Source organism: Suncus etruscus, chromosome 6 (assembly GCF_024139225.1).
Source record: "Suncus etruscus isolate mSunEtr1 chromosome 6, mSunEtr1.pri.cur, whole genome shotgun sequence".
Lineage (NCBI taxonomy): Eukaryota > Metazoa > Chordata > Mammalia > Eulipotyphla > Soricidae > Suncus > Suncus etruscus.
The window spans coordinates 63,884,956-64,029,134 of record NC_064853.1 but is presented as its reverse complement, the minus strand read 5'-3'; the positions used below and the strand labels follow the sequence as shown (position 1 = coordinate 64,029,134).

General features: G+C 33.0%; 1 protein-coding gene and 1 long non-coding RNA gene across 2 annotated transcripts; both read right to left on the bottom strand.

The window, feature by feature from the left end:
* Positions 1-36,653: 36,653 nt before the first annotated feature.
* Positions 36,654-100,957, bottom strand: SI (sucrase-isomaltase). Its single transcript, XM_049775578.1, has 23 exons — positions 100,877-100,957; positions 99,503-99,627; positions 96,207-96,292; positions 94,798-94,847; positions 93,941-94,111; positions 91,442-91,597; positions 78,401-78,604; positions 75,487-75,641; positions 73,705-73,873; positions 70,587-70,683; positions 70,376-70,488; positions 70,164-70,289; positions 68,552-68,680; positions 65,784-65,846; positions 62,884-63,000; positions 47,901-47,911; positions 47,456-47,540; positions 47,314-47,370; positions 46,641-46,765; positions 43,127-43,215; positions 40,995-41,044; positions 38,795-38,962; positions 36,654-36,722 (listed from the first exon to the last, which is right to left on the bottom strand). The coding sequence occupies exons 1-23, from the start codon at positions 100,955-100,957 to the stop codon at positions 36,654-36,656; spliced, it is 2,496 nt and encodes an 831-aa protein (XP_049631535.1).
* A 12,686-nt stretch (positions 100,958-113,643) lies between these two features.
* Positions 113,644-117,046, bottom strand: LOC126010876 (uncharacterized). The gene is made up of 3 exons (XR_007496743.1): positions 117,008-117,046; positions 116,808-116,927; positions 113,644-113,702 (listed from the first exon to the last, which is right to left on the bottom strand). It is a non-coding gene; the product is annotated as an uncharacterized LOC126010876 (long non-coding RNA).
* Between the last annotated feature and the right edge of the window lie 27,133 nt (positions 117,047-144,179).

Below are 144,179 nucleotides of genomic sequence, written 5' to 3'. Positions count from 1 at the left end.
TACATATATTTACAGTTACATTGATGTCTATTGTTAAGCATAGTTATTTTTTTAAATTGTACTTCTGCATTTATGACCTACACTTATAGGTCAGATACTATTCTAAACATGTTGTTTTATTTTATAATTTGAAAATACAAAAAAAATATTTTCTTGTAAAAATTGTTGTTATTATCTACTTTGAAATAAAGTATAACCATTTCGTCTAAAAAGCAGCATTTTGCAAATTTGTTTCTATCTCAGTTTTCTATAAAAGTTTTTTTAATTCCTCTGGCTCAAAAGAAAAATAATATTTATAAGACTTATTGGTTCATATAGATATATAACAATGACAATTTAGTGATATAAAGTTTAATAGAATAACAAAGTAAGGTATTTATATCTTTGGTAGTATATTTATCATACTTATATATATGCTCTTTATTGTAGACTATAAATTAAAATTTATGATTTCTTACAATTTATGTCTTTGCCCAGATTTATTTGTCTATCACTAAGATCTCATATGGAATTACTTGGTTTTGTCTGAGCAAAGGAATAGCTTATATATAATGTGAGAGATAGTTGTTTTAAATTTCTATTTTTTTTAATTTATTTTAACACCTTAATTACATACATGATTGTGTTTGGGTTTCAGTCATGTAAAGAACACCACCCATCACCAGTGCAACATTCCCATCACCAATGTCCCAAGTCTCCCTTCTCCCCACCCGACCCCCGCCTGTACTCTAGACAGTCTCTCAATTTTCCTCATACATTCTCGTTATTAGGACAGTTCAAAATGTAGTTATTTCCCTAACTAAACTCATCACTCTTTGTGGTGAGCTTCCTGAGGTGAGCTGGAACTTCCAGCTCTTTTCTCTTTTGTGTCTGAAAATTATTATTACAAGGGTGTCTTTCATTTTTCTTAAAACCCATAGATGAGTGAGACCATTCTGCATTTTTCTCTCTCAATCTCTGACTTATTTCACTCAGCATAATAGATTCCGTGTACATCCATGTATAGGAAAATTTCATGACTTCATCTCTCCTGACAGCTGCATAATATTCCATTGTGTATATGTACCACAGTTTCTTTAGCCATTCGTCTGTTGAAGGGCATCTTGGTTGTTTCCAGAGTCTTGCTATGGTAAATAGTGCTGCAATGAATATAGGTGTAAGGAAGGGGTTTTTGTATTGTATTTTTGTGTTCCTAGGGTATATTCCTAGGAGTGGTATAGCTGGATTGTATGGGAGCTCGATTTCCAGTTTTTGGAAGAATCTCCATATCGCTTTCCATAAAGGTTGAACTGATGGCATTCCCAACAGCAGTGGATAAGAGTTCCTTTCTCTCCACAACCCCGCCAACACTGTTTATTCTCATTCTTTGTGATGTGTGCCATTCTCTGGGGTGTGAGGTGGTATCTCATCATTGTTTTGATTTGCATCTCCCTGATGATTAGTGATGTGGAACATTTTTTCATGTGTCTTTTGGCCATGTGTATTTCTTCTTTGTTAAAGTGTCTGTTCATTTCTTCTCCCCATTTTTTGATGGGGTTAGATGTTTTTTTCTTGTAAAGTTCTGTCAGTGCCTTGTATATTTTGGATATTAGCCCCTTATCTGATGGGTATTCGGTGAATAGTTTCTCCCACTCAGTGGGTGGCTCTTGTGTCCTGGGCACTATTTCCTTTGAGGTGCAGAAGCTTCTCAGCTTAATATATTCCCATCTGTTAATCTCTGCTTTCACTTGCTTGGAGAGTGCAGTCTCCTCCTTGAAGATGCCTGTAATGTCCTGGAGTGTTTTGCCTATGTGCTGTTCTATATATCTTATGGTTTTGGGGCTGATATCGAGGTCTTTAATTCATTTGGATTTTACCTTCGTACATGATGTTAGCTGGGGGTCTGAGTTCAATTTTTTGCAAGTGGCTATCCATTTGTGCCAACACCACTTGTTGAAGAGGCTTTCCCTGCTCCATTTAGGATTTCCTGCTCCTTTATCAAAAATTAGGTGGTTGTATGTCTGGGGAACATTTTCTGAGTATTCAAGCCTATTCCACTGATCTGAGGACCTGTCCTTATTCCAATACCATGCTGTTTTGGTAACTATTGCTTTGTAGTACAGTTTAAAGCTGGGGAAAGTAATTCCTCCCATATTCTTTTTCCCAATGATTGCTTTAGCTATTCGAGGGTGTTTATTGTTCCAAATGAATTTCAAAAGTGTCTGATCCACTTCTTTGAAGAATGTCATGGGTATCTTTAGAGGGATGGCATTAAATCTGTATAATGCCTTGGGGAGTATTGACATTTTGATGATGTTAATCCTGCCAATCCATGAGCAGGGTGTGCATTTCCATTTCCGTGTGTCCTCTCTTATTTCTTGGAGCAGAGATTTATAGTTTTCCTTGTATAGGTCCTTCATATATTTAGTCAAGTTGATTCCAAGATATTTGAGTTTGTGTGGCACTATTGTGAATGGGGTTGTTTTCTTAATGTCCATTTCATCCTTATTACTATTAGTGTATAGAAAGGCCATTGATTTTTGTGTGTTAATTTTGTAGCCTGCCACCTTGCTATATGAGTCTATTGTTTCTAGAAGCTTTTTGGTAGAGTCTTTAGGGTTTTCTAAGTAGAGTATCATGTCATCTGCAAATAGTGAGAGCTTGACTTCTTCCTTTCCTATCTGGATTCCCTTGATATCCTTTTCTTGCCTAATCGCTATAGCAAGTACTTCCAGTGCTATGTTGAATAGGAGTGGTGAGAGAGGACAGCCTTGTCTTGTGCCAGAATTTAGAGGGAAGGCTTTCAGTTTTTCTCCATTGAGGATAATATTTGCCACTGGCTTGTGGTAGATGGCCTTCACTATATTGAGAAAGGTTCCCTCCATTCCCAACTTGCTGAGAGTTTGGATCAAGAATGGGTGTTGGACCTTAGCAAATGCTTTCTCTGCATCTATTGATATGATCATGTGGTTTTTATTTTTCTTGTTATTGATGTTGTGTATTATGTTGATAGATTTACGGATGTTAAACCAGCCTTGCAGTCCTGGGATGAAACGTACTTGATCGTAGTGGATGATCTTTTTAACGAGGCATTGAATCCTATTTGCCAGGATTTTGTTGAGGATCTTTGCATCTGCATTCATCAGTGATATTGGTCTGTAATTTTCTTTTTTGGTAGCATCTCTATCTGCTTTAGGTATGAAGGTGAAGTTGGCTTCATAAATGCTATTTGGAAGTGTTTCTGTTTGTTCAATTTCATGAAAGAGTCTTGCCAAGATTGGCAGTAGTTCCTCTTGGAAAGTTTGATAGAATTCATTAGTGAATCCATCTGGACCTGGGCTTTTGTTTTTCGGCAGACATTTGATTACTGTTTTAATTTCATCAATGGTGATGGGGGTGTTTAGATATGCTACATCCTCTTCCTTCAACCGTGGAAGATTATAAGAGTCCAAGAATTTATCCATTTCTTCCAGGTTCTCATTTTTAGTGGCGTAGATTTTTTCAAAGTAGTTTCTGATTACCCTTTGAATCTCTCTCATATCAGTAGTGATCTCTCCTTTTTCATTCCTGATACGAGTTATCAAGTTTCTCTCTCTCTCTTTCTTTGTTAGGTTTGCCAGTGGTCTATCAATCTTGTTTATTTTTTCAAAGAACCAACTTCTGCTTTCGTTGATCTTTCGGATTGTTTTTTGGCTTTCCACTTCGTTGATTTCTGCTCTCAGCTTTGTTATTTCCTTCTGTCTTTCTATTCTTGGGTCCTTTTGTTGAGCAGTTTCTAGTTCTATTAGCTGTGTCATTAAGCTACTCAGGTAAGCTCCTTCTTCCTTCCTGATGTGTGCTTGCAAAGCTATAAATTTTCCTCTCAGTACTGCTTTTGCTTTGTCCCATAAGTTCTGATAGTTTGTGTCTTTATTGTCATTTGTTTCCAGGAACCTTTTGATTTCCTGCTTGATTTTATCTCGGACCCACTGGTTATTGAGCATGAGGCTGTTTAACTTCCAGGTGTTAAAGTGTTTCTTCTGAGTCCCTTTGGAGTTCACAAATAATTTCAGAGCCTTGTGGTCAGCGAAGGTAGTCTGCAAAATTTCTATCCTCTTGATCTTATGGAGGTATGTTTTATGTGCCAGCATGTAGTCTATCCTGGAGAATGTCCCATGTACATTGGAGAAGAATGTGTATCCAGGTTTCTGGGGATGGAGTGTCCTATATATATCCACTAGGCCTCTTTCTTCCATTTCTCTCCTCAGGTCTAGTATATTCTTGTTAGGTTTCAGTCTGGTTGACCTATCCAGTGTTGACAAAGCCGTGTTAAGGTCCCCCACAATTATTGTGTTGTTGTTATTATTTTTCAGATTTGTCAACAGTTGTATTAAATATTTTGCTGGCCCCTCATTCGGTGCATATATGTTTAGGAGAGTGAATTATTCCTGCTCTACGTACCCCTTGATTAATCTAAAATGTTCGTCTTTGTCCCTTACAACCTTCCTGAGTATAAAATTTGCATTATCTGATATTAGTATGGCCACTCCAGCATTTTTATAGGTGTTGTTTGCTTGGATAATTTTTCTCCAGCCTTTTATTTTGAGTCTATGTTTGTTCTGATTATTCAGGTGCGTTTCTTGTAGGCAGCAGAAGGTTGGATTGAGTTTTTTGATCCATTTAGCCACTCTGTGTCTCTTAACTGGTGCATTTAGTCCATTGACGTTGAGAGAAAGGATTGTCCTGGGATTTAACGCCATCTTTATTTCAAAATTTGGTGTGTCTTTTGGGTAGTCTTGTCTTAGATTAGGTCTTTCAGTTTTTCTTTTAAGACTGGTTTTGTGTCTGTGAAATTTCTGAGCTGTTTTTTGTCTGTGAAACCATGTATTCTACCGTCAAACCGGAAAGTGAGTTTTGCTGGGTATAGTATTCTGTCTGAAGCATTCATTTCATTCAGTCTTGTCACAATATCCCACCACTGCTTTCTGGCATTGAGTGTTTCTGGTGACAGGTCTGCTGTAAATCTCAGGGAAGCTTGCTTGAACGTGATTTCCCCTTTTTATCCTGCTGTTTTCAGAATTCTGTCTCTATCTGTGGGATTTGTCATTGTGACTAGGATGTGTCTTGGGGTGGTTTTTCTTGGGTCTCTTTTGGTTGGTACTCTTTGGGCATGCAGGATTTGATCACATATATTCTTTAGCTCTGTAAGTTTCTCTTTAATGATGTTCTTGACCATTGATTCTTCCTGGAAATTTTCTTCCTGGGTCTCTGGGACTCCAATGATTCTTAAGTTGTTTCTGTTGATCTTATCATAGACTTCTATTTTCATCTGTTCCCATTCTTTGACTAATTTTTCCATTGTCTGCTTATTTGCTTTAAGTTTTTTGTCCAATCTCTCCTGCTGTATGGAATTGTTATGTATCTCATCTTCCACAGCACCAAGTCTATTCTCAGCTTCTGATACCCTGTCCCAGAGCTTATCCATTTTGTCATTCACTTCGTTTACTGACTTTTTCAGTCCTGTTAGTTGACATGTTATTTCAGTTTGGAGTTTTGTGATTTCTGTCTTCATATTTTCTTGGTTCTTATTAGTGTTCTGTTCAACTCGATCCATGGTTTCTTGGAGATCTTTGAGCATCTTCCATATTGCTAGTCTAAAGTCCTTATCTGAGAGGTTGATTAGTTGGTTGGTCATTAACTGGTCCTCAGAATTGTCATCTTCATTCTCTATGTCTGATGCTGGCCTGCGTTGTTTCCCCATTGTCACACTTGTATTGTGGGTTTTTCTACGTGTTGTGGTGGTATTCATTGTCTATATGATGCAGGCAGCACACTCCTTTGGCTCCTCCCTTTCTGGATGGGCTCACTTGCCTCTAAGGGAGGGGAGTCCTCCGTGGATGAAGCCTCACACTGGGTCAAATCTTAGGCCCGAGCATGCAACAGAGAAGACAGTCTATAGGGAAATGTTTGCTTCTGTGATATAGCACCGTTCTTATTGTGATTTTTCCTTCTTGTTGCAATGGTGTTCTTTCCTTAGAAAGAGTGCACAGCTGCGTAGCGAAGCGGAGCAGCCATGCTCCGCTGGAGCCTCTTTTTGCCCCACTCACAAGAGTTTCACGCAAGAGGACAGTAGACAGACATAGACAGGTCACACTCACAGTTTTTCACAGTTGGTCCCCACTGGGCCGGTGTACTTTCGCGGATTTTCCCCGCCTGGTATCACACACAGGGAGCCGGCTTTTGCAAAGCCTTGCCGGTTTTCATGCTCTGTAGTCCCTCCCTCTGTTTTAAATTTCTAGTAAGGTATTTAATTTGTAGTTTCTTTGATTAAGTTTTATCTGTACAATCTAATTACTTCAAAATGACACATTTTGACATTACTTCTTATAAATATATATGTAAAATATTTACATATGCCAATATTCAAATTTCTTTAACTGGCATATATATTTAAGACTACATTTCAAATAATGTTAAAAGTTTTTTACTTTATATTTTCATAAAGATTAAATAAAATTTATTAAAAATATATTTTTTTGTTTGTTTTTTTGTGGGGGGGGTTTGGGTCACACCCGGCGGCGGTGCTCTGGAGTTACTCCTGGCTCTAGGCTCAGAAATTGCTCCTGGCAGGCTCAGGGGACTATATGGGATGCGAGATTCAAATCACCTTCCTTCCGTATGAAAGGCAAACACACTACCTTCATGCTATTTCTCCATCCCCATAAAAATACATTGATTTTTAATTACTGGGGACTTATAAGAGAATGTCAAATTCTATTTTTTAAACCAGTTATAATTTTTTAAATCTCTATAATATGTTTATTGCTCTCTAGGAGACAAAGCTAAATATTATTAAATATTTAAAATCTTCAGTGAATATATAATAAAATGATTTCTAATAAAACAACTTAAAATATGTTAAAAATCCATGCAAATATTATTGATTACTGAAACATTTATTTGTTTTTTATTTTCCTGTCTGTGATATTAGTTAAACGGAAGACCTTCAATTTAATGACAATTTGCTGTCATATTTAAAAATGTTTTAATTCTTTTTTAAATTTTTTATTTTTATTTTTGTTTGTTTTTTGGCCACTCCCAGCGGTTACATCTGGCTATGAGCTCAGAAATAACTTCTGGCTTGGGGGCCCATATGGGATGCTGGGGATCAAACTGCAGTCCATCCTAGTTTACCACAAGCAAGGCAAAAGCCCTACCGCTTACACCAATGCTCTGGCCCCAGAAATGTTTTAATTCTTATAGTAAGAAATATTTAAAGTTTCAAAAGTTTTAAAATACGTTTTTGTAAGAGATTTTAAAATATACTCATGTATATGTATATATATGCACATATTTGGTTTTGTAGCCAATAAACCAGGAATAACTAGATTACTCCTGGCTCTGCATTCAGGAATTACTCCTGAAAGGTGCTTGGATCATGTGGCATGTCAGAGATAGAAGCATGTCAGACCCATACAAGGCAAGCACTTTATACATGGGTATATCTTGCCAGTCCAAGATCTTGTTTTTCAAAAGTAAGTTATGACAAATAAACTCTATGAGAGATAAACTACAAAACTATGAGTTTGATAAAATAGTACCAATTATTAAAGAGGTATCTATTAAAAAGTTGCTCAAGCAATTACTGTCTTAATTTTGTGAAGGAGACAGTAATATTTCAGGTATATAAATCATAAACTCAATAGGAAAGTCCATATAACTAAAATATTCAATATTACAATTAGTATGCCTTGTATTCATTAGAAAATACAGTGTTTTCAGAAAAAGGAATTAGTAATTGTCCTGAAATTTTTCTAGTAAATTTAGCTATTTTGGTCTTTGTTTTATTATTTCCTCTATTAACACAACATAATCTCCATATTCACCTATGTATGGGTAAACTTTATGGCTTCACTTTTCCTAACTACTGCATAGTATTCCATTGTGAAGATGTACCAAAGTTTCTTTAGCCCTTCATCTGTTCTCAAATACTAGGGTTTTCCCATTGTAACAAATATGGGAATGCAGAAGGCTTTTCTGCATGCCATTTTTAATTCCTAAGTTATATCCTATATGTCTTGTAATGTAGTGTTCTTTATGTTTTCAAAGAACCAACTCTTGCTTTCATTGATCTTCTGGTTTATTTTCTTGGGTTTCCTGTTCATTGATTACTGCTCTAACTTATTTTCATCATCCTGACAATTTTTGATCTGTTTTGTTGGTTCTTTTCCATTTTTTTAAAATTCAATTGGGTTATTTTTGTTGGGGGGGCCACACCCGTTAACGCTCAGGGGTTACTCCTGGCTATGCACTCAGAAGTCACTCCTGGCTTGGAAGACCATATGGGACGCTGGGTATCGAACCACAGTCTGTCCTAGGCTAGCGCTGCCAAGGCAGACACCTTACCTCTAGCACCACCACACTGGCCCCTCCATTCGGTTATTTATGTAGTCTCTTTCTTGCTTCCTGATAAATAATGGCATGCTAATAATTTTCCTCTTTATACCACTTTTGCTATATCTCACAGATTCTAATAATTCATGTCTTTATTCTCATTTGTTTCCAGGAATCTTTTCTTTATCTTTGATTTTATCTCTGGCCCACTATCTGTTCAGTAGTAAGCTTTTAATTACTAGGTATTACCGTTTTTTCCATTTATGTTTGTAATTCACTTTTTTAAATGTCTTTATTTTAAACACCTTGATTACAAATATAATTGTAGTTGGTTTTCAGTCATATAAAGAACACCCAGCTTCACCAGTGCAACATTCCCAAATCCAAAATTCCTAAATCTCCCTCCTCCCCACCCTGTGCCTATAACTGGGACAGGCTTTCTACTTCCCCCATTCATTCACATTGTTATGATAGATGTCAGAGTAGTTATTTCTCTAACTGCACTCATCACTCTTTGTGCCGAGCTTCATATCATGAGCTGGACCTTCTAGCTCTTATCTCTTTTGTCTCTGAGAATTATTGCAAAAATGTCTTGTATTTTTCATAAAATCCATAAATGAGTGTGACTATTCTGTGTTTATCTCTCTCCTTCTGACTTATTTCACTCAATATAATAGATTCCATGTACATCCATGTATAGGAAAATTTCATGACTTCATTCTCTCCTGACGGTTGCATAATATTCCATTGTGTAAATGTACCACCATATCTGTTCATCTGTGGAAGGGCATCTTGGTTGTTTCCAGAGTCTGGCTATTGTAAATAGTGCTGCAATGAATATTGGTCAGAAAGAAACCTTTCTCAATATAGTAAAGGCCATCTACCACAAGCCAATGGCAAATATTATCCTCAATGGAGATAAACTAAAAGTCTTTCCTCTAAAATCTAGTACAAGACAAGGCTGCCCTCTCTCACAACTCCTATTCAACATAGTGCTGGAAATTCTTGCCACAGTGATTAGGCAAGAAGAAGATATCAAGGGCATCCAGATAGAAAAGGAGTAAGTGAAGCTCTCACTGTTTGCAGATGACATGATACTATATTTAATATATAAGGACTCTACCAAAAAGCTTCTAGAAACAATAGATTCATATATCAATGTTGCAGGCTACAAAACTAACACACAAAAATTAATGGCCTATTTATAAACCAATAATGATAAAGAAAAATGGACATTATGACAACAATCCCACTCACATTAGTGTCACACAAACTCAAATATCTTGGGGTCAACTTGACTAAAGACATTAAAGACCTATACAAAGAAAACTGTAAAAACCTGCTAAGAGGGGACACTAGGAAATGGAATCTCATACCCTACTCATGAATTGGCAGGATTAACATCATGAAAATGGCAATACTCCCCAAAACATTGTACAGATTTTGTGCATTCCCTCTAAATATACCCATGCCATTCTTTAAAGAAGTGGATCAAACACTTCTAAAATTTATTTGGAGCAATAAACACCCTCAAATAGCTAAAGCAATCTTTGGGCAAAAGGAATATAGGAGACATTACTTTCCCCAATTTTAAACTGTATTACAAAGCAATAGTTATCAAAACAGCATGATATTGGACACCATGCCCAAAGATCAAATCCAAATGTTCTAAAGACCTTGATATCAGAAACCATAAGGTAAATAAAACAGCACATAGGTAAAACATTCCATGACATTGAGACTAAAAGCATCTTCAAGGAGGAAATGGCACTCTTCAAACAAGTGGAAACAGAGATAAACAGATGGGAATATATTAGGCTGTAATTCACTTTTATTCAAGTGTATCATGATGGGAATATTAGCTGTGGACTCAGCATCTGATGTACAAAAACCTCAAAGAGATGAGACTGTAAAGAAAAATAGCAAAGGAATTTATTCCAGCTTGCTGGGTCCCCAACTCTCTCAGACAATAACCCATAATTGAAATTAACAAGCTACTTTTATAGGGATTGGGATACTTCAAGCTAATGGTTAAACTAAGGTTCTTAGTACATATTGAATCAGTCAGGTTTAAACTGTTTGACTGAAGCAGTAGAGGATGGAACTAGGTACTCACTGACCTCCTAGTGCAGTCTACTAGTGTATTGTCCTCAGGTTCCTTTGTGTTGCCAGATATCTTTCACTCCTTAGGTTGTATAACTGTCCTGGTTTGTGTTCTTAATATTCCTAAAACTGGCTGCCATTCTTGGCCTACCCTCTGGGACCTAGTTCCTATTCTTTGCAACTTTAAGCTTGGCATAGTTAAGCTTTAGTTATGTCTATAACAATGATATTTACAGAAACAAAATAAGCAGTTAATCCTAAATCAAATTTATGTGGGAAATAGGATTTATGTGAGATCAGCAATATAGTTAACCAAAATCTTAAACATTCTAAACTTAAACTTAATTATAAAATTGTATTCTAATATTCCCTTCTAACAGGAGAAGATAATTGATACAATTTTTATCCTCTTGATTATATGAAGATATGTCTTAGGGCCCAGCATGTGGTCTATTTTGGTGAATGTCCCATGTGCATTGGAGAAGAAAGTGTATTCAAGATTCTGAGGATAAAAAGCCATATATATATATACACTAAGCCACTTTCTTCCATTTCTTTTTCCAAAGTTAGTATATATTTATTAAGTTTTAGCCTGGTTTATCTATGAAGAGGTGATAAGAGTGTATTGAAGTCTCTCTCTACTATTGTATTGCTATTGATCTCTTTGTCTTAAGTATTTTGCTGGTCCCTAATTGGGTGCATATATATTTAGCATTGTGATTTTTCTGATGTGCATATCCCTTAATTATTAAATATTGACCCTTTGTCTCTTACAAACTTTTTCCATTTGTAGTCTATATTGTCTAATATTAGTATGGCCACCCCACCCTTTTTAAAGATCTGTTTGCTTGGAGGATTTTGTTCCAACATTTGACTTTGAGTCTCTGTTTGTTCTGACTATTCAAATGCGTTTCTTGCAGGCTGCAAAAGGTTAGATTTAATTCTCTGATCCATTTGCCACTCAGTGTCTCTTAATTAGTGCAGTTAGTCCATTGACATTGAGAAAGATTACTGTCATGGTGTTTTGTGTCTTATTTTTGTAGAAGTTTGGTTTTTTGGAGTTTGTCTTGCCTTAAAGTAGACCCTTTAGTTCTTCTTTTAGTTTTATTTTGAATCTGTAAAGTTCTTGAGATGTGTTCATCCGTAAAATATATGAGGGATATAAAGGTTATGAAGAATACACATATTGTTCCTTCAAACCTGACTTAGTCTGTCTGGGAGAATTATTATTGGTGATGCATTTATTTCATTGAGTTTTCTCACTATATCCCACTATATATAGCTTCTGGTTTGGAGAATTGTGGTAAGTCTGCTGTAAATCTTAATCTGCTTACTTGTATGTTATTTTCTTCTTTGCTCTTGTTTTCAGTAGTCCTTCTCTATCTATTGTTTTCATTGTGAATAACATGTTCCTTGTTGTGCTTTTGTTTGGGTCTCTTTTAGTTGGTACTCTTTGGGCATTCAGGATGGGGGTTAATGCACTTTTCAGCTCTGGGAACTTCTTAGAAATGATGTTTTTAATTATTGATTTTTCATGGGAGGTTTCTTGGCACAATAAGACTGACAATTTTTATGTTCTTTCTGTTAAGTTTACCCGGAGTACCATTGTTGTCTTTTTAGTTATTTTAAGTATTTTTCCATCTTCTCATCGTTTATTTTAAGGCTCTTTTCTAACTTATTCTGTTGTATGGAGGTGTTGTGCTGAAATTCAGCTCATTGATTCTGTTCTTAGAATCTGTTACTTTACTAGTGAGGCCTTCCAGTGAGCTCATTTTGCCTACCAAGTTTTTCTTTTTTATTATTTCTTTTTCAAGTGTTCTCACTTTTACACTCATATCCTCTTGAATTTTATTGGCTTCATGTTCCAGGGTTTCTTTGAGTTCTTTGAATATCCTTACATTTCCTCTCTAAAAGTTCTTATCAGATAGGTTATGTAGTTGACTCATACTGGTAGTATCTTTAGACTCATTCTTCATTTACTATTAGATATAATCATTGATACGCTGTATTTCTTTTTACTCTGCATGTGAGAATAATCTTGTTGTGTTTGTAAACTGTCACATTAACTTTCACCCAGCACAATGCTATTTCTCTTCCACCTGAGATCCAAAAAATATTCTCGAAAAATTTGTGAGCAATCACTTCCCACAACTCAAAATTGTAATACAAAGTAGTAAACAGAACATGTTCCTGGAAAATGGAAATAACCTAAGTTCTATGGAATAGTGTTGTAAATCTAAAAAGAAATATTCAGAAATATCATCAGTTAATCTTAGAGGAGCAAAAATCTAGGAAGCAGAGCAAAAAAAAAAAGCTTCTTCAACAAGTGATACTTGAAAAATTAGTCAAAAAGAGAATAAGCACCAAATGTTCTGACTCTTCTGTAATGTATAAGGAAACAAAAAATAGATGACAATAATATATAACAAACTCTTCCTTTCTTCTTTTCTTTTATTAAATCACAAATGTCTATGTTATTGTAAATACATCATTTAAACTATAATAAGATAAATAAAATTTAAAAATATTTGTCCTCACCAGAAATGCCCTTCAGAGATTTTTATAGTAATCAGTTTTACAGGCATTTTTATTCTAAATTTTGGGCATTAGTTGGCAGCACTCGGGAATTATTACTGGTTCTGCATTTAAAAAATTACTGCTAGAACTCTTGGGTACAGTGAGGGTTTTTCAGGATTTAACCTGAGTTGGCCACATGCAAGTTAAATGTCCTAGCAGCAGTGCTAATGCTCCGTCCCAATAGGCATTTTTAGCAATGTTGTCTGATGTATTGTTTCAACAGATCAGAAGACAAGTGTTTATGTCTGTCTTGGTCCATTGATTGGAATAATTTTATAGAATAAATGTTCATAAATGAAGTAGATGACCATCCACGCAAGCATTATAAAAATTCAATCTAATTTTTCTCAAGTCCCAATGGTACCAATCAAATTTATTAAGCAGACATTACATTTTCATTAAATCACCAAATATACACAATCACAAAATAACAACAAATGTTGGAAAGAAATGTGGATGATATTGCAGTGTATCATTTTCAACTATATTATAAAGTTATATTAATCAAAATATTGTGTTACCAGAATAAAAGACACACATAAATAGCATAGAACTTAAAAACAAAGTGGGCAGGAGAGATAGAATAAGGGGGTAGAGCAATTTCTAGCTTAGGTTTGATCTCTGGAATCCCATATGGACCCAAATCTGTCAGGAGTGATCCCTGAGTACAGACTCAAAAATAGGTCCTGAGGGGCCAGAGCAGTGGCACAAGCAGTAGGGCATGTACTATCCTAGAAAGGACCTCGGTTTAATCCCCCCAGTCCCATATGGTCCCCCTAGCCAGGAGAGATTTCTGAGTGCATATCCAGGAGTAACTCCTGAGCATCACTGGGTATGGCCCAAAAAAGGGGGAAAAAAAGAAGTCCTGAGCACCACTAGGTGTGACCCAAACAAAACAAAAAATTTACATTAAAGACAAGAAATGACTATAATTTATGCAAATTACCCAAGCAAATAAAATAAGAAATATCTTTAAGACTGATGCTGGTAAAACTGCATCATCACATGCAAAAGAAAAAAAAATGAACTACTACGTTAAAGGATGCAATAAATTAACCGAATATGGTTCAAAAATTGTAAGTGATGCTTGAATCTACAATGTATATTCACTGGAACATAGGCAAAACTTCAAATCAGAGCAAAGCTTTCTATGATTAATTTAGTGATACAAAGCTAAATGTCAAGGAAAATACAAAAACAAATAAAATTATGTAAAACTAAAATTCAGTTTTAGAAAGGAACTATCACTAAAGCTAAAAAATATCCTTCTGAATGTAATAAAATATTTGCACATATTTGACAAAGGACTAATATAAGTTATATATAAAGAACTAAGAATACTCAGCAACTACTTAAAACAATGTAATCAAAGTGAAAAAAACTAAATAAAAAGTTTTACTAAAGGCATAATTATGATCAGTTGTAAGATAACAAGTTTATTGCTCTTTATCAGGGATATTCAGACCAAATCAACATTTAATTATCACATCAGAGAAGTGAGAATGGCCTATAAATAAGAAACAAGTGCTGGTAGAGATGTGAAAATAAAGGAACACTTATTTGTCTTTCATCCAATTTGATGAGTTGTCAAAAATTAAAAATAGAGCTACCATATATAACATTTCTATTTGTAGGTAAATATCAAATACCACAAAAGTACTAATTCAAAGATATATATGCCAACATATGACCATTGTAGTAATAATAATGACAGTATCCAATGACATATACATTAGAATAGTGTTCAGACACTACAAAATATAAAAGATTAAACAAAACAATATATTTCCTTTTGCTCTACCCTGAGTGAAACTGGAGAGACTAATTTAATTGAAGAAACTCAGATGAAGATAAAATGAGACTTTCACTCCTTGATAATTCCAATAAATACAAATCTTATTATTAAATATCATATATAGGTCAGAGAGATCATATAGAGAATATGGCACTTGTCTTTTACCTGCCAACACAGTAAAATAAGATCGTTAAATTCTAACATTTAAAAATCATATAGGTAAGTATGTGAAATCATCATGAATAATGTGTTAAGCTTATAGTTTTGATAAGCAAAACATTTTAATTATGAAATAGTAATGAACTTATTTTAAGGGTCATATACATAGTTTAACGGTTGTGCACATACTTTGCTTGAGAAGTTTCATGATTGATCCTTAGCAAAATATTTGTTCTGAGCACTTACAGAAATAAGCTCTCAGTAACAATCTAGAAGTAGCACTTGAGCACTACTGGGCATATTCCTAAAGCCAATAAATAATGAAATGAGCCAATAAATAATATTCAGCTTTGGGAGCGAGTGGAAGTCATAATTCACAGTTTTTAGGACTTGCTCAGGGGACCATATTTAGTGCCAGAAATTAAACCAGTTTGGGCTGTATTCAGTGCAAACCCCATAACCGTGGTGCTACCCTTTCTACATCAACTCTGATTAGCTTTTAGTAACATTAGATGAATAGTATATTAACACAGGCTCTAATATAACTTCTGGATATATATAATATTACATACATATTATATATTTAATTTTTTAAAGGCTAGGAGGTATACCTAGAGGTGCTTTGGGCTTACTACTGACGATTCTCAGAGATCACTGCTGATGAGTCTAAGGAATATGGGATGCGCACGCTAGAGCATAGGCTGATTTTGTGTGAAAGATAAGAACCCTACTTACTGAAGTACAGCTCTGGCACCTGGGTTTCAATATTCTGAGTCAAATTGTGGCTTTACATTATTATTCTGTAGAGGTGATTTTTATGTAAAACTTATTTATATGTTATAAATTTATTTATTGAGTATTTTGTAATTGGGTTTCTGAGTGTTTTTTTCCTAACAACCCTGGTGGTATTAAGACATCATTTCAGTTTTCATTCCAAGGAAAATAACAATATATTCTATGACAAAGCTTTGTTAGCTGTAGAAATAGCTTTTAATCAGAGAATACTAAAATTTATTTTATGAAAATGATTTTAGAAATTTGTTTGGATTCAGAAGAATCCTGAAAAGCTGTCAGTACTCTATCTTCATAATTGTATGTTAATGGATGAAAAATTACATCTGCAATTTTGATCTATATAAAATGCAGATAAGAGACTATATTTTATCAGCATTTCTGCCGGTGATCCTGCCTACTTCAGAGATGCCTGAGACTGGATTTCTTCTGTATTCCTGCTGGTGATCCTGCCTGCTTCAGAGGTGGTTCAGGACATACACACATTGATTCCTGCTGGTTTCTGCCAGGAGTCAGAAGGGTGCAGAAGCCATCTTAGGTCATGCTGTTTTGAGCTGCCTGAGACTGGATTTTATCAGTGATCCTGTGGGTGAACCTACCTACTACAGAGAGTTCTTGGCTGGCTCTGCCCTCCTGCTGTGCCTTGGATGACTCTGAGGACTTGAAGGGAAATCTTTGCTTTGCTTGTCTGTCTTCCCTGAATACTTGAAGCTCTATTCAGAGGCCTAGGAAGTGCAGCCCCTCCCCCCCCAAAAAAAACTGTCATCTAGAGGCCGCAGAAGAGTGCGGCCACACACTCTTTCTAACCATTAAACCCCACCACAACACGCAGGAAAAACCACACTACAAGCGTGACAATGGGGAAACCTTGCAGGCAAACACCATGCACAGAGAATGAAGATGGAAGCTCAGACGACCTAATAAATTCCAACCACCTGATTAACCTCTCAGATAAGGAACTTAAAGTAGCAATATGGAAGATGTTTGTAGAACTCAAAGAAAGCATAGATTGATCTGAACAAAACACAAAGACAGAAATCAGAAAACTCCAACCTGAAATAACAGATCTGAAAAACATGGTAGCTCAACTGAAAACCTCAATGGATGGCCTCAACAGCAGAGTAACAGTGGCTAAGGAGAGAATCAGAGTACTGGAAGATGTGATGCAGAAAAACTCAACACAGTAGAAGAAATTGAAAAAGAACCTTAAGACAAAAAAAAAACAGGCAATGGAAAAAGTACTCAAGGAATGTGAACAAATGAAAATAGATGTCTTTGATAAACTCAACAGAAACAACATAAGAATCATTGGAGTCCCAGAAACTCAGGAAGGAGATCTCCAGGAAGAATCAACTGTCAAAGACATCATCAAAGAGATACTCCCAGAGTTAAAGACTACATGCAATCAAATCCTGTATGCCAGAAGAATACCAGCTAAAAGAGACCCAAAGAAAAACACCCCAAGACACATCCTCGTTACAATGACAAATCCCACAGATATAGAATACTGAAAGCAGCAAGATCAAAAAGGGAAATTACATTCAAAGGAGCATCCCTAAGACTTACAGCAGACATGTCTGGCTCTCAAGGCCAGAAGACAGTGGTGGGATATTGTGATAAGACTGAATGAAACGAATGCCTCACCAAGAATACTGCACCCAGCTTGACCCACATTCAGGATTGAAGAAAGAATACATAGCTTCATGGATAAACAACAGTTCAGAAACTTCACAAATGAAAAACCAGCCTTAAAGGAAAAACTGACAGGTCTACTCTAAGACAAGAGAGATCAACAGACACAGCAAACTTATCTACAAAGATGACATTAAATCCTATGACAATCATCTCCTGCAATGTCAACAGATTAAATTCACCAATTAAAAGACACAGAGTGGCAAAATGGGTCAAAAAGATGAATCCAATCTGCTGCCTACAAGAAACACATTGGAATAGTCAAAACAAACATAGACTCAAAATCAAAGGCTGGAGGAAAATTATCCAAGCAAACAACACCCTCAAAAAAGCTGGGGTGTCTATATCAATATCTGATGACACCAACTTTATACTCAGAAAAGTGGTAAGGGACAAAGATGGACAGTATGTACTAATCAAGGGATATGTGCAACAGGAAGAAATCAGACTATTAAACATATATGCACCCAATGAGAGAACAGCAAATTATTTAATACAATTACTGATAAATCTGAAAGAAGAATCAATAACAACACAATAATTGTGTGAGACTTCAACAAGGCCCTATCAACACTTGATAGGTCAACCAGACTGAAACCCAACAAAAACATACTAGCCCTGAAAAGAGTAATGGAAGAAAGAGGACTAGTAGATACATATAGGACACTCTATCCCAAAAAACCTGGATACACATTCTTTTCCAATGTACATGGGTCATTCTCCAGGATAGACTACATGCTTATACATAAAATATAGCTCCACAAAATCAAGAGGATAGAAATCTTGCAGGCTACCTTTGCTGACCACAAGACTCTGAAATTAGATGTGAACTACAAAGCCGCACAGAAAAAAAGTTTAACAATTAGAAATTAAGCACCCTGCTACAGAACAACCAGTGGGTCCAAGATGAAATAAAAAAGGAAACCAAATCTTTCCTGGAAACAAATAATAATGAAAACACAAACTGCCAGAATCTATGGGACACAGCAAAAGCAGTCCTGAGAGGAAAATTTATAGCTCTACAAGCACACATCAGGAAGGAAGAAGGGGCATACCTGAATAACTTAATGATGCAGTTCAAAAATTTAGAAAATGACCAACAAAAGGAATCAAAAATAGGGAAACAGAAGAAAATAACAAAGCTGAAAGCAGAAATCAATGAAGTGAAAAACCAAAAAACAATCTGAAAGATCAATGAAAGCAGAAGTTAGTTCTTTGAAAAAAAATAAACAAGATTAATAGACCATTGGCAAAACTCACAAAGAAAGAGAGAGAGAAATCTGATAACCTGTATTAGAAATGAAAAGGGGGAGATCATGACAGATATTGCAGAGATCCAAAGGGTAATAAGAGACTACTTTGAGAAACTTTATGCTACTAAACATGAGAACCTAGAAGAAATGGAAAAATTCTTGAACACTTATAACCTTCCACATTTAAGTAAGAAGAATGTAGCATATCTAAACACCCCCATCACTACTGAGGAAATTGAAACTGTAATCAAACATCTGCCCCAAAAGAAAAGCCCAGGCCCAGATGGATTTCCTAATAAATTTTTTCAAATATTTTAAGAGGAGCTACTACCATCCTAGCCAGGCTCTTCCATGAAATTGAAAAAATGGGAACACTCCTAAACAGCTTTTATGAAGCCAACATCACCTTGATACCAAAACCAGACAGAGATGCTTCCAAAAAAGAAAATTACAGACCAATATCCCTGATGAATGCTGATGCAAATATCTTCAACAAAATCCTGGCAAATAGGATCCAGTGCATTATCAAGAAGATCATACACTACGACCAAGTAGGTTTCATCCCAGGAATGCAATGGTTTAACATCCATAAATCTATCAACATAATACACAACATCAACAAGAAGAAAAATAAAAATCACATGATCATATCAAGGGACACAGAGAAAGCATTTGATAGGTCCAACACCCATTCTTGATAAAAATTCTCTGCAAGATGGGAATGGAAGGAACCTTTCACAACTTACTTGAAGCTATTTACCACAAGCCAATGGCAAATATTATCCTCAATGGAGAAAAACTAAAAGCCTTTCCTCTAAATTCAGGTACAAGACAAGGCTGTCCTCTCTCACCACTCCTCTTCAACATAGTACTGGAAGTTCTTGCAGTAGAGATCAGGCAAGAAAAAGATATCAAGGGAATCCAGATAAGAAAGGAAGAAGTCAAACTTTGCAATTGACATGATACTCTACTTAGAAAACCCTAAAGACTCTACCAAAAAGTTTCTAGAAACAATAGACTCATATAGCAAGGTGGCAGGCTACAAAATTAACACACAGAAATCAATGACCTTTTTATATGCCAATAATGATAGGGAAGGGAAGGAAGTCAAGAAGGCAATCCCATTCACATTAGTGCCACACAAACTCAAATATCTTGGAGTCAACTTGAACAAAGATGCGAAGGACCTATACAAAGAAAACTATAAAACCCTGCTCCAAGAAATAAGAGAGGACACACGGAAATGGAAACACATACCCTGCTCATGGATTGGCAGGATTAACAACATTAAAATGGCAATACTCCCCAAAGCATTATACAGATTTAATGCGAACCCCTTAAAAATACCCATGACATTTTTCAAAGAAGTGGATCAAACACTTATGAAGTTCATCTGGAACAATAAACACCCTCGAATAGCTAAAGCACTCCTAGGAAAAAGGAAAATGGGAGGCATTACTTTCCCCAACTTTAAACTGTACTACAAAGCAATAGTTATCAAAACAGCATGGTATTGGAATAAAGACAGACCCACAGATCAGTGAAATAGTCGTGAGTTCTCAGACAATGTTCTCCAGACTTACAGTCACCTAATTTTTGACAAAGGAGCAAGAAATCCTACGTGGAGCAGGGAAAATCTCTTTAACAAGTGGTGCTGGCAGAACTGGTTAGCCACTTGCAAAAAAGCCAACATAGAGCCCCCAGTTAACATCACGTACGAAGGTAAAATCCAAATGGATTAAAGACCTTGATATCAGACATGATACCATAAGGTATATAGAACAACACGTCAGTGAAACACTCTATGACATTGAGACTAAAGGCATCTTCAAGAAGGAAACTGCACTTTCCAAACAAGTGGAAGTAGAGATCAACAGATGGGAATACATTAAGCTGAGAAGCTTCTGCACCTCAAAAGAAATAGTGCCCAGGATACAAGAGCCACCCACCGAGTGGGAGAAACTATTCACCAACACCCATCAGATAAGGAGCTAATATCTAAAATATACAGGGTAATGACAGAACTTTATAAGAAAAAATCATCTAATCCCATCAAAAAATGGGGAGAAGAAATGAACAGACGCTTTGATAAAAAAGAAATACAAATGGCCAAAAGGCACGTGAGAAAATGCTCCTCTTCACTAATCATCAGGGAGATGCAAATCAAAACACTGATAAGATACCATCTCACATCACAGAGATTGGCATACATCACAAAGTATGAGAACAATAAGTGCTGGCAGGGATGTGGGGAGAAAGGAACTCTTATCCACTGCTGGTGGGAATGCCATCTAGTCCAACCTCTATGGAAAGCAAAATAGAGATTCCTCCAAAATCTAGAAATTGAACTCCCATTTGACCCAGCTATTCCACTCCTAGGGATATACCCTAAGAACACAAAAATACAATACAAAAACCCCTTCCTCACACCTATAATTATTGCAGCACTATTCACAATAGACAGGCCCTGGAAACAACCAAGATGCCCTTCAACAGATGAATCGCAAAGAAACCGTGGTACATATACAGAAGGGAATATTATGCAGCCATCAGGAGAGTTGAAGTCATGAAATTTTCCTATACATGGATGTACATGGAATCTATCATGCTGAGTGAAATAAGTCAGAGGGAGAGAGAGAGAGATGCAGAATTGTCTCACTCATCTATGGGTTTTAAGAAAAATAAAAGTAATTTTTGCAACTATCTTCAGAGACATGAGAGGAGGGCTGGAACTTCCAGTTCACTTCATGAAGCTCACCACAAAGAGTGGTGAGTGCAGTTATAGAAATAACTACACAGAGAACTACCATAATCATGTGAATGAATGAGGAAACTGGAAAGCCTGTCCAGAGTACAGGTGGGGGTGGGGTGGGATGAAGGGATATTTAGGACATTGGTGATGGGAACGTTGCACTGGTGAAGGGGGTGTTCTTTACATGACTAAAACCTAATCACAATCATATATGTATTCAAGATGTTTAAATAGAGAGAAAAAGAGAAATTAGTCATGAAAAAATAAAATAAAATGCAGATAAAATAATTTCAAACAGTACTATTTATTGAACAACCAATATATCATAAACTTAAATTAGTATGTGATGAAAGAATTTACATATATGTACAATCATAACCAAAGTACCAGGTTTAAGTAATATATATGTGGATGTTGACCTTAACAATGCATGTAACTATAAGATAGTAATTTTTAATAAAATATAACAATGGCTTTCTTTTTAATTAAATAATTTATTTAAACATTGTGACAACCATAATTCTAGTTGGGTTTCAGTCATAAATAAGAATACCCCACTTCCCCACACAACCTTCTCATCACCAATGCCCCCATCTCTTTCCTCCATACCCCACCCCCAGCATTCCAGACAGGTCCTCTAGATCTCTCACTCACTGACATTGTTATAATAGCTTTCAGCTTAGTTATTTCTCTAACTGCACTCATCATTCTTTGTGGTGAGCTTCATATCTTGAACTGGTCCTTCTGGCCCTCAACTCTGGGAATTATTTTAATGTATTTAATTTTTCTTAGACACCATAGATGAGTGAGACTATTCTTTGTCTCTCTCCCTCTGACTGATTTCACTCAGCATAATAGATTCCATATACATCTATGTATAGGAAAATGTCATGACTTCATCTCTCCTAACAGCTGAATAATATTCCATTGTATATATGTACCATAGTTTCTTTAGCTATTTATCTGTTGAAGGGCATCTTGGTTGCTTCCAAGTCTGGCTATTGTGAAAAGTGCTGCAATGAATATAGGTATGAGGAAGGGATTTTTGAATAGTATTTTTTGTGTTCGTTAGGTATATCCCTAGGAGTGGAATAGCTGGATCAAATGGGAACTGAATTTCCAGGGGTGTTTTTTTATTTATTTCTTTTTTAAAATATTTTATTAATATATTTTTATTTAAGTAACATGATTATAGTTGGCCTACAGTCACAAACAGAACACCCCCCTTCACTAATCTGACATTCCCCCCTCCCAATGCCCCCTCCCATCCCCTGCCTGTATTCGAGACAGGCATTCTACTACAGTTATTTGTTTTTAAGTTCAGTAAATTGTTTTTTTTTTTTCTTAAAGGATAAGGTTTAAAGAAAAAATAGTAAAGGTGTGACAGTGCAATCGACATTGTTTGCATAGGCCCAGGAAAATATGGGGGAAAAAAATCCTTGTCCTGATTACAAGACAGCCTCACCCCCGAGGTTTATTGGCATAAGACTGACTCTGGGCTCTAAACATTCCAGTCTGTCCACCCGAGTCATTCTTCATTGACCCAGTAAAATTTTTTTTACACTTTAGCTGTTGTTGGTATCAGGTTCCTATATTTAAAGATTCCGGATTCTATGCATTACTTTTATCGAAGTCAGGCTGATGTGGAGCATCCTCTAGTTTCAGCACACCATTATATGAGGAGCAATCTGCCCCACAAGCAGGCTGTTGCTGAATCTTCTGGGTGTTGAGAGCACTCTTTGGAGTAAGTCAATGCCAGAGCAGTAGTAGGTCTTCCTTGGTAGAGGTTTGGATCCTGATAATGTTTTAGACAATTGTGGACGTTTCCATAGATGGTATCCATTGTTCAGGTGTGTATGGGTGATGCCCATTCATCTGAGGTCTAAGCCAAATCATTATGCCAATGTTCAGGGTATAAGGCCTAACTGCATTACCAAATTTGTGTTCCCATCTCTATTAGATAAGAACTTGTTTGCATATGTATTATTTTCCCATTTTAATGTGCCTATGCAAAAGAGGAAAAATGCCGCAATATATTGTTGGTGCATCTGGGGGCCAATGAATAAAGTCCAACATTCCCTGTAACTTAGTTCAAACATGCATTCTATACCGAGATACTCTTCTACCAGTATTGCTTATAGAACAGATCTCAAAGAGGGAAAAGCAAACAAATACTCAAATAACAAAACCAGTGGACAAATTTGTCACTATATAAGAATATTCAAAGAGAGTTATAGATGTTAACGGAATAAATCTGAAATATACAAAGGAGATTCACCTGTCCCTTTTATGTTTTAGAAATAGTCAGGAGAAAGGGTGTTGTTCCTGAGACACCACTTTGGTCTGTGATTTTGCCAAGCGAAGAGCACATGGAGCTATGTCTTCCCCGTGTTGCCTGCTGAAACTTCAGACTCCCAGAGAGGCATTTGCTTCCTAATTGCTGGAAGCTGGAAGTTCACCAGTCCCTTCCCCGCCCCCTGCAGAAAGGGGGAAACCACGGGTCTCCTTTAAATTGCTCCTCGATGGAACCCACTTGATGGGACACTGAGCAGGCAGCAGGGGTAACCCTGGGGACTGGGAGGATGTGGAGGGAAGGCTGTGGGGAGGAGCCTGAGGCTGCATCTTCCCCTAAGCTTTGCAAAAAAGTCTACTGCGTGGAGCCATGTCATCCCCGTGTTGCCTGCTGAAGCTTCAGACTTTCCCCAGAACATTACTGTGAAAGATATGTAATTCACCTTGGCCAAAACAAAAATCATTAGTACAAAATGATGGTTAAATGTGGGGTAATAATAGGTGGGAGTGAGGGAATAAAGGAATAAAATGAGCTTTTGGGCGGCGTTCTGAATATGACAAAAAGATTAAACACAATGATATCCAAATATTTGTCTATATGTTCCACCCCCATGCAATTTCACAATGGAGAGGTTTTGTAAGGAAACTTGCCTGGGACTTCCTGAAGCCAGAACCTCTTCTGCTGCCATTCTCCATGCCCGCAGAAACTTCAGGCTCCCAGGAAGGAAAGAGATCCTTTAAGAGCTGGAAGGCCAGAAGTTCAAAGCCCCCACCCAAACCCTCCCTCCGGAGCCTGGTGGGAAATGGGGAAAGCCTAGGGTAACCTTTAAGCTCCTCCAAGGGACCCACCTCCCTGGCTTGCCCAGGGATGTGGCCCAGGGAAAGCCCTAGAGTTCAGGAGGAAGGAAGTAGCAGGGTGCTGGGGTGACCCAAGTCCTGTACCCTTCTTAGGCCTGGTTAAAAAAGAATTTACTGTTTTTAGAGGAATTTCCATATTGCTTTTTGTAAAGGCTGCATTAGAAAGCATTCCCACAGCAGTGAATGAGAGTTCCTTTCTCTCCACATCGCCAACAGCATTGATTTTTCTTGTTCTTTGTGATGTGTGCCAGTCTCTGTGGTGTGAGATGGTACCTCATTGTAGTGTTGATTTGCATCTCCCTTATGATTCATGATGTGGAGCATTTTTTTTCATGTGTCTTTTGGCCATTTGTATTTCTTCTTTGAGAAAGTGTCTTTTCATTTCTTCTTCCAATTTTGTGATGGGGTTAGATTATTTTCTCTTATTAAGTTATGTCAGTACCTTAAATATTTTGGAGCTTAGCCCCTAGTCTGTTGTGTATTGAGTAAATAGCTTCTCCCATTCTGTGGGTGGCTTTTGTATCTTAGGCACTATTTCGTTTGAGGTGCAGTAACTTCTCAGCTTTGAGTGATGAGAAAGGACAGCCTTGTGTTGTACCAGATTTTAGAGCAAATTTTTTTAGTTTATCTCTATTGAGAATAACATTTGCCATTGGCATGTGGTAGATGGCCTTGACTATATTGAGTAAATTTCCTTCCATTCTCATCTTAATGAGAATTTTTATCAAAAATGGGTATTGCAACTTATCAAGTGCTTTCTCTGAATCTATTGATAAGACTATATGGTTTTCCTTTTTCTTTTTGTTGATATGGTGTATTATGTTGATTGAAAGTCTCATTTTGGTTCAATATTGCTTCCTTTATTTCAACCCTAAATAAATGAGGCCACTTCAATAGGCATTCCCTCAAAAATCTTTAACACTTGGTCTTCATGCAATAAATAAAGGTGTCTTTGAGTTATTCATTGTTTTGGGGTGGCATTATGTGCATCCAGAAATACCCCTGATTCCTAAAGTACTGGCCTACTTGGGTTTAATCAGGCATCTCATATAATCTCCTGAGTCTGCCAGGACAAATGTCTTTTTCTTTCTTTCTTTCTTTCTTTCTTTCTTTCTTTCTTTCTTTCTTTCTTTCTTTCTTTCTTTCTTTCTTTCTTTCTTTCTTTCTTTCTTTCTTTCTTTCTTTCTTTCTTTCTTTCTTTCTTTCTTCTTTCTTTCTTCTTTCTTTCTTTCTTTCTTTCTTTCTTTCTTTCTTTCTTTCTTTCTTTCTTTCTTTCTTTCTTTCTTTCTTTCTTTCTTTCTTTCTTTCTTTCTTTCTTTCTTTCTTTCTTTCTTTCTTTCTTCCTTCCTTCCTTCCTTCCTTCCTTCCTTCCTTCCTTCTTTCTTTCTTTCTTTCTTTCTTTCTTTCTTTCTTTCTTTCTTTCTTTCTTTCTTTCTTTCTTTCTTCTCTTTCTTTCTTTCTTTCTTTCTCTCTTTTTCTTTCTTTCTTTGTTTCTATTTCTTTCTTTCTTTCTTTTCCTTCCTTCCTTCTTTCTTTCTTTCTTTTTCTCTCTCTCTCTTTCTTTCTTTCTTTTTCTTTCTTTCTTTCTTTCTCTCTCTTTCTCTCTCTTTCTTTCTCTCTTTCTTTTCCTTCCTTCCTTCCTTCCTTCCTTCCTTCCTTCCTTCCTTCCTTCCTTCCTTCCTTCCTTCCTTCCTTCCTTCCTTCCTTCCTTCCTTCCTTCCTTCCTTCCTTCCTTCCTTCCTTCCTTCTTTCTTTTTCTTTTCGGTTTTTGGGTCACTTTCGGCTGCGCTCAGGGGTTACTCCTGTCTCTAAGCTCAGAAATCTCTCCTGCAGGCTCGGAGGACCATGTGGGAAGCCGGGATTCGAACCACCGTCCATCTGCATGCAAGGCAAATGTCTTACCTCTATGCTATCTCTCCAGCCCTTGCCAGGACAAATTTCTGAGTGCAGAACCAAGAGCCAGGAGTAATTGCTGAGTACCACTGGTGTGGCCCAAAAACCAAAAAGAAAAATAAAAAAGAATGCCTGCTGGCCACTGACAGAAAGTAAGCAAATCTCACCTAAATTTTTAACCTGAGGGTATCTCAATTTAAACATGTTCTTTATTGTATATAAAGGCTCCACACGTTGTTGGAATAGAGAAGTTGTCTACAGGAAATAATCTGAACCAGGCCAAAAAAACCAGGTGAATTGCGTGTGGTCTGGTAGTTTTCTTCCTCATAGTGTGAGAGAGAGAGCTACCTGCTAGAACTGCAATTTATTTTTGAGTACAGAGATCACCCCCAGAAAGGAGTGTAAAGAAAAATAGCCCATCCCGAGCCAGTCCTACCCAGGTATGGTTGAGACATGCAAAACTATATGGTTAGTTAGAAAATCTCTGTTTGGGTAAAATCAAGTTGTAAACAAGCAGATATAAAGAAGCCAGGTATGATCTTTGTTTTAGATGAAGCCAAATTGTAAAAAAACAGATATGAAGAAACCAGGAACGATGATCTTTGTTTTGGGTGAAAGAAAATTGCAAATTGTGAAGCAACAATTGTATATAAGTGTGAAATACTGCTAATAATATTAAAATTACGCCCTTATAAGTTGAGGCCGTTCCAGAGGTCCATGACCTACTTTTCTAAACAATTGGACTCATGTATCATGGTTTATCCAACTGTTTGAGAATATTGAGTGCCACTCCACTTTTAGTAGACGAGAAATTCCAAACTGAGGCTAGTGAAGCAGAATATGGAACATGGGCCTCTTAGCTACACATATTCAATTGGAGATAGGCACTCACCAAATTTCAACACTAATCAACAGTTCCCTGCCTCACCTACTTGGACCATACAAAGAAAAATTACAAGTTTAAGTAAGTTTGACTTCGGTTATAAAATAACCATAGATATATGTTATAAGTTATAAAAATAACTTATTTTTATAACCACAACTATCATTACAAAAATTCCAACAATTATTTGATTTGTCATAAACTTTGTCATGATTCACAGTAAATGACATTTTCCAGACATGAATGATAATATATATGCTGATTTGCTTTAAACATGTACATGTATATTTCTAAGTACAAAGGCAAGTACTTTGAAAATAATTATTAGCTATAATAATAATGACAGTGTTAAACAGTTACTATAGAAACAGTGAAATCTGTTTGTAATTACTCTGTAAGTCTATGGTACTAAAAAATAATTTTAGTTAAAATATATGCTAAATTTTCCACAAACATCATCAGCCTAATGTAGGTTTCTAATATCTACTTTATAGTCAAGCACTCAGCTCTAATTTTGGGATCTAATTAAAGCTAGTTGCGTGACCATTGGTAAGTAATTTAACTTTTCTATTTTTCCTCTTTTGTAAAATGTTGAATAAAAAAGTCTCACATACATATTGCAAAGATAATTTCAGAAAATATCTGTATTATTAAATATTCATTAATCATCCTATAATTTATGATGAAAATATGTCATAATTACCCAAATAACATTGACATATTATTATTAATTAAAATCTATAGTTTACATTAAAATTTAAAATTGTAGTTACATTTTGTAGATTTTGACCATATAAAGAAAATGAGATGAGATGACAAATAGTGTATCTAATAAAAAATTTGTCTCTTATATTTGACAACATAAGTAGCACTGAGTACTTTTTTATAATTTACAGTTTTTGTATTGCTTTCTGTCTTCAAACATATCTTCAAGTATAATGGGATCTTGCTTCTATTTTATCCTATTAGCAATAAGTAATTTTTTCAATTTAGTTTTCAGAGAAAATATTTATTTTTCATAAATAAATACCACACTGTATGTATCAGAAACAATTTAATTCCAAACTAATAGTAGTCAGGGAGTGCTGATGTATGGCAGTTGGACTCATGATTTGCTTCTATTGGGGATAGTTTATCTCTTTGCTCTGCTTTAATATAGTCCACAGATGAGCAAGATCATGGTGTTTTTGTCTTTTTGTTCATCTGTTCACTGCTCTTATCAAGATATGCTTCAATTCTATCAAAGTAGTAGCAAACTGCAAATATTTGATCTCTTCTCATAGCTAAACAGTATATTCCATTTTAATAGATGACCATCTCATTAAACACCTGTTGCTGAACACTTGTTTTTCTCCAGATCTTGGCTATCATAAAAAATATTCTAACAAACATAGATGTGCCCATGTCTTTGTAAATTCAAGTTTTAATGTTTGCAAATTAGTTGAGAAAGAAAATAAAAATTCACTTGTAGAGACTAAAAGATAGAGAAGGAAAGAAACTAAGTATTTTTTTTAATTTCTCTTAGAGTCTGAGGCTGTGATGCCAGAGAGAGGGAGAGAGAGATAGATGGAAATTCACAGGCCAGAGTGGGTCCTGGTACAAAAAAATGATACAAAGCATACAGCATCTCTCTGATGCTTTATCTCTGCCTCCCCCTCCCACATATCAACCAGCTCACACTTCTTTAGTCACTATCCTGGGCCTCCCTGCAAAGGTCCAAGTTTTACTTTTTTTTTTTTTTTTTTTTTTTTTTTTTTTTTTTTGCATATTTTTTTTTATTTAAACACCTTGATTACATACATGATTGTGTTTGGGTTTCAGTCATAAAAGGAACACCACCCATCACCAGTGCAACATTCGCATCACCCAAGTCCCAAATCTCCCTCCTCCCCACCCAACCCCTGCCTGTACCCTAAACAGGCTCTACATTTCCCTCGTACATTCTCAATATTAGGACAGTTCAAAATGTAGTTATTTCTCTAACTAAACTCATCACTCTTTGTGGTGAGCTTCCTGAGGTGAGCTGGAACTTCCAACTCTTTTCTCTTTTGTGTCTGAAAATTATTATTACAAGGGTGTCTTTCATTTTTCTTAAAACCCATAGATGAGTGAGACCATTCTGCGTTTTTCTCTCTCTCTCTGACTTATTTCACTCAGCATAATAGATTCCATGTACATCCATGTATAGGAAAATTTCATGACTTCATCTCTCCTGACAGCTGCATAATATTCCATTGTGTATATGTACCACAGTTTCTTTAGCCATTCGTCTGTTGAAGGGCATCTTGGTTGTTTCCAGAGTCTTGCTATGGTAAATAGAGCTGCAATGAATATAGGTGTAAGGAAGGGGTTTTTGTATTGTATTTTTGTGTTCCTAGGGTATATTCCTAGGAGTGGTATAGCTGGATCGTATGGGAGCTCGATTTCCAGTTTTTGGAGGAATCTCCATATCGCTTTCCATAAAGGTTGAACTAGACAGCATTCCCACCAGCAGTGGATAAGAGTTCCTTTCTCTCCACATCCCCGCCAACACTGTTTATTCTCATTCTTTGTGATGTGTGCCATTCTCTGGGGTGTGAGGTGGTATCTCATCGTTGTTTTGATTTGCATCTCCCTGATGATTAGTGATGTGGAACATTTTTTCATGTGTCTTTTGGCCATGTGTATTTCTTCTTTGTCAAAGTGTCTGTTCATTTCTTCTCCCCATTTTTTGATGGGGTTAGATGTTTTTTTCTTGTAGAGTTCTGTCAGTGCCTTGTATATTTTGGAGATTAGCCCCTTATCTGATGGGTATTGGGTGAATAGTTTCTCCCATTCAGTGGGTGGCTCTTGTATCCTGGGCACTATTTCCTTTGAGGTGCAGAAGCTTCTCAGCTTAATATATTCCCATCTGTTAATCTCTGCTTTCACTTGCTTGGAGAGTGCAGTTTCCTCCTTGAAGATGCCTGTAATGTCCTGGAGTGTTTTGCCTATGTGCTGTTCTATATATCTTATGGTTTTGGGGCTGATATCGAGGTCTTTAATCCATTTGGATTTTACCTTTGTACATGATGTTAGCTGGGGGTCTAAGTTTAATTTTTTGCAAGTGGCTATCCAATTGTGCCAACACCACTTGTTGAAGAGGCTTTCCCTGCTCCATTTAGGATTTCCTGCTCCTTTATCAAAAATTAGATGGTTGTATCTCTGGGGAACATTTTCTGAGTATTCAAGCCTATTCCACTGATCTGAGGACCTATCCTTATTCCAATACCATGCTGTTTTGATAACTGTTGCTTTGTAGTACAGTTTAAAGTTGGGAAAAGTAATTCCTCCCATATTCTTTTTCCCAATGATTGCTTTAGCTATTCGAGGGTGTTTATTGTTCCAAATGAATTTCAAAAGTGTCTGATCCACTTCTTTGAAGAATGTCATGGGTATCTTTAGAGGGATGGCATTAAATCTGTATAATGCCTTGGGGAGTATTGACATTTTGATGATGTTAATCCTGCCAATCCATGAGCAGGGTATGCGTTTCCATTTCCGTGTGTCCTCTCTTATTTCTTGGAGCAGAGTTTTATAGTTTTCTTTGTATAGGTCCTTCACATATTTAGTCAAGTTGATTCCAAGATATTTGAGTTTGTGTGGCACTATTGTGAATGGGGTTGTTTTCTTAATGTCCATTTCATCCTTATTACTATTGGTATATAGAAAGGCCATTGATTTTTGTGTGTTAATTTTGTAGCCTGCCACCTTGCTATATGAGTCTATTGTTTCTAGAAGCTTTTTGATAGAGTCTTTAGGGTTTTCTAAGTAGAGTATCATGTCATCTGCAAACAGTGAGAGCTTGACTTCTTCCTTTCCTATCTGGATTCCCTTGATATCCTTTTCTTGCCTAATCGCTATAGCAAGTACTTCCAGTGCTATGTTGAATAGGAGTGGTGAGAGAGGACAGCCTTGTCTTGTGCCAGAATTTAGAGGGAAGGCTTTCAGTTTTTCTCCATTGAGGATAATATTTGCCACTGGCTTGTGGTAGATGGCCTTCACTATATTGAGAAAGGTTCCCTCCATTCCCATCTTGCTGAGAGTTTTGATCAAGAATGGGTGTTGGACCTTATCAAATGCTTTCTCTGCATCTATTGATATGATCATGTGGTTTTTATTTTTCTTGTTATTGATGTTGTGTATTATGTTGATAGATTTACGGATGTTAAACCAGCCTTGCATTCCTGGGATGAAACCTACTTGATCGTAGTGGATGATCTTCTTAACGAGGCATTGAATCCTATTTGCCAGGATTTTGTTGAGGATCTTTGCATCTGCATTCATCAGTGATATTGGTCTGTAATTTTCTTTTTTGGTAGCGTCTCTGTCTGGTTTAGGTATCAAGGTGATGTTGGCTTCATAAAAGCTATTTGGGAGTGTTTCTGTTTGTTCAATTTCATGAAAGAGTCTTGCCAAGATTGGCAGTAGTTCCTCTTGGAAAGTTTGATAGAATTCATTAGTGAATCCATCTGGACCTGGGCTTTTGTTTTTCGGCAGACATTTGATTACTGTTTTAATTTCATCAATGGTGATGGGGGTGTTTAGATATGCTACATCCTCTTCCTTCAACCGTGGAAGATTATAAGAGTCCAAGAATTTATCCATTTCTTCCAGGTTCTCATTTTTAGTGGCGTAGAGTTTTTCAAAGTAGTTTCTGATTACCCTTTGAATCTCTGTCATATCAGTAGTGATCTCTCCTTTTTCATTCCTGATACGAGTTATCAAGTTTCTCTCTCTCTCTTTCTTTGTTAGGTTTGCCAGTGGTCTATCAATCTTGTTTATTTTTTCAAAGAACCAACTTTTGCTTTCGTTGATCTTTCGGATTGTTTTTTGAGTTTCCACTTCGTTGATTTCTGCTCTCAGCTTTGTTATTTCCTTCTGTCTTCCTATTCTTGGGTCCTTTTGTTGAGCATTTTCTAGTTCTATTAGCTGTGTCATTAAGCTACTCAGGTAAGCTCCTTCTTCCTTCCTGATGTGTGCTTGCAAAGCTATAAATTTTCCTCTCAGTACTGCTTTTGCTGTGTCCCATAAGTTCTGAGAGTTTGTGTCTTTATTGTCATTTGTTTCCAGGAACCTTTTTATTTCCTCCTTGATTTCATCTCGGACCCACTGGTTATTGAGCATGAGGCTGTTTAACTTCCAGGTGTTAAAGTGTTTCTTCTGAGTCCCTTTGGAATTCACAAATAATTTCAGAGCCTTGTGGTCAGCGAAGGTAGTCTGCAAAATTTCTATCCTCTTGATCTTATGGAGGTATGTTTTATGTGCCAGCATGTAGTCTATCCTGGAGAATGTCCCATGTACATTGGAGAAGAATGTGTATCCAGGTTTCTGGGGATGGAGTGTCCTATATATATCCACTAGGCCTCTTTCTTCCATTTCTCTCCTCAGGTCTAGTATATTCTTGTTGGGTTTCAGTCTGGTTGACCTGTCCAGTGTTGACAAAGCCGTGTTAAGGTCCCCCACAATTATTGTGTTGTTGTTGATATTATTTTTCAGATTTGTCAACAGTTGTATTAAATATTTTGCTGGCCCCTCATTCGGTGCATATATGTTTAGGAGAGTGAATTCTTCCTGCTCTACGTACCCCTTGATTAATATAAAATGTCCATCTTTGTCCCTTACAACCTTCCTGAGTATAAAGTTTGCATTATCTGATATTAGTATGGCCACTCCAGCTTTTTTATGGGTGTTGTTTGCTTGGATAATTTTTCTCCAGCCTTTTATTTTGAGTCTATGTTTGTTCTGACTATTCAGGTGCGTTTCTTGTAGGCAGCAGAAGGTTGGATTGAGTTTTTTGATCCATTTAGCCACTCTGTGTCTCTTAACTGGTGCATTTAGTCCATTGACGTTGAGAGAAAGAATTGTCCTGGGATTTAACGCCATCTTTATTTCAAAATTTGGTGTGTCTTTTGGGTAGTCTTGTCTTAGATTAGGTCTTTCAGTTTTTCTCTTAAGACTGGTTTTGTGTCTGTGAAGTTTCTGAGCTGTTTTTTGTCTGTGAAACCATGTATTCTTCCATCAAACCGGAAAGTGAGTTTTGCTGGGTATAGTATTCTGGGTGAAGCATTCATTTCATTCAGTCTTGTCACAATATCCCACCACTGCTTTCTGGCATTGAGTGTTTCTGGTGACAGGTCTGCTGTAAATCTCAGGGAAGCTTGCTTGAACATGATTTCCCCTTTTAATCTTGCTGTTTTCAGAATTCTGTCTCTATCTGTGGGATTTGTCATTGTGACTAGGATGTGTCTTGGGGTGGTTTTTCTGGGGTCTCTTTTGGTTGGTACTCTTCGGGCATGCAGGATTTGATCACATATATTCTTTAGCTCTGGAAGTTTCTCTTTAATGATGTTCTTGACCATTGATTCTTCCTGGAAATTTTCTTCCTGGGTCTCTGGGACTCCAATGATTCTTAAGTTGTTTCTGTTGATCTTATCATAGACTTCTATTTTCGTCTGTTCCCATTCTTTGACTAATTTTTCCATTGTCTGCTCATTTGCTTTAAGTTTTTTGTCCAATCTCTCCTGCTGTATGGAATTGTTATGTATCTCATCTTCCACAGCACCAAGTCTATTCTCAGCTTCTGATACCCTGTCCCAGAGCTTATCCATTTTGTCATTCACTTCGTTTACTGAGTTTTTCAGGCCTGTTAGTTGACATGTTATTTCAGTTTGGAGTTTTGTCATTTCTGCCTTCATATTTTCTTGGTTCTTATTAGTGTTCTGTTCAACTCGATCCATGGTTTCTTGGAGTCTGTTGAGCACCTTCCATATTGCTAGTCTAAAGTCCTTATCTGAGAGGTTGATTAGTTGTTCAGTCATTATCTGGTCCTCAGAATTGTCATCTTCATTCTCTATGTCTGATGCTGGCCTGCGTTGTTTCCCCATTGTCACACTTGTATTGTGGGTTTTTCTACGTGTTGTGGTGGTATTCATTGTCTATATGATGTAGGCAGCACACTCCTCTGGCTCCTCCCTTTCTGGATGGGCTGACTTGCCTCTAAGGGAGGGGAGTCCTCCGTGGATGAAGCCTCACACTGGGTCAAATCTTAGGCCCGAGCATGCAACAGAGAAGACAGTCCAGAGAGAAATGTTTGCTTCTGTGATATAGCGCCGTTCTTAGTGTGATTTTTCCTTCTTGTTGCAATGGAGTTCTTTCCTTAGAAAGAGTGCACGGCCGCGTAGCGAAGCGGAGCGGCCGTGCTCCTCTGAGCCTCTTTTTGCCCCACTCGCAAGAGTTTCACGCAAGAGGACAGTAGACAGACATAGACAGGTCACACTCACAGTCTTTCACAGCTGAGCCCCACTGGGCCGGTGTACTTTCGCGGATTTTCCCCGCCTGGTGTCACACACAGGGAGCCAGCTTTTGCAAAGGTTAGCCGGTTTTTATGCTCTGAAGTCCCTCCCTGAAAATGGCGTCTGGGCGAGCGAGGTTTCTGGAGGCTCTTTTTGCCCCACTCGCAAGAGTTTCACGCAAGAGGACAGTAGACAGACATAGACAGGTCACACTCACAGTCTTTCACAGTTGAGCCCCACTGGGCCGGTGTACTTTCGCGGATTTTCCCCGCCTGGTGTCACACACAGGGAGCCGGCTTTTGCCCAGATAGCATTGTTATCTCTTCCCGAATGTAGTTTCTTTGGAGTTAGCTTCCCAGGGCTCTGAGGAGAGCTTCCAGAGTTCAGGAAAGACAGAGAAGGGTAGGACAGGGCTCCCTTCCGGTGCTCAGTTCCTCAGAAGAAGCACAGCCCGGTGGAGATTCTGCAGGTAGAGCAGTCAGCACTCTGCCTGGAAACCCCCACCTGCAGCCTTTTCTCACTCACTCACTGGCTCGCTGGGTAGCTCCCGAATGTAGTTTCTTTGGGGTTCGCTTCCCAGGGCTCTGAGGAGAGCTTCCAGAGTTCAGGAAAGACAGAGAAGGGTAGGACAGGGCTCCCTTCCGGTGCTCAGTTCCTCAGAATAAGCACAGCCCGGTGGAGATTCTGCAGGTAGAGCAGTCAGCACTCTGCCTGGAAACCCCCACCTGCAGCCATTTCTCACTCACTCCCAAGTTTTACTTTTTAATACCCAGCATGACAAAGGCATATGTAGTGTCATGTCCAGATTCAATTGTCATTACAGAAGGGGTATCCAAGGGGTGTGTCCAAATTCAACTGCCATATGTACAGAGGGGGTATCCAAGGGCATGTCCATGTATGTTGAAAAATAGTTGACAAGATTCATCAAAGCTGTAATATTTTGAGTGTAAAGTTAATTTATTATTAATACATTAATTATCAATATTATCATCATGATTAATTTCTCTACATCTTTTATTATGGTAATTCTATATTGTTTTAAATATATATGCCCTAATAATACTATTTCACTGTTTTAATTAGAAAATAATGAGGTCAATATCTGGTTAATTATTTGATTATTATATTTAGAACAGTTTGTGCTAAAATAAACTAATTAAAACTATTTTGTCCATTAGAAAATCTTTCTGTGTACAAAAAGAAGAAATTATTTTATACTAAGAAATACATAAATGTTTTTATTTATATATGAACAAAATTAGAAAAATAAATCTGTATTTTTTTCTACAAACTCATTGTAATTCTGTCACAAATTCATATTTATTCCCAAATATGATGTGCTTGGAGATGCTGTTTTTGAGAAATAATGTTTTTGAGAAATAAATGTTTACTCAGGAAGAAAAGATATTAGCACATTAGAAGAAGAAACAGTGATATTTTGTATCTTTCTCTCTGATCTATCCCATGTAAGAATACAAAGAATTGATGAAAAGGACCTTCACTAGACAAAAACTCTACCCATTCTTTGATACTTAGACTCCCCCACAATATAAGTTGTGACAAATATTTATTGTTTAAACCATTTAATAAATTATAATTCATATTCATTCCATATTTATACAATCTGGATTTAATAAAGAAATTCCAAAATTAAGAGAAATTTATAAAAATTGACTAAAATAAGAGAAATTGTATCTTATATCTTTACATGTATGAACTCATGTGACAACTGTTGATAATACATTAAATCTAAATCACAGTGCTAAATATATTGAATTACATACAATTTTAATTAAAATCAGTATTAAAATGATATACTCTCTATTAAGTTAGAAAATTGTATTGTACGTAATAAATTAATAAGAAAGAATTATCACAAGTGTCATGTAATTTTAAAAGCAGGTGTCACTTTTCCAATAAATAAAATTGATGATCATCTTCAGATCCAGCTGATTTCTATTGGTTCATCCAGAGCAATGTTATTAGTAACCAAATCAATATTTAAGATCTAGAAAAGTTAGATAGTAAATAATTATTATTAATAAACTTTTTTAGATGAACTAATCTTCAAAAATGTTCTCTAATATTTTAGTTTAATACATTTTATTCTGAAGAGTTTGCAGACATTTTAGCAGCAATACAGCTCAAGATAATTATAATTGATAGGCACAGGCTACTCCTGGAAAATTAATTTTGTTTCAAACAGTTCTTGGTTAAAGTGTTTTCAACTCTTTCTTGCTTTGCAATGTAAATCTACTGGGATGTTATGAATTCCTTCCGTTCAAAGAAGAGATTATAAAAAAGGATTCTCTTTTATAAAGATATAAAAACATGTTCCCTCCCCAAAGATATAAAATATCTTAAAAAAAATGGAGTACAATGAATTGAGTTGCTGCTTAAACTTTTGTATTTGGAAGGACATTAAATATATAAAGCCTTAGTAATCCAATTTTGATATAATTGAAAGCAATAAGGTTTTTATTTTAGTATTTAAATACATAATACTACATTAAAATGAAAATCTCACTTGCCTACCACATTGATGTACCACTGTACACTAATTAAAATATCTAACTGAATGATATATTCTCTGATGCTATTCAATATAGATTCAATACAGTTAAAAGATTGGGAGAACACTGGTGGAGGGAAGTTGATACGGCTGTTGAAACACTATCTGTCTAAAGTGTATTATGGATAACTATGTAAAACTCAGGCTTTAATAAATAAAATATATTAAAAATAGATAGAACATATTTATTTTAATAAGCCTTATGAAAAAGTAAATAATATATCTAAGATACATTATTATTTTTAGTAAAGATCATCTAAATATATAGTTGCTATGTAAATTAAATTCATCTGAAATATTGTGTAATTAATAGTTACTTGGATCTTTATGATTTTTAAACAATCTTTGGTGCTAGCACAATTATATAGCTTTTGCTCTATTAAAAGCACTAACTGAATCAAATGCTAACAATATGCTATTTTCACAATATGTGTTCTTTGAATTTAATAGATTCAAGTTTCAAAGGATCTAATATTGAAATGAAATTTAAAAACTAATCTACTTGTAATACTTATTTAATTCGAAATTAAAAAAAGACCATTACAAAAAGGGAAAGCAGAGAGAAAGTAGTAAGATATTTACCATAGAAGCAGACTGAGGGAGGGAAGAAACAGGAGGAAAACTGGAAAATTGGGTGGTTGGTAATGAACATTGGTGAAGGGGTGGGTATTGGAATATAATATGACTGAACTTTAACTCTTAACTTTTGAAATCTGTCTCATGGTGGTTTAAATAAAAAAAAAATAAAGGCACTATTTAAAATAAAACATAATTATTAAAGAAACTTATTTAAAAGGTTACTGGGGCCAGAGATATTGCACAACCATAGGGCATTAGTCTTGCATGCAACTGACCCAGGACGGACCTTGGTTCTATCCTAGCATCCTATATGATCCCCCAAGCAAGGAGTGATTTCTGAGCTCAGAGCCAGGAGTAACCCATGTGCGTCACCGAATGTGGCTCAAAACATAAACAAAGAAAAAGATACTAACAATCATATTGATCTCTAAGTAAATTTATTTTGCTTGGCTCCTGTAAAAACAGTTATAAAATAGAAGTAATCTGCTTTATTTATATGTAAAGTAGAATGATAATAGTTAATTAATAGTTAATAAATAGTTAATAGTTATTAAAGTAGAATGATACTAGTCAATTTATTATGTTTTTTTGGACTGAAAAGAATGAAATGTCTATGTAGAGATTTCATATGGTGTCATTTAAAATTATATATATATAATATATATATATATGTATATATATGGTTTTTGGGCCACACACAGTGATGCTCAGGGATTACTCCTGGCTATGCACTCAGACATGAAAAAATTTTTGTGACACTGGTGTATTCAGGGCTTATTCCTGGCTATGTACTCAGGCATCACTCCTGCTTGTGCTTGAGGGACCATATTGGGTTACAAAAAGTAAAAATGGATCAGATACATGCAAGACAATTTGCTTCCTATATTATCTTTCTAGCCCCTAAAACAATATTTCCTTATGTTACTTACCTGCTTATTTTCTTCTTGAGAAAATTTAGCTGATTCTTTATTGCCTTTATATGTGATATTAACCTCTTGAACAATTGTATTTCCTTTTCCCCATACATTGATGAATCCAAGTCTCAATTCTCCTGTTTTTATGTAGCCATTTTTCAATATAGTGCTTGTCAAGGTAGTCTAAAACAAAAAAATAGTGCAAACTTTTAATTTGCAAAAACACCAAAATGTTTAAAAATCTAATAACTTAATGGGGATGCCTATATTTCCTTTATATGTTTAATAACTCTATAATACCCCTTAGTCTCTTTATTCCCAAATATAAGGTAGCCTCACATCACTTTTTTCTTTAATTACTTTATTAAATTTATTTTATTTATTTCATATATATATTAACCACCTGTTTTGGTTCTGCTTGGTATGAAAACCTTGGTATGAAAAGTTTTGTCTAGGATAAAAGTTCAGATCAAAACCAGAGCACAAAGATTGTGTAGGCTGATATTCTTACTTCCAAATGCATCATCAATATTATATGGCACCATTCCTTTTTGCAAAGGCATACTAAAAATGGGGAGATTTTTATACAAAAACAAGCTATTATCTATTAGGGATAAGATCCCATATATTTTATAATATAGGGACACCTCCCACAATGAATATGTGTCATGTGGATTCAACTTAAAGTCCATGTGATCAGACAGCGACCTTCCAATCCCAAGTCCTAGATCTCAGACATAGAACAGACACAGTTCCCTGCAACAGCACAAGGAACCAAACGCTTCCTGGGAAATTCTTAAAACTGCTTTAGCACCAGTTTTGAGATGACATCCTGGCAAAAAAGAAACAGCAACAACTTGACCTAAGAATAAGTTGTCCTATTTTATCACCTTATGGTAAGATGAAATCAGAAGATATGTTGTCTTTTGATCTGTGCAAAAACCAGAAACGCTAACTACAGAAGATTGGCTTTGACAACCATGACTAGGCAGACTTATCCTGGGACCAATAAGGAAGACCCTAGCCTAAGCTTTAGCCTAGGACTTGTTCAATAACCAAGATCTTTTATTCTAGGGGTCTGTCTGACTTTGACAACTGCAACTGAGTAGAATTTTGGAACCATAATGAAAGACTCTAACCCAGGCTTCGTCCTAGGATCTGAGTAAAAACTAAAACCACCAATTACAGAAGACTAATTACAACAGTGATTGAACAGAACTTCCAGAACCATAAAAAGAAAGACTGTATCCTAGGCTTCATCCTATGACCTGGGCAAATACCAAGATCTCTAGTTACAGAGACTTGATTTTATCATCTACAACTGAGCAGAAAGTCTTCTGGCAACATAAAAAGACCTTAGGGTGTGAAAATGAGCGTGTACTGAGCCTGTAGTTATTCCCATGACAGTATACTTCAAGGGCAGAGAAACCCTGACTCACTTAGGCCAAGTGAATTCCCTTTCTAATTCCCCCAATATTTACTGTGTCTATAAAAAAGGGGGGGGCATAAAACCTTAACACAACAGCCCTCTTTCCTTTTTTTCTCTTTTCTTTGTTCTTGTGATTATTGTTTGTTTGTTATCTTTTTTCTGTTGTGCTTTTTTGTAGTTGCTTGTTTTTATTTTTTGTTTTATTTTTGTTTTTTTATTGTTGTTCGTTTTGTATTTGTCATCTTTTTTCTTCTTTTTTCCATTTCTTCTTTTAAATTGATATTTATAATCTCTAGATGGACTTCTCCCACTTTTTTCTTTTTTTTCTTTCTTTTCTTTTCTTTTATTTTAAACCACATAACTTGAATCATCTTGTTTTGCCTCATAAATTGAGGGAGGGGAAAACAATTGGATACGACCAAACAGTCATATGAACATTGAGTAGAAATAAAAATTATCAGACTTAAACACCAAACCCAAAGTCAATGACAACAGAATGGATACCCAAACTGCAACAAGCTATACAAAGAAGGAACCAGTTATACTTGCAGTCCAGGGGGCAAAGTAGGTGGATATGGGATGCATGCTGGGAACAGGGCCAGAGATTTTTAATTCACCTCAATAATGATTATTCAAAAAAATCTACTAACCAGATCTATTTTAAAACAGATAATTTATGTATATATTTAAATAACACATTTATATAATAAACATAAAATAAATATGCAAACACTTTAAATATAAATAGAAACAATTGTATATAAATGATCTTACATAGATACATACCTTGTTCAAATTAAATTGCACCAAGAGATATTGATCATTTTCATAGGTATCTGTTTAAAAGAAGTGATATATTTATATTTTCAAGAGAGAAAAATAATAAATAAAAATGTGCTTTGGTTATATTTTTACAGTATAAATGATACCAAATATCATCACTGTTTATTTTTTTCTTTAAGTTTATTTAACTCATTCAAAAAGAGCTAAAAAAAAAAGTATAAGTCAAGCCTGGCAAAGTAATTGCCTTGCACAGAGCCAACCCTGGTTTGAACCTTCATAACTGACAGACCTAGAGCCCTGCTAGAACTGATGTCAAGTCAGAACCAGGAGTAATCCTTGAGTACTGCTGCCTGTGGCTTGAAAACAAACAAAAATTGAACAAAAACCGATAAGGTATGATATTCACTTGGACTGATTAATGAGAGACAGTATATGTGTGTGTGTGTGTGTGTGTGTGTGTGCGTGTGTGTGTGTGTGTGTGTGTGTGGCAGGAAGACAGTAATAGTGCTCTGAAGAGTGGGCAAAGACAGGGGCCAGCATGTGAGTAGTATGTGGTATATGGGTATGTGCTCAACCTGAGTTTGATCCCCAGCATCCCATCTGGTCCCTGGGTGCTACTTGAAGTGATCCCTGAGTGCAGAGCCAGTATTATCAGTATTTTTAAATTGTGATCACCTTGAGCTACTCAGTTATAAAATTGTTCATAATTAAATTCCAGTAACAATTTTTCAACACCCATCTCTTCTCCAAGATTCATTTCTTGTCACGAATGTCCCTAGTTATCCTTCTTCTCCCACCCCAGCCTGCCTCCATGGCAGTTTTCAAGTGTGTGAGTGTGTGTTTCCTTTTATTAATATTTATTATTTTATTCATAATCCTTTGGAATTTAAAATTTATCTGGAAAAATGAAATATATTTCTGTAACTAGTGAAAAAGTTCTAATTTCTGTGTAGTTTATTTAATTTGCAGTGCATTCCGAGCATTAGCTTTACCTAGATGTTTAGTTTTTATGAGTAATATTTGAAAAAGAAAAATACAGAATTCCCATCTATTAGAGCTGGTACTGATGTTGAAAGCAATAATTCTAGCTCTCTACTTAACCTTGTAATTAGAGTTGGATGAAGGATTTTATCCAAATACAGATTCTGAGTCTTTTCTCAAATGTAATGATTTTTTTTTATTTGTCCTAGAATCTGTTTCCCATTTTTTGAAACATTCTATAGTATTCAAGACTTAATCAAGACTCTCTTCTCAGATATGTCAGATACTGCCCTGCTTTGCTTGGGATACCATATATATCAACAGGGATTAAATCAGTTTTAGCTAGAGTTAAGGCAAGTACTCTGACTCCAGTTCAGAATCCTTTTTCTACGGACATATTTGTAAATACTCAAGATTTATTCCTGATTCCACACTCAGCTCTAACTCCTGGCATAGCTTGAGGTAACATAGGTGATTCTAGGGATCAGATCTTTATATGTATGCATACAACAAATTTCTTACCCACTGTGCTACTTCGCCAGCCACAGAAAATATATTTTAACAAATTATCTATTTTGATCACAATGCCAATTTTCAGCGTAAAAACACTGCTGGAGGCTTAGCAAATTCATTCAGATCTTGAATAACATTCAGTGAAATTACAGATTTTATTTTAAATACTTAAACTTTTCAGAGGAAAAATGTTGAACACTAAAACAAATCAATTGTCAAAAATTACAGTCCAAACTTAGATTTCCTTTCTTGAGTATTTGTTTTAGAGACTTGCAATAAGCATAAATATGCACACATAGTAATGTGAATTTTCCACGTAGTTGATCTCACATACTGTCTATTAGGTAATCGGGATTAATTTAGCTGCTCTTCTATAAAGTTGATCAATAACTCATGATACACATATACTTGAGTCTTTTACTCTGTGCTAGAAATTTAACCATAGAGATTAATTACAGTTAGGATAAGAAGAACATAATTAAATATTTGTAAAATTATATTAGGTGATTCAAGTAGTTATTAGCTATTTTAGTTTTAAATAATCATTTTAAATACAGTTTCCAGAGTATAATAATTGTAATAAAAATGAAACAATAAGTTGCTACCACATACATAAAACATCTTTTTAAAAGAACACTCACCTATACTCTCTCCATCATCCCAAAATAGATATCCTTGTGCTGTCTGATTGTCATCAGCAGCAACAATAAGTTTCATGTAATTTTGTCGGCTGAAATAACCAATATAATTTATTCATTTTAATAAAAAGGCATTATAATTATTTTAGTATCAAAAGAAACACAAATAAGAATATGAACTAAGGAGATGCAAGCTATTTTTAACATAACAGCTTAAAGGAATTTATTTTATTGAATTGATGGGGACTACAAAACCATAAATTCAGTCATATTTTATAATATACATATGTATGCTTTTTTCTCTCAGAAGCTCGCCTACTGAAATTTACTTTATAATTGAAATGTATTGAGAATTTTTAAATTTAATTTTGTTTGGTTGAAATCATTATGATTTCATAGTCCTTCATAGTTGGGTTTCAGACATACAATAAATCTGGGCCATATATTAAGTTTTGTAACATGGTTATTAATTCTTCTTTCTGATTTTTTATTCACTATTAAAATTAAGATATTTCATAACATTTATTTTCATCTCATGATCAAAGCTTTTTACACATTTCTACACATTAATCACTGAGTTAGCAATACTTTTCTAAAGTTTAGAGTAATAGAAATGTTTCTAAGTCCTACATATGGAATACACAATATATCTAAATCTTGTAAATACTTAAGCTTATTACTTTTGAATCAAATATCCATTTATATAATTATAATATGAGCAGCCTGATTTGAGAGCCGCAAAGGGCTAAGGAAGGATTTTACAAACTATATAATTTTCCAAAATACAAATATTGAAGCTGTGCTGCAAGGGAAGTTTAAAATATCTAGGCTATTTAGAGTTCAAACTTCAGGGAAAATTGATATTTTACAAATAAATGTTCATTATATTTCACAAATAAAGCATATATCATTTAACTCCAGATTAAGACACATACATTATGTTAAAAAATATTGTAAGAACTGTTTTTGCTTTAAACCACTGCACTTAAAAATTGAATTTAAAGAGTAGTGCAATTTAATTCTACCTTCTATCTCATTTAAATTTAATATAGACTGTGCTGATTAATTACTATTTAATATAGGGTGTGCTAATAACCATTTATTCAAAAAAATGCATATCACACACTGAATCTCCCTTTCTTATAACAGAAATATCAAGACATGTTTATGAATGGTATCCACCACTACTCTTTCTTTTCAGTTGTAAGAGTACTGAAAGTTACTTTTCTCCTTAGGTAGTTACAAAATAAAATAGTAAATGAATGTCAGGATAGGTGGTTTAAGAATTAGGAAGTGTCTATAATACCTGAAAAGAGTGTTAGTACAAACTCATGATAGATAGTAAGATAAATAAAGCATAAGGAGAGAGAACGAACAGGAACAAGATCTTCTGAAACATGAATATTTGTTCAACATGAAAGCAGAATAAATAAAAACCATATGACTGGTTTATTCCTGTTTTACTCATGGGAGACAAACGGATACTAACATATTTAATATAAGTGAACAATTAAAAGGAAAGAATAGCAGATGAGAGATCATGGGACAGAGAAGAGCTATTCTTGGCCTTTGATTTGTTATGCAGCAAAGGGCAGAAAAATATGGATTAAAATTCATCATTGAAGACTTGATTCTTCTGTGAAAAGAGTGGATTTTATTAGTTCAAAGAAGTGCTAATAATGTCAATGAAAAGTTGTTTTTATATAAAAAGAGAAGGCAGGGAATATTTTTCAGGACAAAGAATGAGATAAAAAGGACAAAGAATCAGGTTGAAGTGATAGAACAGCATGTAGGGCATTTGCCTTGCATAAGGATGACTAGATTTAATTTCTGGCATCACATATGGTCCCCCAAGTACTGCCATGAGTCATTCCTGATAAAAGAGCCAGCAGTAACCCTGAGCACTATTGAATCTGACCGCACGATAATCAAAAATGACAAAAATGGGAGTTAAACAGATAGTAGGTTACCTACTAAATGAGAAGAATTTTAAGCAATATTTTATAAAGTTTAAGAAAATGTTCATTTTGAGATCATAAGCTAATTGAATAAATAAAATAGTTATTTTTCAGGTGACAAAATAAATACTTTTAGCTAAAGTGACTATTCAACATACATGACAAATACATTTTGACAAGTACATAGAAACCACTGCCATTTATTTTACAGCGGATGATCTCACTTAAACAAGGAATATATAGAAACAAAGAAATGGTTCAGATAGTGCCAGATGAAAACAAGCCCTTGGAATTTAAGAAAGGGCAGAAGATTAAATACTAGAAAATAGCTCCTGTTCAATGTAACAGAAAACCTTGATAATTTTGTACTTTATCAAGAATATGGTGTAGTAAGCATCTTGAAATAATATGAAGTTGAAACTTTAAAATGCACATTTTTGTTTCTTGTTTATTTCTTTGTATTTTTAAATTGTACCTTTATTTAAGTACCATAATTATGAACATGATTGTAGTTGGTTTCAGTCACAAAAAGAACACCTCCCTTCACCAGTGTAACATTCCCACCACCAATGGCCTCACAATATTTTAGAAAAACATTCTTATAAGATAGCTTCACCCATTATGTTAAAAATATATTCAGCATTAGTTGTTCTTGTTGTTTTAGAAAGTTTTCTTATTGAAGAGGGAGAATCTTGGAGGCCACTCATTCAGAAACTGAAACGTTTCTATGAAATATCTTTTTTCTCTTTCCCTCTTTCTCCCTGTCAGTTTCCAGACTTCTGAGGCAAGTTCTCAAAAATACACAGCCAACTTGATCATAGACCCAATAGCAAGGTCATCATGAACCATGGCTGTGAGATGGGCACCCAGCTGTGTCTTGATTTGACTTGAATTTGCTCTGGCTTTGCATCTGTCCCTAACCAATGAGGTATCTTTAAGACCCCAGGCCATCTTTTTAAGGATGTTGAAAAGCAAACATCAATAGTAGAGAGGGCATATGACTAACTTCTTGTTTTGTTTTCTTTGGGGCTCCACAACTGTTGGTGCTAAGGGCATACTTATGTTCTACTTTCAGGGATAGCTTCTGCTGCTTCTGCTGGGACTCATGGAACCTATTGGGGTGCCAGGAATCACACACCTCTGTCAGCCAAGGAAGGCAGGTGATCATTTTTGCATAAAGTTAGAAGTTTACTGCCCAGTATATAAAAAAGAGAATGGCTTTATTTGAAGCATAGGAAAAACTGTGTTTATAATTCATTATAAAGGTCTCCTAAATTTGGAGAACTAAAATTCTGGCAAAAAAATTCTAGATGGAAATTTTGGAATTATTATTTTATCTTGTACCTCATGATACTTGAGGAGAAACTGTAGAGAAAATGAAAACAAATAGGAAATTCATATTTCTTACTGTCAAAGAAATAAACTTTGTTTCTAATCTAGCTGGAGCATACATACAACTGGAGCAGGAGACAAAACATCAAAGACATAGTCATGTTTTCAACAATTCTAATACTACCTATCTCAGTATATAATTTTAGCTCTGTAAAGCTTTAGCTTACCTAAAATGTGTGTTTTGAGCAGGCTCTTGACATGGCAAGATGTGACCTCCACGAACATGTAGATTTATTTTATATAAAGGAGCATCAAAAGTATGAAACATTTTCCTATAACCAATATCTTGGCCCTAGAAATAAGAAAGTTGAAAGATAAAACAAAAGTATCCAAAAGTGAAATAATTCATAACATTGATAGTTGAGTGGACACTTTATTAAATTACATTAAATAATCAAATTAAACAATATATGTAAGCATACTCCTGTTCTTTAGAGACTCTTTGTATTCTTTTTTTTTACTATTTGTATTCCTTAATTGATTAATACATCTGAAAATTTTTATTATTTTGATGGAGTTTAGGAAATAAGTGTATAAATAGCAGTTTCTGACATTAAATACACATTTTCTTAGAATGACAGAATTACATTTTTAATACTTTTGTACATATAGTAAAGAACTATTTTATTGTATTTAATACACTTTTCATATTGTTTTTAAAATAAATCAATGAAAATATAATAAACATGGCAGCATAAACTAATTATCTTTACCATGTTAATATATTTCAGCTATAAATGCTGACATATTTAATGTTCTTTAAGTGTAAAATAGTCAAAAATCATAACAAAAATCTAGGACCACACTGCTATCAGTTGCCAGATTTCTTTTAGTACTTACCGTATGATAATCAAACCACCGAGCATCAGGGATATAACCATAGACAGAGTCTGAATTCTGGAATATAAAGATGACATAATTAAAAATGGAAAAAAACGAATAAAATTTATTTTATACTGAAAATATATGCAACAGTACTCACAGGTTCCAGTACAGGGGTAACCATAAATGCTGGACCCCACAAGAACTGCTTATATATATCCCAGGTTGCTTTTTCACTGAAGAACCTAGAAAAAATATTTTTAATTAAATCAGTAGCACAAAATAGTTATTCACATCATATTTTAATGTTAAAGGAAACTCGTGCTATATTCTATATTTTATATTATAACACTTTAAATTTAACACATAACATGATGAAGTAGTAGTATAATACTTATTGCATAAATATAAATGTTGAACAACCTTTATAATAAAATACAAACAACTTGTTAGATTTCTAAATCTGAGATTAAATTGCTGTAACAGAAAAAAAACTGTTTTATAGTTTTAATTAAAAAGTATTAAAATCTACATTATTGCTCTAATTAAAAGTACAGCTATAGTTTGTTTTGTTTTATTGTAAACTAAGATTATGGGTCTCTCACCTCTCAAATTTCTATAAAAGCCAAAAATCAAAAGTTAAGATAATTGTTCACATGGTTAATTGTAATTAACTGATTGGAGACTCAGCCTAAGGCTAGTACTCCAATTATTTAGGGAATTGAATAGTGAGAGGACAAAAGTAAATGGTTAAAATTAATAAATTGGGACTAAAGTGATAGCTCAGTAGTAGGGCTTGCAGCCTTGCATGCTACCGGCCCTGGATGAACCTGGGTTGAGCCAAGAAAAACCCTTCAGCACTGCCAGGTATGGCCCCCAAACCAAAAATAAGTAAATAAATTAACAAAAGTAATAAATTAACAATGACACTAAAATATAAAATGCATTATTTAGAAATACATTATTTTAAAGTTTGGGGATAATTGAATAATGAAAGAATTATTTTAGAAAAATAGATAACTATTATATCAGATGGGAAAATCAATTATTTAGTGAACTTTTGCTTGTGTATCCTTGTTTCACTTTGAATAATATTTGCTATCATTTTATTTATTAATTGCAACCTCTAAAAATTACCACAGTTACTCTGGTAAAATCTCATACAAAGATATCAAGTTTATTTTGTCTATTTATCTGAATGTATGTTTGGTGATTTAGTTGATATATGCAATAGAATTGTTTTTGCATTTTTGCTTGAAAATAGAACAGTCTATAATAATTACAACTATGTTTCATATAACATGATTTATAATTTTTTTTTTTTTGGTTTTTGGGCCACACCCAGTAACGCTCAGGGGTTACTCCTGGCTATGTGCTCAGAAGTTGCTCCTGGCTTGGGGGACCATATGGGACACCGGGGGATCGAACCGCGGTCCGTCCAAGGTTAGCGCAGGCAAGGCAGGCACCTTACCTTTAGCGCCACCGCCCGGCCTTATGATTTATAATTTTGTTATATCAATTTGACTATACAAAGTGAGTGCAGAATGATTTTTAAAATGTTGGCATAGTACCAAGCTATTAAAAATATACCTCTACTAACAGAAAGCATAGGATGGTTTTCCAATAAATATATACACATACATATATATTCACACAAATATGCATGCCTTATCTACATTTCATTACTCAACTGGTAAAACATTAATTTGATCATAATATAGACATTATTTATCTCAATTATTTTGAAAGTCTGTAATACAAATAATATTATTACTTTAACCTAGAGTTTAATGTGTTTCTTTAATGGCTATATTTATTAGTAGATTTATGCAATTTTATAAATATAAAGTAAGTGCTAAAATGAAATGAAAACACTTTCAATTAAAAGTGTTCCATATATCACTGTAAGATTTTAACTAAATTAAATGAAAAGTATTTTTCTATAATAGGAACAAACTGTACTCACTCATGCAAAAGGGGTCTAATAACTGTGCCACCATTAGCATGAATGTCATGCATTTGGGTATAGAAATAAGGCAATAAATTGTATCTAATGTTTAGAATGTCCCTTGACATATTAGAAAAGGTTTCATTCCAGGAAACAGGATCTTGTCTCTGAAATAAAGCAAATGTTTTAGTCATAAATATTTGTCCTTGTGTAAATAAGTTTAAAATATTCAGAAAATTAAACACAGTAAATAATATTAGTTCACTATCCTGTATTAAACATTTTTCACAAGAATATTTTGTATTTTTCTCATAGGACTTAGCAAAATTTAACACTTTAATGAAAATATGTAAATAAAGTATATGCCTTTTTAAGATTTTTTTTCAAGGGGGGGCCTTACCCAGCAGTGCTCAGCAGTTACTTTTGGCTCTGTGCTCAGGAATTAGTCCTGATGGTCCCTGGGGGACCATAGAGAATGTTGGAGATTAAACCTGCATCAGCTGTGTGCAAGTGAAATGCCTCCCCTCTATACTATTGCTCCAGTCATAAAGTATGTCTTGATTTATTTTACATTAATTCATAAAAATTATGGTAAAGTAAATAGGAATTTAAATTCTATCATTAACTCGCATGCGACTTAAAGAACAATGCAGAAATGAAGGAACTCACTTAAAGTCACAGAGACTTGGGAAAGTTTCCAAGTCCAGAAAACACTTGAGTTTGGTTGATGAAGACCTTGAATCAACACTCTTTAAACTGGCAACACTTGCCAGTAAAATTAAGCCATCACTAGACAAGAAATTAATCCAACTCAAAGAAGAACTGTTTCAGAGGATGAGAATCAATATAAGTAGAATTGAAAGAATTAAAGAATATGCTAGAAAACATAATAGTAGCAAAATCAGATAAGAGAGAACTTTATAAGAATTTGAAAACAAATACAAGACCGTATTGATAGTGAAGTCAAAAATAAAAAGAATACAAGTATATAACATAACAAGACATAGTATAACATTATAAAATAATGTAATGTAACAGTGTACGATAACACACAATAAAATATAGTGTAATAGAACTTTAGGAACAAATACAAGAACCCTCCAAATTATAGAAAATCTAGAAGATCAGAACAATTAGAAAGGTGAAGAATGAGTGGTGAGAGAGATAGCATCTGAAAATTTCTCACTCTCTGAATTGAGACCTGTGGAAATTCAAGAAACCAAAAGATTAGCAAACAAAATAGGTTCAAACAAAGCATTAGGACACATAATAATAAAAATGGCAAAAATCAAAGAGAGATGGTCTTTTAAAATTAGCAAAGAGAGAGAAGAAACACCTTTAATATAAGGAAAATAAAATGAGAGTCACAGCAAATATCCTATTTGAAAAGGTGTACATTTTACTAAGAAAATAGTAAAAAGACATAATAAATTACTGAATGAAATAAACTTTCAAACTAGTGTCCAGTACTTTGCAAAGGTTTCATTAGAGGAAGGGATAAAAACATTGTCTTATAAAAGCAAGGGGATTTCTTCTGAGAATTCTGTTTATGGGTGATTGTCTTCCCACTATAACTTCACCTTGTCCTCTTTCTTTGCATCTTTGGCCTCATAAAATAAAAAATAACAAATAATTTAAAAGAAGAGTTGATGATATTTGTGATAACCAAATCAGCTCTGTTTGAAAGGAAACATAGACAGAAATGAACAATACTTTAGATCAAAGGAAAAACAGAGGAGGAAGTAACCTACATATGTACACCAAATATTGTGTCAGCAAAATTTGTAAACCTAAAGAAACACATGAATGGAAACATAATAGTAGTAGGAAGTTTCAACATACCACTGACATTGCTGGATAGATCTACTACACAGAATATCAATAGACACTACACAGAATATCAATAGACACTATATAGACCTATATGAAAAACTGAAAGATCTGAAGCTAATGGATTTATATAAGGTCTTTCATTCTCAAAAACTTAGTCAAACCTTCCTCTTCTCTCATGCACAGGAACTTTCTCTAGGAGATATCATGTTTTAGGAAAAAAAATTAACTGACATAAATTCACAAATGTAAGAATCATAGCAAACATCCTATCAAACCACAATGCCACAGAAATAGTAATTAACCATGTGAAGAGGGCCAGAGTGATAGCACAGAGGGTAGGGCCTTTGTTTGTATGCTGCTAAAACCTGGGTTTGATTACCAATCCCTGACATATTATATGGTTCCCTGAGCCTGCCAGGAATGATTTTTGGAGTGCAAGACCAAGAGTAACTACTCCACAGTGGTGCCAGGTGTGGACCAAAAACAAACAAAAAACAAAAACAAAGAAACAAACAAAAAGATATAAAGATACCATCACACTTTGAGAGTAAAAAACATAACAGGTAGATCAAAGAGAAAATCAAAGAAGAAATAAAATGATTCTTGAGACCAATGGCAAGGAAGAAGAGAATTGCTAATGTCTATGGGACTCAACTAAAGCACAACTTAGGGGAAAATGCAGAGCAATACAGGCCTATATAAGAAAAGAAGATAAAGATATAATATCAACCGAAATATGCATTATAAATATCTGGAGAATCAACTACAAATTAATTCAGAAAATAGTTGAAACAATTGTAAAAGAGCAAAAATATTTTAAAGAAATAGTGAAAAAATATTAAAATAATTGAAATAAATTTTAAAGAAATATTGAAACTAATAAGTCAATTCAAGGAACCAATGAAACCAGGAAATGTTTGTTCAAGAAAATAAACAAGATATATAAACTATTCATTAGACTCATGAGGTAAAAAAATAGAAATTGCTCAAATAATTCAGATCAGAAACAAAAGGGGCATTATTCAAGTATAACCCACTGAGCTGACTCTGATCAACTCTCTTAAGATAGAGAACCTAGAAGTAATTGATATATTTCTAAAAACATCTAATTTCCCAAAACTAAATAAAAAGAAATTAGAAGTCTGAACAAGCTAATCACATGTAGGGGAATTGAATGAGTAATTAAAAAACTACTAATAAATAAAAGTCCTGGTGCTGGTGGGTTTAAGGATGAGCTTTATTAAACTTTCATAGAAGACTTACTGCTATTGATCCTTAAGCGATTTTAAAATATAAAAGAAACAGTAATCCTTAACAATGTCTATAAAACTAACATTACACCAATACTGAAGCAGACAGAGATACTACCAAAACACAAAATTTTAGATTAATCTCTTTTTAAACATTGATTCAAAAATCCACCACAAATTCATAGCAATCGGAATCTTATTTCACATCAAAAAATCATATACCATGATCAAGTGATATTCAGTCCAGGGATACGAAAATAGTTCAATACACACACACACACACACACACACACACACACACACACACACACACACACACATATATGAGTCAGAGACCAGATAGGTGGCACAAGAGGTAAGGTGTCTGTCTGCCTTACATGTGCTAGCCTAGAATGGACCACTGTTCAATCCCCCGGCATTCCATATAGGTCCCCAAGCCAGAACTGATTTCTGAGTGCATAGCCAGTAGTAACCCCTGAGCATCACCGAAAAACCAAATATATATATATATATACATATATATATACATGTTAAATAAAACTATACACCCCAATTATAAAAGGAAAGGTAAAAATCATATAATTATATCAATCAAAGCAGAGAGGCACTTTTGACAGGATTCAGTACCATTCATAATAAAAGGGTCTCAATAAAATCTTGTGAAAGGAACCTTCCTCAATATAGTAAAAGCTATGTATAAAAAGTTCAGAGCAAAAATTATTCTGAATTGTGAAAAACTGTAAGAATTCCTAAGCAAGGCTCTAAGCACTAAGCAGATCCACTGTCTCCTACCTCAGTCAACACTGTACTAGAAGTACTAGCAACAGCAGTCAGACAAGAAAATTAATTAGGGGAATCCAAATTGGAAAACAGAAAATGAAATTATCAACTTATATGAAGTTATCATGTTATTGAATACCCTAAAGAACTCATAAAGAAATTCCTAGCTACAATAAACCAACATATCAATGTGGTCAACTACAAAGTCAATACACATAAATTAGTTATATTCTTATATACAGATATAAAATCAGAGAAGAAAATGTTCAGAGTTTATCCTATTTAAATATTGTTAAAAAACACCATATACCTATGAACCAACTTAACACAAGAGGCATGAATATTATACCAAAAAAACTTCAAAAATACTTATGAAAGAAATTGAAGAATAACAGTAAATGTTAAAGCATTTACTTGTGGATTGGAAATATCACAATATTTCAAACTGAGAGTTCTACCTAAACTACTGTATAGGTTCAATTTAATCCCTAACAAGTTCATAAAACATTCTTAAAGAATTGTAATAGTCAATTACATAGTTTGTGTGAAATCATAATAGATCCCAGATAGCCAAACCCAACTGAAAATTGAGTAATGGAGGAGCAACTCAATATCTAAACTGGAAGCTATTCTACTAAGAAATAGTGATTAAAATAATGTGGAGCAGTTATAAAGACAGACTCTCTGACCACTGGGTCAAAATACAATACTTAAGGTTAAATCTTCATATATAAGTATAGATACTTGATTTTTGACAATAGAGATGAGAAGGTGAAGTGGATTAAGGACAGCCTCTTCAACAAATGGTATAACAACAATTGTATAATCACATGTAAAAAAAGCTAGATCCATATATCAAACCTTACACAAATGTCAAGTCAAATATAATCACAACCTGACTAATTAAAGTACACTGAGAAAAAGGCAGAATGCTTCAAGATCTAGATGTCAAAGGAGAATTTGGTGATAGGATGCCAGTGACAGAGGATATAAAATCAAGGACTGAAGTAAGAGAATAGTGGGTAGAGCACTTGACTTGCACATGGCTGTTCAGGAATCAATTTCCAACAACCAAACATCATCAGGAGTAGTTTTTGAGAGTAGGGCTAGGACTATACCATGAGCATTTCCAGGTGTGTCCCCCCAAAATACACACACATATAATATATATATATATATATAGCTACAAAATTAAAACTAAATAAAAAGTACATCAAAGAAAAGTATTTCTGTATGCCAAAAGAAACACTGGCTATAAGTCAAAAACAGCTAACCTAATAGAAATAATACTTGCAGTCAGCACATCAGATAAAGGGTTGATAAACAGATATGTGTAAAGAAATAAATAAAAATAAATATTTCATCATAACTTTGTCCATTGTATACTTATAAGATATGGATAAATTATAGTACCAAAGAATTAATAGTTATAAGAGGATAAAAGGCTGAACAAAAGAGCATTCTTAAGTCTGCTCTATAATACACAGTGCAAGTTAAATAACAGTAAAATTGATCATAGATTGAAATATAGAAAATTACTCTTATTTTTACTAATTCAAAAAGTACAAAGAAGGTAATTATAATTTTATTGAGGGGGGTCATCATTGGACTTCATCAGTGGTGCTGGAGACTTGCTCCTGGTTTTGTTTAGATATCACTCCTGGCATAACTCAGGGAACTGTTTGTAGTTCCAGAGGTAGATTTCAAGTCAGCCACATGCAAGGTATATATGCAAGGTACCTTTCCAGAACCAAGATTATCATTTTTTAATCATTTCAAAATTTTCTTTAATTTGTATGTGTTCATTCAATGATAACATTTCAATTTTTTTGTCTTCAGTAAAATGTAAATAAAAAATAGTAACCTAAATGTCAGTTAAGTAAAGATAATTCTATTCAAAATTTTGTAAGAATAGTGGAGTGTAAAATTTATGTATGTATATGAATACATATATATGCATATATACATACTCTAGTGTTTTTAATGTTGTGATTTCGTGAATATGGATAAAATGCTCCAAGTTGCATCCAGCGGGCACAAAGTTCATAATTTGAGTCATTGAAGAAACCGCAGATATCAGCTCCAGTCTGAAAAATATTGTGATAATTCATTAATTATTTTTGTTTAATATTTATAAGTTATAAACACAAAAATAGAATTACTTACAAAAGAAATTCCGAAGAGGCTAAATTCCATCATTCCTACAAGATATTAAAAAATTAGAGACCTAAAATTTGATACTAATTTTAATTTTATTTATCTTATATATAAAGATATTCTCCAGTTACCATTAACCCTTCTTAACATGAGATATTTTTCCAAATCTCAATATAATCAATCAAATTTTATAATATTCTACCTCTTATTTTCATTTGGTGTATATTTAAAAAGTTACTGTACTGATTCTTAGATATATTTAGAGTAAAAATATAAAATTTTATATACACATTGTAATATGATTAAGTTTTCTAAAAAAGATTATCTCTACAATTATTTAATGTTAGATTTCATTGTTTGAAGACTATTTAGTTATAATCATTAAGCAAAATTATTTTTGTTTTCCAAAACTGATTTTAAATGACTATTTCTAATGTTTGTTTTCCTTGAATCCTAATATCAAGAATATAAATAATCCCAATAATGAAGAATTTTAAGTAGTAGGTTTAAGAAGTATCCTTCCTGTGATAAAATTGACTTTTGTATTTATCTAACCATTGTCAGAACATATTTTCAAATTTATTTTGGCATGTTGCTTTCTTTAGAATCTTTGATACTAAATGTATAGTCCATAAATACTATATTTCTAATGACTGGTCTTTGTAAGAAGGAAACTAAGAAAGAGGAGATTTTTTTTCAAAACAAACTAGTTAAATGTAATTGATTTCTGTATAGTATCTAAATGCTATTTACTAAGCCCACTGCCTATTCATTGATGTTATTGATCATAAATATCAATAAAATATCACAGCAAAAGTTATTCTTAGGATATACTACAAAATAGCTGCATTAATATCAACAAAGTAAGTAGCTAATAAAAAATTCAAAACAAAGTTTTAATGGTGGCTTTTACATACCAATGATTGATTTACCCATATCATTCCAATTTGCATAGTTATCTCCAAGCCAGTGTCCTGCCCATCGCCCAGCAGAAGGATATGTGGAACGGGAAATCACAATTCCTCTTTTGCCAGTTGTCTTCTGTAATGCACTAACATAAATGAGAGATGGGTTGAGTTTTAGCATGAAATATTTTCTTCAGATATATTTACTTCTTCATTATTACTTTATTAAAATTGCCATAGGCTTATATTGTTATATTGTATTTTATTTCAACTAATTTATTTATTTTTATTTATCTATTTTATTTACTAACTTTTATTGGGTTACTGGGGTAACTTATTTTTACAAGATGACAAATGTTCATATGTTCATATGTTCATATTCTATATCACTCAATTAACTATTAATTTTAATTAATATAATTAAATTATATCAAATCTTCAAATTATATAATTTTTTTCAAATTATATCATTTCATTCTATTTGAACTATATATTTTAGGGGTGGGTGGAGTTGAACTAAATTTACATTGACTCTGCACTCAGAAATTTCTCCTTCTGATTTCAGGGAATCATATGTACTTTTTAATCTCAAACCCACATCTAACATGCAATACAGGCCCCTTATCTGCTATACTCCAAATCCAACTAAGATTATTTTTAAATGAATATTTAAGTATAACTATTGATTCTTTCAATAATTAGCAATCAAAATTTGATAATAAGGAGTACCACTATCTACATTATTATTTATTAGAGTAATAAAATACTAGCAACTGAATTCAGGCAAAATAAATAAGAGGATTCAATTTGAAAAATAAGCCAAATTCTCATGATATACAGATGATAACATTATATACATAGAGTATACTAAGAAGTATCTAGAAATAATATTCCAGTACAGCAAAGTAGATGGCTATAAAAGTTAATGCACAAAAATCTGTTGCATTCCAATGTGTGAATAGTGCAATATAAGAGAAAGAGATCAAAGAGTCTACTCCATTCGAAATAGTGTCCAAAACACCCAGTAACTTGGAATTAAATTAACAAATGATGCAAAACACCTGCACCTGAAAACGACAAAACACTTAAGAAACTGATAGAATACCTTAGGAAGTAGAAAGTATGCCATATTCTTAAATCTGAAGAATCAATAGACTTAGAAAATTCTATTATAAATCAGGGTAAAAAACTTCAAAGTCATACAATAATCAACAACATGGTTTGTATAAAACCATAAAATTCACTGATTAGCCAAAGCCATACAGAGAAATAAAACTTAGCTAGCTTGCAACTATACTCCAATAGTGATCAAAACAGGCTCTACCAGACTAAGGAGGGATCTCACCAATGGGATTGGACTGAATCAACAAAGACACATTCCCCATGTCTATGTACAATTAATTTTTGACAAAGGAATTATATATTTCCAGTCATTTCCAGTTCTTAAGACAATAATGCATTCCACTTCTAAATCTACTTATTCTTTCTTTGGTTTGAATGCAAAATATTTTCTTTCCATGTTAAATAAAGAGTACATTAGCAAAAACTCCTTGAATATTAAATAACATTAGTTTTGAAATATAGGAATCATAGTAATTCTTTATAGCAAGAAATAATACTGTAATTTGGATATAATTTACAAAAATATGCATTTAACCATGTCAACCATTTTTATTTTTGATTTTGGGGAGAACCTGTGGTGGTGCTTTGTGTGCTCTGATCAGGAATTACTACTGGTGGGCACAATGTGTGATTCTGGGTATTGGACCCATATCTGCCTCATGCAAAGCAAACTCCCTCTGGCCCCACTATCTCAATTTTCTCTGAAGATGAAGTCTTTATATTCTCTCATATATTTTAAAGCAAGTCTAATTTGTTAAGTTTTCCTTTATATTTTTATTGATTTATATATATTAGTTTGTTTTATTTCCAAAATTTCTAAGAAATCAACATGTGAAACTTAGTGATCCAAAATTATGTTGTATTATATTTAGACCACTAGACAAATCAGCTTTTTAATTGTAATTCTTATCAAATAAAAAGTCCATTTCTAAATCACATTAAATGCATTTTACTAAATTATTTATGGCTCCAGTAAACATTGAATACTGTCAGGTATCACAGAATTACAGAATATATATTAACTTGAATATCTAAATTAATAACACCTAATAAATTATTACTTAAAATAAATACCTCAAATAATTGACATACATTATTTTCTCATTTGTAAACTTAAGGATATTTATTGGATTATTTGCTAATATTTGTTTTATTATAAGTGAGAGAATAAATGAAATGATTCAGGATAATTTTGATATTGTGTTATCGTTTAAAAATCAAAACATGTAAATGAGAGAGAGGGGTAGTAGAAAGTAAGAGTACTATTATGAAAATTTCAAATGAATAAGTTACAGAGAACATTAATAATAAAATATTTGAGGTTGAAGTGATAGCACAGCAGTAAGGTGTTTGTCTTGCACGGGGCCGACTTGGGACGGACCCGGGTTTGATCCCCGACATCCCATATGGTTCCCTGAGCCTGCCAGGAGCGACATATGAGCGCAGAGCCAGGAATAACTCCTGAAGGTGTGCTCCTCCACCATGAAAGGGTTACGAGATAAGAGAGATGAGAAGAACTCTTAAAGTTGGGAAATTGATTCAAACAACTAAAAATATCATAAAAGACCATTACAACTTTTTTTTTTTTTTTTGGTTTTTGGGCCACACCCGTTTGATGCTCAGGGGTTACTCCTGGCTATGTGCTCAGAAATCGCCCCTGGCTTGGGGGGACCATATGGGACGCCGGGGGATCGAACCGAGGTCCTTCCTTGGCTAGCGCTTGCAAGGCAGACACCTTACCTCCAGCGCCACCTACCCGGCCCCTCATTACAACTTTTCTTACTCATAAGTGGGTTTTGCTTGTGACCATCCGTAAAGATTGTGAACATCGTAATGCAAAACAAATGATCCATTACTAAGAGTCTGCTGAGTTTCCATACACATAGTTTTGAAATGCAATCCTTCATTTCTTTGTGCGAGTTCTGGGAAAATACAAAAAAAAAAAAAAAAGACTATTGAAATGCATAAGAAATGGTTGTTCTTGAGTAAGACATTAGTCTCCTTTTTAGTAAAATATTGTCTATTTTAAACATTTACATATTATAATAATAAAGTCCAGTCTGTGCCTGAAGACTTCAACTGAAGGCACATGTGCTAATAATTTCATAAACATTCCATCATATGATTTTTATTACAATTGTAACAGAAAAATGGTTAAAATTTACTATGTCGGCAAAGAAAAATCTATGAATTAAAATTATGTTGCCTGGGTACACGGTACCCTCACTCATGTCGCCTCCATCTGCCCTATTGAGATGTGGACTTTCCTACTTCATGCTGTGCTGTGTACTGAGGCTCTCTTTGCCTTGGAAGAAGCGCACATTTGCTTCTTTGACTATGTTATTTATTTCTCTCTTTCTATCCACTCCCTCCTGTTCCTCAGTGGCTTCAAATAAGACCTGTTTTTACTTGAAATAAATAAAATGAGTTAATTCAAAGTTGAGAAATAAGTGCATTATTTTAAATATTTATTTCTTTACTTGGTTTAAAAATATGATTATATTTATTATTATTTAAAAAAAATCAACAGGTAATAAAATGCTATAACAATACTTTATCCTGACTAATGTTTTTCTGTTTAGAATTCCATTTGTTTCAGTCTTGCCATTTATCTTATGTAAAGTTTACTGCCCACATAATGGTATAAGGCTCAGTAATAAAATCATTGATTTAAAGAAAATCATAGATTTAAAAAAGTGCTAAAATTATTTCATTTATTTCTATTAAAAACTTAAACAATTATGTATTTTTGAATAAATGTATTTTTTCAATAAAGAAAAGAATTTTAATATAAATTTAGAAGTGTGTCCATATAGGTAAAAATAGGTTACCTTTTTTTCCTCTGAACATTAAAAATAATAGTAATCGGACACAGTGCAGTTTTGACTATACCTGAGCAACTAAACTTAATCAATACTGTTTCCTTGGTCTTTTATGTTTGTTTGTTTCTGCGCTACAGCTGGCTGTGCTTGGGGGCTTATTCTTGGATCTGTGCTAATTGGTCACTCCTGACTGGGCTGCAGTGAGGGACAGATGGAGTGTGGAGATCAAACCCCATTCAGTCACATGAAAAGAAAGGTTCTTGCCCACATTACCATCTCTCTCTATCACCCTCTGTTTCTTATATCTTAAAGTTTATTAAAAGATAATGATAATAATAACATGATAACATCAGAGACATAACAATATTGGTATACCTGGCATATAAGGTGGATAATTTAGTGTTACATTTCTGCACTTATTATCAACTGTCCCATGTACGAAACTTGCTGGTTCATTCATATCCTTTAAAAGAGTAAAAAAAAGTAAAAACCAAAAACAAGTTAGTAAAGTATTTTTTCAAAGTAATTAATGAGAAAATAAATAATAAAAACATTTTAAAAAGAAGCACTTTGTATATGTTAAGTGCTAATAATTTAAAGTTGCTCTTTATAGGTCACGTCAGCTTTCGTACCTCTTTGTATGGACTTTCCTTTCTTAGCTGAACTTCTTTGCTTGTAAAATATAAAATGACTGATACTGATTATTTTCATGTTTATTAGCAACAAAAACAGCAAAAGATTAACAAAAAAAGTTGTCCAACAAATAAATGATTTCTGTCTCAAAATCTGCTTTTACAATGTTATAGAAATCTGGGAGAGCACACACTTTCTTTAGTAATCATCTTCCAATCCTTATACTTTTCGTTTACTCTTTAAAATGTAATTCCAGAATTAGAGTAAGATCAATTTATGGTAGAGTCTCCCTGTTTTTCATCTAAGGAAACAATATTTCTCTATTCAGTGTTAACTCTCTCAATGCCTGCTTTATAACTAAATCAGAAACATAGGGAAAGTATAAGTTACAAAAGCATTAAAGTAGAATACTTAAATAATATTGCATTACCTAAAAAGTTAAAGCTTAGACTATCATAATAATAATATTTTAGTTTACTGCAGTGAACTTATTTCTCAGCTTCAAAACTAATCATAATTTCTCTTGAAATACAGAAAATATACCACTTTTCTCTAGAGTGAGAGTAAACATAGAAATATGCTTCTTATATCTTCTAGAAATAAATATGAATTTATGGGATGGAGTGATAATACAGCAAGTAGAGCACTTGCCTTGCATGTGGCCAACCCAGTTTTGATCCATGGCATTTCATTTATTTTCACCAGTCTGCCAGGAGTAATTCCTGAGCAGAGAGTAGGAGAAAGAAAGCCTAAAGCACTTTTGGGTGTGGACCCAAATTAACAAACAAAATTTGTAATACTTCTTGTTTCCACAAATACTTACATCTACTTAAAAATTAGGTTTTATATCAAACATTTTTGTTTTCAAAACCAAATATATAATTTACAAATATCTTAAAGATTGTAAAATCTTTAGGATCTCAGTAACCTTTTTTGTTTTGTTTTGTTTTGGGGCTAATCAATGGTCCCGGAGATAACATTTTTTTTGCAATTCAAATAAATTATAAATTAATTTTGTGTGCTTTAATCATTTTTCATCAGAAATTATTCAAATTTTGTATATAAATCTGTATAAACCTCAAACATATTGTCAACTCTAGTAATAATTAGAAGCCTGACCAACTTTCATTCCCACTTGAATTTCCTTTCATTTCCCTAATTGAATTAGCTATCTTGATTATTTGAGAGCTACTTGACCTTTTATTTGAACGTCTGCATTTCCCCCCTATGCTTTGTATTTGACTATATGATTTAAATTACTCAATATGGACCGGCTCTCTAAAATCTTATTTCCCTACCCTCAATTTTAAAAACTAGGATTCTAGAGCCCGGTTTTTTCTCTTCTATACTCTTTGTGGCCCAGAGATAATAATATGATATACAGGTCTTGTAAGAAGTTAACATATTTTTTTCAGTGTTTTCATTGTTATTTTTGTATACTAAATAGTTTGGAAAGCTATGCAAAACTTTCTTAGATTCAAATGAGTAAACCTCAAGCTTTTTAAATTATATCAATATTAGTAAACTGGGACAAACACAAAACTAATTTTCATAAATACTTTGTGGGCATAACTATCCTCTAATATAAACTTGGCATCTTGAAGAAGGATAAATACAGAATGATATCATTTATATGTGATATTTAAATATCACATAGTTAAAATATTTAAAAGTATTTAAAATATTCCTTGAAGAAATGCAATGGTTTAAATGGGAGTTGTTGAGAACTTTTAGGCTCCAAAGTATAGTGGTGAGAAGGAAAGATATTGAGTGGAGGAGGAGAAACAAATATGATTGAATGGGGACAGAGGCCAAGAGGTCTCATGTGTATTGATGGTCTTCGAAAAGGACAGACCTAAATATCCAAGCCAGAGTCAATGTCAATTAAATCATGAGATCCAAACTTTAACAATCAAAACTTAAAACATGTCTATTATGCTAGCATGCTGGGGAGGAACTGATGGCATGGGGTGCACTCTGGGAATATTGGTGAATGGAGGTTGAAACTGGTGACAGGATTGGCCTTAAAACCCAACTGTAAAGAACTTTGTAAATCACAATGGTTTTAATATTTTTTAATTCATATAGTCACTACCTAGTAAATAACATAAAAGATAGATTGCCCCAAATTCACTCACAATCCACAAGCCATCAAACTTCATATTTGTATTATAAAAGTTTTCAATTTCTGTTGCCCACCACTCTGCTGTAGAATTCTTTAAGAAATCGGGAAAAGCTACATGAGCTCTGGAAACCTATGAAAACAAAATCAATACAAATGTGAAAAATCTTAAGAGTTCATATTTGATTATACCATGTATTAATCTACAACACTCACAACTTGTGCACCATAATGACTAAGATTCACTTTAAAGGAAGACAAGTGACCTCATCTTTAATTACTAGAAAATATGTTTTTTTAATTTCTGTCTAGTGGCCCCAAAGTTAGTGGGAACTAAAGTTGAGAGACATATACAGAGAAAGAAAAAATAACTCTGTGTCCTTTTGATTATAAAAAAAACAAGTCAGGGGCCAGAGAAATAGAAAAGAAAGAAAATTGCCTTATACAATGCCTGACTACTACTCATCTGATCTTTAGAACTGCATATGATTGGCCCAGCATAGAACTAGAAAAAAACTCTGAGCACAGCCAGGAGTTGTCTACAATTTCCAAACCCCAGTTAATTTCCCTTAAAATGAAACTATAGGAATAATTTGAGATATTCATTTACAGATAGAAAATATATTTCGTCCATATGTTTATCTTTGTGAATCATGAAAAAAAGAGCACCTTAGTTTAGCCATTTAACTGATAAAATTAAATGTCACCTATTTTCTGCTATTCTAGAACTAAAATATTCTCTTAGCACCTAACCCAACTGCTTCACAATCTCTCATACTGCAAAGATTTACTCCATTATTTACCAAGAAGACTTCATAACTTTTTTTTTTTTTGGTTTTTTGGGCCACATACGTTTGATGCTCAGGTGTTACTAAGCGCTCAGAAATTGCCCCTGGTTTGGGGGAACCATATGGGACATCGGGGGATCGAACAGTGGTCCTTCCTTGGCTAGCGCTTGCAAGGCAGACACCTTACCTCTAGCGCCACCTCTCTGGCCCCAGAGGTTTGACTTAATAACTTTTTATAATTACAAATTAGAACTTCCAAGTCTATGAATTATCTAATGAGAAAAACAGTTGCTTAAAATATGTTGCATTTTACTTTCATATGCTAAGAATGCATTACAATTTTTTGCACAACTATTTTTATGGGTATATTTTAAGAACATTGTGAACAGAAGACTTTTAAATATACAAGCACAAGGGGCCGGAGAGATAGCATGGAGATAAGGCATTTGCCTTTCATGCAGAAGGTCATTGGTTAGAATTCTGGTATCCCATATGGTCTCCGAGCCTGCCAGGAGCGATTTCTGAGTGTAGAGCCAGGAGTAACCCCTAAGCACTGCCAGGTGTGACCCAAAAACCAAATATATATATATATATATACATATATATATATGTATATATATATATACAAGCACAATCTATATATCACAGTAAGTAAGGTTTTTGCCTTGCTTTTGGCTCATCTGCTTTTGGTACCAGGTACCACATTCACTGTCCCAAGATCTAATATATGACAAACAAGATATATATCTATATCTATATATCTATATACATATATATGTATATACATGTATATATCTATATCTATATATCTATATACATATGTATACATATATCTATATCTATAAGTATATATATACGTATATAGATATATGTATACATATGTATATACATATAGATATATATAAGGGTAAATGTCATAATTAAGTATTCTTATCAAAGAGGCCAGATAGATAGTCCAGGTTCTAAAGTGCAAAACTTGCACTCAGCCAATCTTACTTAGTTCAACCCAAACTATACATATTCCTCTAAAATTGTTAGATGCACTCCTGAGTGTAGTCTGGAGGTCTCTGGGCACTATTAGGATGGTTTCTGTAATCCTCAAAACTTTAGGGTCCAACCATCACTGAATGCATGAACTCACACATTAAACCAAGGTTCCTGTTGACAGAGATTTACAATGAATGATCTGTGGGTCTCTTGAGCACTGATTGGCTACTCACGCTGCCCCAAATACATCTTTCTATAATAAAATAAAATTAAAAAATGAAAATAGTATTATAGAGAAAATAAAATTGCTTGATGGTAGCTGATATGTTGGGATGCAGAAAAATCAATAATTTACTTATTTAGGGGTTTAAAATGGAGAATTTTAAAAAACTTCCATCCACTTTTTTCCTTTTTGGTTTGTTGGGCCATACCCAGTGACGCTCAGGGGTTACTCCTGGCTATGCACTCAGAAATCACCCCTGGCTTGGGAACCATATGGGACACTGGTCCGTGGTCAATCCTAGGTTAGCATGTGCAAGGTAAACGCCCTACCACATGCGCCATGGCTCTGGCCCCTCAATCCAATTTTTAATTGTTTTTCTGGGAATGCACAGCTGGAAATGTTCAGGGATCACTCCCAGTGGTATTGTTCAGAGTATACTTTGTTGGTGCTGGACATTGAAACAGTGTTGGCAGCATATAAAACAAAAACTTTAATTCTTGTACTACCTGTCTAGTTTTGAGGGCATCCACTTTTAAAGGAAAATATTAATATTTACTCATAGTCTAAATTAACATTGAGGTGAATTGCAGAGATTAGACCAGGGTTGAAGAGCATACTTTGCATGCAGCTTACTTTCTTTGTTTTTGCCACTACATGAATCTGCAAGTATCATAGGATTGTTCTGGATTGTTTCCCAGAGCCCCTTCTTATAATACCCTGGATTGCTTTGAGTGTTTCTAAGATAACTGATTAATCCCCAGTGTTGCAGGTCTCAAACTACCCCCTCAACTCCTGGAATTGAACTGCTGGTAAAGTTTGCTGAAAGTCACGAATAGGACCCTTGGGTCTTCTCCCTCCACCAAAGTTAGCATTAAATCCAAGAGCTGAGCTTTTCTCTTTAATTAATATAAAAATTACATTGACTGCTTCATCGTCAGTTAGGCTGTCATCTATGGTTATATTGGGTAAATCTGGCCAGACCTACAAAGAGAGGAGAAATGAGAAAACATTTTAAATAAATTCACTATGTTACAACAATGCTTAAGTAAAGTATCATAGTTCTATAACATAATAATAACTCAAGCTTCTGAGATGAGTAATTTCTTTGTAGTCTCTCAAATTTGTAGTTTGATGTAGGTATATCAATATATGTACATAATTGTAAGCAAGTGTCATTAACCATTTTAATTTTATCAAAAATGTCAATATTTATGGCATGAATTATTTTTTAAAAATCAATTATTAGAGGCTGGAGTGATAGTACAGCACGTAGGGCATTTGCCTTGCGTGTGGTCAACCCAGGTTCAAGCAGCCTACACAGGTTTGACACCAACATCCTATATGGTCCCCTGTGCTTGCTAGAAGTGTGACCCTCAAAGAAAAATATGGGAGAGATTTAAATCTTAAAATATATTTACATATATATAAACATAAAATAATACAAATATTATTTATTATTATTTATATAATACATAATATAAAATAATAGGAAATAGTTTTATAGATAAAATGTGTTTCCTATATTGATTATCTCTTCTGATGTATTATTTTTACTCTTTTTAATTATATTTTTGCTTTGTATCTTTTTATTTTGAAAATATTAGATGGAAAGAGAGAAAGAGTACAAACAGGAAATTCTTTTGTTTTGTACATGTTCAATCTGGGTTTATACCAGCAATTCTTGTACTCTCCCATGTCCTACAAGGATTGACCCATTAAAATTTTTAGACTACTCCAATAGAACTACAAATATATGTATAGACATATATCAGGACTTATATAAACTTGCAAAATTATATCGAGAATTTCTGCTGTTTCTTCTAATGTGTAAGATCTTATAATATTCACTGTATAATGAACAAAATTAGCATATTAGTATTGACACAATACCTTTATCTAATTTAAAAATTATTTTTAATTTATATATTTCTCACTAACGTTATATTTTTGGTCAAGATTTTTAAAAAATCAACATTGTATTTAATTATTTATTTATTGTGGGTTGTTTTTTATTGATTTTTTATATTTTATATATAAACAATTAGGTTCTTTTCAATGTTATATTAATATACTCTAATCTTAGTAGCATTTTTAAAATAAAGTGAATTATATTATTTATTCAAGTAAAAAATATGCATAGCTTAAAGTACTTATTTTATTAATGAATAATTTTAAGATCAATATATATCTCTTGCAGTTTAAAATTATTAGCAATTATTTTTGTAATAAGCATGACATTTTTAAACCTTAGAGAATATGGATTTTGTTGAAGGAATACTATACTGATCTTTTATTTGTGGCTGTGTGAGGAGTGACATATTTTGAAGAAGCAAAAATTTTACCACAAAGCTTATACATAATCAGATAGTTTATTATTTTAGTGTTATACTCATAAATAAAATAGTTTATATGTAATGTATGTGTATGTAATAACTCAATACATAACAAATAAAACAAAAGTGCTTATGAATGAAAAAAAAGGCATTTTAAAATTAGTAAAGGTTCAAAGAAATAACTCGATTAGACCCAGATTCAATGCATAGCAGGCCTGTTTCCCAATCACTGTTAGAAGCAACTTCCAGAGCACAGTCAGAAAGAATTTCCGAGTAATGCTGGCAATGAAGCAAAAAAAAAAGAAAGAAAGAAAAAGAAAAGAAAAAAAGAAACAACCAAATTGAACAGATGGCATTTGGACATAATTTCTGTGATGCTTTTTATTGTTTATAGTAATTTGAATTGAAATCATAAAGTATGTAGCTTTTGTTAATTTTAATTGTGAATTTTATATGTTCTACCTTTTCTATTTCCTTTGGAAATATATTTTATGATTTTAATTAGTGAGTCTTTAACTGAAATACCATTTTATATTTATTTTATCTCAAGATATTAGCTTGATACCTTTGCCCAACAAATATCCTGAGTGTCAGGCCATTTGACAAAAACATCTTTCTCTATTCCTCTTTGAAATGTTTGATAATCTTGTGTTTCATTTCCTGAAATCGCTGGATCCTAAAATTAAAATAAAAAAAACACCAAATTAACATGTATTTAAGAGCATTACCATTTGAGTTTCTGTAATGGAGCATTATAATTTTTTTTAGTACATTATCTTCATATTGCAAACTCATATATACTGATGTACTGACAAGTACATATATAACAGCATGGGTCTGGTGAGATGGTCCACTCTCTTTCTTAGTAGGAAGTTAAAATACCATATGATTTCAAGCTATCATACTGGTGATTTTATTTGTTTTGCTTCCTCTACTAGAATTGTGGGATGCCTCATTTACTTTCTATAATATAATCACAAAACTTATCACAGAATCACTAACTTGAAGGTAGATTTTTCAACAGGACAAGTATAAGAACTTGTATGATTTGGAATTATATTTGAATAGATAATCTAATTTGAATCTATATTAACTATAATCATGGCATTTGATGAAAATATTCTGCCTTTGGCTCCTAGTTTTAATTTTAAATTTCTAAGGCCAATGAATTTTAAAAGCAATTTAGTGACAGTACATGTAAATAAAATCATGTTAAATAAACTAAGTAACACATTAGAAAATGAAATTAGTAATTATAAAGTCATTTGGAAGAAAGTTCTCACCCTCATTTTGAGGGAGGTATAGATTGATAAAACCAACAAAATATGATTAATATGACACATAAATACTAACCAGAATAATAATATATTTCATTCCTTCACTTCTTATTTTATCAACAAATTCAGGAAGGTCTTGGAATTCTTTACCAATTGTAAAGTCTAATTGCCTTTCCATATAATCAATGTCTGTATATTGCACATCCTAAAAATAGATAAGAATTATGTTAGTGGTGGTAAGAATCAAAAAGTGTGATTAAAGTGTTTTGTTAGTCAAAAACTTATTTAGTAATTCTGATGTAGTTTACAAAATCAGTAACTTTATTTTAAAATTTTTTAAATGAACATAAATTCAGACCCATGAAAGTCTTATGAGCTTAAGCATTGTATTAAGTAGAAATTTGGAATTTTATAGTATAAAATATTTGTTGCTAAATTGAAGAAACCTATAATTTTAAATAGTTCTACTGCTTTACAGGAACAAAGGTATACAATTATTAGTAATTTATCATTTTTAAATTTTGTCTTAGTTATCAAATAATTTTTTCAGGATACCCTAGCTAAATAATGAGAAGTTTTATCAGTAAAACTAAAAAACAAATTTGGTACTACTTTTGTTAATATGCACTGGCTTAATTTCTGTTTAAAAGTGTTATCAAAATGAGTTTTATTTATATAGCAAAGGTAGGAATAAGGATTTTATTTTGTTAATAAAGTTTGGTATGCCTATAGCTATATTGGTAATAATTGCAATTAATTTTTATAATATTGTATTTGAAAACTATATATAGGATTGTATTCTGTAAATTGTTTTATAAATAAGTTCTTATTCTTCAAATTAGTTTTGTATAACACAGTCTTTGTTTTGTGTAGAGAAAAATAAAAAAACCTTTTCTTTTATAGTAGTTTAGGTAAATTGATTACAGTAGTATTGATATATATATATACATATATATATATATATATATATATATATATATATATATATATATATTGGTTTGGGGGGCCACACCCAGTGACACTCAGTGGTTACTCTTGACTATGCTCTCCGAAATCGCTCCTGGCTTGGGGGGACCATATGGGAAGCCAGGAATCCAACTGAGGTCTGTCTGGGTCAGCCATGTGCAAGGCAAATGCCCTACTGCTGTGCTATCACTCTGGCCCCTAATTTTAATAGTTTTGATGAACAGTGTTACTGTACCTTCACTACCATAAAAACACCCAACCTTCCTCTGCTCTCTGTGTCAATCATAGTTCTCCTATTCCTTCCCAATGTTTTCACCATTGCTTTGTAATACTGGCCTTGCTATCAAAGATCTTATATATATGGGCCGGAGAGATAGCATGGAGGTAAGGCGTTTACCTTTCATGCAGGAGGTCATCAGTTCAAATCCCGGTGCCCATATGGTCCCCGGTGCCTGCCAGGAGCAATTTCTGAGCCTGGAGCCAGGAATAACCCCTGAGCACTGCCGGGTGTGACCCAAAAACCAAAAAAAAAAAAAAACCAAAAAAAAAAAAGATCTTATATATAATGTATGCTACTCAAATTAATGATCATTATCATTTTTATAATGTTCATTATCAAATTTATAATGATCATTATCATAATTTAAAATATTTAAATTAATGTGTTTAGTTATCATTTTATATATGTCATATTAACAGTCTTCAAAATGAGGTATACTTACATAAGGGATCTGAGCAGATACCATCTCCTCATATAATTGTTTAATCTCTGAAGTGTTTTTATACCCATAACGACATAACTGAAATCCCAAAGCCCAGTAAGGTGGCATGACTGGCCGGCCAATTACCTTTAAAAGAAAAAATCCATTTTTTAATTGAGAGAATTATTGTAAACTATAAAGAAAATCTTACATTTTTAAAGATGTAGACATACTTCATGGTATTGTTTGGTTGCAACTTCTGGAGTTGGACCTAAAAACATATAAAAGTCCAAGATTCCTCCAATTGTGCGGTAAGTAAGAGCAGGAGTTGGTTGAAATGTAACATCTAAGAAATAAAAATATGATTAAGTTTTTTTATCTACAAATAGGCATTTTAATAAAGTGTCACATACAATCGGAGAAATTCACAAATGATTGTTTTACCCATTGCATTGCTATTAAGTAGAAGAACTGCATGTGCATTTTCCTCATCTTCTAGAGCCATATGATAAGGCTGGAATCCATAAGAATTAAGTTTATACTAAAAATTAAATAAATAAAATATATGTAAGTAATAACATATTAATTTTGTCAATATTAAAATTCATTATAATATCTAACCTAGAAATTTAATTGGTCCTTATTTGCACACATCAACTATATTTGAATAAAATAGACACTTCTATTAGAAAATGGTTTCTTCACTGTGAAACTATTACTGTTTTAAAGTATGAATATATTGAGTTGCTTAATCCAGCACCACTAAAAACATTGAGTACATACTACAATAATTAAATTAAAAATATATCTGTCAATAAATGAGGTTGTTGGGTAAGAAAAACACTTGGGGTCACTGAAGAAGGGATGAGATCATGTATCAATGAAATTGGACATGGGAACATTGTATGTCTAAAACTCTATTGTAGACAACTGTGTTAATTCTGGTGTCTAAATATTTTAAAATAAAGTTTAAATTTAAAATTAAAATATAAACACACAGAGCCAATAATATCTTGCATCAGCTTGGCACAGTTAGAATAGCTGGCAACACACATGGTCTCCTAAATATTGCCAGGGACACCCCAGAATGCAAAGAATTTCCTCTAAGCACTTCTGGGTGTGGCCTCAAACCCCATTATATTCATATTCACATTGAGTCTAATATAAATAGCCTTATTCTGTAAAGAAGGTGATATATTATATACTATTATATAAGTATAATATGATTAATAATGATATAATATAAAAGTGATTCACACAAATATTGTCACAATTGATGAAATTAAGCACTAATATTAGTGTAGTTGATTAAAAGTTACATGTTTTAATTTTTTGTAAAAATTCAAATTGATGAGTATGCAATAATGCAGTTCTATAATATTTCAAATATATTGAATAGTATCTTGTTTGTATAGCAGAGAATATTATTTTATATTAAGTTAGTTATATATACTTTGGCATTTCTTTTCATTTTGCATAATATAAATTCTATATTCAAATTAATTAAATAACTTGTAAATTTTATAATATGATGACATATTTGACTCAAACTTAAATGGCAACCATGTAAAATTATATAATGAGGATCAGAATAACATTAACCTAGTATATCAAAATGTCATTTTTTTACATGACTGAAATCCAATCATAATCATGTTTGTAATCAAGGTGATTAAATAAAGACATTAAAAAGTCAAATAAAGTCAAATGTCAAAAATTAATGTTGAATTATTATATAATGTGGGATTTGTTTTCTTTTTCTTTTCTTTCTTTTTTTTTTTTTTTGACCACACCCACCATCTCTCAGGGATTACTCCTAGCTCTGCCTTCAGAAATAGCTCCTGGCTCAGGGATTTATATGAGATGCCTAGGACAGAACTTGCATCGTCCTGGGTCAGCAGCAAGCAAGGCAAATGCGCTATCACTAAACTACCACTCCGGGCCCCAAGGATTTGTTTTCTTTTTTATTAATTTGGTGGAGGTTTAGCTCACACCTGGCTATGCTTAGGGATCTTCGAGGTTGTTTCTCAGATTGCTTAGAGTACCATAGGTTGATGGGGTTCTGGGGTTGCCTTATCTAATGCAGGTTTAAAAACTGTACTTTTCAATCCAATGTTGAACTTTGTTAGGGGTTGGAGGTAGAAATCTAATGATGCTCACAGGCTATCTCAGGCCTTGTGCTCAGGAGGAGATCAATTCATTGTGCTCAGGGGACCGTATATGTGCCAGGGTCAAGTTAGGTTCTCACCCAATAGAGCACATGTGAGGGAAAAGCCTATCCTGTATTCTCACTGCCAGAACAACAAAACTGAATAATTTTAATAAAATTAATTTTGGTAAAATGTACTCATTAAAATGAGCTTAAATTAAAAACGTTTGCAACCTATTTTAACTATTATAATACAAAATTATTGAGTAACTAAAATACAAAGTGGTTATAACAGAATTTGTTGATATATGGCAGTTGGACTTGGATATGACCCTTGGATAAGCCTACTGAATGACAGTTGAATCTGGTCAAGCTCATGGACAAGACCCTTGGACACACACCCTTGTCATATCAAGTAAAAAAGGAAAAACTTGGAGCTTTGTGGTAGGGAGGCTTAGGATAGAGCAATGCCTGCTGGTCTGCGGGTAGGTGGGCAGAGATAAAGCATCGAAGAGATGCTACCTGCTTTTTAAGTATCCATTTCTCTTTCTTCTTTGAACCCAGGCCTCGAAGGGCCACCTCTGGCAGATGGATTCCCTCTTCCCCCGAAACTCCCTGGTGGCAATAGCAGGCCTCAGTCATACTCCAGGAGAAATAAAAAGGATACTTGTTTTTCTCATTTTTTCTCTCTCAGTCTCAGGTGGGCATTTGTTACATGTTGGCATCCCTAGATGGACTTTTAGCCCCACTCTGAAGTTGGGCCCCACAGAGCCCCTACGATCCTTGCAGCACTGGGCCCTGGCAACCTTGGGCCTCTACTGCTTTGGCAACCTTTAGACTCCGCAGAATACATATTAATAATCTCCTACTGAGTAAAACATTAAGGTATAATTCACAAATTAACAATGCAATGAACTATATTTTTATAAGAAAAATTATGATATGCTGAAATTAATTGTAATTGATAGTTTGTGTTCAATATTCATTAAATGTGTCCCCTTAATAGAATAAATGCATCAAGGTAACAAGATATTAAAACATTTCTTACATATATGATTACCAATATACCCTCAAAATTGTACAACTGCAGCTCTACATTATCAGGAGAAAGAAACAATATATAAAATCTAGCTGTTTAAAAGAAAATCTGAGAGTAAAAATGTTTAGTAAGGATCTGTTCTATATAGTTAAAAGGATTAAGGAATTGAGTAACATCCTCCTTTTCACTAGTGTCAATGACTCCTCTGTTTTCTCCTATAATTTATTTCATTATGTCTGTTTGTTAAGAAAACATATATAGATTTTCTAGATCTCTATATCATTTGACATTTCTTTAATACTAAAGTACAAGCCTGCAATTAAGTGGTTTGAATTCTAATCATGCTCATAGATGCCTTAGAAGGTGTCACTTACACCAGGGGGTTGGTCCCTGGTGAACATTCCCCAAGTATGCCAGTTTAGATCCCGCTTAAACTGTGTGTGTTCCACTTCACCAAAGCCATATACATATTCTGATGGCAGACGAGTAGATATTTGAATGAACTGATCATTAAAAGTAAACCCAGGTAGACATGAGTCCCAACTAAAAAAGAGAAGAAAAAATTATATTTCTGTAAATATATGCAAAGTATATCAGAATTAATGATTAAACTTAGATTATCTAAAAATTAGTATTTTTCTTCAATATACATTCTATCCAAAAGAAAATTATTACAATATATTTTTCTCTTTGTTACTTAAACTATGATATATTTATGAATTTTTGACATCACTAATGTAATAAAGAATATTATAAATATTTTATCTTTAGACATGCAACTATTGTAAAATAAAATTAATTTGGAACTAAAAATATTATAACAGAACTAATATATACTCTAGACCAGTGGTCCTAAAACTATGGCCCGCGGGCCACATATTGTATTTGTATCTCTTTTGTTTCTTCATTGCAAAATAAGATATATGCAGTGTGCGTAAGAATTCGTTCATAAGTTTTGTTTTTACTATAGTCAGACCCTCCAATGGTCTGAGGGACAGTGAACTGGCCCCCTGTTTAAAAAGTTTGAGGACCCCTTCAGAGTCTAGACATTCTAAATTTTCCTATCACCTTGAGAAAATAATAGATATATAATAGATACTGCTAATCATTTTTATTTCTTTTACTTAAAACATGGTGTTTATGAAGAAATCTATATGTAATGTGTTCTGAGACTACTAGACCTATTTATTTGCCCAATTAGTAGTGTTAAGGACTTAATCTTGGATATATGATATATATCAATTTTCTCAGTAATCACTCCTTTCTTATCCTAAATGTATACTAGAGTAGAATTTTTTAAAATAGTAAATTTCTATTTCTGGTCTCCCAAGTAAGTCCACTTTCTTATTATCATCACTAAATGGCATTACTATTTTTGGTTAATAATGGACCATTTTTTTCAATATTTCTGATTGATTTAATTTTGTCTTTTTTTTTGCTGATTGATTTGATTTTCAACTGGAGTTCTCCAACCAAAAGATAATTGGTTTACCTCGTATTAAAATATTTTATATAAATTACTTTTGAAAATGTTTTACCAGTAAATATTATTTCCTTAAACTATAAATAATAGCTTCATACCAAGATTTTTTTACATGGCAACTTATGCTTTGGAAAAAATATTTTAACATTTATATAAAAGCACAGTATATTATCTTCAGTTTGGATTCTAATAAAACCTAAAAACCTGTCGATAATATCTTATAAAAACTAAAGTAACAAATTTATATTACATGAAAGTTTGTTTTTATATGTCATAATTTGTAGTCCTTTAGCAACATTACTTTAAAATTCTCATAGAATATACTTAATATATTTTAATTATTTTATCAGAGCTTATATCAAAAGATGATATTAGCAACATCAGATATCAGGACCATTTCCAACAGTTATAAAGTATTTACAAAATAAAATTTAATCTCTATTCTTTGCCAATCTTCATAGCTTAATTTTGTCTAAAATTTAATAATAAATTTAAGAGTTTTAAAGTGTAAATGATCTTTAAGACCAATCCTTATTCCTAGTGCCTGGAATGTATTAACAGTTCAAGCCAGATAATGTAAAAAGGTCAAATTTTTTAATACTATTAAACAGAAATGGCTATAAAAGTTATAGTCTATAAAATTTTTCTCATATCAACTTAAGCAATCACTTACATTACTCTTCCTGTACTTCTCCGTCGAATCTGGATGCCAAAAGGATTTTCCTTGATGTTAACATCATAAAGTCTATTTTCATATGTACTTGTAGGAGTAGTTGGAATATCCATCGGTATTGGAACTTCATATCTCTTATTTTTGGGATCATAAATCTATCACCAAAAAGTTATATACTTAATGCTTTCAAGTATTGCTTACATATTCTGAAATGTAAATAATCTGCGATAATTTTAATATAAATTTAAATCTTTATCGACTCATTCCTGAATCTATATATTTATATAACATGTATATAATATTGACTTAACATAGTTTAACTTATGTAAGAAAAGTTTTTTTTTAATTTTTTTTTTATGGTTTTTGGGTCACACTCGGCAGTGCTCAGGGGTTACTCTTGGTTCTATGCTCAGAAATCGCCCCTGGCAGGCACAGGGGACCATATGGGATGCCAGGATTCAAAACACCGTCCTTCTGTATGAAAGGCAAATGCCTTACCTCATGCTATATCTCCGGCCCCAGAAAAATTATTTTAAATATTTAGAAATAAATATTCTACCATATGATTAAATATAGCTTTTAAAATATTTTATTCATATGATACCACTATAAGTGCTAACTCAGGCTATGTTTATCTATTTCCTTAGTTTTTTTATTTCCCTAAAATATTGTTTAGAAATTAGATTATATAGCAGAATGTAATAAAATTACCAATCATTATGCTGTTACCTTTAATGAATAAGCTAATTAGTAATCTCATCAAAACTGTACTCTAATATTACTTTAGATAAAAGTGAAAATGATTATTTAAAATTTTGTTAATTACTTTACTGATAAAAGTTAACATGGTTACCTAAATTAGGTTTCCTATGTTTTAAAAACATTTTTGGGGGCCAGAGAAATACTTGTTTTGCATGTAATCATTCCAGATTTAGTCCCAGGTAGTATATATGGTCCCCTGAGCCAGCCAGGAGTAATCATTCCTGAATCCCGATCTAGGAGAATTCCCTGAACACAGCCAGTTTGTGCTTTACCACTCCCAAAAACAACCCTACTGCTATTTCAGTTATTTAGTTTATTTTAATTATTTAGTTTTATTTTAACATTTGCATTTTTCTTTTGCTATGACTTTTTAGTAATCTTTTATTTATTATCATATATGTGATATTCTGTAACAATTTTAATTTTTATGTATATATGCGCTTACTGATACTAATATGTTTAATAGGCAATTATATTTTTATCGGTGGTATTCATGCCCTTGAATTTGTCTTTGAAAGTTTTCTAATATACTTAAGACAAGAAGAGGGTAAATTTGATTATTTCTATGTAGTTAGGATCTATTTATATACCTTCTATATATCCCATCTGTCTCAAGAAAATGTCAGGTTATTCAGTTGTAGTTAAACATTATTTTAATGTTTCAATGAGAAGACTCTAATTTTTTATTATTATAATTTTCATGTTTCCTTTTTTCAGATGAACTTAGAAATTAGTTTTGTAAATTTTAACACAATGTTCCATACAACAGTAAGCTATATGCATATATATGAAAAAAGAAATCTTGTAGCAGCACATGAATGGATCTAGTTTTTTATGCTCAGTAAAATAGTAAAAAATACAAACATCATGATTTCATTCATATGTGACATATACAGAAAGCAAACACAATAGTAAAATTTATTAAAGTATTAGATGTCTAAGGCCAATTAGTTATTATTACATGTGAAGATGGTGGAGAGGTGGATAAATCATGTCAAGATCAGTTTTATGGTCAAATAATTAAATTTATGGGAGAATATAAGATATTTATGACATATAAGAATATAAATATATTATAAATGAATGTAGTATATACCCAGGCTAATTTCTAATGATGAAATTAATAAAATTTAATGCAATAGCAAATTAAATAATAGAAAAGTAACTTTAGGTAAATAAAATGAGATATAATGATAACTGAATGTATGAATTTGGTTAAGAATTATTGAATGTCATTACTATTTTCTGATTATAACAAATAATTGTTCATACCAAATGTTAGATTTAATATGATTTTTCATTGCTTTGATTATTTCCTTAATATTATTTTTACTAGTGAAATTTACAGCTCTAGTCTCAATTTGGCAAATACTACAGGATAAAGTTTATTAAATTATAGTTTAGGTAACATGGTTACATTAGTATTAGCATTACTAGCATTGATATACGTTTACTTGTAGGGAATTTTTTCATTTGGATATAATTTTATATTGAACCATTTTGCTAATATTTCTTATATCAATCATTTTAAAAATAGACACCTGGAATATTTAAGTTTTAAAAAAACTTAGTGTAAAAAAACACTTCTGTAACTTAAACTTTATTATATTTTATATTTCATATAACATTGTCCAAAAAGTGCACATCACTTGTTGAAAATAAACATCTCCTGTGTTAATTTTTATTTGTTTAATTTAGAGAAAATAAAAAATGTCCAATTGTAAGTGGCTTACTAACAGTAATTTTAATATATTTAAAAAGAATTACTATTGTATATTTATCCACAAAATTAAAAAATGAGAACCTAATTATGAGTCTTATAAAAACCAAGATTCATTAGTAATAAACAAAACATCAAAATCCATTCACATTATTACCTTAAAAATCCAAAAACCTAATTTGTTAAAATATATCTTTCTTGTTTGTTTTATGGACCACATCTGATGATGTTTCGGGCTTATTCCTGGCTCTGTGCTTAGAGATTTTTCCTGCTGGGTCATGGGTAACCATAAGGGATTCTGGAAATGGAACCCCATTGGGACACATGAAAGAGAAATTCTCTACCCACTGTATTCTCTCTAGCCTCCATATATCTTACTTTGAGATATTGATCTGAGACATTCATTAATACAGTCATTTATATTAAGCATACCTTAAACTGCAGCATATCATTTTTATGATATTTCACCTCCAAACGAAGAACTGAGATAGGATTAGAAGGCATCTTTATTCTTGCAGTTGCTGTATTCAACTGGAGGTCAACTGTTATACCCATTGATGAATATTTAGTTGAATTGATTAAGTAAGAGTTGTATTGTTTAGGAAAGTAACACCTAGGTCCTTCTGCTGCAGAATTCTAAAAAAATACAAAAACAGCGAAAAATACACAGAATATATTTTTGTTTTTAGGAAACATAAGCATATTAGTATTTAACTCTAAAAGCTAAGATAGGCATTTTGAATCTAAGCTGTTAGAATGGTTTGTGTAATAGCTGGAGGAGAGTGGCACAACCTCATTGCTGGTTTCCATCTAGAAACATGTTCGTTAAGGATACAAATCGAAAGTACGCATGCCCCCGAGTAATTTGGTACTACTTTCTTGAATCACACAGCTCTACTTCACACCTTTTTATATCAATAGAAAAAACATCAGTATTTACTATACACCCAATCTGCCACAAGTACTCCTCCCCCTTTTAAATTATGGAACCTTTGCATCGCATCTTCTTTGCATTGCTAAATTCTACTTCCTCCCAACAGCAGGATCTGGATGAACAACACTTCCTGGACTTATCTTTCTCTGCAGGTCTGTAGCAAACGATTGACCACTCCTCCCTATCGATCTGGTCTACCTATCTATCTGGTTTACTTATCTATCTGGTCCAATATGCCCACCACCCCATCTCAGGCCACAGAAACTACTAAGATTTCATATGCTAACCCCTTCATCTGAAATTACCATCCATGAAATATGAAAAAATGCAAAAATTCAAGGAGATTAGCTTCATAAGGTACCACAAGAAAACTGAAGTTCAGGGGATTCCGATACCATTCATGAAGGACTTCAGAGGGTCTGAGCGATAACACAGTGGGTAGGGAGCTTGCCTTGCAAACCGCTGACCTGTGTTAGATCCTGGAATCTCATATATTCCTATTTAGATCTTGGAATCCCTGGGCCTGGCAGGAGTGATCTTTGAGTGCAGAGTCAGGAGTAGTTCCTGAGCACCACTAGAAGTGGCCCAAAAACAAAGAAAAAAAGAACCTCAGAGTAACAATCTTCATGATAATACAGGAAGCTCTGTAGGAAAAGTTCAATCAACTCAAAGAAAAACTAATGGCAAATATTCAAAAGTATATTGAAATGGGATTGAAAGAGATAGGAGTGACTTAACATGTCATGACAACTGAATTTAGAATGTTAAAGACAGCATCAGTGATCTTGTATTTTGTACAAACCAGCAAGTAAAAAAAAAAAAAAAGAAAATTAAGCTTTAAAGAAAATCAAATTATTGAATGGATAACAGCAATAGTCACAATCTTTGAGTCTCATGAACATATCAGAGACAAAAAAATGAGAAAAAATTATTAGTAGAAAAGATAATAGCTGAAAATATTTTCCATCATTCAAGAGTTACCCATGTACCCACGAGCCAAGAGACTCAAAGAAAATCAATCAAATAATATCAAGGTAAGTGTTCCTCTTATTTATATGATATTTTTTCATCTCTATGGCACATATTAATTATGTCCATTTAGGCTAGTGAACCCAAAATTGAGAATCTAATCCCTGAATTATACAAATACCAGAAGGTGAGGAATGGGAAAATGAACCATCAATTGATGGGAGAGATATTATCTGAAAACGTCCCTACTCTGGATGGAGGCAGCAGTGGAAATTCAAGAGGGTAGAATGTAACAAACAAAATAGAATCAGTCAGAACAGTACCAAGGCATACAATAGTATGTAATGTAATAGAGTATAATAGTTATGTAATTACATTGATTTATCCATTTCTAATATAATGTTATAGTAATAGTAATGTAATAGAGATGTTAGTGAAAGGCTAAAGCCAGAGAGAGACACGCTTCTTAAAGTAACTAAGAGAAAACCTTAAATATAAAGTAAAACACTCATTTATGAAGTAAATCTCTCATGTGAAATGGTACATGCAATAAGAATGGAATGAAGGGGCTGGAGAGATAGCATGGAGGTAAGGCGTTTGCCTTGCATCAGAAGGACGGTGGTTCGAATCCTGGCATCCCATATGGTCTCCTGAGCTTGCCAGGAGCAATTTCTGAGTGTAAAAGCCAGGAGTGACCCCAGAGCGCTGCCAGGTGTAACCCAAAAATAAAAACAAGAATGGAATGAAATATTCACATTACTGACATATTCAACTTACAAATTCAAATTGCGAGTTGAAAGAAATTTTCAAATTATAGCCTTCTACCCTGCAAATCTCTGGTAGATGGTAGGGAGAGATAAAATTTTTCTCAGAAAAAAAATAAATGTGGTGACATCTGTGATACAAAACTGCACTAAATGAAATACTGAAAAAACAATTTACCTAAACCAAATGGTTAATTGTATAAGCAACAGATTTCATAGTAAAATGACAACACAATCATGCATATGAATATTCCTGAAACAAAATCATGAACTAAACTTTTCCATAAAGAGGACAAAAATATAAAATGATCAGGATCAAAAATCCATCCATTTGCTGCTCACAAGAAACAAAAATATTACAGGATAGTAACAGGCTGAGAGTAAATGAATGGAAAACAATTATACAATTCAGTATAAAAAATGGGGACAGTCATACTTAATCAGACCAAATTGCATTTAATTTAAATAACTAATTAGATACAAGGATGGATACTAATATTAACCAATGGAATAATAGATCTTGAAGTACTAACTCCTATCAACACATAATTACCAAATAAACACCAAAGCAGTTTGTAAGGCTTTTGTTCATAAACCTAGGAAGTCACATGGATGGAAACAATAGTGGGACACTTCAGCACACCACTGTCACCACTAATTAGTTGCACTAGACAGAACGTCAATAAAGACAGAAGAAGCCTAAATGAGAAACTAAATGATCTAGGACTAATAGATTTACACAGGACAGTGCATTCTTAGAAAACCAGTACACGTTCTCAAGTGTGCATAGAACATTCTTCAGGAGAGATCACATTTTAGGACATGAGCCTAACTTATAAATTTACAAAAAAAAAAAAAGAATCAGACCAAGCATCCCATCAAACCACAATGCCACAGAGACATAAATTAACCATTAAAAATATAAAAGGAGGGGCAGGCAAGGTGGCACTAGAGGTAAGGTGTCTGCCTTGTGAGCTCTAGCCAAGGAAGGACTGTAGTTCGATCCCCTGGCGTCCCATATGGTCCCCACAAGCCAGGGACAATTTCTGAGCGCTTAGCCAGGAATAACCCCTGAGTATCAAACGGATGTGGCCCGAAAAGCAAAAAAAATTTAATAAAAATAATAAATAAAATAAAAAAACTTTTAACATCTGAAGACTGAACAACCTGCTGCTAAATGAATGAAAGTAGAAAGCCTGAAAAGGCAAATTAAGTGCAAAGAAAATGAATTAGTAATTAAGAATCTATTAATGAATAAAATGTCCTGACACAGGTTGATTTGCATAAAAGTTTTATCAAATCTTAAGAGAATATTTACTACTGTTGATATTTAAGCTCCTATAAAATATCAAAGAAATAGGAACTATCATAATACTCTCAATGAAACAGACATTACATTGATATCAAAGTTAACAGATATATTACCCCCCAAAAAAAGAAATTTTCAGATCAATCTCTTTGATAAAACATTGATTCAAAAATCCTCCACGAAACCTTGACAAACTTAATCTTAAAGGACATAAGAAAATATATCATGATCAATTGAAATCCATCCCAGGATCTCACCACAAAGAGTGATGAGTTTAGTTAGAGAAATAACTACATTTTGAACTGTCCTAATAATGAGAATGTATGAGGGAAATGGAAAGCCTGTCTAGAGTACAGGTGGGGGTCCGATGGGGAGAAGGGAGATTTGGGACATTGGTGATGGGAACGTTGCACTGGTGATGGGTGGTGTTCTTTACATGACTGAAACCCAAACACAGTCATGTATATAATCAAGGTGTTTAAATAAAATATATAATAAAAAAAGAATAAAAAAAAAGAAAAAAACAAATCAAATAACATCATGCACAAGATTAGTAAAAGATAAAAATAACATAATCATATAAATTGAAGCATAAAAATTCTTTTGACAAGATCCAATACACAATAATAAAAATAAAAATAAAAAAATAAAAATCTTCAATAAAATCTGCTGAAGGAATATTCCTCAAGATAGGAACCACTATACGGTGCAAATACTACTTTTAATGTTTAAATACTGAAATATTCTTGCTGAGATCAGCACTATGCAAAAGGCACATTAGGATTTTTCTTAAAATATTTCATCCTTGTGAATCGGAAGAATCAATAATGTTAAAATGACCACCATCCTACTTAAACTATTAGATAGATTCAGTGCAATCTCTGTCAACATTTAGAAAACATTTTTCAATGACTTTCAATGACTAGTCAAGTATATAGTTTTTGTGGAATTAATAAAAAAAAGCCCAAGTAGCCAAACCATAAACCAAAAAAAAAAAAAGAAAGAAAGAAAAAAATGAAAGGAAAAGTGGAGGTATCTTATTAACTTTTACCTTTACAACAAAGCCAGAGTGATCAAAACTGAATGATACTAGAAAAAAAGAAAGACTCTAAAAAATAAATCAGAATTAAATAACTAAGTTGTAGAATAGATATGCAGAGTCACATAATTTTGACAGAATTGAATGGATGAAATGAAATGAATGAAAGCCATTGTCGTCAACAAATTATGTTGAGAAAGTTGGATAACCACCTGTAAGAAATTGAAATTGGACACATACCTCACACTTTACACAAAAATCAATTCAAAATAGGTCAGAGCATTTGGCCTATTTGAGATTAGTCATGAATCAATAAAGTATAATGATGAAAATATGGGTAGAATGTTCCAAGACCTAGATCTCAGAGATGAGTCTTAGTGTTAGGATTCCATTGGCAAAGACTATTGAATAAAAACTAAACAAATGCAAGTACATTAAACTAAAAAGGGTGACTATCCATGGTATATAAATTTCACATAAAGAGGGAAAAAAAGCTAAAATCTCCATAAAAATGAGGAGAGAAAATTAAGACACAATTTTCTGAGTAAGACCACAGGAGGGCCAACAATTTTTTATTAAGGAAATCCAAATCAATAAAACTATAAGATAACATTTTACTTAATTGAGAATGTCACATATCAAAAATATGAGGAGAATCTGTATTGGTGGGGATATTATGAAAAATCAAACTCTCAACCACTGGTAGGAATGTCTGACCCAACAACCCCCAATGGAATTACAGTATTCAGGTTTCTCACTAATCTCAGAATTGAACTGCCATATAATCCTTATTTGGGGTAACTATACTCAGAACAAATAGTGATAAATCAAATTTTATTCTCCGATTTGGGATCCTTTACTTTTTTTCTTAACTAATTGTGATTACTTCTAGTACTATTAGTACTTTAGTACTCTATTGAGCAAAAGTGGAGACAGTTTATGTTCTTATCTTAATGAATAAATTTTCATCACACAAAAAGTTGTTTTCATTTTTACCACAGTAAGTGGTATTGAGTTTGTTTATATATTGTTATTACATCTTGTATTTTTCTGGCCATTCCCAGTCATGTTTAGGGATTGCTCTAGCATCTGCACTCATGTATTATTTTTTTGTAGAATTTGAGGAACTGAAATCATAGTGTGCCAGGTATCAAAACTATGTAATTCCCATGCAAGTAATAATGCCTTATCCACTCTATTTTTTAATCTTTGGCTCTGATTATTACTATATTGTGGAAGGTTCCTTCTGACACTATTTGAGAGAGAGAGAGTGAAAGAGAGAGAGCTAACATTGAAGAGAACGAGTGATATATTTTCACTTTAAGGATTTGCTTTCCAATATCTATTCGTCTCATTTTTTGGTTCAATTATTTAATCATCAAGAGAAACAATATGCCTATTTGCATTTTCCTGTCCCTTTTGCAGAATTTGTATCTGATAGTCTTAAAGAAGAAAAAGATGTAAGATAATTAAGTCAGGATTTCTTTCGTCCTTCAGCTCTTTCCCTGGGATGCAAATATATTCATGCAAAAAAGATTGTAATACACTCTTGAGAATGTAAAAATCCCCCCAAAAAAATAGAAAATAATACAAAATGGGGCCAGAACAATAGCACAGAGTAGGGTATTTACCTTGCATGCGGCCAAACCCAGACAGACCCCAGTTCGAATTCCTGCATCCCATATGGTCCCCCAAGCATGCCAGGAGCACTTCTGAAGTGCAGAACCAAGTGTAACCCCTGAGCGTTGCCGAGTGTGACCCCCCCAAAAAAAATAAAAAAAGAGAGAGAGAAAGAGACATTGTGAAAATAATAATAACTATGTAATATTGATGTCATAGGAGACCAACTTGTTATCTAGAATTTTCCCCTTTCTTTTCTTTTTTTCTTAAGAAAAAAAAAAAGAATTGTCTAACCTACTAATATTTTTAAGCTTTTTGTGATCTCAGCCAAAATAATACTTCACTCAGAGGATACAATAGTACTAATTCTAAAAGTCTGAAATTGAATACCAACAGAACCATAAATATAAATAGATTTAGAAAATTACCAAGTTGATCTAGTGTCTCTTTCACAGTTTTTTCTGACCCTCATCACTCTTTATTATTATATAAAAATTATTGTTAAATTTAAATATATATTGATGTAATCAGCATCACTCTTATTACGGATGCTAGAATAATATTGTTAATTTACAAAATCAATATTAATATCTGTAACTTTATTTTTAATCATGTAAAATTTTAATACATTTATCTACATAGGCACTCTCTACTGATTAAATTTAAAATATTGCATGAAATATATTTTTTTATTACTCACGCATGCCCTCTTCACATGGAGCTATATATTTTAGAGGCAAAGAAGTTAACACTTGCAAAATTTTCCTTATAATTTAAATTGTAAAATATTTCTTATGGCACTAAATCAATAGGATACTTGTTGTTCATGAAATATAAGTTTAAAATATAAAAGTGATATTATGCGAATGTGGAGAATATTCTAAAGGCAATAGTTCTCAGTAAGTTTTAGTTAGAATTATTTTCTAAAATTATATGTGTTTTTCAACAACCTAAACTATTTTTTATTAGATAAGGGTTGGTGAAAGATATTTACTTTGTTTCTCAATATTATGAAAATTAACAATAGAACAATCATATTAGCAATTTTTTCTTTCTCTTTGAAATCTTCACTTTCTTACTTAATAAACTCATTTCTGTTCTGAATACTTTTTCCTCAACATAATTGTAGTCACTATGATTCTAGTTGGTATTCTTATTTTTCTCAGACCAATACTAAGGGGTGGAGGTAAATAAAAGAATAAAAAAGAAAACCTAAAAACCCAGATCAGAAATTAAAGGGGAAAAATATAACAGTCATAATGGAAATGAAAAATAAATCTGCAATTTCAAAAAAAATTACAGATATGGTTATGTATGAGATATGATTAAAGAGTATATTACAAAAAATAACTGTTCCTTATTTCCTCATTACCTGCTATTGTGACACAATTATAGCTTGAGAAAACAGACTCCTCTTTCTTATCATGAAAATCAGCCTGTGTCCTAATGACTCAATTATACTGTATCATCCTTGTTCATTCACTACTCTATCTATGATTGTTTTCGTTCTTCTTCAACAATGAACAAATCATTCCCATATTCTAATAATAACTCGATGAGTTACCTTACTTTGATATAGAAAATAAAATGAAAAAGAAATAACCGCAACACATAGCAATTTATCTTTTCATTTCATTTGACATAATATGTACTATTTCTGCTTCTAAGGTGAACTTTTTTATTAATATATTCAATAATATGCTTTCTTGTCAAAGAGGCACAATTAAATTCTATTATGTTTATTCTCCTCTAAAATTTCTCACCTACATCACTAATATTAAGTCCAGCAAAACAGCATAATAACTTTATTTCCCATATCTTAAAAAGAACCATTACCTCATTATGTGTTCTACTAGTCTATGCTCAAGCTTCTTTAGAATACATAAAGGTTTCATCAAACCCACTATCTCACTATATCCAATTTGTTACTACAATCTTATTCAAATTCATTCTCACCAGGTTTTTACTTCCAGAACCCCATTCATCTTGGCTATAAAATTATAAGACTTTTATACTGCCAAATTCCAATGTCACTTTCCAGTTCTTATCATAATGATATATAAGCAGTTTGTTCATTTGATACATTTCTTCATTTTGAAATTCTAATTTACTTGACTTCCAAGAAATGGAATTTTCTTTGTTTTCAGCCTAGTACTTTTACAATTTTTTTTTTTTTGGTTTGGGCCACACCCAGCGGTGCTCAGGTGTTACTCCTGGCTGTCTGCTCAGAAATAGCTCCTGGCAGGCATGGGGGACCATATTGGACACCGAGATTCGAACCAACCACCTTTGGTCCTGGATCGGCTGCTTGCAAGGCATACACCGATGTGCTATCTCTCCGGGCCCCCTTTACAATTATTTTTTTTAACAATTTTTTTTTTAATTTCTGACTTACTACTGAAATGGCAAAGTTCAGTTTTATACTGCTCATTATATCTAGACTTCTCTTGATGCCATTGCATTACATATTTCTGAACACTATACACTGATAATTCTAACTGTATATTAAGATTATATATAATTCTCAGTTTAACTAAATATTTTTATGATCAGTAGTTGCATTTATGTCTATAATGAAAATCTTAGGCTCAGTTTATCTAAAGCATATATTTAAGAGTTTATATTTGCCCCCCTCACCATTTTGATACCTCTATTATCAGCTTATTCTCTTTAAAGTTAAAAATTAGAAAATTTAGTCATGTTTTTATTTGTTTCTTTTGTATTCCATTCCAAATATTAATGTAAGCTGATTTTATACATCCCCATGTTCCGTATTTTTATTACTTTAGAAAATGTTCCATAAAATCAATTACCTTTTACAAATTCTACTACCATTCTGCGCCTAAGAACTAAAATGTTTTACCCAGATTATTATAATTGCCCTTTTCCTTATCTCCCTAGCAGTCCATCTCTCTGCTTTCACTATGTACCTCAAAGGAGAGATCAATCTTCCCATTTCTTTGTTCATAATTCTCCACTACCATTTTGTGATGAGTAAAGTCTTAATCTTAAAAAGAGCCTAACTTATCAATAAACATTGGCTGTCTCCAGTTATTTATGTTATTATATTCTGCCACAATTTTTACAGACTCATTCTGCTTCAGCACCATTGACAATTTTGCTGTCATATATAATATACTTTAAGTATATTTCACATTAATATTCTTCTTTAAGAAACATTTCCTTTCTAATATATCTTTTTTTTTAAATTGCCTTTTCAAATAAAATTTTCTTCTCCAATCAATAAAGTTACACATTGGTATATACCCCTCTTCCTTTCTGTCTTCATAGTTTTCTTCATAGTTCTTATATATCATATACCATGTCACATAATTTGTTTTTGTATTCGGTACATTACAGAAGAATATAAGAAACACCAGGAAAGAAAGTTTTGTAATCTTTTTACTGCATGTATAGCACAGGTTTCCTCAATATGTCTAAAGTAAATCTCTAATAGTGTGGGTAAATATAGATAAGAAACATATCTATTCCTATATTACCATTTTTTTACTTCTTTTTTTTTTTTTTTTTTGGTTTTTGGGCCACACCCGGTGACGCTCAGGGGTTACTCCTGGCTATGCGCTCAGAAGTCGCTCCTGGCTTGGGGGACCATATGGGACGCCGGGGGATCGAACCGCGGTCCGTCTCCTAGGCTAGCGCAGGTAAGGCAGGCACCTTACCTCGAGCGCCACCGCCCGGCCCCAACCATTTTTTTACTTCTTAATAACTAACATGATAATGATAAATTTTAAGTTTTGTTTATATTCTTTCCGTCATTGGGATAAAGCTTAGTTTTCAGTTATGGAAAGATTGTGTTTGTTATTGTTACAAATCACCAATCATAAAAATTTAATTTAATGACCTAAAGATCTATTATGTGTTCTAATAGCCATGATAATTCTAGAAAATAAGAATTTCACATTATAGTGTATTGTTAATTTTATATACAATAGTTAAATTGTTTATGATAATGAAATGATTGTGCACTGGGTACAATAGGAAATGGGTATAGACTTAAATGAGGAAGGGTAATTTATACAGAAGATACTGGAGAAATTAAAAAAAATAACTTCAGCGCCAGAGCTAAAAGTACATCAGGAAGAGTGTTTGCCTAACACATTGCCTACTTGGGTTCAATTCCCAGCATTCTATATGGTCTTCCAAGTACTTTTAGGATAATTCCTGAGTACAGAGCCAGGAGTAACTTCTGAGCATCTCTGAGTGTAGCCCAAAAGGAAACAAAAAGCAAATTAACATAACAAAACTTTCAGTTTTGAGTTTTTGTTGACCTTATCATCTTTTCTCCTCACTTCATTGTTCAAATTTTATGTAAGTCCATCTCGTAGTAAAGACATTCTATTTTTTTAGGGGAGGCTAGAGTGATAAGACAATGGGTAGGGGATTTGCCTTGCATGCAGCTGACCTGGGTTCAATCCCAGCATTCCATATGGTCCCTCGAGCACTTCCAGGAGTGATTTCTGAGCACAAAGCCAGGAATAACCCCAGACCCCAACCGGTGTGACCAAACAAAAAAAAAGGACATTATATTGTATTAGGTAATTATTATTATTATAGAGATCATTTGTCTAGATGCATGGTTTTTAATTGCCTTTTGGCTGGGGGAACACACATCCAGCAGTACTCAAGGCTTGCTCTTGGGTTGGTACACAGGGATCACTCTGGCAGCACTGGGAACCCAACCTATATAGGTCCATGTGCAAATCAAAAGCCTGAAATCTATACTATCTGTCCAGTTCTAAATGTAGAAACTAAGAATTACTCACAAAAAAATACATACCTGTCTGATGTGTGTCTCCTTTTAGTGAAATAACATATGCACATATTTTTCTAGTTATATAAAATCAATGTCTTTTCTGAAACACTTTATCTTGTAGTCAAACATATAGAAAATCAAACTAAGTACAGCAAAAGATTATTTCAGTATTTCTTTTTGTAATAAAGATTTAAAATATCAAGAGCAACAATATCAATAGCAACAAAACTAGTAACACCTAGTTTTGTTTAAGCAATGGCCAAAATATTGAGAGATAACTACCGGTATTTTTTTAGTGTAATTAACATAGCCCATTAATCAAAGTAAAGGTTTCAAAAACTTGAGCAAAGCTTTTGAAAGATACGCCCTGTTGAAATGATAAACAGCCATAGACAGACAATATATGAGTAAAACAAATAGAACATGCTATTTGATAGAACTGATTTACACTATTCAAAGAGCCTACAAAGCAACCAATAATTTAATTTAGTTTAACATGATCTATTATTTTTTAATTTTGGGGGGCCACACCCTGTAATGCTCAGGGGTTACTCCTGGCAATGCGCTCAGAAGTCCCTCCTGGCTTGGGAGCCAGGGACGCTGGGGGATTGAACTGTGGTCCGTCCTAGGCTACTGCTGGCAAGGCAGACACCTTACCTCTAGCGCCACCACGCCGGCCCCTATTTTTTAATTTTTAATTAACACCATGCTTGCAAACATGTTCATAAAAACCACAGACTTCACCAGTGCAACATTCCTGCCACCAATGCCCCATCTACCTCCCCACATTGTCCTCAAGACAGGCATTCTATTCCTTTTACTACCATTGTTTTGATAGTTGTTGGTGTAGTTATTTCTCTATCTGAACTCTTCAATTTTTTGATAAGCTTTATATCATCATCCTTTCAAACCTCATCTCTGTTGTCTCTGAATAATTATTGCCATACTGTCTTTTAACTTTTCTTAAATCCCACATCTGAATGAGACTATTCTGTGTCTATCTCTCTCTCTGACTCATTTTACTCAACCTAATACTTTCCATGTCCATCCATGTATAGGAAACTTTCATGACTTCTTTTTTCCTGAAAGCTGCATAGTATTTCATTGTGTAGATGTACCACAGTTTCTTTAGCCACTCATCTGTTGTTGGACATTTGGGTTGTTTCCAGATTCTAGCTATTGTAAATAGAGCTGTAATGAACATAGGCATTCAAAGGGCATTTTTGTATTGTGTTTTTGTGTTCCTAGACTATATCCTTAGGAGTGATATAGCTGGATCATTTGGAAGTTCGATTTCCAGCTTTTGAAGAATGTCCATACTGTTTTTCATAAAAGGCTGGACTAGATGGCATTCCTGCCAGCAATGAATAAGAGTTCCTCCTGCCCCCGCCTGGTTATTCTTCCCCTCTGCCCTGGTTGTATTTGTTCTTTGTGATGTGTGCCAGTCTCTGTGTGCATAACATGGTACCTCATTGTTGTTTTGATTTGCATCTTCCTTATGATTAGTGATGTGGAGCATTTTGCATGTACCTTTTTGCCATTTGTATTTCTTTACTGAGAAAGTGTCTGTTCATTTCTTCTCCCCAATTTTTGCTGAAGTTGGATTTTTTTTCTTAAATTTTGCCAGGATAGTACTACTATCTTGCTTTATCTTAGATATTAGCCCCTTATCTGATGGTTATTGGGTGAATAGTTTCTCCCATTCCATGGGTGGCCTTTGTATGCTAGTCACTGTTTCCTTTGATGTGCAGAAGCTTTTCTGTTTATCTCTGCTTTCACTTGTATTGACAGTAGTGTTTCCTTCTTGAAGATACCTTTAGACTCAGTGTAATAGAGTGTTTTATTCGTCTATATACATTATGGTTTCCAGTCTAATATCAATGTCTTTAATCTATTATGTTTTTGAATAATTAATTAAACAACAATAATGCATGTCTGAGAACTTTATCTAAAGCCAAATAATTCTAACAATTAATTTAGTATATATGCTGTAGAGTAAAATAGTATTATGAGTTGACCACAATGAAATGCTTATATGAAATCCATAATTTAAATTCTCTTTACCGGTTCCCATAAACAGCCACGTTCTTCACAATTTTGTTTATTTTCAGGGTTATTATCTGGATAACAATCAAATTTTTCAGAGTCTAAAAACACTTGATTCCATTGAACTGTGAAATTTTTTCCAAGGTTAAACTTGAGATTATCAATTATGAGACTCTAAAAAATGAAAACATTAAGAATATTTACAATTAGATATTTTTAAATCACTCAACATATATAATTATCAACAATAATTTTAAAATGAAAACATTAGTAACTTCTATGTAATGATAATAGAATGAATAAAAATACTATTCCTCTGAAATGACAGAATGTCAACAGAAAAATTTTGAATTGTAGATTATAAATCCAAGCATTATCTTGAAATCCCTACCTGCTTCAGCTCTCAGTATGGTATTGTTATGAATCTTTGGGGAAACTACTATCCTGCTTTATCCTCAATTTCCTAAAATTCTGGGTTTACAGACTCTCTACCAAATGGTTGTTATACATAAAGAATGTGAAATTTAATCAGTATAATAGTACACTTGAATGCAACTAGAAATATAGTATAATAAAGAAAAATGTGGAAATCTTACATAAATATATTAAGAGATTAATATGAACAATTTGAGATACAAAGAAATGTTTATTTCTTAATATATGTACATATACACATATATACATGTATATTTCTATATTATTCATTGCACAGCACACAAACCAATATTTGCAAGGGACCTCTACTGAAGTACTGATGGAATAAGGGATTAAGTATCACTCCTAAAGATATTCTACTCTGTACTCTGGGCCTATCAATGTTGTGCTCAATTTTAGCAATAAAGAACTGTTTGATGTGATGGTGTTTGGGCCAATAGTGTCACTAAGGCTGTGCTATGCAGGTGGCTAAATTTTCATATACCATATTTAAACTCCATCCATATTTTGGTCTATCACTTTATCTCTACATATAATATTTAGAGGGCGTTAAAGACTACATAATATGTTGTTGCATGTGGGAAGTATGAAATTTCATAAATTTTAATTTCATAATTAGTTAATTGGAAATTTACCAACAATATGTGTTTATTATTTATACATCAATAATAATATGGATACATCTATTCCAAAGTTTCATTGCTTTTTGTTTTGTTTTGTTTTGTTTTGGGGCCACCCAGTGATGCTCAGTGGTTACTCCTGGCTATGTGCTCAGAAATCACCCCTGGCTTGAAGGACCATATGAGACTCCATGGGAATTAACCACGTTCCATCCTAGGTTAGCTCGTGCAAGGCAAATTCCCTCTTGCTTGCACCACTGCTCCGGCTTGATAGTTTATTTTTTATAGCAATTTATTTTCATAACTATATATTCAGGATTAAGATGTTATATAAGGATATGTCTAAAATTCAAATTAGGAAGATGTAAAAACTACTCTCTGAATAAATCTTAGCATAGATATAAATATAGATACAGATAAAATTCACATTTTAGAAACAAATTAATACATTTTATTTATTATGTATTAATAATTTTGTTAAATATTTAGGTCAGTTTCATTGCTTTTTATTGACTGTTACATAACTGGGATTATATATAATAGTATATATTAAGAAAAATGCTTAATTATATGGCTTTTAGAATTGCTAAATGAAAAATTTAGGCTAGGCAATACAAAATGTTTAGAAAATATTTATAGAAAATATTTTATATAATAATTATAATATAGTGCATTCATACTGCTATTACTAATAATTTTACATTATATGAATGATTACACTATTACTATCTTTTCAGGAAGCCTCCCACATTTTATTCAGAAAGCTGAGGGTCCTTCCCCTGTTTCTCGGACAATAGGATATTTGAGCTTTATGATTGTTGGAATTGCCTGGTCATCCTCCACCAGTGCTCAAAACCTCTAGAGTTTATTTGGTGCTACTTTGGAGACAACATGATGCTGAAGACTTAGAATTGGTTGCATGCAGAGCATGTACCTTAACCATGGTACAATATGGTTTATGGAAGATATTAAATGCCAATTATAATTATTTCCATGTGTTAAATTATTATCTATCAGTGTAATATTTACTTATTTTCCAAAGCAACATTATAATTTAATTATTACACTTTGGAATGAGTAAACAGATATTAGAATATAAGATGTATAGGTAGATTGACTACATGGCTAGATTATGTACTTAATTCTACAATTATTTTTCCTACAGTTATATTAAAAAAAGACAAAAATTAAAAAAACAATAAACACCTCATACTGATAGGTGAGGTATTAAACAAAAAATGAAGGTGACATATATAATATAGTTTATAAGAATACTAGGAGCTCAAAAAAGATAAAAAATAGTTGTAAAATACATTACATTGATATTTGTAAAATATTAAATGAGAAGCTAAAATATTAAGAACCTAAAATATAAAAAGACAAACAGATATCAGAGGAAGAAAACAAATGTATATTGAAAACAGAGAGAATTAAAAAAAATTCATCAGTGCTATACAAATACCTGATTGGAAGCATGATAAGTAAAACTGCTATGAATATTTGTTTGTTGGTTATTTTCTGCCACTTGAACTTGTGTAACAGTGTTTGTCAAACCAAGTATTTTTATAGTCTCAAATGCTAAAGTTGTTCCTTCTTGGTATGATGAATGTGTACATACGATGTCTAATTTGTTCTGAAAAAGCATATAATGTTCACAGTAAGTAGAAAGCATTTGAATGGATACAATAACAATAGACGTGAAACGGGAAAATATCTAAGCATTTTTTCTACCAATGTAGAATTCAAGTCCTATGATAATATACAAATATATAAATGACAATATATATTATATATAACTCTTTTAAAGTGTTTTATATATATGCCAATAATTGCATATATACCAAGAATTTTTCAGAGATAAAGTGTCATATGTAACTTATATATAAAACCCTTCTCACTTCTGTAAAGGCTGATAATACTTTGATTTTCATTAAAAAAAGGAAATCCTCTTTCTAAAAACTTTCTTTTCATTCTATATTGAAAAACTAATATTCTACAAAGATTTTTAGTTCTCTAATAAATTCGTGTTAGTTCTACAGTGACAAATATTACAAATTTTTAAAAATAGCATTATTGTATTCCTAAAGCATGCTACTTATACAAGATATAACACTTATTTTAATAATTATAAAGATAACAGCACATCTATTTATCATAAATAACTTCTTTTATTACATGTAAATTTAAGAAATGAAGATATTTTTTAATTTTAAATTTAATAGTAAAATATGGATTCAGCTATAAAAATATTTAATAGAAATCGTAAATAAAAACATGTCAATAGTTCATAAATTTAATGATGTTTCTTAGAATGCTTACATTTAAAACTGAAAATGTGTAAAATATATAGTTGCCTTTTTCTATGGAATCTGAAATGATAAAAAAATAAAATAAAATTATCAGATTAAATATAATAGTAAATTTTCTGCTTCTTTTAAAGTTACACAACACTTAAACATTAATAACATTATTACCAAAGCAATTAAAATATATAAATCTTTGAAATTACTATTTTAACATGATAAATTAATTTGGAATTTTATTTTTCCAATAAGGAAATCCATCAAATGTTGTTTTGTCAAATACAATTCTTTAAAGACATCTACAATATTTCCAGTGATTCATAAAAAGCAAAACTTATTTTAAAAACATATATTTATAATTTTTTATTTTTATTCTGTTAACACACTGTGTCGTATTTGGCTTATTTAAGGAGTACATATATCATAAATATAATCTGCGTTTTTTCATTTATTTTATTACTTTGGTCAAAAATAATGAATGTGTATCCTGACTTAAAAAAAAGGGTGGAGGATGTTGTAATTTTTTTCTTTTTGGTGTTTTTTACATCTTTTGTTTCTCAGAGCTTAGCTGACTCTGTGTTCAGTCAGGAATAACTCCTGGGGGAGTTATCCTAGACAGTTGCCAGTTATCCTGGACAGCAAACATAAAGGGTGTAGAAGAACCAGCCCTAGTTGGCCATTTTTACACAAGTAGTCTACCTACAGAAAACTGGCCATGATATGCAAGAAAAATATGCTACCCACTTTGAGAAATATTACTTTATAAGATATACTACAGACAGAATAAGAGAGGAATTTGACAAAAGAGTAGTTAAGGGACTACCAAGCTAAAATTAAGGGGCCAAATAGGTACAGCAATTAAATAGTTTATTTGCACCCTATTAGACTCTATATATGTGTGCACTGCCATGAATCATCCTTGTGCATAGAGCAAGGATGAAGCCCTGAGCTCTACTGGATATGGAAAAGAAAAGGGTGTGGGAGAAAGGAAAGAATGAATAAAGGAAGGAAGGAAGTGAGGAAGAAAGGATGGAAGGAAGGAAGAAAAAAGGAGAATGGAAGTAAGGAATGAACCAATAATAGTATACCAATTTAAACAACTATTAAATGTTACAGGGCACTAAAAACCTAGATCAAAATTGTTTAAATAATTTTAAATCCATGACAATATCAATAAATATATATTTTTCATCATAAGAATGAAAAGTAAAAAGAATATGGCTTTAGGGGCTGGAAAGGTAGCCCTAGAGGTAAGGCATCTGCCTTGCAAGCGCTAGCTTAAGAGCGACTACGGTTCCATCCCTGGCGACCCGTAAGGTTCCCCCAAGCTAGGGCACTTTCTGAGCGCATAGCCAGGAGTAACCCCTGAGTGTGGCCAAAAACCAACCAAACAAACAAACAAAAGAATATGGCGGTGAGACGTACCTTTAGATTCTCCATCATCCCAGAAAAAGTCTCCTTTTGCTGTGTTATTATCCAATGCAACGATAAGTCCTAAAGGATTCTTTCGACTGTTAATTAAGGTTGGTGACATATTTACTTAAAAATATATTTTAAGAGTGGATCCTATACATCTATAAAGTTTTAGAACTATAATTTTAATTTTAAAAAGTTTTAGAACATTTACATTAGAATATTGATATTTATAAAATTTACTTATAATATTGAATTACTATAGTATGTAGAAAGTTGCTGGAATACATAAAAATACTGATACAGTACTAGATTTTTAGAGTATTGCACCAAAATATTTTCAGTTTTATAATAAATGTATGGTATAAGAAAAATGTATTTTATAAATTCTTAAAGAAACGTATTTATTTTTTATAAATTAAACCTAAATTGCAATATAATCAAGATTAATTTTGAATTACCAATGATAAGTATAAAAATATTATATAAAATTATTTAAATATACTTTTATAAAAGTATATAAAAATTTTAAATACTCAGTTAAATCAAAATCGTAAATAAAAATAATTCAAACATAAAAATTAAATGCTATTGTTAAGTGAGATTTGATGCTTTCATTATAAATCACCAGTAGTAAGTATAAAAATGTTATATAAAATATACTTTTACAAAAGGATATAAAATATACTTTTATCATTTATAAACATACATAAATATATAAAGTATATTTATAAAATATACTCTTATAAAAATACATAAATATTTTAAATGCTCAATGAAATATAAAATAGTTTTGTAAATAAATTTTATCATAAAAATTAAATGCTATTTTTAAGTTATATTTGACTAAGTAGTTGATTTTTTGTAGTTTTATTTGTCTGTAGAACATTAAATCTATAAATTAAGCTACTGATTTATACAAAACATATTTTATCCAACTTTTCCTAAACTAAAACTAATATAGAATACTAGCATTTTTGTGAACAGTTACAAAACTTACAAAAATAATAAATTATAGGTCAAAAATAATAAATACTAGATCACATTAATTAATTACTCATTCCATCAAATATTTAGAATATGTAGGAGTCTTTTCATGGTCAGACAGTACTATTAGATTAAGAACTAAATTTAAATTGCTATCTCTAGTGTATAGTTCTAAGATTAAAAATTGTACAATGATGAAAGTGTAAGTAACTTAATTTCAGATACTCTAAGTTATAGTAAGAAAATATAGGCACTACATTTAGCAAAACTGTTTAAATTTTTGCAGAATATTTGTAAATATAGATTTAATATAAAATCTTATGTATTCATTTACCTTAAATGCATACAGCAAGATTTAATACAGAATTTTTCAGTTTTTTTACTTTTTTATTTTTTTTTTGGTTTTTGGGTCACACCCAGCAGCACTCGGGTTACTTACTCCTGGCTCTACGCTCAGAAATTGCTCCTGGCAGGCTCGGGGGACTACATGTGATGCTGGGATTTGAACAACCATCCTTCCGCATGAAAGGCAGACGCCTTACCTCTAGGCTATCTCTCTGGCCAGGATTTTTTTTACTTTTTTTTTTAAATATGCCTGCAACTTTTCTTACTGAACAACTTAGTTTCTAGCTTTATTTACTAATAGAAAATTTTATGTCAATTTATCAATTTAAATGGAAAAGAACTTTATGTACATATATGTGGAAAATCCTAGTAGTTTAACAATTGGTGTAGCTTTATCAAGTATATAACTTATTTTAGTATTTCACATTTCATTAATAGAATAAAAACTTATCTGATCACACATTCTCTTCTAATTTTTTTCCATTCAGGTTTTGCACAGGATGTATTTTATAATCTTCCTTTTTACATTATCAGATATAATTTATAATATTTTGATTGTTAGGGAGGGGACTAACATAATAATCAGGAGAGCCTCCTGGTGATTGCTAGAGATACTCAGCCTTGTTGAACTGGCTTCTTGATTCAGTACTCAGGACCAACATGAGGTGCTGCTCAAAGGCCTGGTATGCTCAGAGGCCATATAATGCTGAGTATTATACTCAGAACTTAAGACATACAATTTAACCCTATGAGCAATAGCACCGACTCCTTGATTCTTTGATTTATTTATTTATTTTGTCTTCTTCCAGCAGAACCACACAACTTGAATCATCTTGTTCTGCCTCATGAATTGAGGGGGAAAATAAAAATGAATGGTACCAAGACCAAACAGCTGTATGAACATTGAGTGGAAATAAAAATTATCAGACTTAAACACCCAGCCCAAAGTCAACAACAACAGAATCAATACCCTATATACAACAGTCTATATACAGAGGGGAACACTTGTGGGGCAAAGGAGGAAGATATGGGACACATGATGGGAAAAGAGGTGGAGGGAGGACAACTCTGGTGGTGGAAATGGCCCTGATTCATTGTAACTATGTACCTTAAATATTACTGTGAAGATTTTGGTCAGAATAAAAATTATTTTAAAAAATATGATTCTTATAGTTAAGAATTTATCCATGTCTTGGACAGACATGAAAACTATTATGCTGAGTGAAATGAATCAGAGGGAGAGAGATAAACACAGAATAGTCTCATTCATCTGTGGGATTTAAAAAAAAATAAAAGACAGTATTGTAATAATACCCAGAGACACTAGAAATGAGGTTTGAAAGGATCAGCACATGATATGAAGCTTACCACAAAGATTGATGAGCTCAGTTAGAGAAATAACTACATTAGCAACTACCATGACAAAGGTAGTGAGTGAGAAAAATAGAATGCCTGTCTTGAAGACATGCAGGCTGTGGAGGAGGAGAGAGACGAGACATCACTGATGGAAAAGGTGGTACTGGTGAAGGGGGTGTATTTTTTATGACAGAAACCTGACTACAAACATGTTTGTAACCATGATACTTAAAGACATTAATTAAAAAAATGAAATAAATTATCCATGTGTGAACTATGTTCTGTTAAAACCAAATATTTTATTCTCTGAAATATAAAATAAAATTAAAGCATGGAGGATGGAGAGATAGTAAGTGGACATAGTGCCTGCCAGTTTGAAGTCCACAAGGGTTCGATCATCAGAATTCCATACAATCCTCAGCGCATGAAGTGATACCCAAGAACAGAACCAGGATTAAGCTTGATCATAGTCTGATATGGTCCATGTCAGCCTGCCCACCAAAATATTAAATTTTGATTTAGAGTGCTACATGTTTATTTTTTAATTTATAAATAATATGTAATATTCATAACTAACTTAAAAAATATAAACCGTGAGATTTCTGCTAATAATTTTTTACCTTGCTGTTGTAGTGACAGCAGGTTGTTGAATGGGTATAATATAACCGCCTCTAAGATGTAATCCTATTTTATCTTTTGGTAGATACATATCAACACGTTGTTTTCTCCAGGTTCGTTTTTCACCCTAATACACAAATTTAAAAGTATTGTTTAGGTATTAGTAGGTTAAGTAGCAGTTCAAAGAACTAAATATTTTAGAGTTATATTATTTTGATTAGAGAATAAATGTCAGCTAAATTAACATTATTTGCTGTGATAATACATAAACATTTCAGTATATTGAATTAACTGGGAAAAATTGGGTGGCAGACAGAACTTGCCCAGCATACAACCCACTGGGCTTAATGTCATGCATTTCATCGAGACCACCAGCATAACCAAGAGTGATCCTTGAGCACAGAGCCAGGAGTAAGACCTGAAAATATCCAAGTGTGGTACAAAACCAAAATTTGTAAAATTTTAAAAAACCTATGATAATCTTATTTTCCTTTTAATCATATAAGATATCATTGTTTAGGCCTACTTTATATTTCATTAATTATAGTTTAAATTTAAATATGTATTAAAATTTTTTTGAAATTTATTGAAAATGTTTTCTCAAACCAGGAATGATATATAGTGACAAAATCCATATTTTGCAAAGCTATGGGCTGAATTTTGATTTCTGTCAACAAGAAAAAATGTGTTTTTTTAGTAAAAGTTGTTCACCAAAAATAAATGATATTATAATTTATAAATAAAATAAATGCAATATTCTTAGAAAAGTGTTGGTCAATTTTTTAGTCTGTTGTGTAGAATGCTGCTATCTTGTTAATATCTTGATAACAATAAAATTATTTTCAAATATTCACTATAAAATAAATATTTATTAGTTCAATAATTACTGCTTTCTATAGAAAAGTAAGAAAAACAAACAAAAAAAATGTAATGACTCTGCATGGCTGAAGCAATAGCAATAGTATAGCTGGTAGGGCCTCTTTTATATTCCCTTTAACACCCCAGGAGAAATTATTGGTTGCAGAGCCTAAGAGTAACCCCTAAATATCTCCAGGTGTGGCCCCCCAAAACAAAACAAACAGAAAAAATGTGTAATGACTCCTAAAGTTCTCATGACGTTTCATTTTCATAATTCAAAGGCAAATAATCTGTAACAAAGAATAATCTCAGAATAATCAGGTGAAAGAAAAATTACTGGTATACATATATCTCTCAAGTTAAGAATTATCGAAATAATATTATGGAGTTATTAAAATATGTCTAAAGAAAGAGAGATAGATTTGAAATTGATATGCTGTGTGTGGAGCTAAGGCCTTTATACAAATATTTTACACAAAATAAAAATTTTAATCCCATTTTTATAAAAGGTTACTTACAGTTTCATAATCATACCACGTAGCATCAGGGATATATGCACTCGTTATATCTTTTCCCTGAAATAACACAGGACAATACATAAGTTATATGAATTAAAAAGTATAGAGATTTCTTAATCTAAGAAAACATGTAAGATATTAGTTTAGGTTTTTATAAGTCAAGGGAACAAATTTCTTTTAATATTTACACTTTTATGTTCCATGTAAATGATATTCATAATTGAAATTTTAAGTGATACAATAAATATCATCTAAAATAGAATATGCAATACTATAATGTAAATATAAAGAACAAATATGTAAAGATGGCATTTTGATTTAATTAAATAAAAGATTTCTTTACTAGAATAGTAATATATGTTTTCTCTTCCTCCTTACTGTAAAAATATATATCATTGATTTTTAAAACATAAATCTCTTTAGTATTTTTGTACTTTTCAATTTTATCATTATTTAAAAATATTTGTCATTTATTTTTAAAAACATTCTTTTTAGTATCAATTATTACCTTCGTATTTCATAATTAAGATACATTTTTATGGGGCTGAAGAGTTAGCATGGAGGAAAGACCTTTGCCTTGCTTGTAGAAGAAAGTGGTTCGAATCCCGGCATCCCATATGGCTCTCAAGCCTGCCAGGAGCGATTTCTGAGTGTAGAGCCCAGAGTAACCCCTGAGCACTACCAGGTGTGACCCCCTCAAAACAAAACAAAACAAAACAAAACAAAACAACAACAAAAAGATACATTTTTGTATAAAAGAATAAATTTATTAAAAATGTAAAACTTACCTGCCTCAAGACAGGGGTAATAAGTAATGCAGGCCCCCATAAGAACTGAAGGTCTTCAATCCAGCTATTTGTATCCTCATAAAATCTAAGAAGAATGGCAATGTTTAAAAAATAAAATTTAGTTTATTCAAATCCCTGGTTTAGTGTATATTTTCAATTTTTCTGTGATTTTTTAGCCTTCCTTTTATTCATTTGATACAACACTGAGTATTTATAATCTTATGCGTTTGGGTTAAGGCATAGAACCTGAAGTTCACAGATGGAACTTCCACCACTGAGCCACCATTTGCTGAGTTCTTTTATTATTGTCAATTTTATAAAAGGGTGAGGAGGAGACGGAAGAAAAAACTTCAGGAGGAAGATGGGAAAGAAGTGATTACCTTTACTGTTGCATCTTTAATGAATAAACTACTATGTTCAATTCATAGTTTCATAAAGCTCAAAATATATTAAATTTAAAGTTATTTTTATTCTATTTTTAATATAAATTCCCTTTTTGGCTGGAGTTTTAAAGGATCATTAGTCATTTCCTGAGAAAAGATTCTGTTTTGATTAAGATATGCAAATACACAAACATAATTTTTTGTTGTTGTTGTTTTTGGGCCACACCCGGCGGTACTTAGGTGTTACTCCTGGCTGTCCGCTCAGAAATAGCTATCTCTCTGGGCCCACAAACATAATTTCTTATTTTTAAATTATATTTTATTTTTATATTTGAGTTTTTTCACATAATATTCAGGTTTTCCATAATTCTACATTTTCTTTCTTGCTGATATAATCAACTTAATATTATTTATGCTCTTTTGAAACTTATGTTTTGTTTGCATCCTGATTGAATGCTTCCCTCCACAATTAAATATCTATTGAGTTTTATTCAATTTTTACATTATAAGTTTATATTTTACATTATAAGTTGATATATTTTTTCATTTAGTCACTATGACATTACTGTTATTCATGATTATTTCAAATATGATGTTTCAACACTGATCTGTTCACGATGTCCTCTTCCCTTCACTATTATATACCTCCCACAAACACATACTTTTTTGCTTTTCAACCACCAGGCTGTGTCTATGCGTGGCACTTTTTTATTTAGTCTTTACACTATGGTTTACAGTACTGGTTCTAATTAGATTTCATATATAAAACACTTAATTTTTCAGCATCTCCTCCTCCTGATTGAATGCTTCCCTCCACAATTAAATATCTATTGAGTTTATTCAGTTTTTTACAATGCAGCCCTACCAAAGTCTTTTGTTGTTATTCTAGAACTTCAAAATATTTGTCATACATATGTGAAAATGAGTTGTAGAAATCTAGTTAATGTTTTAATTTAACACCACTAACTTGTCTACATGGTTAAATGTAATTTAAAACATCATATTAAAAACTATTATTTATGGTACTCACTCATAAAGAAATGGTCTTGCTACTGTTTCCCCGTAAACATGAGCTTTGTAAAGCAGAGTATAGAGGAAAGGTAATAAGGTATAGCGAATATTCAAATAGTGCCGTGATGTATTAACCAAAAGAGAATTCTGTCCAAAATATGCTGGATCTTGAGGCTAAAAGAATAAAAGAGAAAATAAAAATAAGAAAAATATAAAATGGTGAAATATTAAAAATAAAGTATTTTTTGAAAATCCAACAGTTATTTATAAAAAACCTGAAAAATTACTTGTTTATTGTCAAGATATTTGATGATTTCTAAATTTTTTGATCTGTGTTCAAACTAAACTTTATTTTTAAGTAGACATTTATCACTTAAATCCATTTCATGCTGATATTAAACATAAGCTAACAAGAAAATCTCACCTATGTTATTTGTTGCACACTGAGTCCTTGGTTCCAATTTGTTTCTGTCCTTTTATCTCCTTGCTATTTACCTTTGCAGGGACTCTACTACTAGGTGGAGATTATTTCAATCTCCATAGCCCTAATGGGGAGACTGAATATAGTCTATCTGCACATTCCTTAAGAATTTAAAAGAAGCTACTTTTAAGGACTTGATGTCTGGTAGCTCTCCATTGTTAATTAAAAGAATAATCTTCAGTGATCTAATTAATGGCCTAAAGATAAAGGGAACAGAGCTGATTTCCTAGCTGACATGAAAATTGAGCACGTGCTCTCTGCTCAAACCAAGAAAGATCTTCAGACTCTTAAATAAGTGACATGAGCAAATCAATGACATCATCTGCTGGAAATACCTCAGTTAAATAATAACATCATCATAATTCACCACCATAATTATAACAATATCTATGTATCCCTTTGGCCATTTCCAACTAGTCAAGAAGCTTAATGAGACTCCTACTTCCTATCAATTCCTGGGAGATAAGTCTTTCAATGATCAAAATTTCCTTGATGAATTGCTCAAGGGCTGACAAACTTTAAAACGCATTAGAGGGACTTAGAGAGGTGGCGCAAGAGGTAAGGTGTTTGCCTTGCATGCTAGCCTTGAATAGAGAAGACCCTGGTTCCATTCTCTGGCATCCCATAGGGTCCCCTAAGCCAAGGGAGATTTCTTAGCACATAGCCAGGAGTAATGCCTGAGAGTCACCCAATGTGGCCCAAAAACCAAAAATAAATAAATAAATAAATACATAAAATGCATTAGAATAGACTGAATCATGAAATTATATATAATATCCTGTTTTCTCTATCTTCATTACCAAAATCATGGTGAAAAACCTTCTTGCAATTTTGTTTTCCCTTTCTTTCATTGCCACTTCACCAATATATCTGTATTCATAATTATGTCTTTGCATCTGTGTTTCGTAGGGCAGAAATGAATAAATAATGCAACAAAATTGACACCAGAATATCCAATGTCTTGGAAGCACCATTACAATAGATTAGAAAACTGAGGAAATTCATATTTTTTCTGTTCAGTATGTTTTTTTAAGTTGATCTCTAAGTACTTGCTCCCTTCTTAAACAGAATTAAAGTCCTTTATGTAAACAGTTTGAGAATATCAAGTAATTTCTTTTTTTGTTTGTTTTGTTTTGTTTTGTTTTGGAGCCAAACCAAACCCGATGGTGCTCAGGGGGCTACTCCTGGCTCTATGCTTGGAAATCATTCCTGGCAGGCTCAGAGGACCATATGGGATGCTAGGAATAGAACCAGGGTCAGCTGTGTGCAAAGCAAATGCCCTACCTGCTGTGCTATCATACCAGCACCTCAAATAATTTATTAACAAATCTATGCTTCATTGAATTAATACTTTCAATTAAATGCCTCTAAAGGTAAGGTTTTGAAAACTTGAAATATGCTAGATTCCTTGCCCTTGTTTTTCAGTAAAGCAGTTAGTTCTGGTACATGTTTTGAAAGTGTTAGTTATTTGTTTCTAACTGCCATTACAATTTTATCTAATATAAAGTCTATGGATATTATTGATTTACAAGAATATATAATTACTAATTTCTCTAATTTACAAAAGCCTAGAAATTCTTCATTAGACATGCTTATTTTTGTAAGATATAAAATTCAGCTGGAATTTAGATGATTAAAATCTAAGAATCACACATAAAAATCTTGATTTTAATTTACAGAGTAATGACCTAATATACATGTACATAATTTAGATTAATATATATATATTTATTCTGTAAGTATGTTGTTTTTCATTATTTCCTAATGGAACCAGCTTTGCTTGTTTCTTCTAAGGTCATATCCAGTAATGCTCAGTCTCATTGTCTCTATGCTTAGGGATTACTCCTGATTTCAAACTCCTATTGGGCACAGGGCACCATATGAAGTAGTACCAGGGATCAAACCTGCTGGGCCTGCCATGTGCAAAGCAAATGCCCCCACCACTCTACTATCACTCAGGCACCATGTATCTATTTTTAAGATGTAAAATATTACTAGATTGAGGAAGATTTCTACTTTATTAATTGTGCCACACATTTTCAAACTCTATATTCCACAGGCAAAATAATATAATTAAATATAAAATTATGTTTTATTGTAGAACTGAGGTAACAGCTGGAATTTACCATATACTTTTCTGCATTGTGGTTCCTGGAATATGGATAAAATGCTCCAAGTTGCATCCATCTTCGGCAAAGTTCTTCTGTGGTATCAACTACAAACCCACAAATATCTGCTCCAATCTAAATCCATATAGGTGAATTAAATACAGTTTTAAAATTATCCATTTTACCACAACATCACATTTTCTGTATCATCTATTTACTTTTTTATTATTTACACTTGTTTTACTTTATCTTTCTCATATACTTTTCTCAATCTAACATTTTAGCATCTATTTTTTGTTATATGTTTGCCTCTAATTGCATTCTTTTACATTCTCTGTTGTTTTCTTTTATTTGTCCTTAATTTTATGTACTTACATTTTTCTTTTATCTAGTATTTGAAATTTAAATGTATAAAGGTACATTTTCTGCATTAATATATCTTAGGGCCAGATGATTCTAAGGTTAAAATTGCTTGTCTAAAAGGCACAGTTTAGAATTTCTGTTTGCCAGCAGTTATTTTTTTAAAGATTGTACAATTGCACAATATATATGACTGCTTCTCATGTTTATATAGTTTTATTAATGGTAAATGCTTTGCATTCCACTTTTTCACAAAACATTATTTTTGTTAATATTTTTCTAATTCTCTACTGTATGGAATCAATTCATATAAAAATTCTAGACAATGTATGTTTTTGTGAATATGTAAATTTATTCATTGTGCTCTATTTTATTAATAGGTTTATTCTTCTTGGATTTCAGGAAGACATTTTTTAATTAGAACTCATAGCAATGGGCTATAAGCACAATTCATGCACAAGAATGTTCTCATTGTTCTTTTTTTCCCCTGTCGAGTCCTGATACCTTAAATTATTTGGAAGAGGCTGGGGCTGGGGATTGCCACTCTAATAGGTGTTCAGGAGTTACACCTGGATCTTTGATTAGGAATGATCTCTGACGATCTCAGAGGACATCTGTGGTGTCAGAGATCATCAAGCCAGGATGGGCTTGAGGTGAGTGCTTGGAAAGAAGTGCCTTACACCCTATAGTATAGGGTGTGTCTATAATATACTTTCTCCCTGGATCACAAACTATAATCTCTTATCATACCTGCTTGTGAAATGGTGAAATGCAGCTCACCAAAGTTTCATTTTTTATTTATAAAGGAAATTTTTAGACTTGTTCACATTTTTAACATCCACATTTTTCTTTCAGTAAAATAGCATGCTTATATCCTTTTCAGTTTTAAATTTATTTTTACAGTTGCATGATAAGTACTTTAAAATGAAATAACAATGCATTTTTCACATATATAAATACCTACAACACAATACTGATGAATGTTATCTTACTGTTTTACTTGATAGAAAAAAACTTCTCAAGTTACTTTATCTTTCTGAAAATTATATTGCCTGACACAGGAAGTTGACAATATTTTATGCTTCCCATACTCCATTTATTGTAAGTTAGAATATCACTAAATTAAAAAAAAATAGTTTAAGAGGAATTTATATTTCTGATATGCTTAAACTTCTTATCCACAAATAAAATTTCTAGTTACTTTAAAATGTTCTCAAAAGGGTCCTGCACTTAATTTTAAGATTTATCACTTCATTTATTAATTGTCATAGTAATATTTATTTTAAAATAAATTGGAACTACATTATTTTAATACACATTACAACTATTTTTCAATTTTGGGTAAAATTTGACATAACGTTGTGTATTTTACTCAAATTTTCATTGACCTTTGAGTTCGTTGCTTTTTCTTAGAGTTTTTGCCTTTTATTATTAATATTAATATTAATATTAATATTAATATTATTACTAATTTTTTGGGTTTTGGGCCACACCCAGTGACACTCAGGGGTTACTCCTGGCTATGCTTAGAAATCGCTCCTGGTTTAGAGGACCATATGGGACCCCGTCGGTCCTGGGTTAGCCGTGTGCAAGGCAAATGCTCTATCGCTGCACTATTGCTCTGGTCCCAAGTTTTTGCTTTTATTGCATTTATTTCTTCTTATTCTCATTACTTACCATATTAGTTTTATTTTTATTCTCAGTTTTATAATTGATGATACTGTTTTCAGCTTTATTTTTCTTTCAGTGAAATATTTCTATGATTTTCCTCCAAATAACCAATTTATTGATATTCCACAAGTTTATTAAATGTGATTGTTATGGTTCAATTCTAAGGATTTCGCCCATGTTTAAATCATTTATTTTATTTTATCCTTTATTACTGTTTTTTCTCAGGTCACAATCTGAGATGATCAGGGTTTATGACAGGCTTTGCACCGAAGGACCACTCAGGGTAGAGCTTAGGAACTCAGGGGACTGTTTGGTGGCAGGGGATGAACTTGAGTCTACCAAATGCAAAACAATTATCCTATCTTTTGTACTACAAACCTGTCCCTCTCTTTATGCTTTGATCATAACATATTAGATAATCTGCTCCTACTTTCAAGTTTCAAGACTGTATGTATGTTTCTGTTTATTTGTGTTTTTATTTTATTCATTGCATATGAAGTATGGAAACACCATGTATCAAATAGATTTAACATATATTTTCATTTGCAATGGTCTTCCTAAATTATTGACTATCTATATTGTATAGTTCATTATTTATTGCTCAAAATAAAAATACTTGCCAGATATTTTATGTTTACAAGTTTACATATAAGCATCTTATTGAAATTTTGAAGTTTCATCCTGATGCTTTATTTTTAATTAATTAATTGGGTTTGGGAAATGTTTATTGATTTTTATTGCTCATTCTGGTGCTTCTACGCGCTTACAGACAACTCTGTGCTCAGGCTGATGGTGAGTTGGAGACCATGTGTGGTTCTGGGAATTGGAATTAGAGTTAGTCACAGGAAGGAAAGAAGCTTAAATTTTCTCCTGTATACCCTTATCTTTTAATCAGAGTAAATAACTTATTTTATTTTTACCTATTTTCTAAATTCTAAACTCTAAATTTCAAAATATAAACTCTAAATTCTAAGATTTGACATTTATTTTACTACCAATATATTTGAATTTTACCTTTTATTAAGTGTTATTTTTAACTTAAAATTTTATATGTTTTTTTGTATTGATATTTATTTTACTGTTTATCTTTTGGGGGCGGGGTTTCAGCCATGCCTAGCTGTGCTCAAAGCTCTGAACTTAAGGATGACTCTTGGCAGGCTCAGGAGACCATCTGATGCAAGCCATAAACCATCCTACCCACAGTACTATGATTCCTGTCTTTATTATCTTGATTATCTTGATTGACAGCATTATCTTGATTGACAATTTTTTAATTCCCCCATATTAAGGCATGAAATGTATGTACACCATTCATATTCTTATTTTTCCAATAAGTGAGTTGAGTAATTATATGACATGCTAACATTCTTACTAAATAATATAAAATGACTACTATAAAATTAGGTATAATTCAAAACTTTTATAAATAACATTACATAAAACTTCTTACAAATGGCATTCCAAATAAGCCAAATTCCAGCATTGCTGTGATAGACCATTCCATTTGCTCCCATGAAGCTGTATTGTCTCCCAACCAATGGGTAGCGTGTTTTCCAGTTCCAGCAAAAGTTGACCGGGTTAGAATAAAACTTCTCTTATTAGGAAAAACTTTCTCAATAGCTCTAAAAGTGAAATGAAATGAATAAATAAAATAGATTTTAAGATCATTGAATTTTATTTCTAAAACCTTAAGCTTCTTTTATTATAAGGCTAGAGTCAAATTACAGTATTTATATCTATTTTATTAATCTTTCATTTGTGGGCCACAGCTTGTTGTGGTCAGAACTTATTCTTAGTTCTGTGCTCAGAGATAACTCTTGATTGGGTTTTAAGGACTGTATGTAGTACTGGTTTTTGAATTGAGTTAATCACACACAAAGCAAACTATTTTCCAACATCTCTCTAGTCCCTAATCTTCAAAAGTAAGTTAAAACATATCTATAGACTTTTACTTACATACAGTTTGTCACAAATGTAGTAAATTTTTAAAGGTATCATATTTTTTTACTTTAATGTTTAAGTAGTACATATATTTAATATATACAAATATATATAAAATTTAAATATTAAATTATTATTTATTGTCCTATTATGTATTTTAAGGATCAATATAAATTAGTCTTTATATATGATGCACTAAGTTTAATTTAGTAATTTCTTTATATCCTTTACCATACAATTAACAATTTATTCCTTCTACCTGAATTTTCTAAACACCTTCCTTTATATTTTAATATAATTGGTCATATAGTTGAAAAGTTTTTATTTGTTTTTTGTTAAGCTAATAAAAGATTTACTATTATGGTATAATTTTGGGCCAAATATGGGTTTTAAGTAAAAATCAATGTTTTTAATTATAATAAAATTAAGTTTATTAATATCAGAGTGGGAATAATAGTTACTATGTATTATTGGTCTTATACAATAAGTTACAAGTGTTAATCAATTTTATTATAATTTCAACATGTAACTTCTAATTATCCCTATACATATTTTCATTGATATGCCTCAAAAGTCATGACTATTAATTAAAACTCATTTTTTGAGAGAAAATTAAAAAATAATTACATACTATAGTAGCACTATTTTCATAGACAATATGAAGTTTGGCGGGGGGGGGTTGGAGGAGAATGGAGTTTGAGCCACATCCAGTAGTGTTCAGGGTTTTCTTCTGGCTTTATGCTCAGGTTCCTGGCAGGTTCTTGGAACCATATGGGATGTCTGGGATCTGATTCAGGTTAGTTCCATGCAAGGCAAGCATGGAACTACAGTCCACAATTGTAAAATTTTTTCTTAGAACAAAATTAGAGGCAAGATAGTAAACTGAATCAAGAATAATTTATGGACCGGAGCAGTGGCCTGGTGGTAGGGGATTTCCCTTGCATGCGCTGACCTAGGACTGACGGCAGGCATCCCATATGTTCCCCCAAGCCAGTAACGATTTCTGAGTGCATAGCCAGGACTAACTTCTGAGTGTCACTGGGGGTAGCCCCCCAAAAACAAAAACAAAACAAAACAAAACAAAGACTAATTTAACCAATTCAATTACCTAGAAGAGTACAATTAGAAATAGGAACTGAGAGAGTGGGAGGAGAAGGAAGAAAAGACCATGAAAAAATTGTAGAGTCATTGGTAAATACTCTGCTAGTATAAAAAGGCTTAGTTATACAGGCAGGGGTCGGGGAATGGGGGAACTGGTGGTGGGAAAGTTGCACTGGTGATGGTGCGGTGTTCTGTTTATAACTGAAACCCACTACAAACATGCTTGTAATCATGATGCTTGAATAAATATTTATAAAAAAAGAAAAGAAATGTATTACCATAATATATTAATATATTTCACTACTAAATACAAGAAAGCTTAGTTAATATGACTTCATTAGTATATAAATTTTTAAAAACAATAATCAAAAGTAAAAATAGCTTCTACTTCAATAATTAAAAAGTAAAAATTTATCTATTGTACAGATAATATAGCTGTATTTACTTATTAATGAAATAAGGTAAATAAAACAATATACACAAAAGCAAGTATTTTTAATTATTAAATAAATAAACATATCACATAGTTTTTGCTGTTTTTAGTGTTTAAATGTTCATAAATGATCTGGTGCTTTCAATGTTCTAATTTTTTACAAAAATATATTTATTTTTTTAATTTTTTATTTTACATTAATAAATAATCATGCTCTCATAAAATAAATGTGAAGTGTTTTCTGAATTAATGTGCACTTACTTCTCTGTGGCTATAGCCATGCTGTATCCATAGAGGCTGTGAACATCATACTGCTTCCCCCAGTGCTGTATAGCATCCATGCAAATTGTTTTGGCGTACATTAGCTTATCAAGGATATCTTAGATAAAATATTTTGAAAATATTAAAAAAAATTAATTTGCATTTTAAAGTGCATAGCTTTCAAATATTGCATAATATAATGCAGTAAAAGATAACAATTTAAGTTCCGTTTATGTTACCTCCCTCCATTTGTATTCTAAAATCATTATATTTTCATCTACTATTAAAGGTTCCTCTAAACTTCAGTAGTAAAAGAAATCATGAGAACAACATTATAAATATATGTGTTTTGGTTTGGTTTTTATTTGTTCCATATCCAGCTATACTCATCAATGACTCATTGACTCTGAGCTAAAATGTCACTCCAGAAGGTACCATATGGGGTGTGGGGATGAAACCTGAGTGGGTTTGTACACAGCAAGTACTTCCAAAAAGATATTAACATTCCTTTGAAATGTATACATCTGTATTTTGTATGAATATATTTTTTAAGTTTTAGGGCTAATATACAAATATTTAAATATAATTGGGAGCCAGAGATATTACAACATATCAAAATATACCCAATTTTACACTCTAGAGTAATTGATGAGCAATGCAAGATGTTACCATAAAAATTGTGTGTATGTATGTATGTATATATATATATACATACTATAATGTAAACTAGTCAAACAGTTACAAATAATTCAAATATCTGTTGTTTAGCTTTATTTATGCCTTAAATTGAATTTTCACAGCGTATAATAATATTTAGTATTTGTAAATACTTTAAGAGCCTTAAAGGTCTTAAAGGGCTTAAAGCCTTAAAGGGCCTTAAAGAGATCTCCTTCTTTGGGTCTAGCTGGAGAGATAGTACAGCGGGTAAAGTGCTTGCCTTCATGCTATTTCAGGTTGACTTCAAACTGACTTGGCACCAATCTGGTGCCATGAGCCTGAACAAGGTCAGCCCTGAGCACAGTCAAGTGTGTCTCCCCCAAACAAAAACCAACCAAACAAACAAACAAAAAAACAGAAAAGCTCTACCTCTCAAAGCATGCATTTTTCTTTTGTTTAAAATGTTTAACCACTTAAGTCAGAAACATTTTTTAGTGTTTTGTTTGGATGCTATGCCCAGATCTGCTCAGAACCTAAGTTTTGGTCTGTGATCAGGATTCATTCCTGGAAGTGCTCAGGAGACAATATGCTGTAGCCAGGATAAAATATACAAAACATTGACTTTTATCCCTGTACTATCTCTTGACTGAAAATATTGTTTTCTTTTAAATTTTAGGGGACACAAAAATGGGGGATCACACCAGTGGTACTCAGTGCTTACTTTTTGCTCTGTGCTAAGGGGATGCTTCGAGCAGAGCTCAGAGGAACTTGTGTAGCACAGGAGTTTAGACCTGGTTTGGCCTATCCTAATTCTTGGTCCCTGAAATTTGGTTTAAAGAGTATGTGGGGGAAATTTACATTAGATCCATAGTAAAAAAACTCATGAAAAAAATGTGATAAACTAAATATTGATTATAAACTAGATTTGTTCTATTAAAATTAATCACAAATAATTCAACAATAATAAATCAACATGATATATATGACAATATTTTAAACCTACTTTTTAAATTATCTTTTTCTTCTTAAGCATAGATATTTTGGCTAAATTTAAAAAAACTTAACAGTAATTTCAGTTCTCAAAATTATACTTACATGTAAGATTCAGAAATGTATGCAAGTATTTTTATTATTTATATATGCATATATGTGCATATATGTGTGAATTTGGCCATACAACTAGGAAACTTTTCCAAAATGTATAGTCATTTAAGAAAGCAAATTTATAGTAAGTAGATAAACAAATCAAATTTACCAGGCATAAAAGGTGGATAATTCAGCTTGTTGTCACTGCATCCTTTCGTTGAACCATGAACAAAGCTGGAAACTTCATTCATGTCCTTAATGGATGTAAAGTAAGAAAGCAAATTGTCATACTTGATAAATAAATAGTGAACTCTATAAATGATTTATGTGAAGTATGTTTACTATACTACAAAATATAGTCAATACTCATTTTATAGAGAAATAATTCCATACTTGTTAGTCAAAATTTCTAGTCTGAGATCATCACTTACAATCCAAAGTCCATCATATTTTATTTCTTCATGGAAAATGCTGCATTCATTTGTCCACCAATCTATGCATTTTGGATTAGTAAAATCTGGGTATACTGTCAATCCTGGCCATACCTAGAAAATAGATTATACATATTGATGCATTAGTAAGAAATAAATGAGAATTCAAATTAATTGAATGAAAAATGACAAAGTATTAGTTTATTGTTATGTTTTTATATGACAGGTTATATCTCTATGTAGGGAATGATTACAGGTCTACTTTTAAACACATATGAGAAAGTGAGGAAGGTGAGTGACATCATCAAGCCTACAGAATATTGTTATAAAGAACATGGTATTAATGGGCCCAGAAAGGGATTAGAGTGGTGGGTTGATCAATTAACTTGGCAACCACTGTTCAATTCTCTGAATTCCATATGTTCCCCAGAGCCAGCCAGGCATGACTCCTGAGTGTAAAATCAGGAATACGTCCCGAGGAGCACCCTGTGACACTCAAAAATAAAAAAGTAAAAATGAAAACATGAGAAATGGTTGTAACTTTGCTACTAAATTTAGCTCTTGGGATCTTGATAAGTTAGGTTAAACTAAAAAAAAAAGTACAAAAACCTAAAATATAGTACATTTATAATAAGTTTATATAAAGTGTATTATATTTTATAATTTTAAATCATTTTTATTAACATAATACTTTCTACATCTTAAGGAGATAGGTACTATTTTACAGATAAAGTTGATTTCTTAATAAACTTTATTTTCGGGGCCTAGTGATAGCATAGTTTAGGGGATTAGCCTTGCATCCAGCTGATCCCAGTACAGACCCAGATTTAGTCCCTGGTATCCTTTATGGTCTTCTGAGTCTGCCAGGAGCAATTTCTGAGTGCAGAGCCAGGAGTAACCCCTGAGAGCTGCTGGGTGTGGCCCACTCCCCTCAACTTCTATTTTATAAAAGCATGAATGATAAGCAGAGATATTAAATATGACAGACGTTATAAGGTTTTTTGGAAGGAAGTCAAACTGTGGTAATCTAATATGAGTTCACATTATAGTATATTGAATATACAATGTCTTGTCATGATTTATGATTCTTCAAATTATCCTGTTATCCAGCTGATTATTTGAAATAGGCAAGAAAACTTACATTTAAGATACTTTGGTGTTAATCAAGATGTTTTGTTTACACACTCTACATTTAGTATGTAATCTTTATATATACAATATAGCAGGCATACATAAAGTGGATTTTGAGAGATGTAATGTAAAAGTCATTTTCAGATGTTTTTTCTGATAGATATTGTAACTTTTGGGAGTTCTCACTAATGCTATTCAAGGCCTCAGAAACCATTCCATGCCTTTGGGATCACCCTGAGGTGTTTGAAGAGCTAGTGCTGCTAAAGATAAAAATCAGGATCTCAAACACTCCAACCATTTTTTATAAGTTTTTTTGGGGGGAGGGTAATACCAGTTATACCTAGGGGTTAATCCTGCCTCTGTGCTCAGGGAGTAATCCTGGTGGGTTTGATGGGCCTTATTGGATCTTGGGGATCAAACATAATTTGGCCTTGTGCATGGCAAACACCCTACCTACTGTACTATTATTCAGGCTCATACATACGAAATATTTATTTATTTAGTTGCTTTTTGGGCCACACCTGGTGATGCTCAGGGGTTAGTCCTGTCTATGCACTCAGAAATCACTCCTGGTTGGGGGACCATATAGGACCATATAGGACTGAGTTCTCTCCCAGGGTTAATGCATACAAGACAAATACCCTACTGCTTGTACCACGGCTCTGGCCCCACATACCTGTTGTGTATGTAAATATTTTAGGGGATTATTATGTTACTGACCCTACCCTGATCAGTGATTGTGCCCTACCCTAGGGTGTGACCTGGCATTCTGCCCCCACCCTAGGGTGGTACCTGATTCTGCTTCCAACATTGGGTGGTATCTGATCCCACCATTGGGTGGTACCTGATTCTGAGGGATAAAAACAAGGGTCTGTGGAAGGCGAGAGGCTTTTTGCTGGAACTGAGGCTGAGACCTTGGACTTCAGTCTTGTCCACCGAATAAAGCTAATATTTCCACAAGCCTGACTGTCTGCGAGCTGTTTACTGACCATTTCACCTCAGAACCATCGGCTAGACAGGGTGGCAGACGCGTGCTCTGAGCTGAAGGGGAAAGACCTCATCCTCCATCAGTCAACCTCTCCCGGGGCTGAATTGCAACAATACCAACCTTTTTTAAGAGCTATCTACTGAGTCACAAGAGCTCAAGAATTTTTCAAGACATTTTTCAATATAATTTAGATTTTGATAATTGCTTTGAAATTTTTGTTGGAAGGTCAGAGATATAGCACAGCAGTAGGACATTTACCTTGCACACGGCCCATCCAGGATGGACAATGGTTCGATCCTCCCCCCTCCCTCCGCCCCCAATTGATTGCCCAAGCCAGGAGCGATTTCTGAGTGCATGGCCAGGAGTAACCTCTGTGTGTGTGTGGCCTAAAAAGAAAAAAAAAATTATTGTTGGAATAAATCTGTCAGTGGAAGTGGAATTAGTTTTGGAATATTGTAGATTTAAAACTCATCTAAGAATAACTGTAAATCTTGCTGCATTAATATGTAATAGAATGTATTTTATAGGTGGCTAAAATGTTTTTATTGTTGTAAATAATGATATATAAAGTATTTTAAGTTAATGTTTTCTACTGTTATATTTATTTTGACAAAATTAAAAGTAAAATTGTATAAATCAATTATCTGAACTTTATGGTTTTTGATGATAAGAGATGCTTTCAAAAGAATATTTATTTTGATTAAAGAGTAGATATTATAAAGGTTTCTGACTTTGGTCCATCCTGTTTAATATTGATATTAGAAAAGTTACTCTACCAAGTCTAATTAAATTTCTTTTATTAAATCTATCATTAAATTCTCATAGTTAAAATAGAGAAAAATTTAAAAGAAAGTAAATCTTTAACTAATATGTATATTTTCTTTTATTAGATTATTTTAATAAATCAAGTTACATGTCATATCTAGTTAGCTCTCTTTAGTTAGTCTTCATAAAATGATTTGTGAACAACTGAAACATTTTTTTACTAAAATTCCTCTCTAAAATTAAAAAATATTGTGTAGAGTTGATAACAAATATACACAAACAAGACAATTATTGTCATATAATAATCAATGCAATGAAATTTTATTATAATTTACCTCTCCAATAAGTGGTGTAGTTCCATCTGATTGATATACCCACACTTTCTGTTCATTTCCCCTCTCATATGTTTTATATGGTTCTCCATTGGCAAGAGAAGTTATGGAAATTGCAGGGTCCTAGTAATAAAAAGAAAACCATTATAGAAAGCCTATTGATTTAGTAAATATTAAAATTGTATGAGTATATAAGTCATTACCAAGATGATGACATATTTCTGTCCATGATCATGCAAATCTTTAACGAATTCAGGCAGTCCATAAAATGTTTCATTATCATAAGTAAAGTCTTTCTTGTTTTCCATATAGTCAATATCAGTGACCTGTGTATCCTGAAAATTGAGTATATTTTAGTAAATTTTACTGAAAATATTAAACTTTACTAAATATCTAATTTCTTAACTGATAATTATAACAATTTGCATTTTAATGTAATAAATGATTTAATTATAGCTCCTATAATATTATTTATAAAACAATTTATATAATTCTCAAATATAACAAGTTAAATTATTATTCATACCATATGCTATGAAATATGCAATTTAGTATAAGGAAAATAAAAAATAAACAATGTAGAATATACACTGAATTTGTATAACATTGACATGTTTAAAAAAAAGAACATTCAGGGGCCGGGCGGTGGCGCTAAAGGTAAGATGCCTGCCTTGCCTGCACTAGCCTAGGATGGACCATGGTTCGATCCCCCAGTGTCCCATATGGTCCCCCAAGCCAGGAGCGACTTCTGAGCGCATAGCCAGGAGTAACCCCTGAGCGTCACCGGGTGTGGCCCAAAAACCAAAAAAAAAAAAAAAAAAGAACATTTTAAAAATTAAAATATGATTTGTTTGTTAATAATCAAATCTTGTATGCTTATGCATAATTAATAACTAGTCTAACAGTTTTAAATGGGCATTGGATTGTGTATTGGTATAAAATAATCTTTTTTATCAAAAAGTAGCATACTATTTAAAAAGAGAGCTAAAAATGGCCAAAAAAGGTGAAACTATATTTGCATTTGCACTTCTTTAATTTATTAAAATGTCTACCTTGAAGAAATCTCCTTATTTCCTGGCCTCTCTTCCCACAGTTGATGACAGTCAGGGAAAAACTCCTGAGTGAAGGAAGTGGCTGGACCCATCAGAAGCCCACTTCTATTAGGGCTTCCAGGTCATATCTCCTCTAACTTCTACAGTGATACATTTCCTATTAAAGACCAAGTTCAATTTCATTGTGCTATTATTTGGTATAGTCACATGAAAGACAAAACATTGCCTTTTATTATAACATGAGTATAAGAGTGCCATGTAAAGCAAATTAATGAGAAGAAATATAAATATTGGATGACACTCACATTTTTATATAAAAACAAAATAATAAAATAGATGATATCAAATGAAAAATATCTTTAGATTCTATCCACAAAACTGAGGTTGCCAACATGAAAAAGTAATTGTTTTAAGGTGCCCAAAACTGTGAGTTTAGTTGGATATTGGTATGTTAGTGATAGATATTGTGTGGACAATATGTCCCTAATATATATATGTATATATATATGTATATATATACATTAATTCTCTTATAAGTCCATATTATCTCTACTAACAATAAATTTAGTAAGTGATAATTTATTACAGTAAAATTAGCTTAAAATAATGCATAATATACATTATATAAACATCTTATTTATAATATAATTGATCTCATTTATTTTTCTGATACTTTTATCCAACAAATACCTATTAAACATTGAAAAACTCTTTCATTTAACTTACAAATGGTATACGAGCATCCCGATTTCTTTTTACCACTTCTTTTACTGCATCCAGTGAGCCATAATTCCAGCGACTTAGCTGGAATCCAAGACTCCAATATGATGGCATTGCAGGTCGTCCAGTGAGCTTGGAATAAATATTTACATATGAATTAAAATTATTAATACTCTCTTCATTCTGTTACTATTATCTGTTACTATTATCTTTATGTCTGAGTGTTCACTAATTTACTTTTGTTTAATTTAATTTACATATTGTTCCCTGGATATTCTAGAATTTTATATTTTTATTTAGCTAAATATTTTAAAATTAGAGTTAACATTTAAAGTATAATTTGAGGGGCTGGAGAGATAACATAGCAGTAGGGGCATTTGCCTTCAACTCAGCCGATTCAGGACAATGATGGTTCTAATCCTGGCATCACATCTGGTCCCCCTAGCCTGCCAGGAGCAATTTTTGAGTGCAGAGCCACGAGTAACCCCTGAGAGCTTCTGGATGTGACCCCCCAAACCAAAAAAAGTATAGTTTGATAGTATATATTTTGTCAATATATATAGAATTAAAAAAAATAAAAGAACATCAAAGATATTTAAAATAGATTTGACTACTAACTGACTACTTTCTTTTCTAACAAAATGATTGAATATATACTCTTGGTATTTTTATTTACTCTGGGTCTAATTGGGATCCCTTCCTTTTGCTGGGCCTAAGTGAATCACTCAAATTCAGTAACTACACTTGTGAACCATCACAATACAGAAAATTGTACATGTAAAAATATGGGTGTAAAATAGTCACTGAAAATGGAGTTTGGTTACCCTATATAAAGGTTAAAGGTTTTTATTCTCTAACTTTGGCATCACTGCAAAATACATACAAATGTACATATGCATATGTATATAGAAACCATAGATCTTCATTATAAATTTAATAAAATCTATTATAAAATGTAAACATCATAACTATATTAATATCTATATTAACTATAATTAACAATAAATAGTTTATAATAGACCACAATAAATAACTAATTAAAATAGCCTGTATTGTTATATATTATTAACTACATAACTATATTAAGTTAATTATTAACAATGTTAAGTAATCATATTAGCAATAATAATGTGAATAGTAAATATACTTTAAATTAAAGTAAAACACTGCAAAGTATTTTTAATTCATACTCATGTTTTATAGAATAAATAGCATTCTATTGTGCGGATTCTATGTGTAAACTTTAGTTTTGTAAATTATGTATTATGAAATTATATATTTTAAATGGTCTAATTTATCTTTTAATCTGTACCTGGCATATTTAAATCTTATATAATTGTAAATTCAAATTAGATAATATTTCAATAGATATTGTAAAAGCACAGTTAGATTTGCTTTTGCAGAATACATTTCTTATAGGAAAGAAATAAAAATTTAATTATGTTGAGCCTCAATTAATTAAAGCAATCTCTAATAGTACTGTTTTCTATACCAGGCTTTTATTTTATGTATTTAAATTCAAGATTCCTCCAATCTACCTGTAAAATGATATAAGCAAATGAACTATTATACTATATGTATTTTGATATAAAATGCAAGGTTTTATTTAAATTCAAATACTACTGGTGACATATCAACCTGTAGAAGCATCCTGAGTAACATTTATAAATCAAATATTAAAAAAAGCTATTCTCTCTTTGAATAGTATATGTCCACACATAGTCTGTACATAGGCCAGTTATCACACTATGATTTCATACTATATAAAGTAAAAAATGTTACTGCTTATGGATTCAAATGTATAAACAACAATAGGGAGTTGCTAGATAATGCGAATTATTCAATTGTCTAAAACCTTAGATGCTCTTCTTTCGAGCCTGTTGTCCTAAAGAGAACTTTTGATAAAGACTTAATCTCTCAAGATCTTTAAGTCATTGAGAACAATGCATGTAAATATACATCAGTAAATCAAGATCTTAAGAACTTAGACATGATCCATAACAGGTCATCCAATGCAAACATGTATCTTTCAATTATAGTATAAATTAACTATGCCAACTATCACAAGACAATTATGTGGTAGAAATAATTATACCCAAGGAAAATCTTGAATTTATAATATCTCAGGTATAACTTGTGCTGAGGCTCGCTTAGCTGATATATCATATATTAAATTTGGGTTGCCTAAGTAGTAATTTTAAGCATATAAATTAAAAGAGTGTTTCAAAATCTGTATTTCTATATCAGAGTATCAGAGTCAATTTTCCTAAAGTTTGAAAGTTTTACTATTACATATCAACAAGTGCAATTGGTTTTCCTAGATGAAAGAAATTCTGATCTAATATCAGAGGAACTCTAGGTCTTATCAAAATGTTTGTCCTACATATCCATAACTTCTCCTCAGTTTTTTGAAAATAATACACCATGCTTATATCATCAAAATAGGGATAATAGCAAATATTTGACATAAAACACATTATTAAAGAAATACAGCTTCTATCCTCAATTGTGAAGAACAAGAAAAACATTTTGGTAATAAAATTATAAGCACTTAAATAAATAAATAAATAAATAATAAATAAATAAAAATGCAATGTCTTTACTGTATAAGAAACACAAAATGGGAAATCCCTTGGTGCCTCCTGAACACTCCTGCCACCAGGAGTAGTTTCTTAGTAAAGAGCCAGGCCTAACCCCTGAGTACTGTGGTATGGCCCAATATATATACACATATATATGTTAAATATAAATATTTAAAGCATATATTATTATTTAAAAGTATGTTAGAAACATATTATATAAAATAAACTTGAACATACCTCTTGATACTGTTGAACAACTTGTTCTGGAGTGTCTCCCAGAAAGATGTAAAAATCCAAAATGCCACCAATAACTCTGTACGTTACTATTGGAGTAGGTTGGATAAAAATCTCTGAAAAATTAAAAATTGAAAAATACTTGTGAACAGTTAAAAAAAACATAGTGAAGAAGTAGTACTTATATTTAACTTACTTAACAGCACCAACTTATTTATTTTTTTATTGGTTTTTGGGCCACACCGGCAGCACTCAGGGATTACTCTTGGCTCTGCATGTGTTGGCCCTACCACTGTGCAATCTCTCAACTACCATCTTATTTATTTGATTAAGAGAAAAGAACATGTTGAAATGAGGGAGACTATAAGGAAATAATAGTGCACCACCATTTATAATGTTTGTAAAAGTTTTCTCAGTTATTTTCTACTACAGTTTATAAAAGATATTGAAAGTTTTATATCAAGGGTTAGAGATACAACCATTTATATATTTAAAGAATTGCCTTATGAAATTATGATATGAATTAGTCATTTTGCTTGAGATGTACTTATAAATTCACATTATCCAAACTAAATTCTAAAAATAATAATAGTAATGGCATACAAAAAGCCACTCCTTAATCGAAAAATCTATTTGAAATAATTTTAAAGGCTAGATTATTAATAATAAAGTTTATTGTAGGATTATTAAATAATTTAATTTTAATTTAATTTAAATATATTGCTAGATAAATTGTTCTTACCCATTGCATTGCTGTTCATTAAGAAAACACCAAAAGACTTTCCAGAAGTATCTTCAATGCTCATGAAAAAGGTTTGATGACCATATAGATTATTGTTGTTCTAAAAGAAAATTTTTTAGTTATATTTTTTAAGAATACTTAAATTTTACTTCTGTAGCCGAACTGCATCTCTGTACTAATATTCTCTATATCCAATATGTAGCATTGTAGAACAAATAATTTCTAATTTGTTGTTCTTATACTTAGGTAAAATATTTTTCATCATGTAACTTTTGAGTATTAGAGCTGGTAGTGTAAATACAGTTATAAAATGAGAAAAAGAGTTGTCTTCATTGATTAGCTATGCAGGTTAAACAAATTATATGAATAGCTCTTGGGGCCTGAGCGATAGTGCAGTGGTAGGGTGTTTGCCTTGCACCCGGCTGACCCAAGATGGACCTCAGTTGGATCCCCGGAGTCCCATATGGTTCCCCAAGCCAGTAGCAATTTCTTAGCTCATAGCCAGGAGTAACCCCTGAGCATTACTGGGTGTGGCCCCAAAAATCCCCCCCCCCAATAGCTCTCAATCTAGTATTTATCAAAAATAGTGATACTAGGGGCCGGAGCAATATCACAGAGGAAGGGCATTTGCCTTGCATGCAGCAAATCCAGGACAGACCTAGTTCATTTCCCAGCATCCCATATGGTCCCCCTAGCCAGGAGCAATTTCTGAGCGCATAGCCAGGAGTAACTCCTGAGCATTACCTGGTGTGGCTCAAAAACCAACCAAACAAACAAACAAATGAAGTAGTGATACTATATAAAAATTGGTAGAATATTAGTAGGAAGCTTTCATATGTAATTAATTTAGTTAGAAATTATACTTATTTTTTCCATGTTTTATTTTTAAACATATTTTTATAAAATCTTTAAGCACTATGATTACAAGCTTGATTGTATTTGGGTTTCAGTCATAAACAGAACACCCTCCTTCACCAGTGTAACATTCCTACCACCAATGCCCCCCACTACACCCTCCATTTGCCTGTATTGCAAACAGGTATTCTACTTTTCTCACTCATTGACATTGTCATGCTATTTGTTAGTGTAGTTGTTTCCCTAATTACACTCACCACTCTTTGCAGTGAGCTTCATATTGTGAGCCGGTCCTTCCGGCCCTCATCTCTATGTCTTTGGGCATTATTTTAATAATGTCTTTAATTTTTCTTAAAACCCATAGATGATTGTGCAGGAGAAATAGCACAGTGGTAGGGGATTTGCCTTGCACACAGCCAACACAGGAAGACCCCGGTTCGACTCCTGGCATCCCATATGGTCCCCTGAGCAGGCCAGGAGGGATTTCTGAGCTCAGAGCCAGAGGTATCTCCTGAGGGATGCTGGGTGTGACCCAAAATACAAAACGAAACAAATAAACAAAAAAGCAAAAAAAAAAAACATAGATGAGTGAAACTATTCTGAGTTTATCTCCCTCTCTCTGACTTATTTCACTCAGCATAATAGATTGCATGTACATCCATGTATAGGAAAATTTCATAACTTCATCTCTCCTGATTAATGCAGACACTTAACATAACAAACTACTGAGTAAATGCGACCATCTGTCAGCAAAATTTTAATATTAGAACCTTTGTTATGATGAAGCACACATTCAGAGGCATATAAAATACAAAATCAAGCTGTATATTAGGTGACCAGACTGATAGTACAATGGATAGAATGCTTGCCTTGCAAGTAACTCATCCAGATTCGATTGTCAACACCCCAGGTGGTCCCCTGAGTCTGCCAGAAATGAACGCTGATCACTGAGCCAAGAATAAATCCTGAGCACAACCAGGTGTGGCCAAAAACCAAAACCTAAACCATAACAATATGTGGGTGCCAATATACTTTTGCACTGTGATTATTGTCATTGTAACATATGATCTAGGGTTACAACATAAATCCTAGTTTTGATTGGTTGATTTAGGAAGAAGGTTTTATAAAGTGAAACAAAATTGAGATTTCAGTCTTATATGTAAACAATAAAGATGTTCAGTCTTGATATCTATACATTAAAACAACCTTTATGAAAAAAATTTGCATTGATGGAAGTTTATATAGATAAAAGGAAGAAGTGTCAGATATAATAAGTTAGATATTATAGGATGTATAATAGATTAATAGACTTTAATTATAAAAACTATGTAAATGGTATTTAAAATTATTTCAGTATAATGATTATTTATAACTATGTATAAACAAATTTTTGAAAAATAATTTTTTGAAAAATTGTTCAGAGAGATAGCACAGCATATATGGAGTTTGTCCTGCACATGCCAGACCTGAGTTCATCCTGGGCACTGTAACTGGTTCCCAGAACCCTAACAGGACTGATTTTTGAATACGGAGATAGGAATAAGTCCTAGGTAATACTGGTGTGACAGCCTAAATATATGTATTATATATAAAATATAAAAATTGAAGTCAAAATACATTAAACATAAATTGGAGATATCTGTTGGAGTATAAAGATGTATAGGTCATTTAGAGGTAATTTAGGGAGATCATTATCACTTCTTTTTCCAAAAGTAAACAACTTCTGGATTAATTATCATTGATATGAACTAATAGTTTGCCAGAAAATAAAGTTATCATCAGCTCCAGTTTTGTTTATAATAACAAAGTTTCCAAGGTAGATGTGATAGTATAGAGGTTAAGGAAGGCACTTGCATCCCACATAGTCCCTTAGTCCAGAAGAAGGAGGTAGCAGAACCATGGATTATGGGCCCTAAAAAATCACACACACACACATACACACACACATACACACACACACACACACACACACACAAGAAAAAAACAAAAAACACAACCCTAAAAAAATAAAAATAAACAAAAAATACAACAGTAAAAGTTGTTGCTTACATCACCAGGTAGTTGATCCCGAGTAAAAATAGGCCATGTTTTCCAATGTACATCATGACGAAATCTCTTATGAACATGTTCCCCAAGTCCATAGATGTATTCACTGGGGAGTCTGGTTGATATCTGTAAATACTGATTAGAGTACACGAGGGGTCCAATGCTGGTGTCAAATCTGTGCCATGAAAGCCAAAAAGGGAGTTACCTATAAAATTTTCTTCAGAAAACAGTTCTTTGTTAACTTCTCTCACTATTTAATACTAGATCTATCAATTCTTAGTTGGAATACTTTTGGGGAAAGCAGAAATTATTTACTATCTATAATTTGTTCATTTTAATCACACAATTACTTCATCAGTACTAATATGATTCTTCATATATATCATTGTCTGAAATTTATTAATAACTTTAAAGTATAAATAGAACATAAGTATATAGTTCATATTTATATAACTTTTATCCACAGAAAATAAATTTTACTTATCACTATAATCTTCACAAACATAAATAACCTTATAATCATATAATCTTCACCCAATATCTCATGAGAACACACAATTTTTTTCTTTTTGATTTTTGGGACACACCCAACAGTGCTCAGGGGTTACTCCTGACTCTGTGCTCAGAAATCACTCCTGGTGGGTATGGGGATCATGTTGGATCCCAGGAATTGAACGGGTAGATCTGTCTTGTATTGGCCACATGCAAGGCAAATACCCTGCCGCTGTGCTACCTCTCCAGCCCCCCGAAATAAAAACATTTTTTCGACAAAGTTATGAGTGGTACGACAATAAAACTGACTAGTCACTTTACTTAATAAATGTAAAATAAAAATATTACTTACAAAATTTTATTGTTGCTTTTCCTAATAACTTTTATGCTAAATGGATTTTCAGTAATTTTCACATCATATAATGTATTAGAAGCTGGGAGTCCTGTAAAATCTTTGTTTACAAATTGATGAGGAACTTCATATCTTTGATTATTTGGATCAGTAATCTATAAAATTTATACAAATTATTCAGAAATATTACTTATGTTTAATCTGAGTTACATTAAATATTAAATACAAATGTAAATAGTATATTATAAAATTAGCAATTTTATAGATGCTATGAATGTAGCTATAACCTTAATCTTATTTAAAAATCTACACAGTAAATTGTACATATTGTTACAAATAAATAGAATCCATTGATTTACAAAATTTCCATATGCAAATATTTTATTGGACTATTTTCTTTGAAAACTAAAGAATTAAATATTTAATTGGAAGCTTATCTAAACATTTACTAATAAATAATAGCTAATTGTGACTCTTATTCTCATATTTCTCATTTTTTATTATATTCAATCTATTAGAAATCCTGTAAAAATTTAGATAGCACAAATAACAGTTATCTGATATTTTAAATAACTCATCATAGTCTATAGTTGGAATAATAAAAAGTAGTAAATATAATAATTTATTATCAAGATATTTCATTAATATCATAATTGTACCTATTATGAAAATTTCCAAAAAATTAACTTCCTTCTGTGACATTTTAGTAAACTCAAAAATCAGTTGTCTGATTAAAATTTTAAGTATTGCATTATTATCTGACATATATTATGAAAAATTTCAAAAATAGCTACAAGTGGAATATTTCCTTATGTTAAATTTTAACCAACTCAGAAGTCAGTTCTCTGATTAGACTTTTAATTTTTTGAAGGATATTCTTCGCAGTGTAATCTATGAGCTCATAATGTGTTTTTCTATTAGAACTCTGAAAAAAAGAGAAAAATAAAATAAAAGAATAAAATAAAGATAAAACAAACCTTGAAACGAAAACGATTTGCTGTCTGACTTTGGGTTGTGAGTAGAAGATTGGTAATATCATCGCCAAATATAGTAGGTGAAGATTTTCTTTTTAAATTGGCTTCAAAATCTTAAAGAAAAAAAATCCATCATAATTCATTAATGGGTCAATAATCATTCATTATTTTCATATATATTTAATTGTCTTCATTAAAATGAGTCAATTTTGATTTTCAACATTTAATCCTGCAACAAAAACTTTATGTAATGAATTAGAATATTGTTTGTTTGTTTGTTTGGGGACCACAGCAATTGTACTAAAAATTTACTTCACATTGCATTTAAGAATTATTACCTTGGGGGCCAGAGTGTTAGTACTAGGTTAGGGCATTTGTGATGGATACTGGTTCGATCCCCGGAATCCCATATGGTGCTCTGAGCCTGCCAGGAGCAATTTCTGATAGCAGAAGTAACCCCTGAACACAGCTGGATGTGGCCCCCAAAAAACAAAAAACCAAAGAATCATTCCTGGTCCCCTTGGAGGTCCATCTGGGGTGCCAGGTTTGACCATGGTCAGCAGCTAGCATAGCAAGCACCCTACTTTTTGTGCTATCTTTCCAGCTCCCAATTTGGACTTTATTGTGTATATACTTATCATTTGATTCAATTTAATTTTTCAGAGAAAAATTCCAAACATTTTCCACCCTACTTAAAATATGTTAGATCACCATTATAGGGCCACTTAATCTATTATTATTTACACCCAGCTTACACTTAGGCTTTTTCAGGGTTTATACTGGGACTTGATTTTGGCTCTTTGTTCAGGAATCATTCCTGGGAATCTCAAGTGCCAACTGGGATCAAACCCAGGGTCAAATATAATCCCCTGTGAAGCCCCCTAGGAGTTATCCTTGAGAACAACAGGATAATAAGGCCCAAAGATCAAAAGCAAATTAAACTAAATTAAACTAAACTACACTGAACTACACTAAACCAAACCAAACCAAACCAAACTAAACAAATTAAAACTAAACAAACTAAACTAAAAAAGTGTGTTAGCTAATTGCATTGTAAGCACTTTATCACTGTACCAACTCTCTTGCATGACAGAAACACTTCTTACCTATATTTGGTTTTGAAATTCTCTCAACTTCATAGCCATGATTATCTGCGAAGAAACACCAGGGAATAATCGATTCATTCCTAGGCTTCCAGCAACAGCCTCGCATTGCACAAAGTGCCTGAAAAAGTTTACAGAAATTACATTGTTTTTATTGTTATTGTAGGAGTTAGTCTCTATATGGGTAAATGGGAACTGAAATCATTCCAAGAAACACTAAGGTCTTGTTCCTTGCTCTGTGCTCAGGAATCACTCCAGGAAATATATTTTTCTGCAGATCAAAATCATATGAGCAAGGTGAGTGCCTTAACCTATATACCATGATATCAGTATCTTTGTTTAAAGATTCGTTTATGTCAATAAATTATAAAGTATTCTCCTTTTTCAAAAGTAATTCTTTTTCTTTCTCCTGGGAAGCCTGGCAGTTATAACCACACCCACAATCACAGTTTGAACTTCAGGCCAGCTCCATAGAGTCAATCTTTTCTCAGACGAGATGGAAATTGAGCCATGAAATACCATGGATACAGAGGTCCATGCAGAAGAAAGCTGGCAAATTTGGGATGAGAAAGTGGGCGAAGCCCCTACAAAGCCATTTATGTTGTCTTCAGCACCCTAATTGTCGTTTTTCTCGTGACCCCACATAATCGTTCCTCGCCCCTATTGGGACACCAATCTGACCAAACATCAGATTGATAGGGTGAGGAGTCGAAGGATGAGAAGACACAAGTAGAATAAAGCAAAGCAAGACTTTATTCTGTCAGCCAACAAGACCCAAACTGACTGTTCAGGAACACCTCTCACATGAGGCGACCCTCTGTGGGTTACAAGCAAGTTTATATGGGTTATATGCAAGAACTGTTTCATCTTGTTGACCTTTAAACTAATAGACTAATGATGAGGGGACATTTTTACAGTTCCTGCTATACTCTGCTATGCCCAGAAGTTCCAGGGCATCTAGCTAGGTAGAAACTTGGTCCTAAAATGAAACTTCTTACCCTTGTTAACCTTAAATGGGAACTTAGCATTGGGTCGACAAAATGGAATTCCTTCTGCTATAGGCTTCACAAGGTATGCCCATTTTGGGGCTGATATGATCAAGGCTTTTGGAGAGAGTTTGGGAACCCCTTTTTCAGTAGGCCTAGCAGCTGAGTGCATACCCCTACAAGTTACAGTATTATTAATAGTGCTTTTCACTGAATTTTTTTTCTTTTATCTACTTTATTTTTGTTTGTTTGTTTTTCGGCCACACCCAGTAACGCTCAGGGGTTACTCCTGGCTAAGCACTTAGAAATCGCTCCTGGTTTGCGGACCATATGGAAATGCCAGGGATCGAACCAAGGTCTGTCCTAGGCTAGCGCCGGAAAGGCAGACACCATGTAGCTCCACACCACCACTCCGGCCAGCAATGCATTTTCTTTAAATGAAGTAAAAATAATTTGTTTGTATTTTTAATGAGTATAAATGCACTCAGAGGATACAAAATCAACACTAAAATGTCTATATCCCTTCAGCATAGTCCATAGAACTTACTAATTAATTTCTATCTGGATTGATGGCTTGAGTTCTGACCTAAACATATAGGATTTGTTTTCATTGAACAATGTCTACCCATTTGCTTGATTTGTTTATTTCCACATATGACTGATTTTTTTCCTTTCTGACTATCCAAATATATTTATATAACACACTATTTATTTATTTAGTTTGAGAGATACAGACTTTCTCTATACCCAGGGTTTACTGTGCTCAGTGAGCACTACTGAGCAGGCTCTAGGAACAATATGAAATGCTGGGTATTGAACTCAAGTCAGCCACATGAAGGTATATGTTCAACACACTTTATTATCACTCTGACATCTCCTTTATTTATTTATTTATTTATTTATTTATTTATTTATTTATTTTTAATTTTTATTTTGACCAAAGTGGATTACAAATCTTTCATAGTAATTTTCTAGGTACATAGTGACATAGAAACAGGGGCATTCCCATCACCAAACTTTAAAAGTATATTGAATGTAATAAAATAGAAGTAAGTAAACTATCAGAGTTTGATATCAGTTTAATTTACTAATCACATATCAACATACATTGCTGTTGGTTCAGTTAATAGTTACTGTCTTCTGAATATAAATTTTATAAAAGATAATAATTTTAAGATATTCATTTCTAGCTAATCAGTAAATCATTGTGTTAGTATTTAATTTATTTCTAACTAGTTTTTTTCCAGATGTTGCAACTGATTGCTGCTATTACATCAAATAAATAAAAGTACTGACTTCTCCATACATTTCTGCTATCTATGGAAAGATATTTTGAAAGTAAGAAAAAAACTGTTTACATAATAAGTCATGTGGCAATGTTATGTACTAACATAAATACAAATAAAGCTTATTCTATATTTAAGTATGACACCCTTTGATACAAATATTTTTTTTAATTTTTTTAAAAAAATTTTTGTGGTTTTTGGGTCATACCCAGCAGTGCTCAGGGGTTATTCCTGGCTCCATGCTCAGAAATTGCTCCTGGCAGGCATGGGGGACCATATGGGATGCCAGGATTTCAACCGATGACCTTCTACATGAAAGGCAAATGCCTTACCTCCGTGCTATCTCTCCAGCCACTATACAAATATTTTTAATTGTGCTTTCTTATATTGCAAATAAGTTATAACCTCTATGACTTTTAGTAGCTAATTATACTTATGTGCGTTGGCTTTCTTCCTCTTTTAAGAGTGAATTAAAATGATACCAAGTTTATAAACATGTACACCTACATAAGCACATAGCATGTATATTATAAATGATAATAAAATGAATGAATATTTGAGGAAGAACATTACTATAAGCTAATTCACTTGATATATATATTTTTAACTCTTCTCAAAATACTTCAAATAATATAGCTGTGGAAAATTTTCCATTTAAATCATTTATAATTTTGGAGAAAGCACACCTGGTTGCTTAGGACTTCCTCCTGACTCTGCACAGTAAGCACTGTTGATAGGTTTGGGAGATCAGATAGGGTAAAGCTCAGATCATTCAAGTGCAAAGCTCATCCTCTTTACTTTTACTATATCTCTGGCTCCTAAAATTCTTTTTAGATATTGTTATGAAATCAAATACGCACACACTCTTAATTGGAAAGGTAGAAAACCATTAATTCACAAAAGGGAGACTATATAAAAATATAATTTTATTGATGAAATATTGACAAAAAATATTATGTTAAACAAGCCTTCTCCACAGTTTCTGCTTTATCTATATATTTCTTTTTCCTGTGATTGGTGTCATTTCCTATTTTGTTGCTAACATCTGCCATTGGATTTAGTTTTTTTTCTAATATGGTATAATTTCATTTAACTACTTACATTTACTAAGAACCTACTATCAACTAGATTGCACTTTTATCTTCATGTGAATATGAACTGTGACAAAACTAATTTGTTTTGTTTAAGCCACCTAGTAAGTCATATTTTATTACAAAAGTACCAGATAACTAATATACACTGTTTTGGTTTTTATTTTTTATTTTCATTTTTTTTGGTCTTTGGGCCACATCCAGTGACACTCAGGGGTTACTCCTGGCTATGCACTCAGAAATCTCTCCTGGCTTGGGGGACCATATGGAACACCAGGGGATTGAATTTTGGTCTATTCTAAGCTAATGCATGCAAGGCAAATGCCCAACCTCTTGCGCCAGTGCTCTGGCACCTACACACTGCTTATTATTAAAATTATTTCTATGTTAACGTTTTAAATTCATTTTCTTAAATATGCAAGTACATTAGTTTGAATATATTTAATTTATATTATAAGTATGTTTTAGAATCTAACAGTCAATATTAATAGCGGGCAACAAAAGTGAACACCACAGGTTTCAAATATTTGAATTTAATATTCTACAAGATTATAATTTTCCTAGTAGGCTTAATTCTATATTAAGTTTTCATCTTTCCTTAGGATTATAGTAATAAAAGATAATATCAAGACAATTTTCCCAGTGTGTTGCAGTAAAATTTGTCATCTGGTTCTTTTATAAGTAAGTAAAATATAATAAAGAATCACAATTTTGAATATAATCCTAGATAAACTTTATTGGTTTGCATACTTCATGGCAAATTAACTAGAAAAATAATTTAAATTATACTATTAAAATTATAGCATTGAGCAAAGACAAATGGTATGATTCAATTTATTTTATGTCTGGTAGAGTGAAAGAGGAAGAAACTAACAGTGTTTGCATGGGGATTAATATTGTGTTTTATTTCATTTAATAATAAAATACATGTTATAGAGTAAGTCCTGCTATTAATATGTGGCTATATTCACATATGTTAATATAACTTACAGGTGTAATGTTTATTTAGTTGTTCTATAGTTTTATAGTTTATTATATACAACTACGAAGTTAGATTCTGCTTTCTTAGATGTACTGACTGACCAGACACCTTTTGGCCCCAAGACTCCCCGCAGCTTAGTAAGAAAGCAATTCATTACCATTTCTAGGGTCCCCTGGTGCTAAAGGCAACTGATGTTCTCCTGGTTCTGCAAGCACCTACAAACTGAGATAAAGGGGCTCCAGGGATGGGGGGCCATGTGATGTGTGCTAGAATTAACTTAAACCTGTGGAATGTTGGGATATCATCCTTTGTAGTTTTGTGTAACTGACTAAGATGTAATGGAATAATCTGAAAGGTATAAAAACCTGCTCTCCCCTGTATTCTGGGTTCCAGACACAACTTTTTTATGTCTGGCCCAGACGCGTCTGAAATAAAAGCAACCTCCAAAAATTCACTGATTGAGTCGCCTCAATTTTTGTAGTTCTAACACAAGTATGTACATTACATTAATAAAATCTGCAATGTGTAAATGTAAGTTCTCATTCATTGACTTCTATTACTATACAGTTTAAGAAGATCAAAAATAGTTACCTTGGGACTATATAAATTGTTTAACTTATACTGACTTTTCTCCATTTAATTCATACTATCACTAAAATATTCTAATGAAATATAGATATTTCTTTCAAGCGTTTTTCACAGTCAAATATAAAATATTTATTTTATAAAGTAAATTTTATTGTGTATAATTTAATAATGATTTGTTAAAAAATGTAAACTTATTAAGTAAAATAAAAGTCTATTAAATTTTATGCCCAAATTGAACAGAGGTAAAGCAAAGCAAGTTTAGCAATCTGTTTAAACAAAAGTACAATTAAAAATATAAATACAGTTTAAAAACATATACAGTTTAATTAGTACTGCTTTAAATACAGAATTGGCTCACTATTGATAATCTTTATACTTTTATAATTTAATTATAGTTGTGTTAAAAAATGTTGTATCACAGACCTGTGTTGGAAATTGATCCGGAATACAGTTTATTCTTTCATCGAGACGATCGTTTTCCACACTTGGACATTTACCCGAACTAGTAGATACCACTAAAAAAAGAAAATAAGCAATAAAGCAAAGTAAAAAAGTATTCATGTCGCAAATATATTAACACAAAATGGTTAGTAAATGAGAAATATAAATGTTTTATTATAAGATAATACACAATTTATGTCCTACTTTTTTAAAGAAAATATTCTAATTATATTTCAAATTAATTATACAAAAACCTGTAGAATTCTACTTTAAAAGAATACAATATATTCAAGGATCTTTATGAGGTAGATTCATAAAGAAGTTGCATCCCAAATAACTTTAAATGTGTACTTGATAGATTGAAAATAAGGGGGAACATGGGTAAATATGCAAATAAAACTAAAAGTGACATTAAGACACTGGTAGAAGATCATGAATGATGCTGGGGGGGGGGGGGGTGTTCCCTGGACTGAACGAGTTGGTCCACCATAGGACTTATTATACTTCATCTAGAAAACGAATTCACTAAGTCAGAATATTCTGCAAAAGAAAAAAACTGGGCATTGGAACATGGTTTTCAAAGGAAATTAATGGATGGTTTATAAAACAAGGTAAACTACTCATTCCTGGAATATAAGTAATAGAAAATTATTAAGGCTTCACACTTAGGAAGAGATGCCTTAACAACATCAGTGAAAACTATTTTTCACAAGAAAGAGTGCTACAAATCAGTGAGGGGAGTAACTCAGAGCTGTGCTTTATGCACCATAATACACCTAGTGGGAATCCTAGGAGTCCTTTACTGTAACCACCATCTGTCCAACATCGAGTAATTTATCCACGGGAGGGAAGATTGGCAGTTGACCTTACACAGATGCCTAAAATGCTCAGGATATAAATATTTATTGGTTTTATTGACACTTTCACTTTGTGGGCATAATCCTTTCCAACCCTACTGAGAAAGCCAGAGAAGTGTCTATGGTGCTACTTAAGGAAATTATTACTAGATCTGGCTTACCCAGGTCACTCCAGGGTGACATTAGAATTTCTTTTACATCTAAAATCACCCAGGATTTAAGCATTTGAGCTAAAATGTATTTATTAAATCCATGCGTCCTGGTAATCTCAATCATCAGAAAAGATGAGAATTTAATTATACCCTAAAGAGAATAATAAGGAAGTTATGTCAAGAAAATGGTGAGAAGTACCTTTCTATATTATCTATAGCCATTTTTAGACACAGAATAGTCCAAAGGGGGGGGGGGAAACCTTCCAACTTAGTTTCTTTGAGCTGCTATATGGCAGGCCTCATTAACCAGAGATTACTTATTGGACTCAAAAGTAGAGAATGAACTGTGCTGTTAATCTAGGGTAGGTGCAGTAGGCAGTTAATATGGAATATGGACATGTTGTTTTATCTCACCCAAATAGGAATTATATCTCCAAATAAAATTTAACCTGATAGTTGGGTATTATTTCCAAGGATGATGATCTCTTTAAGATCAATTGTTGTTTAACTGGAAGTGTCTTTACCAAGTTATACTAAGCATTCCCATGGCTATAACACAATGAAATTTCTAGTTGGGTTCATCTTTCTAGGATAAAATCACTGCCATTTACTCCAAACAGTGAGGAGATTCCCACAGACAACAAGCCGACCTACTCTTGTGAACCCATCAATGACCTAAAATTTCTTTTTTATTTCTTTATTTTTTTGGGGGGGGGAGGGGCTCAGGGGTTAATTCTGGCTAATAGCTCAGAAATCGCTCCTGGCTTGGGGGACCGTATGGGACACTGGGGATTGAATCCCAGTCAGTCCTAGGTCAGACCATGCAAGGCAAACGCCCTAACGTTTGTGACACGCCCAGCCTTCTAAAGGTTCTTAAAAAACAAACAAACAAACAAACAAAAACAACTAGGGAAGGGCTGGAGAGATGGCATGGAGGTGAGGTGTTTGGCTTGCAATGCAGAAGGATGGTGGTTCAAATCCCTGCATTCCATATGGTTCCCGGAGCCTGCCAGGAGCGATTTCTGAGCAAAGAGCCAGGAGTAATCCCTGAGCGCCACTGGGTGTGACCCAAAAACCAACCAACCAACCAAACAAACAAACAAAACTGGGGAACACTCTACATTTAGAAGCAATGTAGTTAGCTTCTCTATCTAAAACATGTTCCTTTATCTAAAATTGCTCTTTGTAACTTCACCCTGGATTTAGGTGTACCTACCTGAGACCCTCCCATTCCTGGGAGTGGTCTTGAAAGGTTATATAAGCCTTTGACCCAGGGGATTAGGCCCTTTTGCCCTTTTGGTCTTTGGCCAGCATGGAGGTCAAATGGAAGATGGCTGATATGAGTTAAGATGCAAGGCTAGCTAAGAATAGCAAATGCTTAAAAGGTTATGATATAAGCCACACATGTGGTGGATAGGGCATGAATAAAGTTGATACTTCCTGATGCCTGTCTCTGGATGAGTGATTCCGCCGTTCACCTAAACCTGGAACCCGCCAGCTGAATGGGGATTGCGGAGCCACGTGGCCTGGGATGACAGAGAAAAATCCCTCTATCCATCACCATCCACCACCATTACTAATTATTTAATGCTACAGCTCTTAATAATAATTATAAGTATGTAGATAACAGAAACAGGGCCTAACCTGTTTTAGCAATGGGCCCACCATATGCAAAATAAAAAAAAAAATAAAGCGAATTCTGGGAAAGTGAAATTAAAGAGCTAGCAATTTGGGGTTTGAAGCAACAGATTGGTTAGCTCTTCAGGAGCTCATAGGTCGTTATAAGATTATTTCTTCATTGCAACTCTATTACCAGATCTAATGTAAAAGAAAAATCTAGTGTTTCTATACCCCAATCTTATGTTGCTCCATAATTATGTTCCTTACATTTTGGTTATTATTCCAGAGTTTTCTAAAACAGCAAACTGCTTAGTCCTTCCATGGACAGAAAAAAAGTCATTTTATTTTTCAAGTTCTGATTATATTCTTCTCTCAGTCAACTTTTAAATGTTGACAACTATAAACCCAGCCAAGTCATTTCCTGGGCCCCATTAAAAGTAAGGTAGCATTAATGAGTGTTTGATTTTGTCAAAAGCTTTTCTGCAACAATTGATATGATCATGTGTTTTTATCCTTCCTTTTATTGATGCAATGTATGATGTTGATTGATGTGCATATGTTGAACCATCCTTGCATCCCTGGGATGAAACCCACTTGGTCAGAATGCACAATCTTTTTGATATGTTGTGGATTTGGTTTGCTAAGATTTTGATAAGGATTTTTGCATCCATGTTTAGGGTCTCTAACTACAGAAACCTTACTGTGACAACTGTAATTGTGAAGAACTTTTACTGGGACCACAGAAAAAGGCTTTGGGGTTAGATAATTTAGTATGCCTGGTACTATAGTTGGGCTTATGCCAGGATGCTTCATGGGTAAAATATCCCTGTTTTTAGGCCAATTTTTTTTTCTATTTTCCCCATATTTTGCTTTGCCTATGCAAAAAACAAAACAAAACAAAACAAACAAAACATCGTAAAAAACTTGCCATACACAATTCTGTTTTTAGTGGATTTTTAATCTCTTGTTTTTATTTGTTTATTTTGGGGTTTGGGGCCACACCCACTGATGCTCCTGGTTCTGCACTCAGAAATCAGTCCTGGCAATTTTGCAGGACTATATAGGATACTGAGGATCAAACCCAGGTCCATCCTGAGTCAGCCACATGCAAGGCAAATGTCATCAGCAATAGCTGATCAGGCCTTACAAATATTGTTCAAATCTTTGAGTAAATATATAAGTCAAATGACCTTCTCTGATAGCAAAAATGCTATCGCTCTGGCCCTAGAATTTTTTTATTTTTGAAATTGAGGCTCCTGCCTTTTTATAGAACCTTGGGACACAGATTACTTTATTTTATTTTACCATATATTACCACATATTTTTTATAAAACTAAGAAGAAAGGATCAAAGAAAGGCTGGGAGCCAGAGGTCTCAGATGCATTGGTGGAAAAATAATTAAGGATAGACCTAAATATCCAAGCCAAAGATAATAGAATCAAGGGACCTAAATTTTAACTATCAAAACTCAAAGCTGCCCATTATACTGGTAGTCTAGGTGGCAAAGGGTGGTGGTACAGAATACACTCTGGGTCCATTAGTAGAGGGAGGTTGAAAGTTGAAGGGAGGTTGAAGATTGAAGGGAGGTGAAAGATTTTGACTCATTGTATATCTAAAATTCAACTCTGAAGGATTCTGTTGATCAGAATTGTTTAGATAAAATACAATTAAAAGAAAAGAAGGTATTATAAGATTTTGTTCCTTTGATAGGTATGAACTATAGTAAGGAGAGAAAGAGAGATAGAAAAAGAGAGAGAGATGCTCAAAGGAAAAAAATTTTAATTTTAAGTTTGTCTCACATTATATTTTTTATATTATATTTTTTGTCCCTCTAACTTTTACAAGTGTTTTCTGTTTGTATGTTTTCTTTCTTCCCATAGTAGCAGGCAGATAGAGGGGGATGAAGTGGAGCAAGCTTTTCTAGGAAAAGACTGAAACAAAGGAAAAAATGCCTATGGCCAAATAGCCCAAAGACATGAAGACAGCATTTCTTTGAGATGCAAATATTGAGCTCTTTAGAGAGAAAAAAATTGAGCCACCACTCAGATACTGAAACTGAAGTACCATCCAAAGAAACATGGATCTCCTTAGAAAAGACACTTAACAAGTCATGAAATTTGCTGCTACAGAGATATACCTAGAGAGTATCATGCTGTGTGAAGTTAGGGTTGAGAGATTCTACAGAATCATCTCTCTAATATGTAGAGTACAAATAAACATAATGATGGAATAAGCAATAGCCGGAGACAATAGAAATAAAGAACATGGAAACTGGTATTCAATAGTAAACATGCCACTTGAGGGGGCTGGAGAGAGGTAACTTCTATAAAGGGGAACAGTTCAAGCAGAAGGACGATGTGGTGGTGGTGAAAAGTGTTATATATGAGATCCCATTGGTGCCAAAACTTAAATAAAATTTATAATATATCTATATGCACAGATACATAATTAGAATATGATTAGTAAGTGGGAAGTAAATGGTAGTTGGAGGAGAATTGTTGGAGAGAAATAGCCAATGGTGAATGGATTGGTGTTGGATCATTGTATACCTGAAACCCAATTATAAAATTTTTTTTTTTTTTTTTGGTTTTTGGGCCACACCCTGTGACGCTCAGGGGTTACTCCTGGCTATGCGCTCAGAAGTTGCTCCTGGCTTCTTGGGGGACCATATGGGACGCCGGGGGATCGAACCGTGGTCTGTCCTAGGCTAGCGCAGGTAAGGCAGGCACCTTACCTTTAGCGCCACCGCCCGGCCCCCTATAAATTTCTTTGTAATTTCACAAACACTAAATTTTAAAAGCATCATCAGTAACAGCAGTAGCAGCAGCTGATGCTTAAGGAAAATTTAAGTGTCTTGAAAAGAAAATGAAAGGATCAAGGCAATTTATAAAAATTGGGGCCAGAACAGTGGAATAGCAGTACAGCACTTGCCTGGCACACAGGTGATCTGGGCCCCCCAACACTCCATATGATTCCTCAAACCCTCTCTATGTGATCATTGAGTACAGAAATAAGAGGAAGCCCGAACACAGCCAGATTGGCCCAGAAATATAAAAAAGAGTGAAATAATCTAATTTTTATTAATTTAATCTATTTTTTCACTGATTCACCATCTGAATGATTTTCTTCCACACTCCCTCCCCAGTGAAGGTAATATTCTCAAAAAAAGCCTGTCCTGAGGTAAGAGATGACTTTCCTTTTCCTGCAAATACCAATTCCTCTTTCCAGGTGATTTTATGTATCTGGGAAAACCTGGGAGGAAAGTATTCATTCCCAATCCATACATGGTCCTCAGGCTCAGCTTGGTTGCTGTCTCTTTTGATACCTCAGCAGTGTAATAGTGGAGTACTAGATAAACTATATAATGTAAAATTAAGCTATCCAAGTAACTCTAATATCACATAATCAAAGACAATAAAGAATGGAATAACAAGGAGCTGGAGAAATGGCAGCATATAACAGCAAGGCTCAGCCAGGAAAGGAGAGTCAGGGACAGGATGCACAGATAAAAAGAAAGAACAGCAACAGAAAAAGGAAAGTGCTTTTTGCCCTCTTTTCTGTGGCCAGACAATAGAAGCCAAGCATGTCTCAAAAGCCTCAGCAAGGGGAGAATAGGGCAAGACTCTAAGTACAGACAGGCAGCCTGGTTCAGAGGATAATAATGGTCTGGAGTCTGGAGAAAAGGGAATCTGTAGGGTACAGTCATAAAGAAACTCAACAAGATTTCACAACAGGATACTCACTGACTAGAAAAAGCACAGGGAAGAAACCAAGCAGCCACCACATACTGTTGGTTAACAAAAGATGACAGCAGGACTTCCTAAGTCTTGCACGGGACCAAGGAGGGGTAAACAAGATGAATGGAATCGTTCATAGGTAAATAGAGGTCTGGGTATTAGAGAGGGACTTAAACTGTACAACTAAAACTAACTTCAAAACCTTATTTTGTATATCTTTCAGATAAATTTCAAGAACCTGATAGCATAGTAAAAATGTACTTTCCTCTGGACTCCTGCTAGTGGGATATAATCCAGTGTTTTGAATAGGTGCATTCATAAATAGAATATAATTATTCCACCATCTATCCACATCTTTGTTGCAGGTAGATAGATGGAGGCTGAAAGGGGTTATAATGAGTTCTTAGTAATTAAATTTAAGAAGTTGCCTAGCCCCAAAGGCATGAAGATTGCAGTCCTTTGTGATGTAAATACTGAGTTACTTGGAGATGGAAAAACTGAAGCACAAAACAAGCAAAGAGGCACTATTTTTTTTTTTTAGAGCAATGGACTTCATGTATTGAAGGCAGGGACAAGGCAAAAGAGGCACTATTAGAGTATACTTAAGTATACCTAAGTATACTAAGGAACTCTTAGTATGATAAAATAAAAGAATCATAACAAGTCTAGGCTTTCTCTGTGACAACACCCAGATTAACTTGCATCTGCAGAAAATTCCAGATAAAGGAAATTTGGAGAATTTGGATATGATCTCCCAAAACACATCTCTGCCTTTTCTATTCTGCAGAAACCTGTTTCTGTTGACCATGCAATCCATTTTTCCTCTCTCCTCACATCGAAGTATTTTCTTTCCATGAAAACGATTTTGCTTCAAAACGATTTTACTCTTCCTGAAATTTTTTGTGGCCAGAGATCTGCAACACCTGTGCTAAGGTTAGTTGTTTGTTTGTTTATTTATTTATTTGTTTTATTCCTTTTCCTGCAAAAATCAATTCCTCATTCTGGCATGAATCCATGATTCTTTTTTTTTTTTTTTTTTTTTTTTGGTTTTTGGGCCACACCCAGCGGTGCTCAGGGGTTACTCCTGGCTATGTGCTCAGAAATCGCCCCTGGCTTGGGGGGACCATATGGGACGCCGGGGGATCGAACCGCGGTCCTTCCTTGGCTAGCGCTTGCAAGGCAGACACCTTACCTCCAGCGTCACCTACCCGGCCCCGAATCCATGATTCTTGAGAACTGCAATGGTGGTAATACACAAAGGACATTTCTATGGGTGAACCAAGATAAGTCCAACAGAACAGAGAAAACACCTTTTCTCAGGGCTATTTACTTTGCTCTCACTTTACCAAGATACCTGCAATATGTAATTTCCTTTGCCTTTTTGGATTTCCTGCCATTTCTAATGCATCACTATATAAGGAAATTTGTTAATAACAAAGGCAATAAAGTATAACACTTTTTCATTGAAATAACTGCAATATAATAGAACATTTTGGAGAAATTTTAGAACTTACCGAGATCTTTCTTTGTGTTTCACCTCATAGATTACTTTTCAACATCCAATATTTTAGTGCTCAACACTATCTTAACGTCATTATTATATATAGTTATTTTTAATGTCAATTACCTTCAACAGCAGGTGTTTTAGTTGCTAATACAGCAACCAAAGCAATAGCTATTATAGTAACTATAACAAAAAGGACAATCAGAGTGATTTCTAATCCACTGAATTTCTTTCTTGCCATCTAAAGAAAAAAAAGAGATATACGTTTAAAAATGTAAAATATGCAACTACTATAAATCACCATCATTTATCATGACATTTGTGTAATTCACATTTTTCTATGAACAAAGAAAACATGAATCTGCAGATAATTTCAGTTTGAAGATAATTTTCAGTTTACAATAGCATATATAGATTAAAGTATAAGTATATCAATTGTAAGGTAAAAGTACCCTTTTTTGTGGGGGGGGGTTTGGGTCACACCCAGCAACACTCAGGAGTTACTCCTGGCTCTATGCTCACAAATCGCTCCTGGCAGGCTGGGGGACCATATGGGATACCGGGATTTGAACCACCGACCTTCTGCATGCAAGGCAAACACCTTACCTTCATGCTATCTCTCAGGCCCCAAAGGTAAAAGTACTTTTTAAGTAAAAAGGAACATTATGTAACATGAACAAGGAAATTAAAAACAGTAAACTACTAGACAAGGAACAGTGTTATTGCCAGTTTACCCTTGAGCATATAAAACAATTCTCCCTATCTTATTCTCCCCTCTGTATAAAACTATAAAGATTTGACTTGCTAAGGTTAATAGATAAGATGGACTGTCGCTTTGAGGGCAGCTGCCTGTGAGGAGATTCTCTTGCTCATTCTGTGCTCATGAGCAAGCAGTTCATCTTTTCTTCCCTGTTTATTTCTATAAAAAACTATTATTGTAAGCACCCAGCTAAGATGATTTTTTTTAAACAAATTGAAACCAGCTTCACACTTGACTGTGGCTTTGTTAACACGTATTGCACTGTGGGTGTTAACATGGTAAGGGCGTGAGTCCATCAACCATATTCTAGCCTGCAATTCGAAAAGCTCATTATGCAGACCTGTCACTGTCACTGTCACTGTGTTTCATTGATTGGCCCTCAAGTGGAACAAAACCTTTCTGGTTAATATTATAATAGTCACTGATGAATAAGTTTTCATGTTTCTGTATTTTGTGATTATATATAATTTTGGATGCAGTGATGAGAGATTGAGTTTGATAGTAACTGCTTAAATGAACGCTAATTATGATGCTACTTTTAAAATATTTTAAGAACTTTACCTTCATACTGCATACATGCATTACTATTATGTCTTTTTATGTCTTTCTAATACAGTGCTTGTCATTTAATTTTAAATAAATACTTAAGCATTATTATTCAAATGAAATGCTTATTTTAAATAATAAAAATTTAAATTCTATTTCTACCCATATGAAATTCTAAATGTATGTTCCATTTTGATGTTTTAATCTATGCTTGGAGGCATAGATTCCTTTTTCATTTGACTATATCATAAAATATTTCAAATTTTAAGTCATATTATCTGTACTGAAGTATTATTTATAAAACAATTATCAGGAAAGTAGGCCAGAGTCTGACATCAAGAAAACCAAGCTCCATTTTTAAATGTACCTTAAGAAAATATGTTTATTTATGAGAAATACTACAGCAATAAAATTTTGCTTTACAATCAGCCAATCTGGTGTGGATGACTTATACCAAGTGTACAGAATGAGCTGTTAGGAATGATCCCTAAGGACAGAAACAGAAGTAACCACTAAACACTGTTGTTTGTGACCAAAATACCACAACCTCCCAGAAAATGTTTAAGGAAAATAATTTAATTCTAGCCTGTGCTTCCAAGTTCAATATTCAGAAAAATAATTATAGACTAAATCTTAAAATGTTTTCAAAATAATATAATAACATAAATATTTCTTATACAAATTAGTATAAAATTAATGTACTAAAATTAATTTATTCACATGAATACTTATAAGCGATCAGCATTAAAACTGTTCATATGATGTACAATTCCAGTGATTATAATTTTCTTTATATTAAAATTATTTTAGGAAAATAATTTGTTGAAAATTAGACATTTATGTTCTTATCTAGATATGTATATTGACTTTATTAAATAGTAATTTAGTGATTGATCATTAAAGGATTTATGGGAAGATAGTAAACTATAGACCATAACTCTTCAATCTTTGTTATGTATGTTTTTCTCTATAGATAATATAAACGAATTCTGACATTATTTTAAAATTCAGGGCCCGGAGAGATAGCACAGCGGTGTTTGCCTTGCAAGCAGCCGATCCAGGACCAAAGGTGGTTGGTTCGAATCCCGGTGTCCCAAAAGGTCCCTCGTGCCTGCCAGGAGCTATTTCTGAGCAGACAGCCAGGAGTAACCCCTGAGCACCGCTGGGTGTGGCCCAAAAACAAAAAAAAAATAAATAAATAAAAAATAAAATTCAAAATAAGCTATAAAAATTAGGCAAAAAAATAGTTTCATATCCTAAAATTTTGTTTCTGATTTAGTACAAGGGTCTTTGCATTTAAAATGACAAATGGAAATTTGATATGTATGCTATTTTAAACAAAAACATAGATGAACATAACTATTGCCAACAGAAAGACAGGGGCACATAATTATTTGCAAAGATAAAAGTAACAAAATATTATTTGTAAACTTACCTTATTGCATAATGTGTTCTGCTTACTATGTGATGCCAGTCAGGTAAGGCTGGGAAAAAGTAATAATCAGGAGGAAGTGTTCAGCTATATATTGAGCTATTCATAAACTTTTATTACATCCTTATCTAGCTATCAGTATTTAATATATTGCTGTTCCACATGCAATTATAAAAAATTTGAACTTGAAAATATTTTGCTTAACTTACTCTAAGCATCTAATTTAATTAATAGTTGTGTT

What these genes read in the sequence shown, in the direction of transcription:
- SI (XM_049775578.1), bottom strand. Translation starts at nt 100,957, where the DNA reads ATGTATTGTCCTGTGTTATTTCAGGGAAAAGATATAACGAGTGCATAT. An exon ending in CTGACGATGAAGCAGTCAAT is followed by an intron (nt 63,001 to 65,783) that starts GTAATTTTTATA and finishes TTGTTTTCATAG; the next exon opens with GTTTCCAGAGCTCATGTAGC. An exon ending in TTACCCCTGTACTGGAACCT is followed by an intron (nt 47,371 to 47,455) that starts GTGAGTACTGTT and finishes TTTATATTCCAG; the next exon opens with AATTCAGACTCTGTCTATGG.